This window comes from Anolis sagrei, chromosome 1, assembly GCF_037176765.1.
Source record: "Anolis sagrei isolate rAnoSag1 chromosome 1, rAnoSag1.mat, whole genome shotgun sequence".
In the NCBI taxonomy this organism is placed as follows: Eukaryota; Metazoa; Chordata; class Lepidosauria; order Squamata; family Dactyloidae; genus Anolis; species Anolis sagrei.
Genome location: NC_090021.1, coordinates 247,036,144 through 247,180,322, shown reverse-complemented (window position 1 = coordinate 247,180,322; position 144,179 = coordinate 247,036,144). Strand labels below are relative to the sequence as shown.

Below are 144,179 nucleotides of genomic sequence, written 5' to 3'. Positions count from 1 at the left end.
TTTTGAAGTGAAATAGTACCTAACCTTATTTTGTGTGTGTGTGTGTGGGGGGGGGAGGCACTTTTCAGAAAAATTGTTTTAAGAATTGGGAAACATGAACTACATAGAGGAATCTAGGATGTTATAAAGGCTCCACAGGCCAAACTTTGCTTATCTGTCATTTACATGAGCTCTCACAGCTCTATCATGCTAGAGTGCAGCAGTACGTTGTTATTCAGAATTGTGGAGTGTGGTGGAGGCTCCTTCTTTGGAGGCTTTTAAACAGAGGCTGGATGGCCATCTGTTGGGAGTGCTTTGAACGCAATTTTCCTGCTTCTTGGCAGGGGTTGAACTGGATGGCCCATGAGGTCTCTTCCAGCTCTATGATTCTATGGCTTCACTGGGTGAATACTATTCTAAAAATCTATTCCCATTGTATCGGTAAATGCCTTGCACATTATTATCCAGCAGGGAAACATATGAAAAAAGCCATCCTTCATTTCTACTCAAATAACATTGATGGTAAAGGAGGATGTAATAAGAGGGTTGCAGAGTCAGTCGTTCTTCCATCACATCTCTGTACACCACAAAGAAGACTTACTCTGTAGGACTGTGAATAGCGGGGAGAAGTTATTTAGGTGGACCAGTGAGAACCACACCTTCTTCAAATACTTCTGTAGCAAAAGCCTTTGCCATTTCTATGAATGGAAGGGCACATCCCAGTATATTCTCCACATCCTAATATATCTGCAAATGTATTGATGATGTTGATATTGCCCTTCCTCAAAAGTTCTGGTTTTTCCCTTCCTTTGCTATCTATGTCATCTTCAAAATATGTTAAGTCGCACTTACAGAGTCTCGGCAGTTATTGCCCGCAAATCTTTAAGCAGTTCTTCTTCTGGGGGCTGGTTCTGCAGTTCAACCCTTTAAAAACACAATGTTAGTTTTAATAAGTAATGGAGATTACACAGATTATATATCCTGCCTCACATTCCTACTGTAGGGAAAGGAACTTAGCACAAGCTAGAAGGAATATATACTCACTCTTCATCCTGTGGCTGTTCAAGTATATTGCCAGTCACTTCTGGAAGTTGTTCTTCTTCATCTCTAAAGTCTTGTCTGGTTTTATCAGGAGTGACATGAGTACCCATCTTCTCAATCTTCTCTGTTGTTTTACGTACAAAACTAGAAACACTAAAAGTCAAATATAACAAGTGTACAATCACGAGCAAGGTTTGGATGCTACACTGAGGCAGATAAAGGGAACTTAGTTGCAATAAAGCAGTTTTAATATAGCATGAACTTTTACATGTAGAATTTGAGTATATACAACAGACTGACACGTTTGTACACCAACAATACGTAGAAAAATATAAGCCATTATTATTTTGGTAAGCATAAGGAAGTATTTTAGAATAAGAGCAGTATTGATTTTACAGCAAAACTGAAGAAAATATAAAAGTTCTATGGCTAAAAGGTTTTGTACAATAATAAGCTGGCTGCTAGGTTTAAGGTATGAGTATAAGCAAAACCTTTACAGCATTAAATTGGAAGCTCAAATACTAGCCCAGATATTTATGGCCTGTATCCACCATAACAACTAATGAGCAAAGCCCAAATCCTAAATGCATTACTTGATAGTACACCCAAACATCTCCAGTACAATTTCTTTCATATTTCAGGTCCCTTAATATTATGTGGCTATGAAAGTAAATGAAATCAATAGCAACCACTCATTCAAGATTACATGCATTGCCTGTATACCTTTTTGGATGCCTAGGTGGGAAGACAGAAATGGCAGCTAGAGGTGACTGGCTCTTTCAGGCAGGGCTGGTTATTTTCCCTCTCCAGAATGACCTCTGACTTACCCATGGATCACATCAAAATCCATAACGTTGCCTTCCCGCAAACCTGCCCTCAGCTTATAGCTTCTACACAAATATATACCATAGTTCAAAAATCTAAATAATTCCTGACTCTTATATGTTCAAAGAAGAAACATATACTTTTTATAAACGTGGCTGTGCTGACTTATCAGGCAGAAACAAAAAAAGGAATAAAAATAGAATATGTGTGAACTCATGAGGAATTTGTTGACTGAAAGCCACAGACTGAAACTTCCATTATGATGATTCCCATTTTTCAGTTGTGAAATGCAGCATTCCTGGTGGCCTCAAATATGGGTAATTCTTATGTGCAAAATCTAAATTCTTTAAGTGGCATATTCATGTTTCCTCAATGCTGAGGCACATTTGTGTTTCCTCAATTTCTTATCAAATGAGCAGGAAATAATTGAAGCTGGGATGGGCAACTATCAGGAACTGAGGGTTTCATTGGCCGTCTGTGACATTTTGGAGCTCCCTCCTACAGTCTTGCACCTTCTTACTTTTTTTATTAATTCACCCTTCCTAAATTGACAGCATCTGGGATTATATGTTATCATGTTGATAACATGCAGCATTAAAGAGAAAGTTAAAATCAGCTCCATCCAGATTTTGAAATTAGGCAAAACCTATCCTAGACAAAACTACTTCTTTTTTCACCATTTTCTCAGGCTAGCTTCAAAGCATCAAGGATGGTTTGAAAAACTGGGGAAGGATTAACACATTATGTGTAATGACTGGACAAGAAGAGAGGGAGAAGGATGTAATGGACGAGGAATTCACACATGACTTTACCTGTCCTTGACAGCCTGAAGAGAGACGAGAGGAGATGGGGAACGGAATGACAATGGAATACTGAATGGAAGAAAAGTCTCATTCCGATCAGTGTCGACCACCACAGAAGCATGAGACACGTTGTCTAACAAACAAAATTAAAAAATGCTTAAAGTCATAAAATAAAATGGTCTGACAACAGGAATGATTGAATGCCATGGTCCCCATAAGGACCATGTCTCCTTGCCTCTTGCAACTCAAAAACCACACGGCTGGAATTGCCTTATTCAGTCCTTATTGCCATCTTTTCCAAACCAAACAAAAAGAGGTAATGCATTCTGTACCCCATTGCTCCAATGATTTAAGAAGTTTAGGAAAACTTTTCAAGTTACCTGTATAACCTTTCAGCTTAGTTTCAGAATGCCTAACAAAAGACAATATAGATCCAGAACACACTACTCATAAACTAAAAGCATACCTATGTTTGAGGTTTAGACAGTAATCAGGTAAAATGCAGAATCTAAAAGAACTATCTGCTAGAATCCATATTAGACATCCAGATGCAATTTTGACTTAGTCAATAGACAATTCAAAAACATAGACATAGTAGTCTGGAATACCACTATGCAAAGAGATCTTGTAGCACCTTAAGTATTAACTGAGGGAATTTATTTATTTATCGTATCAGAAGTGAACCAATGATACAGTTGTAATGTATTTAAAAAACACAAACCAAGTTTAAAAGCTTGGCATTATATTAAATGTCCTTTGACCAGGAGCTGGCCACTTGGAGTGCCTCAGGTGTTGCTATAATAAGGTCCTCCAATATGCATGTGGCAGGGCTCGGATTGCATTGTAATAGGTGGTCTATGGTTTGCTCTTCTCCACACTCGCATGTTATGGACTCCACTTTGTGGCTCCATTTCTTAAGGCTGGCTCCACATCGTGGTGCCAGAGCACAGTCTGTTCAGTGCCTTCCAAGTTGCCCAGTCTTCTGTGTGCCCAGTCTACTTCTTCAGATGCAATCAGTCAGAACAGTGATTCTTTTAATTACATGTGATATACCCTGAATAGCACACAAGGTAGCCATTCATTAAAAAAAAACTGCTGGTAATTGTTTCAGAACATATCTTTGGGGGACCCTTTTGCTTACTTCTCATAACCATTGAAATCAGTCTGTTTCTAATTGCTGCTTGCTTGCCTTTAAGTAACTTGAGATGATCTAGCTGGCCAGTACTAGAGGCTGAATGCTGATCTAAACTGAATTAAAGTTAAAGATAGGAAGAAAAGATATGGACTGTTAGGAATATCACTCACATGACAATAAGGTACCGTACTACTGACAATAGAAAACACGGAACAGTTATTTCACGTATGCAAAAGATCAGACATGCCAGTTCTTTACTAGATTGACAGAGAAACCTTTACATTACCTAATTCCATGTGCTCTTCTTCCTGTTGTGTCTGAAATTCTTTCAATCTTTCCTCTTCTGATAGGGTTTGACTATGTAAGGAGCAAGTATCCTCATCAGATTGACTCCCTCTTCGACTAATAACACGATAAATTCCAGAATCTAATACGCTAAAACTTTCCTATTAAGAAATTAGAAAAATGTAAAAGTCTTCCCTTTCAAAGCAATGTTTAAAATGTAGTGTAAGCCCAAAGTCTAAGTCCAGTTGCTACTTTCAATGACAGCAGACCCACTGAATCAATGGGACGTACTTAAGCATTACTTTACCATTCAGCAAAATGATATAAACAAATACAAGCACTTGCAAAGGTCATTGCTTTCAACAGGGAAAAATGAATGGAAATATTTAACATCTTAATATATAGTAACTGCAAATTTCAGACCTCCAAAGAACAGCAATACTCCAGTACATATATAAGAAAACAGGAGTGGACCCGAATATGCAGATAAGTGTAGAGGTTTAAAGCATATCTGTTCAGTTGGATTTGTACGAAAACTGAACCCAATTTTCAGGGAGAAGCCTCCAATACCTAGGTTTATTGTATTCTGTCTCTCTGTGCACCAGTTAGTATGCCACCCAATTTAGATCACAATAAAAGCATCTTGGAATTTACTTTATAGTTCAAGGTAATGGTTTCAATTAGAAACAGATTTAATGCATATTGCATTTAACACTTCAAAGAAAGGCAGAAGGCAGAACACCTTACTAAACAAAGGAATAAAAATCTAGCCAATTATTTTGTATTTAAAGAGTCTTAAAGGAATATGCTTACATGTGAAGAAATACTGCTTCTCCTACTGCTGCATGCAGAATCCAGAGGCTCAAGTTTTGATATCAGTTCTTCAAGTTGAGCAATGATACCACTTTGAGTTGAAAGATCCAACTGTGCTTTCAAGTGTTCTAGCTTATCTATAGGAAGAGCTTTTCTTGCCTATTGATACATAAAATGAAATTTTGATTAGACAGAAAAATACCAGGCTTCTAAGTGTGTTAAGGTTGCAGAGGAACATTAAGTCATACAAAAGCAGTTAGCTGTGATACTATGTGTCACAATATCTTAAATCAAAAGATCAAATTAATTTAAGGAATCACATAAAGAAAGCCTCACTTTCTGTCCCTTCTCTTTAGCCTTACTGAACTATGTGGGAGAAGCTGTCAAAGGCTGGGAAAAGGAAAAGTGCAACATTTAGATGACTATAACTCCACTTTACACTGAACCAACCCTGTACTGCTTCAGAAAGCCTCCCTAAAATGTTCTAAAGACCTGGGAGGAAGAAGAGAAATTAATTCTGTGAATTTCCTTCAAGTAAATTAATGGGATAGAAAAAGATGTTTACACTGAAATATTACTTCTTAGAAAACACATCCAAGAGAACTATTTAAAAAGGGTGGGAATAATAAAAAAAAGTTCATTTTGGTTACCCGACACAAGGCAACAGAATTTTGGAAAAGACAGCAGATTTTGGCTGCAAGGGTCCATAAGCTTCGCCTAAGTAAACGTTCTATGCATTTTTCAACAGGCAGAAGAGAAAGATGGGAGACTTTTCCATTGGTGTGCAAACAGAAGAGTTCATTTTTATGTACTGCAATATCTTGAATATCTAGATAAAACAGATGATCAAAGGCATCAGTCTGGATACAGATTTCTATTACAGCACACAATGTTTCGCCAAATCTTATTTCCCCCATTAAGCCTTTCTGCTAACAAATATATGAAAGATAAGATTTGTCTTCTGTCATTGCACTGCCTAAAGATCATAGGCATAAAATACCCCAACTATGCAATAACAAATTCAGGGCTGCAAACAATGCAAACTTCACATCGCTTCAGTCTTAATCCTGGGGAAAGGTACCTCCTTAGTTCTCTTACGTCAGTGCTGCCTCTTTGAATCCAGTGCCCTCCAGACTACTACATTTCTATTCCCATGGTTCTTCACTAATATTCATGTTATCAAGAGCTGCTGAAAACTGCCCCCCAAAATATGTTGTAGAAAGCTAAAGTAACGTCAATCTGGTTCTTTTCCCCTTCAAGTTTTTATTAGAAAAACCACAAATAAAGAAAACAACAATGGCTGTAAATAAACATAATTGGACATTTCTCTAACCAATTCACATCCATACTCTAAGTAAACATAAATTTAAAATTCAAACATAAATACATAAATTAGTTTTTTAAAAAGATATCCTATATCCATTTTGTCCATTTCTTTATAGTTTTAACATTTTCTCTCCACCTTATATATAACAAGTTATTTACTTCTGTCTGTTTTGACATTAAAAAATGAAAATCTCAACACTATATATTTCCAAATGTGGACTTAACCTCATTCTGACACCTAAGGAAAACATCATGTATGAATCTAAAGTACTCCTATGTCCATGTATGCTGATTTACAAGGATATATTTCTGTACATGCAAAGAAAGGAGGTGATAATATACTTTCAATCTATAATAAAATTTACTTTCTAATAAGATAAGTTTTAATATTCAAAATTTCCATTGTAACATATGTTCCTAGTAATGTATGTAGTATTATTTCAAAATCACATAAAAGCTAACTTTTAAGAACTGAGTTCTCTGGGCAACATATGCTTTACCTTTAATTTCACTCCAGAGCAAAACTTGAATATTCTGGGGAAGGAAAATATAAATGCCTCTTTCTGTCCATGTCATGACACAGTGGTCACTGTAAACAAAAGATGATGCAGAAGATAATGTGAGTATCCAGAATGGTTTTCGATTTCTCATCCAACAAGCCAAACAACAGGAAACAACAGGAAATGAAGAAGTAAACCAGAGATAGGTAGACTGCAAATTGACTTAAAAGATTAGATTTGTCAATAAATCCGCATAAATTCAGTAAGACAAATAAAAAAGTCCAAATGCAATTGACTTATTGGTTGGTTAAATTTACCATATATACTTATACATAAGTCTAGAAATTTTAGTCAAAAAATCCCAAAAAACTGAATCGACTGAATCTACAAGCTAATGCAAATACTGTACCTTAACTCTTATCAAGAAAGGAACCCCTTCTCTGAGTAGTGTAGCAAAAAGAGAGAAAATCTAAAAAAGAACACCCCCCCTCCCCCGCCGCCCTGCACTCTGCTGTCCCATCTCTCTTTTTTGAATACCTGAGTGGGAAAATGGGAGTGATGTTCCCAAGGCAGCATACTTCTGGCCACAAAACCAGCTCTTGATTCATACATGATTATATATAGTAGGTGAACATGTTAAAAATTAATCATTTTGACTTAATTTATTTACAAAACATACTACTGTATATTTACTTAATTCTTGATAGTTTACTCAAGTTTGTTTTTTTAGTCAAGCCTTTTATTTCCTCCTTTCTCCTCTTAACAATTTATCATGGTTAAACTTGACCCTTGGTTCTAAATCCTAAAACAAAATGAAAACACTGTCCATACCGAGAAGGAAGTCAAAGCTTAACCTAAGAGAAAATAATGGAGGGGAGCTCCTTCTTTCAGTGTTCCATACAAGGAGAGTGAAGGTAGTTCATACATATGCGGTGTGCCCTCTTACTTGAGAGTAATGCCTACAAATATTAGTGGAACTTACTTCCAAAAAACATGCGCAGAATTAGACTACAAGTGTGTGAAAACCAGCTCTTTCTGTTTGCAGGCAAGATAGCAAAGGTACTGGCGTTCAATTTCCTGGTCTACCCTCTTACAGAAACTGTCGCTCAGTCAAGAAAATATGTTTATTTATAAATAAGAAGACCATGATTTTTTCTGACATTCTTATAAAATTAACAGGAATTATTCTGTAACAAGCAGCAACTTCATGGAGTCATCAAAACATCAAACACAGGGCAGGGGCACCTGCGTTCAAATCTAACCTAACCATGAACATTACTAAGTAACTTTTGTTGCCACTCAGCCTAACCACTCTACAGGGTTGTTCTGTTAACAAAAATCAAGAACAAGAAAAATAAGGATGCCATCTAAAGCTCCTTGAAATGAAAGTGAAACAAAAAAGTGATTTATTATGTTATGGAAGAAATATTTAAACATGAATCAATAATCTGCCAATAAATATTAAACAATTGTGTTCTGTTTACCTCAAATAAAGCAGCCTGGGGAAAGCCAACGACTGAGGGGAGCAGGCAGAAACAGTACACTCCAAATCCTCCCTTTAAAAAAGAATTATTTTATGTTTGTGTTAGGCTGGTTCTATCTTGTTTACTGAATCAAACATTACTTCTATATGTGTGAGAGAGAATGCATGAATGTTTATAACATCTGCAGAGCCCAACATCAGAAGAAGGTAACTATAAGCCCATTCTATGCAAAGTGTTTGCACTTTGGCTGGCAGATGAATCCAGCTGTATGACTATGCAAATACATCCTGAAGTGTCTTTTTGATATTGACTAAAAGAGAACAGCTTATACCACAAATTTATTTCTCTCAGTTAGCCTCAAATGTGCTACAAGTTCCCTTTTACACACCAATGTGAATCTGTGGAATTGTGTAAATGAATGACATAGATAACACTGTCTGAAACCACATTTGCACACCGTTCATTAGAAGACAAGGGTGCTAAAGAATGAACAGTTATGCATGATAGGTATGCTACTTGAAAAATATTCTGATCACATTTAACAGACTCCATGCTTTAATTTGACCCAGGTTCCCTTCACTCACATATGCATACAGCAGGATATTTCCTCCTACAAATGAACCCAATTAAATGGAACTTAACATCTAAGGATTTATGATAACCATTGACACTACATAAGCAATTCCCTGCCCAGTACAGCCTATGAGTAAGACCAAATACCTTAGAGTAACAATAGGGAGAGGCGATGATGAAAGAAGCTGCTTGAACTGATGTGTACTTAGCACGTCTCCTTCAAAGTTCACCTCCCACATCCGTGAACCAGGACGTGCACAATATATCAGAGACTGCTGGCTTCCACACGTCTTTCCAACAGGGAAAAAACATGCTCCATATTCACCATCTCTCTCCTTATTTCCAATTTTCCAAAACTTTTCCCTATTTAACAAAAATGCAAGAAAAGAACATTTAACTTTATAAAAGATGACAAAGAAAAAAAACAGGGGTGTTGTGTGGTTTCCAGACAATATGACTATGTTATAGCAGTGTTTTCTCCTGATGTTTCACTTGCATCTGTGGCTGACATATTCAGAGGATGCATCTGCCAGACACAGATGCAGGCAAAATGTCAGAAGAAAATACTACTAGAATCAAATAGGTGTCGTCTTCCAAATGAAACCCTTTGATATGGATTTTCAGAGATAGTTTGTTAACTTATTTCAATAATGAAAAAATGAGTGTTGTGTTACCTTTTAAGAGTCATTTAAGCCAGTAGTTCTCAACCAGTTTGTCCCCAGATGTTTTGGTCTTCAGTTCCCAGAAATCCTAACAGCTGGTGGAATGGCTGGGATTTCTGGAGTTGTAGCCAAAACACCTGGGGACCCACAGGTTGAGAATCACAGATTTAAGCATAAGGTTAAGAAGTGAGTTGTACCCCATGAAAACATATGCCGAAATAAAATGGTTAGATTCATTCTTCCTTTCCTTTCCCCTGTACACTAAGAATCTTTGAAGTGGATCGTGAAAGCCTTCAACAATACAACAAAACACAGTTTTAAAAGACCTTCAAGACCGCACAGAAAGAATTAACATACATACAATGAATAGTGTTATGGCACAATACTGACACATAAAATACCAAAGATGGGATCCAGAAACAAACAAACAACTGCTATATAAATAAGATTTTCCTGCAAGCTCTGCAACCTAAAAACCCATTCATGATGATTAAGAAACACAGTGAACACAACTTACAATGGGGCATCTATAAGAGAACATGAAAATCAGAAGAATTTGGCAGAGCTGCCTAACATAAATAGGAGTGCCTTTCTACTTGTTGAAGACTCCTACAGATGTATGCCTAGACCAGGCATGGACAAACTTTTTGTGATGAGGGCCGCACTGCAGGGCAGGAAAGAGGCCGCAGGAAGTTGGCACAGAGGAGAGGGAGGCGGGGGGGGGGGGTGCTTGGAGAAGAGGCGGGGAGAGGCTGCTGCGCCCCCCTGCTAAAAGAAGAACCTGCAGCCGTGTGTACCTGCAGGATCCTGCTGAGAGGAGGATTTCATACTCAGTTGTCCACTCAGCACAGGTATGCATGGGTATGCAGCAGGCCAACGCATCCTCATATTGAGATAACAAAGAGACAAGCAGCTGCCGAGAGCTCCAGAAAGCTCTCAGCAGACATGTCTCTGTCCTGGCTCTCTTCTCAGGATGGGGACATGTGGGCCACCACATCCTCATGCTGAGAGGACAGATAGACCGAGGAAGCCTGAAGAAAGCAACCCAAGGGGCCACATCTCACCCATGGGCTGGGGTCTGTGATTGCCTGAACTAGACCCTTTTTGTAAACAATACATGTTTCCTTTTATGCATCTATTACTTTACATTCTCAACTCACTCATTTTTTTCATTCAAACTAATCTTGACCACAGGGGAACTATTACAAAAATACCAAGAAAGGTTCAGGGGAACAACTTTTTGAGGTCTAGGAAAATGAAGGGGAATTACAGTTGTAAAGCTTGTATTTTAATGTACTAGAGAACCTTGGATGACCTGGTCACAAAAACAAAAAACAAAACCCAAGATAAAATCTAATGCATAAACTGTTATTACCTGCAAATAACAATGTGACAGAATTAGTAGTACTTAAGGTGCATAGCATTATAAACACTGTTGCAGATGGTCTAGGCAACATCTCCAGTTATTTGGGGCATATACACTCAACATTTAACCGCTCCAACCCACAATCCATGCACCAAATTCTACAGTTTTTAAACTTTTTTTATAATGCTCACAGGCTCCAAGGAGAGACTAGTTGCACCAGGTCTGCAGAGTAATTTGCTTGGTTTAATGATCAGATTTTTTTTTTTTGCCAAACAAGAATTGATGAAAAATTGGGGAAAGCATTACCCATCAGCTTAAAACATATTGTACACAACCTCCAGAACTCACCAAATTGACCCCTAAAGCCCAGAGTGAGAGAGTTTTGTTTTTTTGCAGTTAAAAATATTGAGGGGTTTTAAAACAAAATTTAAGTAATACTGGGGATAGCTCACGAGCCTACAGTGTATCAAAGTTATATCCGAGACACTACTGTTATGATGATTAATTAATTAACTACTATATCTTCTAGAACATGGCCATATAGCTCAAAAAACTACAACAACCCACTACTATAATGATGATTGATTACCTCTCTGTGTCACATAAGTAACAGCGAGTAAGAGAAGAGATAAGCAACCTGCCATCCAAATAATCGAGCTGAACAACACGAGAGTCAACAGTGGTTATAATCTGAACAGGAAACATCACAAACGAGGTGGTGGCCTATAGAGAAAAAACAGAAGAAATGCACACACACTGGATTATTACAGAAAAACAAGGAAAACTGTACCAGATTTCAATCCTAAAATTTACCTTTCCTTGTTTAGATGTATTAATTTTGATAGCAGATACTTTCCCCACATGATCTCCAACAAAAACACGTAGTGCGTTAGTATCCCAACACAGAGCTGTCACTTTTCTGCCTTTGTGCTCAGATGAAATATAAATTCTCTCTGGCTTCCCACGACGTTCCTGATTCAGTTCCCAGACAACAACGAGGCCTTGACTGTAAAAATAAGGTATACCTGTTTGTTTGTTTTGAAGATTTAACTCTCAAGCCAACAGACTGTACAATGCTCAATAATAATGACCATATAATAAACATAAAATAAAACATAATGTCAATGATAAATCAGACAATCCTGCAAGTTTAGTTTTGAATTAAAAAAAAAACCACAAATTCAAGAAAGGACAAAGCACCTAGCATACCTACAGTATTAAAGTCCTGTACTTAAAACTCCCATGAACACAATTATGGATATGAAACTCCTGCTTCCCTGCTTTAAGAATGGAAGCTGATGCTACGAGTTACAGGGTGAAATGTATTTCCCCCAACTACAGGGTGCCTCTGTACATAGGAACATTTTGTAATTAATATTTTGTACGTAAAGGTACATATGGCTACAAATTCCCATTTTCCCTATGTATGTTGTCTTTTGGGACACCCTGTATATCCAGTAAGAGTGTCCAGTGGATATTAATGTAAGTTCTTCGGTTAAAAAAAGTATCAAACCCTAAGCTTTCCACAATATTTAAATCCTATTTACAAACATTATGTTACAAAATCCAGTCAACTGGTAATTCCAAAGAAAAGATTATTTCAAATCACTCTCTTCATATTCCAAATCTTTTGCCACATGCATTTTGTCCCTCTTTAATCATTAACATACAGTGGCAAACCTGTGGCCTTATAGTTGTAGTATGTAACTCCCATCAGATTGTCATAGCAAGGTCAATACTAAAAGTTTACTAGATGCAGAAAAACATATTGGGATGGAGAAAGAATCAAAAAGGCAATGGCATACTTCAGATGCAGTGACGAATCATGGCTTTGTAACTAAGGTCATGAACAACACAATGGGCTCTTGCATTCCTTCCATCTCATCTTCTTCTACTGTTTGCAAAAGGGGAGGCTGACATACTTCTAATATTAGCTTTCAGTAAACCACAATTATCATTGTGCTTAAATGTTGTGAACATTGGCCTGTGGAAACCAGCTTATTATCTGACCAGAACCTGTAAGAGCAGTTTGCATCAATCATAATTTGATAGTTTTGGGCATAAGAAAAAACTGTAAGTGGAAGCTTAGTTGTACAGTATTATTTATTCGCATTGTATCATTTATTACATTGCACTATCCATGCAAATAGCAAACAAAATCAGTACTATAACTTAAAAACATAAACTAACTTTTCATAATGTTCCCACCTTGTAGATACAGCAACATAGTCCTCATCGTGTAAGCAAAAGGCAATGCGGGAAATGGCACCTTCCTATTGAAAAAAAAATTGTCAAATTTCTCCTGCTAAGATTCAATGCCACAGCCATGGCTCCCAACTGCAGCCCAAGTTTTCCATGTTAATTTTCCACCTTTAATCACTTTTTAATATACTTTTGATGACTCAGACATCTTCATCATAAATTCTAGTCCCCATTATTGAACTAGACACTTTTTATTTTTTTGAAAGTATGTCCCAAATAAATAAATGAGAAAGCATCTGCAAAGTCTGAGCTTTACCACTGCTACAGTACTTAGTAAAAAAAAGTTTTGATATGTTTCTTAAATCAAAGACTTATTTATCATTGGGGTTTTTAATGAAACAGCCTTCTCAGCTTTTTCAAATTACATTTTATCCTCTGTCTGAGATTCCTGAAAATTTCTCCTCAGTCTTACCTTATGAGTGAGAAAAAGCCTCTGTTTCCAGCTCTCCTTCTGAATAAGGTTCAGACCTCCACCTGAACTACCTAGTGCCAGCCATTTTCGAGAAACTGCTACACACGTGCACTTAAAAAGAGAAAGGTGATTACAAGACATTGTCTCTATGTTCGAAGTCATTATTTTAACATAATGCAGACTAACCATGCTGATCTCTTAAGACATATGTCTGTTTCTAGCATGGATGTGACATCGGACACATCAGCTTCTCTTTTATATTAACTTCTTTTTTTTATTAAGGACTAACATTTAGGTAATAAATATCCAATGCAAAAGGAATTTTACAGGGGTTTTTTTTTTTTTTTTTTTGCAGGAGATGATTGAGAAATGTAAAATATATTTGCAAAGCAAGAGCTATCTGTTTCACCTTTTTAGACATTTTTTTTCAAATTTCACATTTGGATTGTGACTTTGACAAATATTTCTGATGGAATTGTTGAGTTTTTTATTATCTTCCCCTCTAAAGTTTTCTGTAGTTTCTAAACTTTGTTCTCTCTTTCCTTTCCCCTATGAACATTACATATAAACATTTTCACACATAAAAATATGTGTGTGCGTTAGAGTGTACTAACACCTTTCCCAATGTAACCTGTTTTTTCCCTTAAAAATAAGTATTGCTATTCCATTTATTTTCATTTTTTGTGAAACAGGGAGTCTCAATTGCCAAAATTTTAATCAAGGGGATCATTTAGCTGGAAACTACCAACGAATCCTGGATTCTAAATCAGAGAAATAACTACTGAACTCTGCTTAATTTTACAGTCAAAACCAGATTTACTGAGATTAAATGAACTTATTTACTTCTTTTGAATGATTACTGATGGCACAGGCTGCCCCATGTATTTCCTAAAATCATTACTATAAACTGTCATATTTTCCTTCCACTTCATTAAATACATAATTTGTAATCTACACAATTCTTTCTTAAATAAGACAATCAGAAAAACAATTTCTCATCAAGATTTCTGCCTACTTTTTCAACAACAATTTATCATCCCTTGTTTTTAATTATTTTGGGGTTTTTTCAAGTGAAAAAGCTGTAAGGTTCTACTCAAAGGGTTGACAACCAGTGGCCCTCCAGTTGTTGTTGGACTTTATCCAGTATGATCATGAGAGTTGTAGTCTAACATCACTTGGAGGGCCACAGCTGTTCATTCATTTTGCCCAAATTAAGTTCAAATGATATCTTCTGCCTCTGGAATACATTCAAAATCCAAAATATCCCAAATAAATGTGCCCCTCAATAACTGTCATAAAATACAAGGATATTAGACTTTTAAATACTGCGAGAGTTCTACAACAAGAACTCAAACGCACCTTGAGACGACTAGAATCCAATCTGAGAGCAGAAAGCAATGGATCAAGGCATTCAAATTCTGACAGTACATGACTGTAAGATTCAGGTATCGCTGGCACTGACATAACTCACACACAAAAAGACAATGAAGTACACTTGTTACCAATTCATTTTCCAGATCCACCTGTAGGAAAGAAGTGAGAAATATGATTTCTGCACTGCTTAACTAACACCTGGCTCTTTAAACATTTATTTTTCCCTCTGGGTCTAGCATTCCTAACACTTCAATAAAATCACCAAAAATTATATTTTTGTCTAGGTTATATTCCTACCTATGCCCACCTGTAAAAAAGGGCCTTCTTTTCTCGATCAGCAATCTGCTGGAAGACCATCTGACTGAGACACTATCTAGGCCGGAGGCAGGTATTTCTGGAAAGGTTCCCCCTCCCCCAGCCCCAAGGCCCAGTTAGAAAGTACTGATATCACCAAGAGAGAGGAATAATTCCACTGAACTCATTCATGTGGCAATTGCAAGTGCTATCACCTATCTGAATGGTGCAATAGTGCGTACAGTCCTGTTTTCTTGGCCTGGACACTATCTAGCCCAATAGGCAGAAGATGGTATCCAAGGCAAGTAGAATCTATTTAGACATTATAGTTCCTTTGCTCAAGATAAAAGGTGTAAATGTGAGGGCTCACCCGTGTCAAAATAATTGTAAAAAAATGTTTGCAAGCTATCTTTTACTATTTATTTTTACTATTTACTATTTTGAGATTAGTATATAAATATTATAAACAAATACATTTTGTTCTGATTTGATATATAATTGAAACATTGGTTACAGAGAGCTTTTAATGCAACTCTTGTTGATCTACAGAAATATTTTAAAATTTGTACATGGTGCAGCCTATGGGCCACTTGAAGCCATGAAATCCACATGTGGTCCCTAAAGGTCTCCAACTCCAAATTCTAGTCACGGTTTTGGGAAGGACACCAGCAAAGATACATTTATTTGGGAGCATCGTTGAAAGAGAGGTAAGGCCTGCAGTGGGGTTTAGAGAGAGAAAATGTTTCCTGACCCCCATACAGTTGCATACCTGTGATTTGAGATGAGCAAACAAGCTATGAGCTGCTGGTGGTCTTTTCAAAAAAGCTAGCATTAGCCACCGTTTGTGGTGACATTCCCAATTTTGGCTTGAAGGGCAAGTGCTGATTCTAGTTTAATAATGATGGAGAGGAATGTAAATGCTTGTTTATTGCACTGTCGTGAGAGAACAAGGAGAAGTGTTCATTTTTAGACTAATTTGGAGTAAATTGAACAGCTACCTACAATAGCCCCTGCTTTGCAGCATGTACTTTTTCAAAGGAAAAGCATCAGGAGACTAATTATATTATTTATGATAGATGTGTTATTTGCTTTAGAACAGGAAATAACATAGTTTGCTCATATGCATTTTGTGCGAGTTGCAGAAACTCCCACAAAAATGTATTGACCATCTCATCCTCTCTGCAAACAAGAAATGTTGCAAAACTTAAAACTCTCAATAAAGTTGTCTCAACATATCAAGACACTTTGAATTGCCAAAAAAAAAAAATCAGCTGTTTCTTCATTTCCCTATTCATGGTAAACTATGGCAAATTTGGCTGTACTGCAAAGTAACGTATGACCTAAATGCAGGGTCAGAAGAGGAGAAAGAGTAAAGAGTCAGTAGAGTATCTTCAGAAGCCTATGATTTTTTGAAGACATACTGTCATGTGGAAGCATCCCAAACTATCATGTGAAAAATAATCTAAAACATGCTAATCTTAGTTCCATCACAAGACTCCAATTGAAACCATAAACCATATTTCACAGAGAATTACAGAGGCAAACTAAGTAATTCTGCTTCCTGTATTAAGAGTTGTGTATCCTATGTTATTTTCCTTTTAGTGACAGCCAGTTGCAATTCAACCATATTTGCCACAGATTACTATTATCGGTGAGAAACTGAATCTACTCCTAAGATTCTGTTTGAAGTTTAAAGAGTTAAGCATTTCTGACAACTTTTTTGAAGAACTGACTACAATCAGAAGCACGTTCACTTGCTTACTGGCCTTGGACCCACCCACCACATGTTGTAATGAATATGCCACATGTATTTTTTCTCTCTCTTAGAAATGCATCCATGCAATGCTCAAACTTGTGGGAGGAAAATATATGTGAATTAGCTCCTTCATTCAGCTCAATCTACATCTCGAGCTAAATATGGGAACTGGAACCCAAACTGAAATTCAACCATATGCCCTAAAATGGCTCCACAAATTGCTAAAGCCTTTTCAGGAGCTCTTGCCTACGTCCTACTCTTCTGAAGATCACACAGAGAATACAGCTCTAAACCCACAAGAGCAAAACTGTACAGTTCCTGTGTATTTCTTTCAGTCTCTTTAACCATATGGCGCAATGGGTTAAACCATTGTGCTAGCTTATGGTGGCGCAATGGTTTAAGACCCTGAACGAAAGGTTGGCAGTTCGAATCTGGGGAGCAGGGAAACTTGCAGTTTCTCAAGTTGCTCCTGAAAATGAAAAAAAAATGGCCACTCACCAGCCAATCAAAACCACACAATACATATTTGATAAAGATTTCTCACAAGCGCCAAGCTGACTGACATGCTGAACCTCCGGATGTTTTTCTAATCATTACAGACTTGCCTTGCTCTACTGCAAGCTGAGGAAAGAGGGGGCAGAGGTTTTTTTAAGCACAGTGGTGCATTTGATAAACTTAAAAAGAACACAGAGAGGTATTTGATAAATTTAAGAAAAATACAGAGGTGCATTTGAGAAACTGCACCACTCACAGACTGAAACCTGGCTCTGAGTTCCTCGGATCACTTCCTACTTCCCTCTGTGACTCTAGGGCTTTGAAGTGGCAGCTCATTTGGGGGGGACACACAAACTGCGCCAGAGTCCAGCTGCAAGGAAGCTTCAGTTCATAGCAACACATCTGGCACTCGCAAAAGGACTATTTATTTACCCATGAAGAAGGAAGTGACCTCCATATCTTCAAATTTGATGCCATTTAGTGTTATAAGGCCCACTTTAGCACACTTTCAAGGTATTTTTGAGGGGGTGATTTAATTTACGGAATTCATGTCTGCATTGAATGCATTTGTGGAATTTATTGTTGATATATTGAATTCCTTTAGTTATTTAATATATTTTTTTCGTGTCAGGAGTGACTTGAGAAACTGCAAGTCGCTCCTGGTGTGAGATTTCACTCATGTCCCCTCATGGGGAGCTGGAGCTGACAGAGGGAGCTCATCTGTACTCTCACCGGATTCGAACCTCCGACCTGTCAGTCTCCAGTCCTGCTGACACAAGAGTTTAACCCACTGCACTACGGGGGGGGCTCCTCCTCCCAAAATGGGATTCAACAAACTGAGGGTCCAGCCAAATAACCCAGAATACCATGCAAACAATCTCACACGTTCTGCTTTGAACTGGAATATATGTCAGTGTGGACTCAAGATAACTCAGTTAAAAGCAGATATTGTGCGATTTCCTGCCTTGATAGTTTGGGTTACATGACTGTGGGGAAGGGCCCTGACTGAACCTGGGGAAGAGTTAGAAGCCCGGACAAACTATTAAAGATAACGCCTTATGTTATATTTCTATGTCATCTTCTCGTCGCTTTAACTCGTTCACGAGAGTCAGATAAACAAACAGATAAGAATAGAAAAGAGAAACAACTTAACTGTTAAGTTTATCTTACACAGGCCCAGAAAGCTCTCCTACTAGAGGCAGCACACCACGACCCTTCGGCACACAGCTGACTGACAGCAGAGGAAGGAGGGAAATCTCCTCCTCCTCCTCCTCCTCCTGGCCCCTCCCTTCTGGGCCCCCCTCCCCTTCTTCAGCCCCGCCTCTCCCTCTCTGCCCAGCCATGACGTCACCCGGCGGCCGCCCCCTTCCTCGCGCTCCCTCCGTCACGTGGAGGGTGCGCGCGCACAGGCGTGCGTGCTCCCCCCGCCCCTTCGGGCCGTTGCTCAGGGAAGGTTCCCCCTCCCCCCCTCCTCCTCCTCCTCCTCCCGACCTGGAACGCACCCGGACCCTTTTGACGTCCCGAGAGAAGACCCCAGGTAAAACAACGGATTCTCCAGCATGGCAGGGGAGGAAGGCACGAGGGAGGAGGGACCGCGTTTATTATTATGGTCGAGTCACCCTCTTCCCCTCCCCTTTTTCCCCCTCCTCAGGCACTGTCATGGCGGCGGCGATGAGGCGGGCCGGCCTTCACGTGACCAGGGAAGTGCTGCGGCAGCGCAGAGGTTTCGTCACGTGAGCGGGTGAGTCTCATGGCGGCGGCCGGCTGGCCCGTCCTTCTATTCTATCACGTGATGCAGCGTTTGCCCCCCCCTTCTCCGCGCGTGGAGGCGCTGCTTCCGGTCACGTGGTTTTTCTCTGCCGAGCTTCCCGGCCACCCCATGGAGGCCCAGGAAGCGGCGGCGGTGGGGAGTCCTTCGGGCAGGGAGCGAGGCGGAGCCGCATGGTTCTCTGCGCCGGCCCGCCTGTGAAGTGAGCGCGCTCCTGTTGGCGAGCAGAGCAGGAGGCGCCCAGGGGCCACGGTAGGCAGAGGGACGGAGGAGGAGGAGGAAGAAGAAGAAGAGGGGGCCCTTCAGGGCGAGCCTCCCTTGAGTCCCAGCGCGGGCTTCCCTTCCTCTTGGCCAATGCTCCCGGCCCCCTTCGGGCTGCATGAAGTGGGCCGGGAAAAGCCAAATGAATATCGCTCGGGAAGGAGGGGGAGTGTGCCTTTCCTTTGTGCCATGCTGCCTTCCCGGGAGTAGCCTGTCCCCTTTTCCTGAGGATTCTTTTGTTTCTATGCTTTTTTCATTGTTTAGAAAATGGTGTAGTGGAAGGCCAAGAAGCCGAGCCCTGTGAGGAGTGGCTTAGGGAGCTGGATATGTATAGTGTGGAGAAGAGAAAGCTTTTTTTGGTTGGGGGCGGGGGCATGATAGCCATGCTTAAATATTTGACAACATGTTATGGCATGTTTTCTGCAGCTCTGGAGATTTAGGACACAGAGCAAAGGGTTCAAATTGCAGGAAAAGAAATTCCACCACAACATTAGGAAGAACTTCCTGGCGGTTCAAGGTTCAATGGCCATCTGTCGGAAGTGCCTTAATTGAGTTCCTACATGGAAGTTGGTTGGACTGGGTGGCCCTTATGGTCTCTTCTATCTTTATGACTCTCAGCCCAGCATATTTTAAAGTTCTCCCATTCCTTATTTTGGCCCTTGGTGGAGAGTTGCAAAACTGTACAGCATACCTCCAAAGGAGGAGTTTTCCACTGTGTTGAGACGGTAGTATGAAAGATCATGGCTGTTCTGAAGCATGGTATTGTACATGAATACCTGCGGCTGAAAAAGAAATCTGCAAAATATCAGAAAATGTATTTTGACTCACGGTCTTGCAAAATACAGTATTCATTCTGTTTTGGCATATAGTAGTGGACATTAAATGTTATTGCACTTCACCTCTTAGTATTCTTCACTATTTTCAGGATAGGTTAGTACTGCTATGAATGACAGGTTAATAAAAATCTAGAGGTTTACACATTTTCCAATTATAGAATCCTGGCAGTGTTGGCAAGTAGTTTTTCAAAGACATCCAAATGATTTGTAACTCACTCATCAGCATTTAAATATTTATGACCTAAAATGCTAATGTTTATCTAGTTTTCTGCACAGCTGTAGCAAGACTTGTTATTTACTGCAATAACAAGTAGAACTAGTTAATGTGAATGTATGTAATTTAAGAATATAAGTTCTACAGACATGTCAATTCTTTCTACAAAATGGCAACCAACAGGTGTGTTTACTTAATCATTAAAGTCTACATGTGCCATAAATAATATTACATGATGGTGTAAATGAGTGCATGTAGTTTATTTTAATGGTCTGTTCATATGTAATGTTTCTCCTCCTTTAAAACCGTAGCTATGCAAATTGGGGGGGGGGGTGTTTTCCCTGTAGTACCTTCCTTATCTGTTTGAAGAAGTTGTACTTTGCCATGGTGATATTCAAATGATGTCAGTTATGATTTCCCAAACCATGGGGATTCAAACCACCTGTTGTGGGTCAACTGACAAATGAATGAGCCCAAACCAAAGCATAAATTATGTTGTCTTGCCAAATATTCTGATGCTACAAGGCAGTGCAGTTTTTAATATTTTGCCTGGCCTGTGATGTCATGTGACATTTATTCTTAGCACCTGAGAAATCTAGCTTTGCCCCTAAAAAGTGTGTTGAGGTGATTTAACTCAATTGAATGGTTATCTTCCCAGACTAAGTTAGGAATTCTGTGATCTTCCAAGTGTTCTTGGGCTGCAAATATCAGCTCTCCCAGTAAATATACAATTTTGTGAGGAATGATAGATATTTCAAGGGTTGCATGATTTCTTCTATTTCTTCTATTGCCCTATTTGAGCATCATTTTATAGTATTTTGAAATTGGTTTTTAGAGCCATGCCCTCAGAAAGTGACTTTGAGCATATAAACTAAATGAACCAAACGTAAAGAAGCAAATATAAAGTAAAGAACCAAATGTAATAAAATAGCATAAAGCAATCAATGTTTCATTACAACAACTCAGCATAACAGCTGAAAAATCAGTGTGGTTCAGAAAACAAGATTCCAGCATAAAATGTTAAATCGATATCCAGATTACTGGAATATCATAATATTATTTTGAATTTCTGACTAACGTGGAATGCATACATTTATTAGTTGAGATTTCTGACAGAAAACTGACATGTTCTACAAATTATGGAAAACAGTCAAAATACATTGAGTAAAAATGACTTGAGGAAGAACATACTGGCACTCTCGCAACAGAGATAAAGGAAAAATTTGAGAGATGTCATGCTCCCAGATTCTCCATGGGGAATGTCAGCATTCTTACATACCAGCTGCTCTATGAGAAGAAAAGAGAAGTAGAGCTGTCCTCTATGGCCATGCAGGGGTTGCTTGATGAAACACGCTTTACATGACATGGGCAGACTTTGACCCTACAGGTGTTTTGGACATTAGTTCCCACAATTCCTAATGGCCAGTAAGCTGGCTGGGATTTCTGGGAGTTGAAATCGAAAACAGCCAAAGGACCAAATTTTGCCCATGCCTGCCTATCAGACCCTTGTGTGGAAAAGATAGCTAGATCAACACCGAGAATCAAAATCTTGCTGGCAGGCGCTAGAAATCAGAGATGAGCTTGAGTTACTAGTTGTACACTGGTGGAATGTCTTGTCAGCACCACAAACCTACTAGGCTCATTTTTCTCAAAGTGCAAGCTACTTGAAAGATGTGCATGTTAAAATGGGCTTGTGTGCACTGATAAGTACAAACTCTGGTAACCAAGACTTGAGGACAGAATGATAAGCATCTATTTAAAGATAAAATAGCTGATCATTATGGTTCCTTATTTAAAAGTGATTATGTTAGACCATATGAACAAGAAAAACAGTTTTTAAATTTTTGTTTATAATTGACAGTGCTTTTTAAAAAAAAAAATAGCTACCCAAATTTAACTCAGTCATATTTACTAACAAACACTCCTAGTGAAATCAATATGGAAGTATCATTTGAAATGAGCCAAAGTGTAGAATGCAGTCAATTTGGACTACCTTTTTAGAATATTGATGTCTCAAAAGGGGGAGCTCCTTATGAAGATAACATATGATATTGGGTATCATAACTTGTATTTTGTAGTTTAGGGGCAAATTAATGATCTAAGCCATTCATACAGCAATTTGTTGACAAATGACCTCGATACCAAATCCAGTATCATAAAAGACACATAAGCCAATGATAGCTGCAATCTAATCACCTTTTTCTAACAGTTAAACTCTATATTTTGCAGATTATTCATTATAGTGTATCCAGATGGGGTATCTCTTATCTGAAATGCTTGAGATCAGAAGTGTTTCATATTTTGGTTTTATCAGATCTTGAAATATTTGTATGGCCATATTGAGATACCTTGGAGATGAGGCTGAAATCTAAACATAAAATTCTTTTTTTTTTCATATACCTTATACCAGGGGTCCTCAAACTTTTTAAATAGAGGGCCAGGTCACAGTCCCTCAAACTGTTGGAGGGCTGGATTATAATTTGAAAAAAGCATGAATGAATTCCTATGCACACTACACATATCTTATTTGTAGTGCAAAAAAACACTTTAAAACAATACACTAATTAAAATGAAGAACAATTTTAACAAATAGAAACTTATTAGTATTTCAATGAGAAGTGTGGGCCCGCTTTTGGCTGATGAGATAGGATTGTTGTTGTGTTCTCTCAAGTCGTTTCCTGTTGACCCTGAGCGAGGGCTGGGTAAATGACCTTGGAGGGCCGCCCGGGCCTTAGTTTGAGGACCTCTGCCTTATACACATAGCCTGAAGGCAGTTTTATACATAATATTTTAATAATGTTCTGCATGAAATAGTTTGTGTATACTGAACCATCAGAAAGCAAAGATGTCACTATCTCAGCCACAATTTGGGGGTATTTTGGAATACCTGGGTAAGGAATTTTCAGCATGTACAAATTTTGATCCTGGTCTGTGTGCTAAGTCATATAGCTTAAATGTTTACAAACTATGTTTGAATACTGTACATGAGGAACAAATTCAAAAATAACTTTTTTTAATGCAGCGCTCTATAGTCATCATGGCAACATCATCTGAAGAAGTTCTATTAATAGTAAAGAAGGTGCGTCAAAAGAAACAAGATGGGGCTCTTTACCTTATGGCTGAAAGAATAGCCTGGGCACCTGAGGGAAAAGACCGATTCACAATCAGCCATTTGTATGCAGATATAAAATGTAAGTCACGGCTTTGTTAAATACTGAACATGTGCTGAGCATGCAGCAATTGTTTATAGAGTTTTCAAGTCCTGTTAGATATAGTACTATTCCTCAAATCAGTTTGTGCATAAATTAGGAAAACCACAACTTCTCACATTATAAGGCGTTTTCTTAAAGAACCTGAGAAAAACAGGAGCATATATATATATATATATATATATATATATATATATATATATAATCAGTCCAAGAGAAATGGTAAATGTATTGCCCAATATTAAGAAGGGAACAAATAAAGAATTATAACAATCATATGTATACAAAATGGGTTGAAACATAATTTCTGTAATTGAGATCAAGGGAAGATGTGTACTGAACTATTAAAGAAAATTGTTGAACCCAGTCTTTATAATCTACAAGAAACACATGTCCTCCTAAGCAACTTTTCGATGCGTTCAAAATACAAAAACATGAGGCAGATTTTTGGTTTTCCGAATACCTTGCATACATTCTTTTAAAAGGAGGTTCAAAGGAGCTTGATTCAGCTTAGATTTCAGCCTGAATGTAGTACAGTTCCTTTGTTGATGAAAATCAGTGAATCCGTGGAGAAATTTCTATTGTGTATTTTATTTCTTTTAACTATAGGTCAGAAAATTAGTCCTGAAGGAAAAGCTAAAATTCAGCTTCAGTTGGTACTCCATGCAGGAGAGACAACCAACTTCCATTTTTCTAATGAAAGTACAGCTGTAAAAGAGAGAGATGCAGTGAAGGACCTTCTTCAGCAGTTGTTACCCAAGTTCAAGAGGAAAGCAAACAAAGAACTGGAAGAAAAAAACAGGTAATGACGGCTATACAACAATAGAACACACTGTGCCTTCAATACGATACCAGATATTCCTTGTAATTTGTTATATCTGTCCAGGTAAGACACTGGGTCTCATCTGCCAATTTCTCCTGATACACCGTGCATGTCGTATTCATGGAGTAGGATCTTTTTTCCCTCTCTGATTTGTCAGAGATGGAACTTGTATCTCTTGCTACAAAAGTTATCTGTTTCTCCCACAAGACTTTTTTTTACAGAATACACAAGTTCACTTGTGCACACACATACTAATAGACATTTAATTTCCTTTTTGGATAAATGAAGATTTTTCTTGGGTTTAAAGCAGGAGGGGCACAAAAGTAGCCAAATTCTCCCACAATCCTTATAGTTTTGGGAAAATCCAAAGTGATGACAAAAACAATTGTTACTTTAAAAATGCTATTTTGAAATGGCATCTATAATTTGGTTTGAAATCATTGATAGTATATATGTGGAAAGCTAAGTGAAAAGTGAGGGATTTCCCTCATTATTAAATTGCTCTTTGGCAATTAACTATTTTTAAAGGGTTATCACTTGTAGTTCTTAGTTGCAACCTATTGTTGTTTTAAATAACCTCTATAACATTCATAGAAAATATAGTTACTAGACTCGAAGAAACACAACATTAAAATATTTTAAATTCTTCTCTTTCCAGAATGCTGCAAGAAGATCCCGTTTTATTTCAGCTTTATAAAGATCTTGTTGTGAGCCAGGTTATCAGTGCTGAAGAATTCTGGGCCAACCGTTTAAATATAAATGCCACTGATAATTCTGTAACATCTAATAAGCAGGATGTGGGCATTTCTGCTGCTTTTCTGGTATGTTCACTGAGTTTATATGTTAGTTAATAAAGGAAACAGCTTTCACCAGAGATTTACTGTAATGTCCGCTTGGGATAGAATTTAAGCCACAGTTGTCTATGGGGTTATTAACACTAACAATTGAATGCAATTTCAAAGTACATTAAATGGTAAGTGTAGATGTCCCCATACACAACTGTTGTGCAGATTATTACATAGAAAATGCTGGACCAGTTTGAGGCCTGGGAGATTATTACACAAACCACAGAATACTAATGCCCACTGAGAACTTTCTTTCACACACTTTTGTGAGTGTTTCTTGTTTGGCACCACGGTTTGAAATTAGTGTCAAGAACCTATGCAGAAATCCCTGCCAAAGAAGCAGCTCACCAATCTCCATGTCAGTTAGTCCAGGATCATATGCACATTAATCAGTTCATCAGAGACAAAGCACAGGCATTGTCAGACTTCAGTCCAGGGTTCAAGCCATGCAGCATCAAGAAATCCAAACTGTCTTCCAAAGCATAGTTAAATCCAGCAAGAGTTAAGGTTCAAGCCAAGTGTAGTCAATCCATCAAAAGTCCAGGTTCAGAGCAAGAGTTCACCATTAGGGATTCTGGCTGTACTGTTCAATGAAAGTTGCTCCCAGCACAGAACCAGTCCAGCCTTCAGCTCTTTATGCCACTTTCCCAGTTTCTCTCCCTTGTTGACTCTTTGTTGAGCCAGCCTATTAGTTCTTAGCTGAATACCTTCAGTTCTCAACTGCAGCCAAGCTGGGATACTCAACTCCTGCTCTTCTACTGAGAGTTCCTGATCCTGCCCTCACTCCTTATTTGCTTGAGGCTCCTGAATTACCTCTGTAGAGCTAGTATTTCCAGGATCAGTTGCAGACTGTTGCAGACTCAGAAGCTGGGCAGAGAGGCCCTTCATCTTTGTCTTCATCACTGATCCTGACAGGCAGCTAGACAACAAATTAGCTTCAAATTCCTTTAATTCTTAGTATAGAAGGGGCCTATATTCTTAAACATGTCTCGTGTGGCTCTTAATCTCTCTTCTAAACTAAACAAACTTCTGAAATAAAGTAAAAATTCTGCCATGTTTTGATTGATGTATATATTTAAATATATTTGAATATTTAATATCTTATAGTGTTCAATTGTTAGTGCTTGTAGGAAAACCTTAATATAATTTGTCAGTTCTGTGGAGGTTTGCAAGGTGTGGAAAAATCCATATTTTGCTGGTGATTGAGACTGAGACCATTTGATTTGCCCTTATGATTTAAGGAATCACTTCTCATGTTGCATAGGCTGTTTTATGAACCTGCACCTGTTGTGCTGAACGTTAATGTGAAATAGCCTGCTCTCTTTTGAAAACATATCCAAGACCAACTCATTCTTCTACTGTGATATGTCATAATCTAATACCAGTACATCTCTCCTCATTGTTTGTGAGGCAGTGGTGATGTTGATGACTAACTGTATTTATACCCTACTTTTCTCCTAAATTGGAGTTCTTGCTTATTTCCAAATTAACATACATGTATATCTTTATGTATTCCCAAATTGTTTTAGTATCTTAAAATAGTCTTTGCCAGCTACAGGAGAACTAAATTACTGAATGCATAAGGTTTGAGCTACCCTTTTAACAGCATCATGAAACTCAACTGATTCCAAATGCAGCAGTCAGAAGATTGAATCGGAGCATTAGTAACATAAAATGTGTCTTTCATCAGCACCTAATTTTTCCAAGTTCCATAACTTAGGCCTTGAAACTACAAAAGAGCCCATAGAAAGTGTTTGTTTCATATAAGGCAAGACTGAACCTGAAAGAAGTCCAGTATATTTTTTAAAATGTTTAAGTATATGTAAACAATTACTCAAAATGGCCAGGACATGGGGTGTCATAGTTTCTGTATGAGGTGTTCATTTCTTCAGTGACTTCAGTGTTTTTTATCTTTTACAATATTGAATATAATTATACAATTTACAATTTAAGCAAAAGGATAATAATTGGAATACTCATATCGTTCACTTCGGTATGACAGATTATAAGAACTGGGTGACCCAATTGTTCAACTTTGGTCTGGCCTCCAAAAATAATTCAAATTCATTAATTGGATTCTAGAAAACACTGATACACCAACAAATGCTGTGTGTGTTGGTGATATATCTTGATTCCTCTGTTATCAAGCCCATATACTTTGGTTGTGCCCACATTGGAATTAAATGGTTGTAAATGTTTAGTACTCTCCCTTACAGCATGTACCTTCTGTAATGAGGAGTAAAACCATATTTTTAGCGGAGTTATATTTAGAGAGGGATTATGATCACATCAAAAACTACGCTCTCCTTTGAAACATAGTATTGACATAGGCTGTTAGTTCAGTGTAACAATTGCATTGTTATTGTTAACAATAATAGCCATAGTAGGCTAACAATCTCTATTTTAATTTGCAGGCTGATGTTCGACCTCAAACAGATGGATGCAATGGGCTAAGATATAATTTAACATCAGATATAATTGAATCTATATTTAGGACTTATCCTGCTGGTACATAATTTATTTAATAGAGTTATATGTCACATTTTGCTTGTTGTAAGATACAGTAGTTTCTGTTCCAGGTTTCTTTTTAATGTCTTTTTTTCAGGTCATTCATCCAACATTCACTAGTGTGGGGAAAAAGAAAACACTACTACATTGTTTAAAAAAAATAAATAACAGAGTTGATGGCTGCAGCTATCTTGTACCTGAAATGTGCAACTGATTTCTCTCTACTAGAGAGAAATGAGTTGCTCCTTTTATATATGAAGTAGGATAGTGCATTATCTTTAATCTCTTTGAAAAAAATATTTAGGGCCAGCATTTGTTTGTTCCCATTAAGTATTAGTGATTGGAAGGGTTGTAGTCTTGACCTCAGTTCACTAAGAGGGAAAGCGTGAGACCTCTATCTTATTAAAAGCAGTTATGTATAAGCTGTTTTCAACTATAGGCAGTGCCTGAGTTACAGACATCCGACTTACAAATCACTCATAGTTAAGAACAGGGGAGACAATGGGAAGTGAGATAATTGGATTATGTTATTAATGGATGTAATTACATTAATTGATTAATTATGTTAATAATTGATGTAACTGTTTTATGTGTTTTAATTCTTTGTTTTCAATGTAGATTTTTTTATACCAATTGTATGTTTTTAAGGCATTGAATTGTTGCCAATATGTGAGGCCACTCTGAATCCCCTAGGGGTTGAGAAGGGCGAGGTACAAATATAGTAAATAAATAAATCTTCCTCCTGAAAGAGTTATGGGAAAAGGCGCCTCTACTGAAACTTTCTCACCAATTCCTGTACCCAAAACAAGCCAATTTTTTTCAAAATCCAATTATCACAGAGATTAAAAGTGAGATGAAATCTTCTGAATAGGGGCACAGCAAAACAAATATGACAGGTGTTAACTCTTCCCTGTGCTATCGATATATAGGTAGGTAGGTAGATTTGGCTGGAGTTACAAACAAATTCAACTTAAGAACAAACCTACAGAACCTATCTTGTTTGTAACTTGGAGACTGTGTGTAATCCTATTAATGTTTCTAGATAATTGTCTTTTGTTCCAGTACCAAATTGTCACTTTATTTTCTATTTTCGGTACAGTACTCAAAATGTGTACCTGACATTCAGGAATACACGGAACCCTTATATCAGCTATCTTATGAAAGAACGAATTATACCACTCAAGGTACTCATTTAAGCAGTTCACTCCAGTCGTTTCTGAGTGGAGGATGACGTCCACCATTTGGGCTGTAGAACTTAAAATTATATTACATGGATGCAGAGGAGCCCAACAAATTAATCAAAAGGTGTTTTATTTTTTCACTTCTCAAGAATTAAACAAATTATGAACAAAGGTCCAGTAGGTGTGTCCTGTTAACACAACATTCATAACTTGTTGAATGATTCTTCCTGTGTTTGTTCCAGGATTAATTTTACCATTAGATAGAGTGACGCACCCTCCTTAGGGCCCTTCCACACTGCCCCTATATCCCAGGATCTCATCCCAGATTATCTGTTTATCCCAGGTTTTCTGGCAGTTGGGTCTCATATTCCGGTTTCAAAGCAGATCATCTGGGATCAGATCCTGGAATAAAGAGCAGTGCGGAAAGGCCCTTAGATGGGACATTCTAGAGGGATAGATCTTCTGTGGCAGCAGCTCTGTTCTCACCATTGCCATTCTCCCAAGCCAGTGTTTTAACAAACCTATTGCTGCCCTTACTAGTTGTCTTACCTAGTTGTCTTCTCTACATATGTCAAAAATAGAAATATTTGAAAAGATTTTTGACTGAACAAGCAGAAACAGATGTGGCCAGATTCATTGCATACATTACATTGGTATGCTTTGCTTTAAGAATGTAATGCATGCTGAAAACAACATCACATTGCATTTGAATAGGTAACAAGACAGAGAGGAAAATAAACAACATTAAGGTATTTGAGCATAATAGCTGTGTGTATCATATAACTTTCCCTGTTTGTGTTAAATAAGCTGATGGTGTTTATTCATAATGTAATGAACTGTCTACTCATCAGTATTCAAGTTAGTCTTGTGCTAGACTGTGCTCCTTTTGTATGTGTAATGTGGTGGTGTGTTACCTTTAATCTCTTTGAAAAATATTCAGGACCAGCATTAGTTTACTCCCATTGAGTATTAGTTTTTTATCATGCCTAAACGAGTTTTCGATATATGTTGTGTGTCCATATGCCTTCAGGTTGCATGTTAACATATGATGACCCCATGAATTTCACAGGGTTTTCCTAGCAAAGGGCACTCAGAGGTAGTTTTTCCAGTTTTTTCCTCTGAAATCTAGCCTGCGGTGCCTAGTATTCCTTGCGGTCTCCCATTCAAGTGCTAATCAGAGCCAACTGTGCTTAGTTTCTAAGATCAGATGGAATCTACTTCACCCTAAACTTTGAAATTATCTGTATATAAATATTTTGACAAATTATTGAAATTGCACATTATTTCATAGTTTCTAATTTTTATATCACTTGTCATATTTGTTTACAGTAAAACTGAAATATGCGGAAAATGTTCCTCACAATATGACGGAGAAAGAATTCTGGACACGATTCTTTCAATCCCACTATTTCCATAGGGATAGGCTGAATGCAGGATCAAAAGACCTTTTTGCAGAATGTGCCAAAATGGATGAAAAAGGTATGTTATTAATACATAATACTTGTTTTCTAAACAGAAGAAGTTAATATTTCTAGACACATCAGCTTTGTGAATTTTAAAACAGAGATAACATCAGTTAAATATGTCTACGATTATTAACTACTGTTAAAATTACGAAAACATTTGCTCACAGATTATTTAACTTCTAATTCAGTACTCAGAGATACTTACCCACACTTCATTTCTTGGCATTTAGAAATATTGAATTCAGCATTCAGTTTTAAAAATAATGCTATGCTTAATCCAGTGATTCCCAAAGTGCCTCCTGTGGGGCAGTGAAATGATCCAGTGAGGTGGTAGCATGGGTGAAATTGGGGGGGGGGGGGGGGTGAATAAAAGTAAGAGGGTGCTGGAAACAAAAGAAAGAAGAGATGGAAAATTTGAAAATTTATTTGTATGTTTCATCTGTTGTAAAACCTAGAGTTAAAGTTGTAGTTATTATTTTTCAAATGAATACATGAACTGCAAGTTATTACTGATCAATGGCCAAGTCCGCTGACAAGTCTTAATAGCAAGTGTTGGCAGGGAGCATGTCGCACATTGTCGGGAAGTCCAGCATGCATCAGCAGGAATATGTACATGTTATTACTTGTTTGCAATACAATACTATAAATATTGTATTGTAATCTAATTTAGATTATTTCTTAACTGTGTGACAAGCAAGGGGAAGAAGTATTAGAAAAATGTAATTCATGTTCCTGACAAAAATACATCTGATCGTTAATAAAGTGATAGGAGTGCACCAGATTTTCATTTGGGATTATTTTAATGTTATTATTAATTTTTATTTTAATATTATCCTTTGTCATCTTAATGGTCTGTGTGTAATGTGAATATTAATTTGGTTGATTTTAATCAACAATTTTATAATTTCAAAGTTTCTTATTTACAGCAATGTTTTTCTTTACCTTGTTGTAGGATGTAAATAGAAATAAAGATATATAAAACAATGCAAATTTGTCACTTCATCTTTCTGTTTGTTTGTTTTAAAAGGTAGATTTCCAGGAGAGGCTCTGAGTAATTTTTTTGAAAAAGGCTTGGTAGTCTAAGTTTGAGAACCTCTGATAATAGTTGAAATTGAAATTGTTTAAGCATGTTTTAGAATTACAGTATAAGCCGTTACAAAATAATCAGAATCCTATAAAAACAAATGTTATTTATTGTTTTCTTCTGGTGACACTAAGCTGGCAGTCAGGCTTACTGATGGTTTTCTGAACCTTTTGGTAGAGTTGCCTTAAAGATTTGTGCTCTTAAGATGAACAAAATCTTTGCTCAATCTCAATTACAGCATTCATGGGTCTTACCAGGTTTGACAGCCCCAGTGCTTTGTGCTATCCCCATAATATATATTTATTGTGGGTAGAATAAGTAGCAGGGGTGTCAAATCATACACAGCTACTGTTGACAAGGGCAGGGCAAGGTGTCTCCAGAAGCAAAAGTAGTTTTCGAAGGTAGTCTTCCAGTGTACCTCTGATGATCCACCCAGAAGTTTAGCATTGTGAAAATTGGCTTCTTGGGAACTTGAGGATTTCTCTCCAGATCCTGACTGCCTTCTTTGTCTTACACTTGCCACCTTTGCACAACCTAGAAAAAAGTGCTCTATGCCAGTATAAAAGATCATTGCACTAGTATATTGAGACAAGAAGATTCAGGCATTAATCTTAAAAACATGTGTTTTCTATTTTTAGGTTTGAAAAACATGGTATCTCAAGGAGTGAAAAATCCTTTATTAGATTTAACAGCCTTGGAAGATAAATCATTGGATGAAGTAAGTGCAGCTAATATGAAACTGTATAATGCATATTATATCAGGGTAAAGAGAAAGTGAATTGCATGAGGTTCATGCCATATCAAATGTGTTGCATTCTGACAGTTGTGCTAAGCCCCAGGTGGATGAAAACAGCTCAGCTCAGCTCTACTTGACTAGAGACCACTCTCCAACATTAGTACCAAAAGGGTTACAAATGAGTTTTTGGTCAACTTTAGATTCGATTTGGGGTGCTGATTCAGAAAATTGCATTGGATAGACCACATCAGCTCTAGTTCTGATACAGAACATATGGTATGGTCAGTGACAGGGAAGGACTGGCAGACAGTGTGAAAGAAGTGGAAATTAAAAAAATAAATAATGAGGAAGGGTGCTCGTGGACCAGATTTACGTCCTCACAGCCCACAGGTTAAGAACCACTGGTATATCGTCTCCAAAGTTACTACAATTGATACACTTCTTCTGCTTTACCAAATCTATGAATTAACATAACCTACAGTAAATGTATTCTCTTTTTCATTATTTCCTTAGTACTTCTTCCCTAACATATCACCTCACAAACAATATCTTGTCTACATATTGCTTCCCCGGCCCATCAAACTCCTATTTGAAAAATGCTTTGTCAATAAAATCCTCCACAGCCGCCGTCTGTGCTTTGCTATAAAATCCCTTGCTCATGACAAATTCCTCCCGATCAAACTATAAGGGAGAAGGATGTGTTCTTCCTTATCCTTATTAGGCACCACAGTCATACAAATTTCAATTTTTCTTAGGATTCCTCTCCAAATTGTCATTTGATTTAAATCTCTTTTGTTGATTTCACCTCCTTTAAGTATTTCAGACAAAATTTCTTGATTCTGTAAGTAATCTATATCTCCTTCCACACATTCCTCATTTTCTTCAGACATTTCACCTTTCTTGTGCAAAAAATTCTTTGCACACAAAAGTTAGATGCACTGTGGTCTAAGCAAAGTATAGCACATGTATGCATAAGACAAGGTCACAGTGATACAAAACTAAACCTTTTCTGAAAAATAGTAAGTGAGCAATTTTTAAAGAAATACATAGATGCACATTTTTCATTGATTTTATTGAGTTATTGCTTGCCACTGAATAATTACAGTTCAGGCATTAGTAGCCTAATATTTGAAAAGTGGACTAAGTAAACACACCCTGATAAGCACTGTACAGCCAAGTTTGATTTTTCATATGTTTAACGAACACTGAATGTACACCCTTTTATAAATCTTTTGCATATATATTTTTTCTTTTGTTCACTTGGTTTGTTTCCTATATACACTGTAAAACAATAAAAATATATTTTTTTAAAATAATGGTCCTTTGTAGAATTCTGTTACATTGAAGAGCAGAAATCTTGCTGCTTAAATGGCTTCAGTCCAGTCAATCAAACACAGAAAGATGGATCCTCTTGATAATTTGAGTCCCTGGCAGGTGATAAATGCAGGATAGAAAGGAAGTAAATACATAAATAATAATAAACTTCCACTCTAGACAACATTGTAAAACCAACAATTCAGTGATTCTGGCTTTAAATCTGTCTCCATATCCCATGATTCATCCTCTCTTGTTTATAATTGCTTCCTTTGCAGGGTTATGGTGTTTCCTCAGCACCTTCTACATCGAGCTCTAGTAAATCAATCAAGGAGAATAGCAATGCTGCCATTATAAAACGCTTTAACCATCACAGTGCCATGGTTCTTGCAGCTGGGCTCCGAAAACCGTAAGTTGCAGCAGATCCCAGACTAAACGCAAAGAGCTGTAATCTGGGAAGGAACCTCCTTATCCTGGAAGCATTCTTGAAATGAAGTGGGCAGAGTCCCTCATCCTGAAACATGCACTCAAGTTTATATGTAGAAAACAAAGAATACAAGAATCCCAAACATTAAGTGAATTAAACAGTCATTTTAAGGAATATCCAAAGGCCCAAAGAACTGGGTGAATTTATTCCTGAAAGAATGCCATACTGTCATGGCATATATTAGCCACTGAGAAGCAGAGGAAAGTTACAGACTTTGTATTGATATGGACGTCTCAGATAGTTAGTTAATTAAGATATCATGTTAAGCCATGGTTTGGGAATGGGGTGCTTGTTAGGGTTCTGAAATATTTCATTTCTTTCACTTGTGGTTTTTCTTCATCGCTTTTTGGTTTTTTCTATCCATGATTTGCTGTGACATCATAATTGGCAAACCTCTAAATCCATTTAATTTATGCGCTATTGTCACAGGGCTTGCTGCAAACCAACACAGTCTTCCAATCAGGTTGTCACAACATACTGTGGTCATCAAAATCTTGAACAGAAAAGAAGAAAAGTAGAAGAAATGGAGTAAATGCTCATCCCATACCTTAGAAGGCCTCTTAACCAAAACGTAGCCACAGATTTGAAATGATAAAGTTGTTCATAGCTTACTTTTTTTTTTTGAGATTTTGAGTTGAGAACTATATGATAGGATTCCTTGCTCAAAAAAGGCGGAAATCCTCTGCATAGAAAACACCTGAAAGAATAGTAGACTTGCTTCATTTGCAGCGACATCAACCTTTCTGCATTTAGCAATTACTTTATATATAAGAACATTCAAACATGCAATCCCACCTGCAGTTTGAAACAATAGAGATCAGGACCAATATTATCTTACTAGAACATGAGTTAATACATTTTCTCTCATGTAATTCAAGACAGGCTCATTGGTTCTCAGATTAACTACCATCCAAGCATTGATCATACCCAAACATTCATGGTTTTAGCAAAGTAGTCGCTTCATTTGTTTTCATTAGATCTTGATACAGCTTTGAGCTCATTTGGAATTTCCATTTTGTTTTCCTAAAGATAAAAGTGTAAGTCAAGGGAATGCAAAGTTTACGTAGATAGGTAGCTGAGAAGAGACCTGAAAGGTTTATCTCCATTAAATTTGCGGCAGGTAGTCTGTGTCATGTTCTTTGAAATAAGTAAATTAAGGAAGAGGAGATACTTAAAATATAGCTGTTTAAAGCACCATGTAAAAGAAACAGGTGTTTCCCTAACATGTGCCCCAGCATGGAAATGCTCCCTCTTACCAAGTAATGAAATTTGTCCTGTGTGTAGATCATTGTGAATTTTGGTTGAACAACTTGAGAAAACTAATAAAATGTGTTAACTCTTGGTTTTTAGAGAAGCACACGGTGATCATAACAATGAGGCCATCAGTACTGATGGAAGTTACAAGGATTTATCTCAGCCACCAGTAAAAAAGGTAAAGTTATCAGTTTAATTTTTTTTTAAAAAAAAAAACCTACCACATGACACCCCCCCCCCCCCAGTCTCTCTCTCTCTCTCCCAATTCCTTCTTTGCTGCAAAGTTTTGTAGAACAATAACAGTATATTTTCTTTCAGGTAAAACTTCAAGAGTCCATTGAATATGAAGATTTAGCAAGCACCGACAGCATTAAAACAATTGCACTAAACCTAAAGAAATCAGATAGGTATGTTCTGAAGACAAAGAATTTGTCTTTAATTTTAAATGTAATTGCTCACTTTCCCCACTAGCCTATCCTGTTTTCCTTGGGCAAATATAATTTTAACAAGATAATCATGCTTATATATAGTGTCTTCATTTATGCATAGTTTAAAACATGGAATTCAGAAAAAAAGCATGCTCTAATAACTTCCAGTTGCATTGTATGATGTTTTGTGATCTAGCTAAGATATTATTCAATCCCAGTTCTGGATTGTGCTTATCTGCCATGTCACAATTTTCCTTTTTTTACACAAATCAAGTATAAATCTAAATTCTGGTTTTACATCTCTATGCATGAATGTCTTCAAAAAAAACTCATAATATTGAAATTGACATATGGCCTGTGGAAATAGACGTGATCTCTATATTGGTGCTTACTTAGAGCTAGCAGTCCTTTTTGAGAGGAAAATAAATGGTATGATACTGATAATTAGCTTACTAATGATTTACAATGAAAGACAGCAACAGGGTGCTTAAGCTTGAAAATTACCTTTTTTAACATTTTATTATGAACCTTTATCTTATCAACAGGTATTATCATGGTCCAACACCAATTCAGTCTCAGCAATATGCAACTAGCCAAGATATTATTAATTCTTATGATAGTATTCAAGGAGAGATGGAAGGCTATGTGTCCAATTTAACTCAGGTAGGATACTTAGATTTAGTTCATTTAAAACTAGAGGCTGAGTCTGGAACCATCTTGATACTGAACTGTGTATTTTACTGCATACTATATTTTTTTCCAGGTTACACAGGTAGTGATGAGAAATCAGATAAAGCCATTCCCATCAGGAGCAAATCCCCACCCTTACACTCACTTGCCAACATTTTACTTGTCTTCTGTCAGTTGTATACTTAAACTGGCCAACAGAATTTCAGCTTCATTCCAGTTTACTTGTATGACGCTCTGCTTGCATATCCCTATGGGAAGAACATTGGGAAGAAATCTGTCCCAACTGTCTTCTAAAAACTTCATGCACACTAATAGTGGATAAATCCATCAACATAAAAAGGATTACACATATGCATTGTGTAATTTGCAACCATCTCAAAAATGGCTGTTTAGAGCATGCGAAACATGATAATGAAAAGTTTTATAAAGTTAACATAGGAGCTAAATGTTCTATGCTTGGTAAAAATAATAGCTCAGTAACATTTTCTTAAGACGTAATGAGAAGAAATGAGAGATTCATACCATACATGAATTATCATTCTAGGAAGGCTGAAGAAACAATCCACATAGGTGGGTTATTATCTTGTGCCAGCAGCCAAGGCATAAGGAATTGCCAAAAACTACTACTGAGCTTCCTTTGCCTAAGAAAACCCTGTTCAATTCTGCTATGTCTGTTGAGTCTCAATTCTCTCTTCAGTGTAATTAAATAGGCATCCTCCCCAGGAGATAGAGTAGAAAAGAAGGGTCAATTGGACACAAGAGTGGGAATGATTGCCTGAAGGATAGATTTACTAAAGGTTGCCTGTCTGGACTTAAATTTGTTTGTTTTGTAGGATCTGATGAAAGTTGATGGATCTTTACATCCAGTGACGTTAGAGATCTCTAACAGTGGCATTGCTCTGCTGTTCTCACCATAGATCTTGTTGAATGAGCAAAGACTGGCTGAGGCCTTGTTACTCTTGCGTGATAGTAAGAGTTATATATTGCACAAATATATATCTTTGCCAGTCTTACCTGGCAAAGCCAGTGTTAGAGGGTTTATTTCATTGCTTTCAGGACACAAAGTGAATCCAAATTACAGGACATTACCCACCATACCGGTTGTGACAGAGTATGTCCAGGAGACGACCTTTTAAATAATAATACCTTTTAAATATAATAGAAACACCAAATTTTGATATTGAAATGGATGGAGTTCTATACTATATGGTCACCTGGCATTTCTAACCTAAGCTTCCACTTTAATATATAACATCTACTGTATTACATAAACAACACAGCATTATAACTGGTGCACCTATCCACCTAAGTCCTTAAGATTGAGCCTGCGTTGTTTTGGTTTGTTTTACTTCGCTTAAAGTGAGTGAAACTGAAATTGTTGTTTTTCAAGGTTATTTCAAGTGAGGATGCAAGTAGTACTATCACAGCCCTGTCACCTGGGGGAGCACTTATGCAGGGTGGAATACAGCAAGCCATAAATCGTAAGTATTTGATGTTTCGCTTGCTCATACTTTACCAAATATGGAAAAAAATCTCAATTAATCATGTAAATATTGCACACGAATCATAATTTTAATTGAGGTGAAGAGAATTCTGCCAAAGACTGAACAGTTCAAACTTTGGCAAAATTCGTTTCATGTCTAGCTCAGTTAAAACACTGAAGCCAGTTTCCTGACAGACGTTCTCACATCAGAGTTATGACAGATTTATATATTCACTGCCTGATACCATTATCTAAAGTGAATTGGGATTTCATACATTTCATTTTAAATATAACTTGCTGTAATTTTTTTCTAACTGCAGAGATGGTGCCAAATGAAATTCAGTCTGAATTAAAGCACTTGTATGTGGCAGTTGGAGAACTGTTGCGACATTTCTGGTCCTGCTTTCCTGTTAACACACCATTCCTAGAAGAGAAGGTAGGCAAGATCTGCAAAATGACTTCACTTGGCAGCACAAAGAATTGCCAAAACTACCACTCAGCTTTCTTTGCCTAAGAAAACCCTGTGAAAGTCATGGGGCCATTATGAGTTGGTCAGCTACTTGAAAGCATGCACATACATCCAGCCCAAAATGAACACTGATTAACAATAAAACTGTTCCCTACAATGAATAGTATATCACATGCAAAAATTCTGCTGGTGAATAGAAGGAAAACCATATGTGAATGTTTATAGAATAGTCTGTTTATAGAATAGTTCAAATAAATGTCGTGCTACCTGATGTAGCTTTTATCTCAGAATTTTTTTAGATTTGAAAAGGTGATGCTGCTTTTTTGAATGTTATGAAATATTTTAAAAATAAAGAACAGTGTACAATAATCAAAATTGTTTCAGCATGCATGTTGCTGTAGATAAGCATACTGTTTAAATTTGTCATTCAACTTGAAATATTATCACTGTTTAAAAAAATTAACGAGAAAATAGAACGTGTATGTAGTATTTCAAATAACATACATAAAATCACTAATAAGCTTGAAAAGACAACATACATAAAGGCGATGAGCTCTATTCATTTGATGTTTTCTCCTTTTCAGGTTGTGAAAATGAAAAGTAATTTGGAAAGATTTCAAGTTACTAAACTCTGTCCATTCCAAGACAAAATTCGAAGACAGTATTTAAGCACAAATGTAAGAAAAATGCCACTCTTTTCTTTTACATATCATAAAAGTGCACGGTGCTAGTAGGGTTGTTTTTTGTTTATAAAAATCAGATGCTCTATAAAAATAAGGAAGTACACTGCCAGAACTAATGAATCCATTAGAGGTTCAAGTCTTGCAAGCAGTGATAGTGTCTAGCAAATGCAGGAAAGCATCAGTAACAGAAAATCATAAAGAGCCTTTTAGTTTCTGCGAAAAGCCAACATTTTAGTAACTTCTTCCTCAGCCAATATCTTGATTAGAAAAAAACACCTCCTTTTACAGTTCAATTGGTTGTCCCGTTTTGTTTTTTTTCTTTTATAAAGCAGATGCCATCAACTTCAAAAATATATTTTATTAATGTTTTGTTTTTTAAGTGTGTAAAAAGCATTCCGAGAATCAGTAGTTTTACTTTTCGAGGAACCAATTGATATCTGAGCTACTATATCCACCTGTTTGTTGCATTATAGAATGATCAGTATCAGCTTCTAATTTAAAATTTGGAGACTAAATTATCATCCAGGCAGATGAAACGTTACGTAGCACTGTTTAATCTTGGGTCATTTCTTATTCCATTCAGAATTCCCATGTATTCGAATACTGGCTATAAAATAGACCATGCCCACAAAAATGTTTGTTGGTGTAGAATTTGAGGTTATTCCACTATACTAAGCATTCAGAATAATAAAGTGAGGTGCAATATCTGCAGGGTGAAAATGTCTTAAATACTATAATTGTCTGAGGGTATTTTTAAATGTACATGGGAGGAGGCTGAAACTCAGAGACATTATTTTATGTCAACATTGTCGCTTGTGATGGCATTGTCCTAAAAAGCATACTTTCTAGATCTCTCCCTGGATGAATTGTGCATCAAAACGTAACAAAGGGTTTAAAATGTCCTGACTGTCTCGTTAATATAGTGTTAACTTTTTGAGTTACAGTTGTGTGTCTACGCATCATGCTGGGGGAAGTTCTGTCTATATATTGCCCCTGAATCAGGAGGGTTTGCTAGTTGCTGTATTATAGCTATTTGTACATCGCTTCTCTCCTGAGACTAAGACCCAACCTAAGTATAAGGTTGTTATTTTTTGTCAGTTCTTTAAAATGTCTTCTCTTTTAATTTGCAACTCTGTACTGGCTGTATTTCCTACTGATGTGCAGTTTTTGACAAGTAAAAACCAGTTGAAACATTTTAAAAATTAATCTTAAAATGGAATCTTTGATTCTACTTTCAACATCTGAACTCTTGTCATTTCTGCTTTTTTGTCTGTAATACTGCTAATTGTCACAATTGTTGTGTCTCTTTCAGCTGATAAGTCATATAGAAGAAATGCTGCAAACAGCCTATAATAAATTCCACACGTGGCAATCCCGCCGTATGCTGAAGAAAACGTGAAGGCCCAGCGATGGCAAAGTTTCTGGGTGGGAAAACGTTTGCAATAGCTGTATGAACACAACTAACCAGTGTGTACATCTTGCAGACATTGCATGGAAAGACAGCATCATGTGGACTCTTGAAAATGATGCTAACTGTACTTGCACACTTTCGGGAAAGGAACAGAGCTCTAACTTGAAAATTAGGGAATTAAAAGGAACCAAACCAGAGAAGAGTTAAGTGGCAAATATATATATTTTAAAAAGACACTGTTTACTGCAGTTACTCAGGAACTGCTTTTGATTTTCATAAAGAGCTGCTTTCAGAAATAAAAAACTTTTTTAAAAGGTGTATTCATAAAATCCAGTATCGTTTGTCTAGTTTTTTTAAGTGTGTGGCACAGGGTAAAGCTTATTTCTTTTTCACCTTAACCTGGCATTTTATTGGATTCTGTTTGTACTTCTAGAAACAGGTTTAAAAGTCTTAATTACAACGGAGGCTTTTGCCTCAAATTCCTAAACAGCTTAGATACTAGAAGATACATTTCTGCCATTTTCCCCTACAGGTCAGCAGCCAGTGCACTCAGAAATGCTTGGTGCTCAAAGGTGGCACTTCGCAGAGAGAGTGCACAGTTTTCTGCAGGATTTTTACCAGCCATTGTTTGCATGTTTTCTTTGAGTGGGAATGTGTGCTATTGCATTTTTTTTTTTACATCTGATACTTGTTTAGAGGTGGGGGTGTTTTTTAAAGTAAATTTAAGAAGGTTACAAAATTAATAACTTTTTATAACATTAAGGAAAAACTATCTTAAATGTGCTCTTCTAAGCTTTCCTTATGACTTAGCGCTATATCTGGCGACTAGATAATCACTGCAGAGTGAATAGACAAGATACTTGGAATCTGTACCAATTCTGGTCTAAACATGAGGTAATTCACTCTTACATAAGATGTACCTGCCATGTATTAAATACTTGACTTATTAAAACAGAGTAAATTTGTTTCATATAGTCCTTGGAGTCAGACTCCTTATATTTCATTGTCTTAATGCCTTTCTCATTAACGGTTTATCCTAGGACCAAGAAAATGGCTTACATAATGTGTAATGCAATGCATTGTGATATTTCATAAACCAATTTTTATGCTGCCACATGCCATGGGAGTTCTTATTAAATAGGAATGTTATATTCAAAATAGTTCATGCCCACAAAAGGGAACTGGAGTTATATTACACATTTACAGTGTGTTGCCATGGGAAATTGCTACCCATCTGGAATGATTATGCACTTAGCACTGGCTAGTTTTGTAAGCCACAAGAGTTTCTCCTTATGTAAGAATATGTGCTTGTCCACATGCTTACATAATATGTTTCAGTGATCTGATATTCTGCAACAACCAGAATAAAACAGGTTTATTAAATCTATACTGAAATACTGTGTAGAGTAACTTTAAGATACTATTTTTAAACTACATGTCTTTTCAGAAAGGCTGCATGTTATGTTCTGCAAAGTGATTCTGCTGCAACCCAGACAAAAGTATTTTTCTTTTGTTGGATCAAGCAAATTAAAATATGGAGTAAAAAGATGAAATCAACAATGAATAATAAAAACTAATGCTGCTATAGGCATATAATCTTGGTGAATTGTGGTTCTGGTAGTATGTATATATGTATACTGTATATGTTTGGAAAGCCATGAAAGTAATTAATTCCAATAGCCATCCTGGCTTTACATTAGTTGTAGACCTGACCCATACCTATTGCTGAGCATCATCTTTGGAACAAAGGATGTATTTCTGGCTTGAAGGATAAGTTGATGCACACATTCCAGTTGATCCTGTAACTGTGAAAGCATGAAAAGTAAAGTACACATTTGCACTGAAATTTCCTTAAGCAATAAATACCTTATCTGAATTTATGAATCGGAATTACTATCCATGCTAGATTAGATGATTAGAATAGACACTCACTTGGCAAAATGTTTCCTGGTGTTAACATATTTATGGAGAAAAAACTGATTACAGAAATATCCCAAAATATGACAAAGCATTGATACAGTTTTTCAACTATTTGATAAAAATTATCTAGGCAGCTCTCCTGCCAGAAGATGGCAATAGCAACTGCCAGACATTTTCCTTAAGGCAGTTCTTTCCTATTTTTGCTATCTGACTGTTACCAAAACTGCTGACTGACTTAATTTATTAACTGTGAATTGTTTTTCACTAACCATACAGTCATTGGAATCTGAAGATGGACTTGTATTTAGTGGAAATTCATATAACCTGTATCACTGATATTGATCACAAGCTGTAGAATAAACCTGAATTGTGTAGCTTTGTCTTTTCTGATAGTAGGATGTGTCTTTTGTGACTTTTCTTAATCTCAGAGCAAACACCAGCATTGGAGAAACAGATGTCCAAATAAGCAATAGTAGTTCTCAACCTGTGGGTCCCCAGATGTTTTGGCCTTCAACTCCCAGAAGTCCTAACAGCTGGTAAACTGGCTGGGATCTGTGGGCATTGTAGGCCAAAACATTTGGGGACCCACAGATTGAGAACCACTTCTCTACAGGTTAAGCATCTTTATCCAGAATTCCAAAATCAAAATACTCTGAAATCCAAAATATTCATCATAGGTGGCTAATAGAGATTTCTGATGGTTCAGTGTATGCAAACTTGTTTTAATACAAAAATTCAATAAATATATTGTATGAAATTACTTTTAGATTTCATTTATAAGGTATATATGAAAACTAAATGAATTTCATGACTTGGCTCCCATCTCCAAAGTATCCCATGTACACATATGCAAAAATAGGTATTCTAAAATTTGGGGAAAAATACAAAACACCTCTGGTCCCTGCCATTTCAGAAAAGGGATGTTCAAATGTGCTTGTAATATTCTTAGACACACAAATCTGTAATTGATTTCAAATATTTAGTCCCATAATTTTTTTTTTAATATCTTTATTAAGAAACTTTTCAATTACATAAAAAGGGGGATGAAAAGAACAGGGAGGGAGTTCAAAGGGGGTAGGGAAAAGCGTGGGTGAGTGGGGGGGGGGGATAAGGGATAGGTACAAGGTTGTGATGAAAGCACAAGGGCAGAAGGGTGGATAATGGGGAGATAGGGAAGGAAAATGGGGAAAGGTGGATAAAAGGAGAGCGGGAAGGGGGCAGGGGATTTTTGGCTTCCCAATCTTCTCATTTCTGGGATATGTGTTCTCTCTTTGCATTTCTTGTATTCTTTGTCCTCACCTTTTTCAGAAATTTTAGGGAATAAAGCTTCTTTTCCCTATAACTTTTATATATAGATTTCTATTTTTTCTTCTTCCAATAATTTATTTAATGAACTCCAGTCTACTGCTGTTTTCTTTTGTTTTTGTCTGACTTGTTTAGTCAGGTTGTCTATATTCCTAATTTCTATCATTTTAATCAACCATTCTTTTAAATTAGGAATTTCTTTACCTCGCCAGCATTGAGCTATTCTAGCTGCTGAAATTGAGTAATTAAATAACATCTCTTTATTTGTATCCTGATCAAAGTTTATTAAACCCAGGAGGTAATATTCTGATTTAAATTGAAATTTTATTTCAAGGATTATTTGAATCGCTTTATGCATCTCCCTCTAATACTTATTGGCAAATTCACAGCTCCATCACATGTGGTGGAAAGTTCCATTTTCTTTTTCACATTTCCAGCACTTCCCATTTGTATTTTTGTAACATTTTGCAAGTTTATCCAGTGTTATATACCACCTAAAATACATTTTATACCGGTTTTCCTGGATATCATACCAGTATGTCAGTTTTATTTTTCTGGTCCACATTGTCTCCCAATTGTCTAAACTTATTGTGTGTCCTATATTAGCTGCCCATTTTATCATGTAGTCCTTGACCCTCTCCTTTGTTTCCCATTCCAGTAATTTTTTATATATTTTAGTGATAAATTTGTTTTATCACTAAAATTATCCCATTGAGATTCCTTGCCCATGAAAATTAGTTCTTTATCTTTTTTAAATTGTTCCCTTATTTGAAACAATTGATACCAGGAAATATTTCTATTTAATTGGTGTTTTTAGTACGGTGGCTCCATTTTTATGGTCAACATTTCTTTATAAGTGGGCCATTTTACTCCTCCCATTTCTCTTAATTGGCAAGCCTCCATGGGAGACACCCATAAAGGAGTTTTGGTGTATATTTTGTTTTTATACTTTTCCCAAGTTCTTATTAGGGCCACCCTAATAAAGTGGTTGCTGAAATTTTTCTCGTTGATTTCTTTTTGTTGTACCAAAGATATGCATGCCATCCTTGTCTTAAATTGTGTGTTCCAATGTCGGTGTTCTTGAATCGTTTAGGAATATCCAATCCTTTAGCCAGTCTAAAACACTGACCTCATAATATAATTTAAAATCTGGTAGTCCCAGATTTAGTCCCATAAGTGCATCCTCATGTAGCCCATTGCTATTAACAGGCACCAATCTAGAACTGAAAGTTTCCTTGGATGGAGCAGGAAAGAAGAGATCCGAATTAGGAGTCGTCATACTGATGGCATGAGTCACCAAAGCTCTTTAGCAGCCTAAGCCAGCTGGTTTGTTTTTTTTCTTGTAATGTTGTCCAGGTAGAACAGACATGCTGTAGTAAGATAGCCCAGAAGAATACCATGGTAAAGAGTTTGGAAAACCACTGAGAGGTCCAGCAAATTCAACACTCCTGTCTGGCTCCCACAAAAGATCATCCACCAAAGCCATTTCTCTTCCACAACAAGGCCTAATTCCATACTGAAACAATTCTTTTAAAAAAAATTATATGTTTATTTTAATACATACACAACATTTATAGTTCCCACCACCATGGGGATCACACTGAAACAATTCTTAACAACTTCATCTTATCCAGAAAGCCCTGAAGCTGGAAGGCCACTGCATGGTCCAGTAGCATAAGTGGCATGACAATCATCTTTGCTATAGGAGAACAGTGGGGACAATTATGTTCCCACTTCCATAATTAAGTAGGCGTTTTCTTCCAAATTAAACCCTTTGATGCGGATTTTCAGATATGATTTTGTTAACTTGTTTCACTAATGAAAAGAGTTGTATCTTTTAAAAGTCACCAGTTCATTTAAGCATAAGCTTTGATGGACTGAAGAAGTGAACTGTAGCCTATGAAAACATGCTGAAATAAACTGGTTTGATTCCTTTTCCCCTTCCTTTCTCCTACGCTAAGATTATTTGAAGTGGATCATCATATCCCTGTCTGGTGCATGGGTAAACTTTGGTGACTGAATGAATAAAGATTTAACCAGATTTAACTTAAATCTCCAGCTTTGCTCCTGCAAAAGTTCTCATGTACCTCTGGGCTGACTCAAACTTATGTTTCAAAAAAGGCAATGAATAGATGAAAATGAAGGCAATATTTGTGTTTAAGAAACAAAGAGAAGCTAATGGTTCTTAGTTGTAATGTACATAACTTAGGCTAACCAGGTATTTGTACAATTAGCAGTGATTCCTTCGCTATTCCTAGTCTATGTCAGTCCTTCTGGTCACAACATCTTACCTAATTTGGGGCCAGGCATGTAGCCGGGGGGGGGGGGGGGGCTTGAGGGGCTTCAGCCCCCCCCCCCCCCGAAATTCTCATGGTGGTTCACGAAAAGGCCTTACTGGTTTATTCATATCATGATCTGATCACCATACTCAATATATCCCATATGCATGGGGGTATTGGAGTAATGATGCAAAAGGTTTGCTAGAGTAGACCCTCTTTCACTCAGACTCAGCCCCCCCCCGAAACCCCCCCTGAAAAAAATTAACCCCCCCCCCCCCCCCCCCCCGGAATCAAAATCCTGGCTACGGGCCTGTTTGGGGCATTTAAAATTTCAAGGGCTGCCCTATATCCAAGATCTGATCTCGGATTATCTGCTTTGAACTTGGTTTTTTCATTAATTGTATTTAAATACAATAGATTGTTTAATTGTGTTCCAACTTTATGATCATCACTAGGTTTCTAGATCTATCTTCTTTAACTTTGCTGTAAGGCACTTTGGGTCCTTTGTTAGTAGATTGGAAGGGTACAAATTGAATCAGTAAAAAAACAATCTAGATTTTTTTTTTCATGTCAGGAGAAACTGCAAGTTGCTTCTAGTGTGAGAGAATTGGCCATCTGCAAGGACGTTGTCCAGGGGACGCCCGGATGTTTGATGTTTTTACCATCCTTGTGGGAGGCTTCTTTCATGTCCCCGCTTTGGGAGTCTGAGCTGACAGAGGGAGCTCATCCGCGCTCTCCCCGGATTCGAGCCTCCGACCTGTCTGTCTTCAGACCTGCTAACACAAGGGTTTAACCCATTGCTCCACCAGAGGCTCCTAATCTGTAGATATTGGTAAGCGCCAAACTTGTTTGTCTTTTTCTTTACTCTTCCAACAGACAACACTACCCTTTTCCTGAGATGCAATGCTATTGAGTATTCACATGGTGCAGGGATCTATACTGAATCTGTGGTGACCACAATCCCATGAATGGGTTTTGTAGGGAACAGAAGAAAAGAAAAGGTTTAAGACTATTCACATGCTGATTGTGAACTCCAGTCAAAAGCTATTCAGCAAGTCTCTTTGCGGTGCTATTTTAGAATCTTCCCTACCAAAAGTTGCAGTTTTACACTGAGGGAAGTTCTGATACAATGGATGGTCTTTACGTTTTTATGGAATACAGATATATGTGGTTGTCTCAATATTTTGTATGTAAGTCTCTATGTGCAGGGCTTGGTCCATTAATTAATTAAAACACTCCTGATTTTTTTCCTCCCACAGTTTCCATTCTTTACCAAGAAATGTGTGAGAAAGGTTCTCTGTACTTTGCTGTTAAGCAGGAAGCATGCACTCAGCTGAATGAAGATTATAGTCATTGCTTTCCAGCCATGTACCCCGAGGCAGGCACCCTAAATAAAGCATTGCCTTTATGATTTCCAAAGTAGTTAACAAGTTCCAGGACCAGCACTAGCTGAATCTGTTTTGTTTTGTTTTGGGTTTTTTTTGATAACATAAATTTTCTCACCAAATATTCAAACAGAACATGAGACACTCCTGCAAGGCAAAAGGATCAGCCTAGGGGCATCTTAAAGTCTAACCAAATGTATAATGGTGTCAGTTTCTGTAGACATGGTCCATTTTATGAAGTATAAGAAGCGGTAATCAATTCAGCAAATGAATATATATATATACATGTCAAGGGGAGAAGCAGGTCAGGAGAAACTGAAATACAAAAACTACAGGGAATAACAGTAGCCACTCAGAAAATGGACATACAAAATAAAATTAACATAGAAATTATGCCCCCATACCCGCTCTGGCAACATTAGACAAGGCTTAATAATAAATGGTCCATGGTCACCAATCTTCTTTCAGTTAAAGATTAATACCCAGCAAAAATTCCCATCTATCGTTACTTAATTATTTGGATTATATGTTTTTATACATGGGCTAATGATTGCTTGAGATATTTATTACACCATTCTAATATTTCTTTAATGTGTGTGTGTGTGTGTGTGTGTGTGTGTGTGTTTTCATTCATTCATTCATTTATTTCCTGGCTGTTTGTTTTTGTGTTTGCAAAACCTTCCAAGTAGTTGTTGATAGGCTTTATCTTTGCAAGTTAACTGCCCATTAAGCTGACATCCATGTTAATTATTCCTGACATTCTTGAGTGAAGGCCTCAGTTTCTGGCAAACCCCATTTGAAAGCTAGAAACACAGAAACCTGAAACAAAAAAGCCTACCCGTTGACATAAAATCCTTCATGGAACCAGTCATGACAACAATGCAAAATAAGGCAAAGTACCTGTTGATGGGTTGTTGTAAGATTTTCAGGCTTACAACAAACCCGTGATTCCGGTCATGAAAGACTTCAACAATACCTGTTGATGCTTTGGTCATTCAGTGAGGATTCTGCATTTTTCCATTCATTCATAACAAAGGGGGATACAGGAACCTTTATTTCTTGGTAATAATTCAATGTACTAATTATGTACTAAGATATCTCTCTCCTGTTGTGGCCAAAAACATGGCCATTGACATGAGATGGCACACTGCTGATTTTTTTGAAAGCACAGATGTGGAAGTTGACTATTCTTGTTGTTGTTATTGTTGTAGTATCATGCAAAAAGATAAAATAGAATTAAATTATTAATAAAATCAAAATCATAATTAAAAAGAACAAGAAATACAAAGAACACAACATACAGGATAGATCTTTTCCCCAAGCAGTTAGCCCTCAACGTCCTGCAGAAATAAAACAGTATTTGCCTGCTTATGAAAAGATAGCAAAAGTCTAACTTCTTTAGAAAGGGTGTGCAATATCTGGGAGCAGCTACCAAGAAGGGTAACTAACTCCTATATTCCCAGCTAGATGCATCTGTGAAGATGATGGAACCGAGAAAACAGCTTAAGCAAAATATCTCAAGACACAGGCAGGGGCGTTTAGGGAAATATGGATCTCCCAATAAGGCACTTTAAAATACTTGAAGGTAACAATTTGGGGGGGGGGGGGGGAATACAACATTTGTAGAAATATATACCTACACAAAAGGTTCAGCAGACTGGCTGCAGCTTTTACCCTAGAAGCAGATTTTGAACACCTTGCAAACAATATACTCTTGTGAACGGTTGAGCTCCTTCAGTACATATTGGTGATTCCAAGCATGCCTGGTAGCAATAATTATAGTAACCTTTGTTCAAAGAATTGCTGTGTTCAAAGTTCTAACTATCACGCTGTAATTATTGCATTTACATGCATACACATTCTAGTTACTGGTGTGTTGGAGCTAATTTAATTCTCGTCTACTTTCCAAGTAATAACCCACCCTTGGAATGCAAAGTGAATCCAGTCCTTCTGCAGTTCAGTGAAGCTCAACAGATGGGAAGCTATAGGAATAATGCAAGAGAGATAGCAATCATCATACCTTCAATTATATATACCTAACTGCAAATCAACGTGCAAATTGACTCCTTTTCATGGTTGATAAACTGTTACTCCATCAGGCTGTTTCTGCTGCCGCTCCAGATAGTGATAAACACAAATCAATTGCTGGCTCCTACAAAACAGTCTGGGTAACTATTCATTTTTTTTCTTTTATGCTTTCCTAATCATTAATGTCATGATCAGTGCTTTCTTCTAGTGGAGGCCACTTCACCATAAGCAAACATTGTTAATAAGTCATTTAACTTGAGCCAGGCATAAGGAGCTATCAGACAAAGCAACAGACCATCTGTAGAGGTTTTCTGCTATATAGCTAGTCAGTGTGGCAGGATCATTTGAGCCTTGGACTGATCAGCTGAAACATCCACAGCTAGCCCCAGCAAACAAAAGTCCTTTGTCACACCCTGGTCATTCCACAGATATATAAACCTTGTTTTTCCTAGTTCCAACAGACCTCATTACCTCTGAGGATGCTTGCCACAGATGCAGGCGAAACGTCAGGAGAAAAATTGCCTCCAGAACATGGCCATATAGCCCGGAAAAACCTACAACAACCCAAGGTTTGGAATAGTTGCTTGGCTGTGAATACCCATTGGGTGCCCTTGGGCAAGTTACAATTTCTCTCCCTTTTTGTCTTTTTCTTCTATGCTCTTTTTCTTTTAGCAGAAAATATGACAAAGCTAAAAGGGGTTTGTTTTGCTGTCAATGCTCTGCAAATAGTTACTAAATAATGCATGTGTTGCAGTTGGATAAGTGATGTAACTATATTTGTCATGCAGTACAAAAACAAGCAAAAGTTGTGTCTTCTGCTATGTAGTCAAAAACCAGAAAGCTCTTTCAACTCTGAATGAACTTAATGTCTGGATGCGAGGTTGAAGAACACTGCATTTGTCTAAGGCTGCAGTCTTGTACACACTTATAGGGGAGTAATAAGAACGGAGACCTATTTGAAATAAACATACACAGAATTGGACTGCAAAGATCTCTCCCTGAGATCTTTGATATAAAGTGTGATACAAATATTTTGGGGAGCCAGCATGGTATAGTGGTTTGAATGCTGGACTATGACTCCAAAGAACAGGGTTTGAATTTCTGCTCACCCTTTGGGTGACCTCTGTCAAGTCACACTCTATCAGCCTCAGAGGGAGGCAAAGACAACCCCCCCAGAAACAACTCTTGTCAAGTAAACCCTATGATATGTTTGCCTTAGGATTGCCATAGGCTGGAAATAACTTGAAACAATAAAAATGTTTATGTGTGTGTCCACCAAAGTATGTATGAATGTATGTATGTATGTTTATTCATATGTATGTTTGAACTACAAACATCCCTACATTGCTTGATGGATCTGAATGGTGCACATACCATTCATGAGCCAGCTAAAAATACTGGCAAGGTTCTGGGAGGGGGGTGGACTAATAGATGATGGTGTGAATTGGAGTCCAGATATCACGGCTCTCCTAACCGATCATATAGCTCATATAGCCTAAGGCTGATGGAGTTGCAGCCAGCCAGATCTGGAGCTGATGGATAGTTTAGCTTGACCAGGCCTTGGACTGATGGGAGTTGCACTGAGCCAGATGTGCAGCTGATGGGAGTTGTCTTGGGCTGTTTGAAGTTATTTCTGTTTTACCAGTTTCTATCGGTTTTGGTTAATTCTGTTTGTATACCTTATGTGTTCTGTTTTGCACTGCTGTCTTGTAGGCCACCCGAGTCCTCACGGGGAGATGGGGTAGGATATAAATAAAGTTATTATTATTAGTAATAGTAGTAGTAGTAGTGTTTTACCGACACAAAAACACAGTATGTCACAGCAAACAAGATATATATGCTGGATTTTGTATCAAAAAATCACAAGTCGAACACTTCCCAAGCGTCTAGGACTGTGTGATGTATTTTCAAATGATGCGCGCAGATCCAAGTAAGGTGGTCTTTGTTATTACGTATTATTATTATTACATCAGAACAGCGTACTGAATTAGTGAACAGTCATGGGATTGATCCAGCTTCCATGCCAAAGGCCCCAGAGGGTTCCCATGGAGACTCATATCAGCAGGCAGTGGTCAGCACCTGAGGGACAGAAAAAGTACTGCTTTGTGTTTTAGTGTGGTGAATAATTGGGTTTCTTTATTGAAGCAAGGTGGCTGTGTAATGTTTACCCCCTCCATTCTTTGTTTCTGGTCAGACTGCTATTTTTACACAGGTTTCACTTACACTTTCTTTTTTCCTTTTCTGTCTTAACTGTGCTGCTGCTTCCAATATAGTGCTTCTTCTCTGAAACAGAGCATGCATAATCTTATTAGCCAAATGAGGTAGAAGACTGTTGCTGTTTTTCCACTAATGCTGCAAAGTGAATTTAACTGAACCTACAGAAAACAATGCTTGGCAAGTGCTTCAGTCACAAATCTGCTCTTCAAAATATTAAAAACTGTAGATGGGTATACATATATAGATAAATAAATACATACAAATGCAGATGGAGGTGATCTAGGTATGGATTAGATATAGATAACGTTAGGCACAGAGAGGTTCTGACAAAGATGTCTCTAGTTCCCATCAATATTGAAACAGAGATGGCATTGTGCCAAGCAGAAATGTGGTTGTTCCCGAGGGCTCAGCAGCAACCTTGGATAACCTGCATGCCAGTTCTCCGTGAGCTTCTGGGCCTGCTATAAATGAAAAACCTTTGAGCTAATATCCAGTCGACAATCCTTAATAACCTTACTATCTCATTTTCTCTCACTGCACTAAGGCAGTCAGCAAAACAGAGGGTAGATTTGCTGGGCTGATTCAAAAATGGAGGGGACACAGACAGCTATTTCTATGAATATTTTCAAAATGCAAGTCATTAAAAATAATGGGTTGTTGTAGGTTTTTCCGGGCTATATGGCCATGTTCTGGAGGCAATTTTTCTCCTGACGTTTCGCCTGCATCTATGGCAAGCATCCTCAGAGGTAGTGAGGTCTGTTGGAAGTAGGAAAAATGGGTTTATATATCTGTGGAATGACCAGGGTGAGACAAAGGACCCCTGTCTTCTGGGGCTAGCTGTGAATGTTTCAGCTGATCACCTTGATTTGCATTCAATGGCCTGGAAGCGCCTGGGGGGCGCAACAGAAAGGAGGAAACCATAAAGATGAACAAAATCTGGCTACCAGTATTAAAAAAAACTCTAAAATTACAACAGCAAAACAACAGAGGGGAAACAAACAGGCACATAAAATCACTCTCAACAAGAGATTCCCCCCAGGTGAAATTGCCTCCAGAACATGGCCATATAGCCCGGAAAAACCTACAACAACCCAGTGATCCCGGCCATGAAAGCCTTCGACAATACATTAAAAATAATGTTTGTGACATGTATAGCTCAGTCCTATGGACTCACCAAGTTAAATGTGATTTCTAAAAAAAATGTGTGTGTGTAGGATTATTACTGCACCAGGGTTAGCGGTCACAAAAGATCCCTCATATTTATGGAGTGCAAATTAAAACTGCCAGGCTTTTCATATGGATGGAGATAGGAGAGAACTTTTCTTGACCTTCCAAAAATCTATTTTGGAAACTCCTATATGCCTGATATCTCTTACAGGTTACAAGCCAGATACAGTGTCCTCAAACAGCCTTTGCTGAAAGGGATTTCTCACAGTAAGGAAGCAGCCTTCGGTGGCCAAGAAGATGTGAAGGCGAAGACATAAGAGTGGCATATCTGAAATTTGCTTGCCTTTTCAGCATCCTCCTGTGTCCTTCTGTATATATGTAAATATAACAGGCTAAGACAGTAATGGATGGATGCAGCGTCACCAGTGAAACAAAACCTCAGGCAGTTATTTTGGTAAGTTCCATCCTTACAGTGGAATGAGTAGCTAAGCCTTCACAAAAGACCAACTATTTTTCTTGGACTTACCTAATCATAGGTAAGTGACACAAAAGGGAAATGGTGATTACCCAGTTGTACACTGAAAAATAGCTTTCCAGGAAGACTGAGCTCTTTTCATTGACACACTAATCTCAAGGAAAGAATTGGAGGGGGAAATTAAACATACGTGCATTCAGAAACACAATTTTGTGGATATGGTATAAATCTAGGGAAATGTTAATATACAAAATGGGCTGTCAATCAATAATCAAGTAACTATTTTACCTAAAGGTTTGATGCTGAGATTGAATTATAGACAGAGAAGGCAAACCCTTCCATAACCAACAGTGAGATCTGGAACTTCAGTGTAATTCTGATGGCCACTTCTGCTTTCAGAGTTAATGCAATTAATACCTACAAAGGTCTCATACATATGTAGTTACTCAGAAACAAGAACAAATGCCATGGAGTAATTTTTCCTCCATTCTAGCAAGCTTAGGGACCCACCCCACACCACCCCAGTACACACACATATACCCGAGCTGTAAGCAGCACCAGACTGTATTCATATTAAAGAGACAAAAAGTTATATCTGTATGAGCTTAGTTTGTGACACTGCACAAACCAAAGGCTTCCTAGCTTCTGTCAGAGTCCAATATGTGCCAATACGGCTACTGTCTGGCTGTATTTATTCTAACCAAGGATGCAGCCTGTAGAACAGTGTCTATCTCTACCCTCTTTTGCCATTCCACAGTTAAAACAAACATTCAGTGGGTCTTTAGTATCCCCTGGGGTTTGGTTCAGGACCCCCATCCCTAGGTACCAAAATCCATTGATGCTCAAGTCCCTCTAGACTCAATGGCATAGTATAACAGCACCCCTAGATGAAATGGCAAATCAAGGTTTTCTTTTTGGTATGTGAAAAAATATTTTCAAGTGTGTATGACTGAATCCATGGATGTGGAATCCATGGATATGGAGGGCCGGCTATACATGACAATAATGGGACTGAACAAGTGGAGCAGATTCTTCAAGCAGGTTTTATTATTTATACTGCCTGAGTCAATAAGAATGTCTAGAATTAAATTTTAGAACCTCGGCTAGCCAAATTGGTTTTGGAAGGGGAATGTGCTAGAAATTGCTAATGTGTGCCCTTTCACACTATACAAGTACACTTGAATTCACTTTATCTGCCATGGCAACATCCTATAGAGTCCTGGTATGTGCTAAATGGCAAGATGGATTTGCTTGGGCCAACAGCCTTAATTGCCCCATTAACTTGCATCCATTAGGGAGAGGTGATCCAAACGATTTTGCTGCCTAAAGCAGAGTGACAATTCACACACAAACACAGATGTATATGCCCATGGGAATATTTCAGCATGAGGGGCAAAAATTGAACATATCCCCTTCTCTGCTTTTTCTGACAATGGATAGAATAATAAAACTAATTATAAATGCCCCCTCGTGAAGCACCTGAAATGGCCACCTCCCTCAGCCTCATAGTAAGGCTGGCTCTGTGCTGACCACGTGAAAAACAAAGTCTAAAAAGATCATTTTATTTATTTACATTGCCTTCCGCTGTTCATGTTCAAAGTCCATAGAGAAATTGATAAAAAGGAATACTTTACCCTGTTTAGTCAAACAAATGCCTCAAGCGGATTCAGTTCTGGTTGGATCTACACTGCCATATAATGCAGTTCAATGCCGTTAAAATGCATTATATGGGTCTACGCTAACTATATAATGCAGTTCCAAATTGCATTATGTGACAGTGTAGATCCAGCCTCAAAGAGACAGAATGCTTTATTGGTGGCATACCAGGAATTATTTTATATGTAACCATATTACTCAATAAATTCATCAAATTCAAGACGTATTTATATGTAACTCTTGCTGTCATTTTTGCTTTTTATGCATTGTTGCCAAATAAATGGCAATGGCAATTGTGTCAATTTCTTTGCTGTTTCTGGGACTTAATGACTGACAGACAAACACGGCCAACTGTTCTTGGGGAAAGAAGTGAATGTCTTTGCATAAGAGAAAGAGGGCTGAAAGACTATGATGTAAGGAGAAAACTTCAAAATGCAATTTTGTAATAAGCAATGTTGTTGAATTTATGCTTGCTTTATGTCACTTCATTTATTCATATATATAAGCAAACTTCAAACACTTATATGCCAGAAGGAGGAATAATGTGGCCCTTCAGATGTTATTGAACTGTAGCTCCAGCATTCCTTACCATGAGCTATGCTGGCTAAGGCTGGTGAGAGCCACAGTCCAGCAACATCTGGAGGGTTATACTATTCCTGTCCCTGCGCTGTGCAGTAATCCAGTTGAAGGCAATAAGCTTCCTCTTGAGTGACCTCTTTTTTATTGCAGATTCATCATGAGACACTCAGAGAACGGAAGAAGCCAGTCCATTAAATACTTCAATGTGTAGCCTTAGTCCATAGTAAAGCCAACCAATCATAAGCATTGGGGGAAATGACAAACACAGTGGATCTGTCACAATCCAAATAGGCAGAAGTACCTTGGTTGGTTTCAATCAAGCAGAAACCATCTGTTGCTACTGCTAAGAATGCAATTTGACATACTTTCCCACCACTGCACAGCAACGTAAGTGGCTTTCAGCTGAGGCATTCAATACATACTGCCTTGGAAAGGATAATGGCATGCTTATGGTATCCAGAGGATGAGAAATACTAAATGTGTACAATCTATTTTACGTTTCCATCTTCAAACAGTAATATAACAATTTAATTAAAATTTTAAAATGAAACAAAGTGATGGAATAAAAGGTAAGATTGCAAACAAATAGGTCAGAGAAAGGAAAGGTAGCTATAAAAACAAATATCCAAAATGTTATATTAGTATAATACCTTTGTCAGACTAACACAAAGATCATAAAAATGTGCAAGCTTTCTGGATATCAAAGTCTATCAGGCAGAATGTGACAAAAAGGTGAATCTTCCCTTTTCAGTGGGAGTTATGCCCAAGTAAGCACCCATGGGAGTCACCAGCCACTACTGTCAGAGAGCAAGTGCAAACAGACAGAAGGGGAGGCGTATTCCCCACAAGAATCAGCTATGGACTCCCTTTTTCAGCTATCCAGCTGCACCAATGCAAAGGGTCCACAAACAGGTGAGTCTGGCAGAGGGAGAAGGCAAGTAAGCAGCCAGAGACAGTGGTGGTAATCACCACTTGTCAAATCTTTGTAGGAGAGAAGGATAAAGCTACACAGTGGTATGTGTTGGAGTTGTAAATGTAAAATAAACAGAAGCTTTACCACAGTTTCTGAAGCAAACTATATCCTGCAGTATAATAATGTGTCACTCAGATTTGTGTAACGAGTAACAGTAACTTTACGTCTGTTCAAAAAGTAAAACAGAGCAACAATATATACAGCAGTCTCTGAATTCTTAGAGAGAACAGAGAAAATAATCATATGCTTCATGCCTTAGAAATGATTAGGCTTCAGAGAGTTGGCAGCCATTTCCTTCCGGACTGTTTCCGAGGTGAAAGTGGCAGTTAAAACCATTTGTCTAAGCAGCAAGCCAGCGACAGTAGCCAATCAGAACTCTGGCTCCTGGCATGCTCAGCCAATCAGCTGCTGACACACACCTTTCCAGCCAACCCTTTTAATCATGGAGTCTTTTTACAAATCCCCACATCCCTCCTTGGGTTTACTGGAAAATAATACATTCTCATTTAAATAAGACATTAAAAAATACATAAGCAATTTAACATTGCCAAATGTCTTTGGGCTCCTAGGGATTTTGTAAATATGTCACCCAAATTTGAGTTTGAGTTACAGTACACTAAATCTATTTCTCCATTTCTTACTGCATCCCTAACACAAGCATATTTAATATCTACATGTTTGCTTCTTTGTTTAATCCTGGCCTGTGTGGGCATATGGATGCATGTTTGATTATCTTCAAATATGGTAGTGGGATCCCCCACTGGGATCTTCAAATCCCGTAATAAGTGGAGCCAATCAGCCATCAGCTGCCTGCCGACATACCCCTTTCCAGTCAACCCATTCCATCATGGTGTCTTTTTATAAATCCCCACAGTATGAAGGCAACCAGAAAGTTGAGCATTGGACTATATATCTGGGTCTGCATTCCCGTTTGACACTAGAAACTCACTGGGATCTCTCAGCCTCAGAGGAAGGTGATGGCAAAACCCCTCTGAACAAATCCCACTGCCCAAAAGGTATGACAGAGTTGTCTTTTGCCCTAAATTGGAAATGACTTGAAGACAAACAACAACAATGGAGGCAACCAACGAATACTTCCCCTCTCTCTCTCTGGATGGCATCTCAAGCTGGACCTGCAGCCACTGATGAGAATGACACAGTGCTCCAGATGTTGCTGGACTTAACCATCATCCTCCATCAGGCCGCCACGTAACCTTGCCAGTATTTTAAATTGGGTCAGGAAGGCTGTGTTTAGTTCAGTTGGTTTAAATCCGTCTTGTTTGGAATTCACATGGCTCTCTGGATGTGGCTGGACTACAACTTCCACTGTCACCCCCTCCCCCCCAATATATCTTGTAGGATAATGAAGGGTGTGTGTACCAGGTTTGGTCCAGACCTATCAAGCCAGGTTAGAGTCTTTGTGGTTCAAACAAACATATCTGTAAACATACCTATTTTGAATTGTAGACTGTATGTATACTAGCTTAGGTTACTTGCCAAGGTCACTACAGGGTTACATGGCTCAATAGGAATTCAAACCCTTGATCTCCTAGTCAAACACTCAGACCATTACAACTGGCTGTTAGGAATTGTGGGAGTTGGAAGTCCAAAACACCTGGAGAGCCCAAGTTTGCCCATGCCAGTTTTAGACATTTTATTCAAGGTAGTGAGTCAACTTGAGTCCCAAGTCAGGATGATGATGATGAGTTGAATTTTAAAAATATTATTTTAAAATACAGCTTAACATTGGAAAAAGCCACAAGTGGGCAGGATCTTTATTAAGATGAATCACAGTTTCATAATCACGTGTTGGTTTCCAATTTTCCCTTGTGGGATGTTGCTTTTTGTGTGAGTTCTGAGACTCCTTAACTGCTGTCAAGGTGACTTTGAGTTATGGTGATCCTATGCATCTGTCGAACTCTTCTCCAGCAGCACATTTCAAAAGAGTTGATTTTCTTCCTATCAGCTTTCTTCACAACCATTCACAGAAATGGGAAATGATCATGGTCATAATGTATTTATTATGCAATGCCATGTTTAGTTTTTTTTTAATGCACCCAAGAATACTCCACTGTGCAAGATTATGAACTGAGACAGATTCTTCTCCAACCTCATACAAAGATTCCTTCATTTGGTTGCTGTGAGTTTTCCGGGCTATATGGCCATGTTCCAGAAGCATTCTCTCCCGACATTTCACCCACATCTATGGAAGTCATCCTCAGTAGTTGTGAGGTCTGTTAGAAACTAGGCAAGTGGGGTTTATATATCTGTGGAATGTCCAGAGTGGGAGAAAGAACTCTTGTCTGCTTGTGGCAGGTGTGAATGTTTCAATTGGCCAACTTGATTAACACAGAATGGCCTTGCAGCTTCAAAGACTGGCTTCTTCTTCTGAGGATGCCTCCCATAGATGTGGGTGAAATTGTCAGGAGAGAATGCTTCTGGAACATGGCCATACAGCCTGGAAAACGCACAGCAATACAATGATTCTGGCCATGAAAGCCCTCAACAACACATTCCTTCATTTGCCTTAATGCCTTCCTTCATCTCCCTTAACTGGGAGTAGACTCCCAGTTAACTGGAATTCAATCCACCCAAATTCCTTAGCAACCAGTAAAAAATTGAAGAAAAAATTAAATGTAATAATAATAATAATAATAAACTTTATTTATATCCCATCACCATCTCCCCGAAGGGACTCAGGGTGGCTTACATGAGGCCAAGCCCGTCAAATGTAATAAAGAAGTTATTTTTATAATACAGTAAAACTGTGTTACATGAAGTTGGTCTTTATTTAATGACTAGGTAGAGGTAAAGGTTTCCCCTGACATTAAGTCTAGTTCTTTCCGACTCTGGGGTGTGGTGCTCATCTCCATTTCTAAGCCGAAGAGCTGGAGTTGCTTGTAGATGCCTCCAAGGTCATGTGGCTGGCATGACTGCATGGAGTGCCATTACCTTCCTGCAAAAGCGGTACCTATTGATCTACTCACATTTGCATGGTTTTGAACTGCTAGATTGGCAGAAGCTGGGGCTAACAGCGGGAGCTCACCCCGCTCCCTGGATTCAAACCGTCAACCTTTCGCTCAGCAAGTTCAGCAGTTCAACAGTTTAACTGCTGCACCATCAGGTTTTGAATGTGTCCAGAGGAAGGCGACTAAAATGATCAAGGGTCTGGAGAACAAGCCCTATGAAGAGCGACTTAAAGAGCTAGGCAGCTTTAGCCTGAAGAAGAGAAAGCTCAGAGGAGACATGATAGCCATGTATAAATATGTGAGAGGAAGTCATAGGGAGGAGGGAGCAAGCTTGTTTTCTGCTGCCCTGGAGATTAGGACACGGAACAATGGCTTCAAACTACAAGAAAGCAGATTCCATCTGAACATTAGGAAGAACTTCCTGACTGTGAGAGCTGTTCAGCAGTGGAACTCTCTGCCCCGGGGTGTGGTCGAGGCTTCTTGTTTGGAGGCTTTAAAGCAGAGGCTGGATGGCCATCTGTCGGGGGTGCTTTGAATGCGATTTTCCTGCTTTTTGACAGAATGGGGTTGGACTGGTTGGCCCACGAGGTCTCTTCCAATTTTATGATTCTATAACTTTCCATATTAATATCAGCATAGAATTCATTGGGGGGGGGGGGTAGAGTATGGGGTATAGTTTCTACTTAGGATTATTTCTCATAGTAACTCTCAAGCAACCAGAAGCAACATTTATCCCTATGGGTGCCGGTTAAGGTTTTTACAACACGCAGGGCTGCCTTTTCACCTCTTTTGACCTCCGTTTGCCTAAAGCACCGCCCCTCGAGGCTTGATTCACAAGTGGAGGTCCAGGGGGGGGTTACCCCCTGAACCCCACTTTCCATGTAGAGTGAGGGTGGGGGGGGGGAGGCGACTCGGCTAGCAGTCCATCCGGGTATTTTGGAGCCTCCTGGCTGCCAGGCGCCGTCTCTCTCTGCCTCTGCCCCCCCCCCCCCCTCGATGGACTGTCACCTTGTCGTGGTGAGGGGGCTTGCGTGTTCCGATGAACCTGTAGGCACAACAACTGGAGTCGTGCACTCCCAGGAGTGGCTGCGGGGGAGGTCCCAGACCAAGCACAGTCCGAAGACCCAAAGACCTCAACGGCGGAGCAGGCGGAGGATAACATGGCACATGTTACAACGGCTGCGAAGGCGGAAGAAGGCTGCAACAGACTGAGAAGCCACGGTCATTGTGTTAAATTACATCACCAGTGGAACCTCACTCTGTGAAGTCTGTGTGTTGATCAGTTGTGCACTGACCTCCACACATTAAAAAAATCCACGCACAGGCGTCTTCCACAGAAAATAAAAACCAACCAACCAAAGTCCCATGGCGATCAGCGAGTGGCGACGGGGGCAGGACTGTGAAATCTGGAAGCCCCTAGTCACAGACTGGCACATGGGCGGTGGGTACGGACTCAGTCGTTCTACCTCAAGGTCCGAGGCAGTTGAGTAGTTCGGCAGCTGTATCCACGACTGAGCAGCCCTATTGAGGACCCACTCTGCTCACCCCACATGGGGAGGGGGCTAGAAAAGGTGCCCCAAACATAGTCTGCCTCACTCATCCCTGACTGGACTGCCGCGTCCAGTGGGGTCACCACCCTGCGGCCAAAAAAGAAAAATGAACTTCGGTACGTGGAACGTACGGACTCTGATGGACAACAGTGGCAGTGAACGCCCCGAACGCAGAACTGCCATCATCGCAAGGGAGCTGGGACGCTTCAACATCGACATAGCAGCCCTTCAGGAGACCCGGAGAGCAGGAGAGGGACAGCTGAAGGAAGAAAAAGGAGGCTACACCTTCTTCTGGAAGGGACTGCCCAAAGAAGACCAAAGAATGCACGGAGTTGGCTTCGCTATAAGAAATGATCTGATGAAACATCTGTCCGAAGCACCCACTGGTATCAACGAACGTCTCTCCACCCTCCGAGTTGATCTTGCCAAAAACCAACGGGCAACCATCATAAGTGCCTATGCACCAACACTAGACGCTGATGAAGACATCAAGGAGAAATTCTACTGTCAGCTGGACACCGTCCTATCGGGGATACCTAAGGAGGACAAAATCATTCTCCTGGGGGACTTCAATGCAAGAGTCGGGCGAGACTTCGACCTGTGGCCAGGCACCATAGGAAAAGACGGGGTTGGAAACAGCAACTCAAATGGCATCCTGCTTCTCACCAAATGTGCGGAGCACAACCTTGTCATCACCAATACGCTCTTCCGCCAGAAAAACAAGTTCAAGACATCATGGAAGCACCCCCGGTCAAAGCATTGGCACCTCTTAGACTATGTAATCACACGCGCCAGAGACCGCCGTGACGTGCTCCTCACAAGAGCCATGATAGGTGCTGACGACTGCTGGACTGACCACAGGCTAATTCGATCCTCGATGGCTATCAAGATCGCCCCCAAGCGCAGACTCCAAGGAAGGAAGACAAGGCGCAAAATGAACACCCAAGCCCTTCAGGAGCCCTCCAGACGAGCCCACCTCCAAACAGCACTCAAGGACCATCTACCCACAGAACACCCCGAAAATGTTGAGGAACATTGGAACAAACTGAAGACCTCCATCATCCAAGCCTGCGAAGAAACTATTGGATACCAAGCCAAGAAACATCAAGACTGGTTTGATGAAAATGACATCGAGATCCAACAGCTAATTGACAAGAAAAGGAAAGCCTTCCAAGCATGGCAGAGAGACATCAACTGTGCTGCTAAGAAAAAGATCTATGCTAGTGCAAAAGCTGAGGTCCAAAGAAGGACAAGAGAACTCAAGAACATCTGGTGGACAAAGAAGGCCGAAGAAATCCAACACCTGGCAGATACCCATAATGCTCAGGGATTCTTCAAAGCCACAAAGGTCATCTATGGACCAAGAAACCATGGCATACAGCCTCTACGCTCATCAGATGGAACCAAACTCCTGAAGGACCAAAACTCAATTGCACTACGTTGGAAAGAACACTACCAAAGCCTCCTGAACCGCAGCTCCAATGTGGCCGACGAGGTCCTCTCACAAATCCCACAACAACAAACCAGGGATGAGCTTGCAGCACTGCCTAGTTTGGAAGAAGTCAGCAATGCCATCAGCCAACAGAAGAATAACAAAGCCAGTGGACCAGATGGGATCCCTGCTGAAATCTTTAAAGAGGGAGGACCTGAGCTAACACACCAACTCCACCAGCTCATAGAAAAAGTGTGGGTGACCGAGAAAATCCCAGCAGATTTCAAGGACGCCACCATCATCACCCTCTTCAAAAAAGGGGAAAGAACAGACTGCGGAAACTATCGAGGTATCTCCCTTCTAACCTCCGCTGGGAAAATCCTCACAAGAATCCTTGCAAACCGCCTTCTGCCCCTCTCAGAAGACACCCTCCCAGAATCCCAGAACGGCTTCCGCCCCTCCAGAGGAACCGTGGACATGATCTTCACTGCACGACAGCTCCAAGAAAAATGCAGGGAACAAAACCAACCCCTGTACATGGCATTCATCGACCTTGCAAAGGCATTTGACACAGTGAATCGCAGCGCTCTCTGGACCATCCTCCACAAAATCGGGTGCCCTAACAAATTTGTGAACATCCTGCGGCTCCTCCACGATGACATGATGGCAACAGTTTTGGACAGCAGTGGCTCCCAAAGTGACCCATTTAAGGTGGAATCCGGTGTCAAACAGGGATGTGTTATCGCCCCAACTCTATTCTCCATCTTCATCGCTATGATACTTCACCTTGTTGATGGGAAGCTTCCCACCGGAGTGGAAATCATCTATCGGACAGATGGCAAGCTATTCAACCTCAGCAGACTGAAAGCCAAAACCAAGGTTACAACAACATCTGTTATAGAACTCCAGTATGCTGATGACAATGTCGTCTGTGCGCATTCAGAAGAAGACCTACAAGCCACTCTAAACACCTTCGCAGAAGCATACGAGAAGCTCGGCCTGTCACTGAACATTGAGAAAACCAAGGTGCTGTTCCAGCAGTCGCCAGCCAATCCCTCTCCAATGCCAGTAATACAGCTTAATGGTGTCACATTAGAAAATGTGGACCATTTCCGCTACCTTGGCAGCCACCTCTCCACCAAAGTCAACATCGACGCCGAAATACAACACCGCCTGAGCTCTGCAAGTGCAGCATTTTCCAGAATGAAGCAAAGAGTGTTTGAGGACCGGGACATCCGTAGGGAGACCAAGGTGCTTGTCTATAAAGCCATTGTCCTCCCAACCCTGCTATATGCCTGTGAGACGTGGACAGTCTACAGACGTCATATGCAACTCCTGGAACGATTCCATCAGCGCTGCCTCCGGAAAATCCTGCAAATCTCCTGGGAAGACAAGCGGACAAACGTCAGTGTGCTGGAAGAAGCAAGGACCACCAGCATTGAAGCGATGGTCCTCCAACATCAACTCCGCTGGGCCGGCCACGTTGTCCGGATGCCTGACCACCGTCTCCCAAAGCAGTTGCTCTACTCCGAACTTAAGAACGGAAAACGGAACGTTGGTGGACAGGAAAAGAGATTTAAAGATGGGCTGAAAGCCAACCTTAAAAACTCTGGCATAGACACCGAGAACTGGGAAGCCCTGGCCCTTGAGCGCTCCAGCTGGAGGACAGCTGTGACCAGCAGTGCTGCAGAATTCGAGGAGGCACGAGTGGAGGGTGAAAGAGAGAAACGTGCCAGGAGGAAGGCGCGTCAAGCCAACCCCGACCGGGAACGCCTTCCACCTGGAAACCAATGCCCTCACTGCGGAAGAAGATGCAGAGCAAGAATAGGGCTCCACAGCCACCTACGGACCCACAAGGAAATCCATAATGGAAGACCATCTTACTCGTCCAACGAGGGATCGCCTAAAGTCGCCTCTGCCCCAGACGTGTGGGCTGGCACGTCCCAGGCTAGCCATTTCGGCCAGGCAAGCCCCGCCCCTCTCCTGACGTCACGGGAGGGGTCCCTATTTAAGCGCCCGCCCGCCTCCCTTCCCCTCGCGGTGCTGCAGCGGGAAACAGAGGGAGGAGAAGCTTTGCCAACCAGGTAAGGACCGCGCCCGAGCAGTCACGCAGTTTGGAATTGCCCTGGCTCAATATTTATATGGACTTTGTGGGGTTTTGTAGCCGGGGAAGGCACCAGAAGAAGGCCGGGCAAAAGGACAAACTCCTCTGATTCCAGAGCACGGAGACACAGCTGTTGGGAGGTGGCAGAGTGCGTGCATTCAGGGACCCTCGTGGGAAGGAGGCATGCCATGCCCCACGCAGGCGGGCAAGCAGGCAGCAGACTGGGCTGAGCCTCCTCCTCTTCCTCTTCCTCCTCCTTTTCCTCCAAGGCAAAGGAATCGGTGGATCCCAACCCGAGCCAGGCTCTAGCATCACCTGTTGAGCCCACAGGCATATAAACTCCCTGCCTTGCCATTCCCGGGCTTCCGATGAGAAGCAGTCCGGACGTTTCTCTTTGGCGAAAGCGGTTATGTAACCGGAGAAGTTGCTCGGAGCGGCCCACGTCGGGGTCGGAAGGGTTGGGCACCCAGGGACGGGAAAGGGGAAAGGAGTCCTGCCGGGGTCTGTTGCTCCTAGGATCGAGTAGTGGGTTCTTTCTTGAGTGGGGTGTCTGGCTACAGTCCTAATCAGGGAAGCAGCCTCGCCCGACTTGGACTCCTTGCATTCAGATCATAGCGCCCCCAAACCCTCAAAAGCTTTGAGATCCCAGCCCCGAACACGCTTTGAATTAGGACCCCCCCCCCCCCCGAACCTTGCCTTCCCCATTTCTCTGGCTGCCTCGCCCGCAGGCGCTTCTGCCCGGGAGAAACTCCCACGGCGCGGCAGCGACCCCTTTCGGCCGGGGAGGGAACTGCAGCGCTGGCTTGGTCCGTGAGGCGGAAGAGGAGCCAGAGGACGTGACTGCGCCCCACGCGCGCCTTCGTGGCTAAAGCCGGGGCTGTGCCTAGACTATGGAAAGAAGGCACTTTGACACCCCTTTCACTGCCACGGCTCAAGGCTGTGGGATCGTGGGAGCTCTCCTTTGGTGAGGCACCCTCACTCCTTGGCAGGGAAGGCTAAAGAGATTGTGAAACCACACAGCTCCCAGGATTCCATGTCATTGAGCCCTAGAATCCTAAAGTTGGAAGATACCTCGTGGGCCATTCAGGCCAACCCTCTGCCAAGAAGCAGGAAAATCACATTCAAAGCACCCCTGACAGATGGCCATCCAGCCTGTGTCCCAAAAAAAGCTGCTGCTGCTTCATCTTCGGAGCATTTTCTTCAAAGGGGATGATTTATCCAACTCAGTTTGCCAAATTTAAGTACATTTCAGTTGTATTTGTTTTTTTTAATCTATGATTATGATTATTGCTATTACTTGTAGCCACTTTCCCCCAGGATTGGGCACCTTTAAAATTTATTTATTTATTTACAATATTTATATACTGGCCCTCTCAGCCCAGAGGTGACATGGAGTGGTTTACAAATTGCAACAATTTGATGCCTCAACAGTCATAATAATTTTTAAAATATACCAATAATAAAATACTATTAAAAACATTAACATACAATATAAAATATAAAACCGTACAAGCCTTAAAACATTGTTGTGAACGTCTCCATATCAAGTCATTAAAACTTTACAGTGTAAAAACATGGAAAAATTTAAATATTAAAATAATGTCATTAATTGACAATATAGAACAGCTTTCCAAACATTTCATATTGGTGTTCTTTTCAACGTGTCTCGTTTTGCAAGATGAGCATTGTTTTACTAACCAGTTCCTGGATTTGAGTATTGTTTGGATGGAGTTTTAATTCTAGTGGTTTTATGTCTATTTAACTTTGTTCTCAATTGGTCAGATGCCCCATTTGATTATGTTCTTATTTTAATTTTGTTTTTGTTTGCTGGATTGTTTGTTTAATATCTTATTGACATTTGGTCACATGTAAGCTGCCCTAAGTCCCTTCAGGGAGATGGTGGTGGAGTATAAAAATATAATAATAATAATAATAATAATAATAATAATAATAATTCAAGAAGGCGTGCCCCCCACACTCCAAGTGGGGCACAGAGTCCCTATTGTTCAGGTGGAATCTCCTTTCCTGTAGTTTGAAGCCATTGTTCCATGTCCTAGTCTCCAGGGCAGCAGAAAGCAAGCCTGCTCCTTCTTCCCTATGACTTCCCCTCACATATTTATATGTGGCCATCATGTCTCCTCTCCACTTTCTCTTCTGCAGGCTAAACATGTTCAGCTCTTTAAGCCACACCTCATAGGGCTTGTTATCCAGACCTTTGATTATGGCAGTTCAAGCTGTATCAATTCTATGGTGTAGATCGGGTATGACCAAACTTGGGCCCTCTAGGTGTTTTGAACTTCAGTTCCCACAATGCCTGCTACGAATGGTGGAAGTTGAAGTCCAAAACACCAGGAGGGCTAAAGTTTGCCCATGTCTGTGCTACAGACTTGTGCTGCCCATTGGGTGGTGCATTTCCAGAGGAATCCAGCTGAATCCCAGGGCGATGTTCCTCATAACCATGTGGAATTCTGACCCACTTACAAATAAAATTGCAGTCATCTCAGCACATCTTTTCAGTTTATACCAGTTGCTTTCACAACACACAACTGTAGCACCGTGAAGCTGCTTTGACTGCTGGGGCATATTCTCGTGGAACCGAGAGATTTTGTGGTTGAGGAAAGCTTTGAGTTGAGAAGAGCTGATGATTTGGAGTCTCTTGTTGATGAGTTTGCCATAAGTTGAAAATTGCTTGACAGCAGTCAACAACAACAAAAGCATGCATAGAAGTCTGACCCTGCCATAGCTGCATGCTATGGAATCAGGGGTTTGTTGTTTGATGAGGCACTAGATCTCTCTGGCAGAACCTTCTAAGTACTGTATTCATCCCTAAATTACAAATCCTTGGGTTCCATGGAATACAGCCTTGGCTGTTAAAGTGAAATCAGAATGCTATAATTGTGTGGTGTGAGAGAACCTCACAATTGTGAGTCACATGGTTCTTTGCTCAAAGAACTTCAATTCCCACAAAGACTTCTCTATGCAACAGTGACTGAAGCCAATTCTTAGTTTCCTGACTAGAGTAGATCCATGGACTCCCATTGACTCAATGGGTTTGCTCTCTTGGAGACTAACAAGGTGTATCAAAAGAGGCCAATTTGGTACTGTTAATGTTGATTGTAGAGCAAAGAGTTCAGGGAAGTATTGCAACTTCTTTTGTAGCTTGCTTACATATTCGTTACAAGGTAGTGTACTGGTTCACAGCCATATCCCATCTTTTCTTCAGTGAACTCACTGACTTTGCCCTTGCAACAGTCCTTAAAAGTGGTCCAGGCAGGGAGAGACTCGGGGCCCTTCCACACAGCTCTATATCCCAGAATATCAAGGCAGAAAATCCCACATTATCTGCTTTGAACTGGAATATATGGCAGTATGGACTCAGATAACCCAGTTCAAAGCTGATGTTGTGGGATTTTCTGCCTTGATATTCTGGAATATAGGGCTGTGTGGAAGGGGGCCCACTTTACTAAGATCATACACTGTGAGTTTAGCTGAGAAAGATAATTCTTTTTTTCAAGATGGAAAATCAGCTACTTGAAGTGAGCTCCATGTTCTCTCTTACTCATCGCATTGCCTGTTGTGGCCTCAGGACTAATGCCACAAATATGATTCACATTCATGTCATGATGCAGATGCCGTTAGCTGGACACAGAAACAGACATAGAAAAACCTGACATGGTTGCCAGTACAGATGCAGTTCTGACTGAATTAACCTTGAGGCAGTGAGTGGGTGGATTTATGTCTGTGCGGAAGTGATTATATGATGGCTCCTGCTTAACATTCAGGGCCCTTCCACACAGACATGTAACACATACTATCAGGGCCGGAAATCCAGCAATTTCTGCTTTGAACTGGGTTATCTGAGTCCACACTGCTATATATTGCAGTTCAAAGCAGATATTGTGAGGTTTCCTGCCTTGATATTCTGGGTTATAGAGCTGTGTGGAAGGGCCCTGAACTTGCTTTTGCTGTGCTGTGACTGAAATCCCAGTCCATCCCAGAATATCAAGGGAGGAAATCCCACATTATCTCTCTCTCTCTCTCTCTATATATATAGAACATGGCTCTATAGCCCGAAAAAACCCACAAGAACCTAGTGATTCCAGCCATGAAAGCCTCCGACAATATATATATATAGTTTTTGCAAGTTAAAATTAGATAGAAAGGAAAAGAAAAAAGAGAAAGAAGAAAAAAAGAAAATAATAATAATAATAATAATAAGAAGAAATTGAGATGAGCACCACCCCCAGAATCAGACACAACTAGACTTAATGTCAAAGGGCCCTTCCACACAGCCCTTATATCCCAGAATATCAAGGCAGAAAATCCCACTGATTGTGGACTCAGATAACTCAGTTCAAAGCAGATACTGTGGGATTTTCTGCCTTGATATTCTGGGATATAGAGCTGTGTGGAAGAGCCCTCAGTATTACTTCCCTGTAAATGTGGATTCTGTTCTGTTTTCCATGCACAAATTTTGGATTCCTGTTCAGGTGGATTTCTGTGGACAGGACAAACAACACCCTTTGCAATCCAGTTATTTGCCTGCTATGGGTCGAAGAGCTGTGTGTTTGAACCAGTCCATGTGACTTTGTCCCCAGAGGCTAGTAGAAGCTTGCTGCTTTGCAAACTGAAAGCCAGACTCTGCTGATATCACCCCGGATGTATAGTTATGGGAAGCGCCACTTCGATACAAAGGAAGTCTGTAGTAAGGGTGTGGCTTTGGAGAAATAGTTGCAATATCTTACATTTAAAAAGCAACAGTCACCACATTGCGCCACACTTGAGTTTCCTGCAATTGCAGAAATGAAGTACAAAGTTGAATTTATTCCCAATTTTACTTATCTCACACCAGTGACAAATTATATGCACGCCACAGAGAAATAGGTGGACAAGGGAGTCAATTCTTGAATAATTATATCTTTGCCATATCCTTCCTCTTAAGGTGGGGTGTGCAAAAAGAGAGAATTAAAACTATAATTACATTCTGGAAGCCTGTTAAAGTGTATTCTAGATTTGAATCTTAGTTCAGAGCAAACTGGCACACATCCACTTCCATGCTGCTAAAGCTTCACTTAATTCCAGTATCACCTCTATATGATTTTAGAGCATTCAAATCCAATCCACACCTGCTTTTGTTTTCAGGATAAAGAGAGGACTTCTAGCCCCATCCAGTCTTGGAAGGGATGCAGCTCAGTCTGGTCTTTGGAGGTGGGAACTGACCTGCACATCCCTAGAACCTGCCCACTTCTTGTAGGAGCTCAGAATAGGTTGCCTCAGGCTGCCACCCCATTTTATCTCGAGAGAGAATGATTTGCACAAGGATGAGCTTCATCATTTGGATTAGGAATTTACACTGAAGTTTTTTGGTTTTAGCCTGAATCTGGCTACTATACCGCATGATAAATTAAACATTAGCACATGGGAATGGCATGCTGCCCACCTCTGTTGCTTATCATTCGGGGAGGGATGCAAAAAATCCACTATCCAGATCTTTTATTTTGAATACAACTTGGGTTTCTTAGGACCCTTCCACACATCCATATAACCCAGAATATCAAGGCAGATAATCCACAATATCTGCTTTGAACTGGGTTATCTGAGTCCACACTGCCATATATCCCACTTCAAAGCAGATAATGTAGAATTTTATTCAACTGTGTGCAAGGGGCCTACATCTTATTTCTATAGAACTAGCTATGTTGGAACAGGGGAAGAGGCGCTGTCATGGCTCCTGGCTGCTGTAGATGTGCAGAACATTCAGAGTCTCCTGGTTTTTTTAAATAAGTTGCCACAATTAAAGTAAAGTGGGGAAATCCTGCTTTGTTGAATCCAGGGTATAAGGAAGATGCATTCTCAGACTTAAGTCCCATTGTTAGTCCGAACTAGAGTTGACCCATTTAATTAATAGATCTTACGTAACGGTTGCTTTACCAAGTTGCCATTTATATTAATGGGTCTGGTGGGACCAACATTTTTAGACCCCAGACTGCAGGAGGGTTGGAAATGTGATCTCTTAAAAGGCCAGGTGCCTGATCTCATAAAATTGTGACTCAGATGAAAAATTTACAATGCTGTAAAGTCTTGTGGAGCCTACTGGTGAGTCATGTATTTGTCTCTACTGCCTAGTTCTGAATTGCACGAGTATTAATGCAGACTTACTGGAAGAGATAATAAAGAAGTACTTTTAGTATAGCTGTTGTGAGTCACCTTGTACAACAAAATAGCTTATTCTATATTATGATCTATTTTGCAAAAAAATACTTAAATCTTACATTCTAACTAATTCCTATACTATTTGCTTTAAAATGCACCTTTATGGCATGTCATGTAGTTGTTATATTGGATAAGCAAAGACCTAAAAACAGTTGACTGCGACACTTCAATCTGTATGTTAGTCGTAAGGGATTTTGTTTTTGTTTTTTGCAAAACCTACCCAGTGCCACAAATTTCCCACATACCTATTAATCCCAAAACTAGGAGGGGTTATCATTTAAATTCCTTCAGTTAATATATCCAGAGTTCCCAAATTTGGAGATGGCCTCGTTTCATGGCAGTATGTTGATTTGTGCACTATATGTGACTGCTCAAGCCTGCTCAAATATGCAAAAGGCCCCAGTTCCTGTTTGAGCATGAAAACTAATCAGTGTCAGCCCTGGTTAGCACTTGGATGGAAGATTGCCAACACATACCAAGTGCTGTAGGCTATATTTCAGAGCAAGGAACTTTCAGAATTAAGCATCTCTTGTCTAATAAAACACCATAAAATTAATGGGGCTGTCACAAGTTTATGAGTGACTTGAAGGAACATATACATACATGGCTAACCAGTTGTGCCAAGGTCAAACTACTGTGCTTTTCACTCCTTTTTTTAAAAAAAATTGAGACAAATGAGTGCATCTGCATTGCACAGTTTTAGAAATTTGATACTGTCATGGCTCAATCCTACAGGATTTTAGGATTTATTGTTTGGTGTGATGATTGCAATCATCTGCCGAGCTCTACTTCATTCCCCTGAGCATTAGCACTTTGCAGGAAAGAAAGCTAAACACTTCATTAAACTACAGGTCCTCAAAACTGTAGAATAGAATCAAAACAGTCAACAAGATATCAAAACGTGGCTGTGCAATGTGGGTGCATTTGTTACATATGTGGGGATTGCAGAGCATTTCATGCTTTCATCTTCCTGCAGTTATGGGCCTGCAGTGTGCATGAGAATCCTGACTATGGGAACTGCTGTAATTTAAGCCAGCAGTCTTTGATAAATCAGTGAATGATATGTCATCTTACGTTCTTCTAAATGTTAGTCTTGAATAAAAAAGAATGATTTCAGTGTCACCCGATCCTCTATCTCTCTGTTGATGTTTCAATGTGCACATCCACAGCTGCTTCTATAGACCCTGGGCACTATCATGCTGGGTATATAAAGCTCCAGTGTTTGCTAAACTATAGATACTAGGATTCCATGCCATACTACCATGGAAGTTAAGAAGGGATCATAGTTTTATAAATATGTACTGTAAAAGGATCCCTATTTGTTACACCAATTTTTGGTTGAGAATGCTATGGTTTGGATTCTGATTAAGAACAAGCTGACACATTGTTTCCACTTTCATGTTGCTGAAAAAGTAAAGGTAAAGATTACCCTGACATTAAGTTTAGTTGTTTCCGACTCTGGGGGTTGGTGCTCATCTCCATTTTTAAGCCGAAGAGCCGGCGTTGTCTGTAGACACCTCCAAGGTCATGTGGCTGGCATGACTGCATGGAGTGCCATTGTCACCTACTTACATTTACATGTTTTCAAACTGCTAGGTTGGTAGAAGCTGGGGATAACAGCGGGAGCTCTCCCTCACTCCCCCGATTCAAACCGCCAACCTTTCAGTCAGCAAATTCAGCAGCTCAGCCTCCCTTAATTCCAGCATGATCTACCTTATACCTCTTAATCTGCTGCTATATATGTCTTATGTAATTTTATGCTTCCGAACCCCTTGTGCCCCTGCATTAGTAGGCATGCACTCCGCCCCCCACAAACACACATACCCTCACCCCCCATTGGCACAACCCAGCCTCTTGTTTTCCTGATGGTTAGTCACTGCTTCCTTTCTGGCAAGTCCTAACCTCTTGACTCAGCAGGACATCCTGTTTCGACTTTGGACATGCTTTGGGATTTCCATCTTTCACACTGCCAGTTTTCAGATCAAACCTTGCATCTCCAACTTATGTCCCTGTTGTTGAAGCAGCTTCTCTAGTTTCAATTATCAAAAGTTGAATAGAAATGCACTTGTCAGTTTTTTCCAAAGCATGTTTTTTAATAACTGGAAGGATATTGCCTTTAAGTAGTTGCATAATCCCACATGAAAAGCAAGCCATCCAATAGAATTCCAGCTGTTTCAGCACCCCAAAATGCTAGTAGAGATGAGTAAGGCACATTTTATTCCCAACATCAAGTGGCATAGACTTTTGTTCAAAAGACAGCTGAAATGCAGACTAGGTTAATGTGTTGTTGAAGGCTTTCATAATTGGAATCACTGGGTTGCTGTGAGTTTTCCTGGCTCTATGACAAGAGTTCTTTCTTCCATCCTGGACATTCCACAGATATTTAAACCCCATGTGCTTAGTTTCCAACAAACCTTACAACCTCTGAGGATGCCTATAGATTTGGGAGAAACATCAGGAGAGAATGCTTCTGGGACATGGCCATACAGCTTGGAAAACTCGCAGCAACCCAGACTAGGTTACTTTAGACTGAGGTTGCCAAAACGTGGGCCACATGACTAGCTTTGTGGCTTGCCAAACTTTTTTTTTTTTTTGCCCCAAATGCAAATGAAACTGGTCTGTTAGAATCATGTTTCTGGGAGGACAAACATGCAATCACTGGTCTCGTGTTCAGTTATCTGTGTGATAATTATTCCAATATTTTTATTTATTTCCTTGAAATATAGCATCGTGGTGCCAGTGAAAGGCACTAATGTTTGTTTTTAAAAAAACAAAGAATGAAGATGCCTTTTTCAGAGAACAGAGAATTGCACTTAGTTCCGTGATTCCACATACCTTGCATTTGGAAGACTTGCATATTTTTTGTAGTGATGCATCAAAGTAACCTAAGAAAAGAAGAGCTGCCATTAAGGTCCATTGATGGTTTAATTAATATCCAGGTTGTTGTTGCAGTGGAGTTAATATCCTGGGCAAGGTTTCCTTGGATCGTACTATGAAATGTGGCTGACTTTATAACTCTGCAGAATTGTGGACTTTAACTCTGGGCATTCTGTTTGCACTGTGCCAGTTATGTGATCCACGCCTGAAACAGTGCATTTTATCCGAGTTGAACCATAGATTGATTTTGCTCCTTAGATTTTTATCATTCTGTGTCCTTGAATTTCTTAATCATAGGCTAGACTTTGTCTTTAAATGTGCACTGAACTAAACTAAACTAGCAAGACATTGTGTAATGTCTTTTGAAGCAGAAAAAGGAAAAATTGTGGTGAAACTCATTTCCCCACTTTAGAAAGTTTTAAGAAGAATCTGAAAATCTCACTTTTCCACTGTTGATTAATCATATAATCTCATATTGCCAGTAACCCCCAGTATTTGTTTTTAGTGCACACCCTGCCCCCTGTACGAAGGTCCCTTTTTCGATCCCATCTTGGAAGAGTTCCTCACAAATAATTCGCTCCACTGCTATCTCACCCCGTTTTTATCTTTCGTATTTTATTATATGCATGTGGCCCGCTCACTGTTCTGTGTTATGAATGATTTTATTGTAATTTTATATTGGTTGTAGTATTCTTATAGTTTATGTTTTATGTAATTGATTATGTTGTTGTTTATGTTTGGATTTTATTTATTGTATTGCGTTCTTGGGGTTGGCCTCATGTAAGCCGCCCCGAGTCCCCATTGGGGAGACGGTGGCGGGATACAAATAAAGATGATGATGATGATTATTATTATTCAAAGGCAGCACACAGTAATATCTCTCCCAACTGCAGCTGAAGAAGTGGGTTTATAACCATGAAAGCTTATTTAGATTTTTAAAAGTCAGAGTATGTTTTTGAACCACACAAACTCCTACATGGTTTGATGAATCTGAACCAAACTTGGTTGACATGCCCTTCATGAACCAACAATAACCCTGGAGAGAGGAGGTAGATAGAAGATGATGAGAGTTGTAGTCTAGCTACATCCAGAGAGCCATGTTCAGATGGAGCTGAACCAAACTTGGGACATATACCCTTTATTACTCAACTTAAAATATTGATAGGGTTAGAGGGACCCTGATAGACGATGATAGGAATTGGAATCCATCTATATCCAGAGGCCCAAGTCATTCCTACCCACGACTGAGAGTCTGTCTCCTCCAAATCAGTCAGACAGCTCAGTCAACTTGCCAAGCAGCATCTCCCATCATCCTTACCCAGAGGCAACCCTAGGTAATTTTCAACAGTAAGCAAATAGTATTTTGGCGCCCCCCCCCCCCCAACCAATCACTGATATATATTTTCTGTTTGACGTGGGAGTTCTGTGTGCCATATTTGGTTCAATTCCATCATTGGTGGAGTTCAGAATGCTCTTTTATTGTAGGTGAACTATACATCCCAGTAACTACAACTCGCATATGTCAAGGTCTATTTTCCCCCAAGAGTGCCTCAAGAGCGCCCTTGGGCAAAATCAACTATACTGCAAATGCTTACTTCACGTAATGGGTTGAGCCGCCCCTGTCCGTACCCTTTTGCAAGGCAGGTTGAAGCTGGTGGGAGTTGCAGCCCAACAAGAAGGCTGAGACCTCTGACCGGTTAGGAAAGCTCTGAGTTGCAGCCCAGCCAGATGTGGGGCTGATGGGAATTGTAGCTGGTCAGATCTGGAACTGATGAGAGTTGCAGCCTGACTAGGTCTTGGGCTGATGGGAGATACAGTCAAGCAATGTGATCGGCAGCTTTCTCCCCCCAATTTTTACATTTTCAAAAGCACACAATTTGATGGCCCCCAAATAATATAAAGTAAAATAGACAAATTCCTGACCATTGAACAAGCTGACTAGGACTTCTGGAAGTTAGGAGGCCAAACAGCTGGAGGACCAGAGTTTGGGGATGTCTACACTGAAATAATGGAAACACATGAAATCCTCCCTCTCCACCCCTCCCCCACCTCTGTAGCTTCAACCTTTAAAAAAAGAATAAAAATGAAAAAGACATAAAATACATTAAATACACAGTTGACTTCTCTCCCGTTCAAGCCAAGGTGTCTATAAAAACATTACAATGTACTTCTAATTGCTTTAACTTCTGCTATATTTAAACAAATATTGTTAAAATCAACAAGTTGTGTTAATACAAACAATTTGAACATGTTTACTATAATTCCGTTCTTATAATTTCATGTTTTAGTTCTCATCTCAGGAACCCCTCAGATTTTTTTCCCTTTTAATCTCAATTGAATTTACTATATTTTAACAATTCTTTCAATATGTCTTGTATTTTCCCCTTCATTTTAAATGTTATTTCATCAATCTCACCCCTATGTTAAAAAAAATTATTTTAATTCGTCCACACGTAATCTTAATACTAGAGGTCTGAACATTTTGACTGTAGTTGAATTAATGTAATTTCGCCTTTTATATTTTATCTCAATATCTCCTACATTTTTTTCCTTTTAATCTGGATTGATCTTGCTATTATATTTCAGCAATTTTCTATATATTGCATTATATTTTCTATTTTATTCTCACTATTCTTATTTCATTGAGTTATTATTTTACTTTAGTTCTTCCAGAATTTTCCATTTGTGTATCCTAATCTAGGACCGTTTTTTTAAATACACGATTCTACAAAATTCTGGATATTTTCCTTAACCTCTCTGATTTAACTATCCTTACAATCATAAAGCTAGCAATTAGTTTTTCTAATAATTAGTATTAGAAAATCCTTAACCTGGGCAATCCTGAGTACATAACTAGTGCTAAAATAAAACCCAGTCTTAAAAGCACACATTATATCACCATTGCCTGGAAACCTCAGTTTTCATCTTGAGTATCTAATGTCTTTATGTTCACCAAAAAATAAAGAAGTGCAGGCATTAGTCCAGATGACATTGAGTTTTCATTACTGTTGAAAAGGTAGCAGCAAACAACCAGTGGTTCCATTCCTGTTGAAATTGTTTGGGGGCTAATTTGTCCCAGTGATTCAAGCAGTTTAATCTAGATTCATCTGTTTTGAAGATTGAGGAGAAGAATGGAACAACTGGCTGCAACATCCATTGTAGCAGATGTACGGCCCTAACTTCAAACTTGTAGACTATTCTGTTCTTACATTCACATTCTTTGCAAAAACATTGGAGCCTTAGTGTTGAGCTAACCCCCCCCCCCCCCCCCCCCCCCCCCGCAAAATGAGAGTTTTAAATTTGCTCAGTAAACTCTTGGCCAGGTGGCATGCAATGAGTTATCAAAGTGATGGGGTGGCTATTAGAAATATCTCATACTGGACTACATATTCCAACAAGCAAATGAATTTACATTTGGGAGAAAAGTGGGATATTATTTATGTTAATTAAATATTTTTCTTCTTTCTTAGTACTACAAGATGTCTCTCAAGGAAAAGCTGATTGCAAATGTTCACAAGGATGAACAACCCCATGCCCACAACAAGATCACTGTTGTTGGGGTTGGTGCAGTTGGCATGGCTTGTGCCATGAGCATTTTGATGAAGGTAGGTAGATTTTGCATCATTTATTGACAGGCCCATTGGCTATACTTGAGTGTCTGTTACATGTCAGTTACATGTCTAGCTCTTTTACACAATCCATTCCTCAGCTGTTAACCTGACAACTTCCAGATGTGTTGGACTACAGCTTCCAGGGCTGGGGAAAGTTGTAGATCAAAATTTCTGGTTACATCAAGTTGAGAAAGTTTTGTCCTAGAAGAATACATTTTAGGACCCTACAAGATATTTAGGAATGATAGCATTGCTGCCTGTCTAGAACTGCAGAAACAGAAGACTTATCAAGCCGATTGATATGCTGCTTTTGGAAGGATGCTTACCTGCATTTGACATGGGTGCTCCTGAGTTGTACAACTTGTTACAGCCACAATGTTCACATCAACGGACGCTGGTGAAGTTGACATTCTCTTATTACTCCTGACATTTTGTAGGACTTGGCAGATGAACTTGCCCTTGTTGATGTCATAGAGGACAAGCTGAGGGGAGAGATGTTGGACCTCCAGCATGGCAGCCTCTTTCTCAAGACACCAAAGATTGTCTCTGGCAAAGGTAAACATTTCTTTCTTCTGCCCTGACCATTTAATTCAGGCACTAGTTGCAGTCATGCAACATTCAGTCCCACTCTCTCCTAGAAGAAACCCTTCTCTATGTTGAAACCAAAATGATTCTTTCCTTGCATGATAGTCCCTGGGAATGTAGTTGAAGTGTTCTAGCACTTTTAACAATTATGGGTTCTATTTTATGGAACCTTGGGATCAGTACAGACATCCCTTCACATTTGCAGGCTTTCCTTTTGCAGATTTGATTATTCATTAATTGGATTAATACAACCTCTTTAGGAATCTTTAGGTCCTCCAGTGTTACTCTGTGGTCAATTTCTGGTGGAAGTTGACTGTAAAACCACACTGGAGAATCTCAGGTTAAACAAAAATAATGGTTCTTTTCTTCACTATTTTTCCACTTTGGGAGGAGTCCTGTGTTCCTAAGGCCAGCAAATTTGGAGGGCTTACTGTAGTTTGGATTATGAATATAGCATTCTCTATTGGATTGTTCTAAGTCAGATGAGTACACCATCTTCCGTTAGGGACAATTCTGAGTATCTCACTAAACTACAAATCCAGTTTTTTAAAAAGGATAGAGCCATAGCAGTTAAGAGTGGTATCAGATACAGTCCAAATGAGGTGCTTGAAAGCTGATTTAAGTCTGAATCAATGGAACTAAAGTGTTAGTTTACAAAGTTTCCATTCATTCAATGAAGCCTTGTCTAGTTGGGACAAATAATTGGATTTAGGTTTTAGCCAGAACCAGGCATGTGGATTTCTAATTAAACAACAGAAATTCGCCTATGTTATATTTAAATTGTAATACATTTGAAATGTAATAGGGCACTAGTAAACTACTCAAATGTATGCCCAGTGTGAATCAATTGCCATAGTTCTGGAAAAGCTACACATGCAAAAAGAAGGGTGTTGCATTATAAAAAAGTCTGGCTGTAAATGCTGCCTAATGGAGCTTCTCTTTGTTGTATTTCCTATCCATACATCTGTCTATATAATTGTAATTTATCCTGTGATAAAATAACTTTGAGTGACTTTGCCAAGTGCATTTGCCTCCTTTTCTTTGTATTCAAATCAAACCAGAGAGGTACAAGTTATGCCTGGCCTTTTTAATTCTCTTTCTAGTGTAATAGCGCTGAAAACTGTAGATCTCTAAATGAGCTGAGATTTTCACAAACATATCTGGATATGTGCCCTTTTGGCTATGTTTGAAAAGAGGGCTAGATTAATTGTCAGGTTTTCCATGCACAATAACTGTTGCAAGAGTGTCTGTCTGAAGTGGCAGTAGTGCTTCTTTGTCTCCATATATTAGAGTGTTTCTGTGTGAGTAGCAATTTTAGGATGGAAGCATACAGTGAACTATTAGGAATTTTGACATGATTTGGAAACCAGTTTCTAGCCACCCTAGAGAATAAAATAAACCATTGGAAATGTGCACACTGTAGGGAAAATCTGTATAGGGCTCCAGGTCACCTCAAGCAGTTTCCTTGCACACAGATTCCGAGAATCTGTAGTCTTTCAGTGACTTTATATATCTGTCTTTCTCGATATGGCTGCTCCTATCTTCCCCCATGATACTTCGTCTTGACCACAACCATATTGTAGAATGTTGTTTTGACTAAATGCAATATATCTTCTTTCCTTTTCTCGGTTCGCAGATTATGCTGTGACTGCGCACTCCAAGTTGGTCATCATCACTGCTGGAGCCCGGCAGCAAGAAGGCGAGTCTCGTCTCAACTTGGTTCAGCGCAATGTGAACATTTTCAAATTCATCATTCCTAATGTTGTCAAGTACAGCCCTGACTGCAAGCTGCTTGTTGTTTCCAACCCAGGTTTGTCATTTCCTAATATGTCTGTGTCTAGACTGCTGTTGGTCCTCCTGATGCTGAGAGCAAGGAACAGGTTCATTCCTGTGGAAGGAAACCAGGGAATTCTGAACTACAGTTTCAGGGGAGGGGCCACAATCTTGCTCCCTGTGCATTGGAGGTGAGCCTTTGGTAGGTCATGTGGACTTCCAAGCCCTTTCTCTCTTTGGAGGATAACTATTCAGTTTCAGTGGGCTTTCTTTCAGTACAATACAGCTCCTGTATCTACATGGAATATATTTCTAGACTTAGCATGGAAATGTGAAACTGCAGTTAATAGTGACCCCTATTAAAATAAATTGACTGCCAGTGGAACCATACCATAGAATCATGCTGAAGAACATATAAATCCCTCTCTAGCATTCCTGATGGAGCAGTGGATTAAACTGCTGAGCTGCTGAACTTGCGGGTTGGCAGTTTGAATCTGGGGAGCAGGGTGAGCTCCTGCTGTTAGGCCCAGCTTCTGCCAACCTAGCAGTTCGAAAACACACAAATTTGAATAGATCAATAGGTAGTGCGTCTGCGGGAAAGTAACAGCTCTCCATGCAATCATGCTTGCCACATGGCCTTGGAGGTGTCTATGGACAACACAGGTTCTTCAACTTAGAAATGGAGTTGAGCACCACCCCCAGAGTCGGACACGATAGACTTAATTTCTGGGTCTTCCAGTGTGAATCTCTGGTCAAGATGTGGCATAGAATTGTGCTAGAGGACATAGAAAATGTTTGAGATAATACTTCTCTAGCATTTCTAGATCCCGCCAGCATGATTAGGCTGGTGGAAGCATATTACAGAACCTAGAAAATGCTTAGAAAAAACATGCTTAGAAAAAACATTTTTGGATGTGGATAACTGCCAGCACACTCTTGATTCAATCCATTGAGGCTGCCAATTTCTCACCAAGTAGTGTTTCTCCCCCTTTAACAGTGGATATTCTGACCTATGTGGCATGGAAGATCAGTGGATTCCCTAAGCACCGTGTTATTGGAAGTGGCTGCAATCTAGACTCTGCCCGTTTCCGCCACCTGATGGGCGAAAGGCTGGGGATCCACCCACTCAGCTGCCATGGCTGGATTGTTGGGGAGCATGGAGACTCTAGCGGTAAGCACAAAAACCTGTTTATTGCCTGAAAACTTTTTTTCTATCAGATAGTGAAAATCATTTAGCTATGTTTTAAGGGAACTCACCAAATCCTGGCATCCTATAGATATGTTGGATTGCAACCCTCATCACTAAAGGACACAAGCCTTTTCCGTATTCTTGGGAGGTGGGCAGAAGTGTTTTGAAGATAACTGGCTGTTTAGTAAAAGGGAAAAGTGGCTGGACATTTCCTTTAGCCAGACTCAGCTCTTTGAATTCAGACTTACTGTATTAGTGTTGGGCAGATACAAGGGAAAATGCTGCTCTATCAGTATGAAAGTTAGCTTAAGCCTTTCCTGCTTCATGAAAGTAACACTAGATGATCTATATTTGACTTGGGTAGGTCTGTTCAGAAAAGGTCAACTCTGTAATCCAAGAAGACCAGACCCTGCTGTGCTGAATGCTGCCCTTTACTCTTAACAGAGGAGTTCAGAATATAGCCTCTCATTTATGAATATTGCTGCCCTGTGAAGTGCTATTTTTTAAAGTCTCTGTCTTGACTTTCCGTCATCCTATATTTAGAAGTTAAAACACACAATCAGGTTGTATTTAGAATACTTAGTAGGAACTGGTAGGCACCAAATACAGTGATGTGAAAAAGCTTTTAAGAGAAACCTAGTATTTATAGCTCTCTCCCCCCCTCCCCAGTTTTGTTTTGTTTTTGAAAAGGCATATGATGGGGAAGAATGAAGGGTTAAAATCACAATGTAGAAATTCCTCAGTCAGAGATAATCTGATATGGATGTATCAAGTGTGTATAGCTATTGTCTCAGTAACTGTAAAGATGCAGGACTTAAATCTCTCTCTCTTTCCCTCCTGGTATGGGACCCTTGTTAGTGATTGCAAGTCTCAATTCAATATGAATACCATTGATTCTCAGTATCCACAAGTTCTGCATCTAGGGTTTGAAATTCCTAAAAGCAAACCTTGATTTTGCCATTTGATATAATGGGTACTATTTTCCTCTGCCATGTATATCATGGGAATAGAGCATCCACAGAATATGGTATTTGTGGAAGATCCTGGAACCAAGCCCTAGCAGAAACTAAAGGCATACTGTACATGAAATCTATATTCTGAAGGGCAGGATAATTTCCTAAATTCCACTGAAAATCTTGTCATTTTTTCAGTGCCTGTCTGGAGTGGTGTGAACGTTGCTGGTGTCTCTCTGAAAGGCTTACATCCTGACATGGGATCTGATAGTGACAAAGAGAACTGGAAAGAGGTCCACAAGCAGGTGGTAGACAGGTAACATTTAAAACTCATCAGGGTGTTTCAAACCCACATTTCTCAATGTTTTTGCCAAACTATCCAATTATGCAGCAATAGCAATTATCATGTTACGTAAGTCCTTGAGATTAATCAGAGTACTTCACCACTGATCAGTAGCTGTGTTTTATATTAACATACTGATACTGAGAATGAAGTAAAATTCTGAATTGAGAAACTTATTTCTGCATTTGAAAAATAGATACTATATTCACAGGGGGATATGTTCCCAGACTTAGTTTGGATACGCAGAACTGCAGATAGTAGTGAACGGTATTGAAATAAAAGATTTCTGACCCAAGAATACTATAGAGCTGAAAGCCTTAAAATGCCTCAAAGGGACGTATTTTGTTGGACATGGGTAAATTAAACCTCAGGCATCAGCCCTGTGTATATGTGGATTATCCAGACTGATATTTACCTGCGTGATGAATGTGGTGAACCAGTTCTACCTTTTTATAATGTTTCTATGAGAAAGTTAGTATTTTGTTTTTAAAAAGTAAAAAGACAAAAAGATCTTACTTTTTGTCCTGAGTAGAACAGATGCCAAGAGATGCCCCCAACAGGTAGAAAGACAGGATACACATAAATATAGTAATAATAATATGACAGGAGTGTGAATTTCTTAGGCTACAGGCTGGACCCCAAGATCATTCAAAGCCCCTTCTTTTATTTTGCAGTAATGGGAAGATCATGCTCTCAGGGACAAAATCTCCCTAAAGCAAAGTGGAGGGCGCCATTCCGTTTCTAAGGTTTTCAGCCTGACATAGAATTGCAAAACATCAAAAGCCACAAGCCTAGCAAAGTTTATTGATTGATTGATTGATTGATTGATTTACTGTATTTGTATACCGCCTTTCTCAGCCTGCAGGCTCCTTAGCAGACTTGGATTTCTGAAACATCTGGACATTGCTTTTCTTAATAGAGTTCTTTTTTAAACAATATTATCTACTTAGTGCTTATGAAGTTATCAAGCTGAAGGGATACACATCTTGGGCAATTGGTCTCTCTGTGGCTGATCTTGCTGAAACCATCATGAAGAATTTACGAAGAGTGCATCCAGTTTCTACCATGGTCAAGGTAAGTCAGTATGTTCTGAATTTTGAGTGTTGAGCCACAATACAAAAACTACTCATGGCTGCTCCAGTTCCATTGAGTCTCCCTCTCATAGAACACAAGTTGGTTCATACAATAGTAGTTGGGCTTTAAAGAACTAAGCATCCATACTCCGCATGAATATTGTTAGATGGCTGGAAGAGCAATCCACTTACACATGGGTTGTCTCCTTGTGCCAGCTATCAGGACATGAGTTCATAGTTCTTATCAGTTGCATCTGTTGACTCTTCTCTTTTCCCTGGTAGTATTTAACACATACTCTTCCTTTCAGAGAGTTTTACTACTGTTAGCACTCACCGATCTAAATTGCTGCCTTCTTCCTAAGAGTTGCCTGTAAATCTTCTTGGCTGTTGTGACAGTTATTTTTATTTTTTTTGTGCAATCTGGAATCAGTTTCCACTGACAACTGGCTGGATAACCCATATATAGGTGGATTGCTCTGATGTGCCTCCCATACGTTGGATATCCTTCCTCTCATGACATACATTTGAATCAGTCAGATCAGCCATTATTTCAGGTTCCTCTCACAAAACTTCAGCACACATTATACAAATATTTGATACTCAAGTCAGCTTTAAGAAAAGGAACCAGTGTACAACTTTATTGACCAGAATCCAGTGGTATAGTTCCATTGACATAAACAGATCTGCTACCAAGATTCCTTGATTTCACAATTTTAAGTAGGAAGCTGGAGCCATAAGCAAGGGAGTCCCATTGAGACTGGAGATAGACTGCTAGGGAAATGAATCCCACACTTCCTGGTTCCACTGCCAAAAATGCCTCCAGCAGCAGACACACACTGTTGGATCCTGGCCAGACACTACTTGTATAGGAGGGGGCGGAGAGAGGGAGGGCAAGGGGGGGAGGAGCAGCAGCAAGCCGCATTGCCATGGAGACCAGCTTGGGGGTGATGGCCTGCTGGGCTGTTCCTGCAGCCCCCGCTGCTCTCCCCGCTCTACTTTCAAGGCTCTCCGCCACTCACCTCCTACAAAGGCCACTGGGCTTGTCTAGGCCCAAGGAAGCTTGGATGTGCTTGCTGAGGCATTCTGGGAGCTGTAGGAGTCAGGAACTATGGCTCCCAGAATGCCCCAACAAGCACATCCCAGGCATGCTGCCGCCCAGGGCTGCTGGGAGCCATCGTCTGGGGGCACAAGGAAGGATAATGTTTTCAATCTTTTCCTACCAAAGACTGAGGCTACGATAAGGAAATATGACCAGGATCCTGTTTCCATGCTCACTAGTGGGAGGAGATTGAAAATATTCTTCTTCTTGAGCCGTAACTGGCAGCTAAACAATCCTCCTTTGACTGATGCAGCTTCTGTAGTCTTTCAATAGGAATATATGGTATTTCTGAATAAAGAGAAGTCATGCCAGACATTCATTTTATTCTTTTCATTATTCCTTTTCCCAGGGCATGCATGGAATCAAAGATGATGTCTTCCTAAGTGTCCCTTGTGTCCTGGGCTTCTCGGGAATTACAGATGTTGTGAACATGACTCTGAAGAGTGAAGAGGAAGATAAACTGAGGAAGAGTGCAGATACGCTCTGGGGAATCCAGAAAGAGCTGCAATTTTAGACCTGGCGTCCTGTCACGTCACTGCGTAATAGTGTTGAATGGGTCTTAGTGGATTGTTTTGTTGCACTTTCCAAATAGGTCAACTCCTTTATGGAGTTTCAGCTACAAACACGTGCAGAGCTAAAACTACACAAACACAGTTTCCTATCCAGTAGGAAGCTTGCAGCTCCTGTGTAACAGTCCTGAGCTGTGGGGATAAAATAACACCAACATGCACTGAACCAACACTGCTGAAGAAAACCACCTGGCCTTTTATCTAAAGTTACCACGTTTGAGTCTTCCAAAAACCCAAGGGTAAAAAAAAACCCTAGAGTATCTTGTGATCAAAAAGACAAATACAAACCAATACTCTCTGCTTACTGGTAGCTTGATTCTCCTATTGAGCAGCTCCAAAGTATCTTTCCCAACACTGCTGCTTATCAAATCTTTGTGCATAATTTTCCAGAGACTCTTGTGTAGTCTAGTTGTCTTAAATGTAAAGAGGAAAAAAACCCTCAAAACCCTCTGTATGCAACAATTACAACTGATGCAATTGTCCAACTGTAGTACCAGCCCAAATAATGAAATAAAGAATTAACGGTTACTTCTGTTTTGTCTGTCCTATATTTGAGCACAAAGTATCACCCTAACCCTAACATTACTGGGAATAAACCACATTTGCTACCTACTAGTTACTAGGTCAAGGTCTAGCTGTTGACATAAAGGTTGGAATCCAGTTGGTGATACTTGCAGATGTAAACTTTGTTCATACCTTTGTATGTGTTATCAAAGATGTTGTGGAAGGAGTGCTCAGTACCTCCTTTTCTAACTACTTCCATTTGTACAACTGCCTTGATCACTCTTGGCTGGGGTAAGGTGTCCAGACAGATTCCTCAAATTTTGTATCTAGGAATTTAACATTATCCTCGGATTGTATTCCCAGCTGCAGAAATTCTCTTCACGCAGGTTACTAATTTGGTAATGGGGGCACATTTCAGCAGCAGTTGGGCTGGTTGCGCACATGAAGTGCACTGGAAGAGTGTTATGCTTCACCAAGTATATGTAAGGCTGCAGAGGTAGGCTACCTGGCATGTCACCTTCACCACTTTTTGGATTGTCCTGACCCCTTGTATTCAACAGGTATCAACCATGATGTTCTTCAGGGTGCAAGCAGACCAATTTTTTTTCATCCAGGCATTCCCAAATTGACTGCTGTCCAGTTTGAGAACTGTGTACTGAGCCTCATTATTAACGAATCACTTAAGCATTACCCAATGTGTCTTTGACTGTTTCAAATGTTAACTTTCATCTGTTATAAACATTAGTGGTAAGCAGTGACTATTAATACAGACATTGGATGTTAATTTGATCATTTCATCCTACTCTTCTGACTCAAATACTTTCTAAAGACTTATGAAATTGTTTCAGATAAATTGTTGTAAAAACATTTCTAAGGCAGGAGTGAGCAACTTGTGAACCTCAAGCTGTTGGACTACAACTCTAATCATCAGCCAATTATGAGGGATAATCAGTTGCATAGCAACATCTTGAGCCAGAATAAGCAACTGTGGAAGGATAGTGGTTCACATTACGTGAACAACCACTCTGCATCTTTTAGGGATATAGAGATGGAACCCTTGGTGGCGCAATGGGTTAAACCCTTGTGCCAGCAGGACTGCTGACCAACAGTGGTTCGAATCTGGGGGGAATGGGTTGAGCTCCCTCTGTCAGCTCCAGCTCCCATGCGGGGAACATGAGAGAAGCCTCCCTCAAGGGTGGTAAAACATCCAGGCATCTCCTTGCAGACTGCCAATTCTCTCACACCAGAAGTGACTTGCGTCGCTTCCTGACATAAAAAGATAGAGGGACAGAAGGATTTTTGCCATGTTTTGGAGTTTATCTGAGTCAGCCCCAGAAAGAGGCCTTTTTTTTTAAATAACAAGAACTAAACAGAAGTAATTTACTTTTCAGTTTTGGTTTCAAAAAAGGTCTCATAAATTTACCTGAGGCGTTGTTCCAGTTCCTTCAGTAACCAGCAGATGCCCTCAGGAAGCCCAAACTCACTGCTCCACATTTTTGTACCAATTTCTATTCAAGGGGAAATCTACTTCTGCACTTGCTAGTTTTCTACACCAATCTATGGCTAATGCATGGAAGTATCCCTACCCCCCCCCCCACTTTAATTTATTTAATTCTACTTTTTAATTGCATGTAAATTAGTAATTTATTAGAAAGGTACAAAAACATGTGTCTACAGGGGACTTACCAGAATAACACTGGGCAACAACATTTTGGTGCCTCAAATGTTTCTGGGTATATTTGACCTGCTGATTCTGAATGACACTATCCGGCCCCCACAAGCTCTAGTTCTTGAGATAATATATGCCACATGCCAGTCTTCATCTGCTCCCCATATATAATCATGAAGTATCTAAGAAACTAGAGATGATGTGTTCTATCCAATGCAATTTTCTGAATTGGCACCCCAAATAATCCCAGGAACAGACCTAAAAATCAAGACACCAAGAATGTTTTTCTGTTGTGCTGTGTAATCTGTAGGTGAAAGGGAAGACTTATTGGGATACCATAGGTATTGGTTCAAAGACTGCAATTTTAATCTGAATTATTTGGAATTGAATCCCAATGCACAGACATAAAACTAGCCTAAAACGTAGTTTTATAAGTTTTTTTTTAAAGACACATTTTACCTCAATCTCCTACAAACTTCTATGCTTTTATTACAAATTAATCTTAGAAGTACACACATGAAAATTCCAGCTGTATTGTACAGATATTATATTAAAGCACATAAGTGATACTTACTGCACAAATGTCTTCACAAGAAAAAAGTGTTATGCAACAAATTATATTCAGTCATCAGCCCACAAATGCAAAAGGTTTACAGAGAATAGAAAGTGCATTAATAAAAGCTAGTTCTTACCCCTCCCCCAAACAGAAGAAAGAAAATATATTATCCATTCAAAATATCTTACAGTTGAATGATGTAATAAGTTATTCTGTCTGTCTACTGATTAAAAGGAAAAACGAATAAGAACATGAACACTTAATGTATATCACTACTTCATTCTGTGGGTCAGTAGAGATCACTGAGTCCTGCAGTTTTTCTTGCTTTCTGCATCAATGCTCTCAGTTGGAACTGCTTGCGAGACAACAGACGGACATGCTGAGAAGAGACAAAATGGGCCACAGAAAGTCAACCAAGCATGACATAAAAAATTGTTCTACCCACAGAAATGTTGATAATTTATTTAATGAAATTACAGAATCTGCAGATCCAGATTCTGGAGAACTTGCAAAAGAATGAAAACTACTTGTAAAAGTGCACCCACAACTACCAAAATGGATTTTAGTTTAACCATCAATAATATCTGAGATTTTAATTTCCCATTACATTTGTACATTTCTGATAAAGTATGTATATGTTCTGTGCAATTCCAACTCAAAGACACACAGTAGTAATTGGTCTCTAGAGACATAGCAGCAGAGAAATCTGTTGGCAGAACTGCTCTGCCTGGTTAGAAGACCCAACTGAAGAGCAAAAAATGGAATAGGAGAAGAGGCAAATTGCGCCAAATCCAAGCTGCCTCCAGGTCAAGTTCACAAGCACAATGCCAGCAGAAGGGAAGGTCAGGACAAGTGTAGTACTCTCCAATTTTTACTATCGCCAGATCAGTAGCAATTCAGATTCAACAAAGCTTTAGCTGGCTCAGAGAGACCTTGGTCATGTGGGCCAGCAGGTATTTTATTGTAAGCCAATTGTGTGTTGTTTTATTTTTTAAAAAACCAAATTGACAGCTTCTATGTTTCAGTAACAATCAGAGGGAGATGCTGTTAAGAATTCACTGTGCAGCAGAATAATAAATAGGAAACAAATAATTCTTATACATTTTAGTTAGGTATCAATCCATCTTGCCTGGAATTTATTCATTTACTGAGATAAAAACCAGAATATATGGTTAATAATACATTATCGGAAGTGTGTAAATCTACGCTTACATGCCTGTCTCGTAAATCTACGCTTACATGCCTGTCTCTAACGATCTGCTATTAATTACCATTTTCATTCAAGAACACAAACAGATATATAAAAATAAGGGACAAAATAAACACAATACAGCATAACTGAAATACGCCAAAACTATAGATAGACAGACAGACGAGACAGTAGTGCTGTGAAAGCTTGCTTTATGTATTTGGTGTTTTTAGTTGGCCTCAAAAGAGTATCGATGTTTTATGGCCAACAAATCTACCCTGAATATGTTTACAACTTAATGCTACCGTTTATGTAGCATGGGATATGTGAGAAGGGTAAAACTGAACACTAGGAATTCATGCTGAATTGTGTCTGGTGGGCTCTTTCAACTCCCATTGCTTTCATTTAGTTACACAGCACTAATTAGGGTTCAGTCAAGTCAACTCCACCTAGGGTTTAGTTCTGCTCAATTAAATATGAGTCTGGTACTGACTGTGAATGCTCACTCTGAGATGGCAGGAGGGGTCACCCATTTACTCATTCCTCGCATGCCAACTGATAAAGCAGGAGACTGAGCTCCTTCTGTTGTGACCACTGAGATTTGCTTTATATAGCTACCCATAAATAAATAAATAAATAAATAAATAAATCTTGGCCATAACCAAATTTGAAATCAAACAAGAGAGAGACACCTCTGGTTTAAAGCTGGAATATGTCTCCTAGTTCAACTCTCACCCCAAAAAACTGTTCAGGTGCCCTTCCTTCTCCAAAAGACAACCAACAATATAAATCCTCAGGGAGCTCCTGGGAAGTCTCAGAATGTCTCTGAGGATTATATTGTTACTGTGCATCCAGCACAAACAGCAATGGCTCTCCTTCTCAGAACGGGGATCTGACACACTGAAGAGGTGGTTTAGACACTGGTTTTGGGTTTTACACATCCAAAACAGAACTCCAATCTCGGTAACAACCAACATGGTGGGTTTATTCATTTATTTGTTGCATTTGTTTTTTAATTGGCCTCAAAGGAGTATCGCTGTTTTTCTGGTGTAAGCTATGCCATTATGATTCACAAACAGAATGTCAGCTATTAACTTGCTAAATTCTGCAAAAGTTATTCACAACTTGGGGGGAGGGTGTCATATTAATGACCTTGATAAAACCACATGTATGTATGTATGTATGTATGTATGTATGCTAAAGCACATATTCTTCTATCGAGCCACAAAAGTTTGATTAAGATTACGACTTGTCATCTTGGGGGGTTAATTATGGAACGAGGAACAGAGGAGCACAGAACACAGGAAAAATACACAGAGAGAAAGGGCCAGAGAACAAATAGTGGCATAGAAAATGAGGGGCAATCTCTCTTTTTTCAAAGACTTGTATTTTCCTGATTGTCTGTCTAAACCAGTGGGGGACTGGCAATTACTGCTTTCCAATGTGCCAGGAAGCAGCACAAATGTGTGTGCCCAATGGCCCAAGGATGAGCACTAATCCTGAAACCACCCCTTCTGAGTAGCACTGGTCTAAACAACAAGTTATTTCTTTTTTTATGGTTATAACAATCTTTATTTAGTAGGAATTGCAAAGTTTTTTTAAAAAAAATTATTGCATTTATTCAATTTAACATAAACACATTAAGAAAAAATACCTTTATCACTAAATTACTCCTATACTCTATAACTACTACAAATTCTAACTAGCTATAAATCAATTCAGACTTCTCTCAATTTACAAAACAAAATAATAATAATTCGAATCTGACCTATCCTTATAATCAAGTCACTCATTCACTCTCCAAATACAATATAATAGTAACATATATGCAACATGCAAATTCTAGACACGTCCCATCATTCAATCTTATTCTGTTTTGGAAACATAATGATGAGCACTCTTTGAATACTGACCATGGACCATTCCTGTTGTTTCTCTTTGATACTTTTCTCCCCTCCCTCTTCCCCTTCCCCTTAGTTTGTGCCCCCTCCACCAGGACCAACCAACTCATGTTGTTTCACCATTCCAAAATATCATTGTTTCTCTTGCTGGCTTATACCCCTTTCTCTCATGAAACACATACTTGATAAATTTTCTCCATATTTTCCAAAAGTCTGTTAGTTTACATATTCCCCTTTTAATTTTAATATTGCAAGTTAGTTTATCATTAATCGCTATATTCCAAGTTTCCCTATACCATTCTTCTAATTGAATTTCTTTTTTTTTCCTTCCAATTTTTTGCTATCAACAATTTAGCTGCTGTTATCAAATTAGAAACCAATTCTTTTTCTTCTTTTACGGGGATTATATTATCATGTATGAGTAATAAAGCTAATTTTGGTGTAATCTCAGTCTCTATTTTTATTATTGCTCTTATTTCTTTGAATATGCTTTCCCAAAATTTTTGTATAATATCACATGACTACCACATATGAAGATACGTCCCTATTTCCTGACAACCTCTCCAACACTGATTTGAATATTTTTTGTCAATCTGATTTAATAATAGGGGTTAGATACCACCTCCATATCATTTTGTAGTAATTTTCTTTAATTCTGATAGGCATATTTTTTAGTATTCTCATATTCCATATGTTTGCCCATTCTTGATTATTCATTTTTCCCCCCAAGTCTGTTTCCCATACTTCCTTCAAATAATCTTGTTCCTGTTCATTCATTAATAACAGTTTATAGATATCACTTACTGTGCCTTTTAATATTATATTCTCTTCTTTAGTCTCCCTTTGAGTTATCATCTTTTCTATTTTTGTGTATTCCCTACCTCCATTATACTTTTTCCTTATATCACTTGACCATTTACCCAATTGTAAATACTTATACCAATCTAAGTCTCCTAATTCCTCTTTTATTCTTTCCATATTTACCATTTTCAGATCCCAGTCTTTTATTTTCATTAAACCTCTTCCATTAAGTTCTACTTCAAGTTCTTTTTTTAAATTTTCTGGGAAGTTTTCTGTCATTAAAACTGGCATGATAGGAGAAAAACCTGGCATTAGGGTTTTTTTTATATCTCCCCCAAATCTCTAAAATATTTTTTAGAAAAGGATTGTTTAAATTGTTATACCATTTCTTTTTACCCTTTTCTCTATTACCCCTATAAAAATGTATTCCAATTTCAATTCTAATTTTTTATCATCTTCTTCTAACCACTCCAAGCTCTTGTTATTTCTAAACAAGTTATTTCTAAAGTGGGAGAGAGGCCAACAAGGAAATATATATACCCCCAATTTGTGATAACATATTCCAAAGGGTATTGGAATTACACCATCAATCTTACCTTTAGAAAGATGTCAAGATCTATAACTCCACGTCTCAGTGCTTCTCCCAGGTAAAAGATAGTGTCTTCAATGGCATTTTCTTCAGCATACAAGTTCAGAATCTGTTTATAAAGTGGTGCTGTAGGAACAATGACTTCATCTATGTCATTATTTTCTGTTTGACTTTCCATTTTTTCTAAGGCAGAACTCAGTTCTTCATCTTTCTTTTTCAGGAGGTCAATGTTCTTGTCAACTTCAGCCTAAAACATATGCAAGTCAATACACTTGTTTGAAAATATGCTCATATTCTTTAATAAATACCCTAAATTTCAGTGTAATGCAACTAAAGCTCAATACACATCATTTTGAAAATATTATAGTAAAATGAAAGTCATTAGGATCAGATCTAAGACCTAGCTAGTACAGTGTCCTGTTTGCTAGTGGCCAACTTGATAGCTAGAAAGCCTAAAAGGAGGGCATGAGAATGCTCTCCAGCAATGAGGGTTTCAAGATAGAGACCCTTTGAGGGTGGAGACATCATAAATTAATCCAAATTAAGACCACAACATCTAAGGCTAATAGTCCTATCTTATGCTATCCAATTTCCTATCCTATCCGATCCTGTGCTATTCTTTTCCCTTTCTGTCTGAGTTGTTTAACCATTGGTTCATCCCAGCGAATACGAGGTCTGCCCAAACACCACTTGTGATCTCTTGGTATCCAGTTTGTTAGTCGACATGTCCATTGGTTGTATTTTGTTCATGCTATATGCCCTGCCTATCTTCTTTTTGCCTCATAGATTTCATTGACCACGCCACATATCCTGGTTCTTTGACAACACCTCTTTATTGCTGACATTATTTCTTATTGTCATGCCACAAATCCTTCTTTCCATTGCTCTCTGAGTCACCATCAGTTTTTCCTCCTCTAACTTTGTTGTTGCCCATGTTTCAGATGTGTATGACATTGTCAGTAAAACTGTAGCATTGAAGATACCTGCAGTGCTCTGACCTTCATTGGCACCTAATCAATAACCTGTTAGCACTGTCCGGTCTTGATTAAAAGCCATCCAAGCAGCCTTGCGTCTTATTGCCCATTTGCCATTTTCCAAATTATTCAATTGTACTTGCTGTCCAAGATAAACATATTCAGTCATTTTCTCAATTTCATCTCCATTTATAATGATGTGGTCCTGGACACACTGTTCATTTTTCATCCATTTCATTTTCTTCAAGTTCATTTGTAGTCCTACTGATTTTGGGAGTCGAGCTAGTTATTGGAGATTATACTGTATAGTTACAGATTCATTATCATGATCAAGATCATCATCATCTCCATCATCATTATTAGACCATCTCTCCCATGACTATCACAGCTTTTCTCTGTAACCCTTAAAGTAGGATTATATCTAAAGCCTTTTGAAAGTTGAATGCCATCCATATGTTTAAAAATCACAGAAACATCTAAAACATTAACGAGGAGGGATTTCCATTTGCAGAATGCATGTTCATTCTTCTTTGGCAAGATGTGCCAAAAAAGTCTGGAGCTTTCTCTAGTAGCCACTGTTTGCTTCAGTTCTTCAGACTCAAATGCGCTTATTAAGATGTCCTTAGATTTTCTTCAGTGAGGAAAGATAAAAGAATTCGCATTGCTTCTACACAATCTCCCTATTCTTCTTTGGCTCTACTTTTAGTTTCTTTGTCATTCAACAAGTTAGTTTGTCTGGTGCTTCCACTTTGTTTTCAGCAATAAGCACTTCATTTTTGTGTACAAACTTGTTATCAGCCATTCATTTTTTGTTCTAATTTGAGTGAGACTTCCATTTTATGAAGGAAGAGTCTTGTAGTCACTATAAGCAGTGCAGCAAAAGATGCTTGGGAAGAGTATACTTTTGATGGTTTCCATGATCAGAGTCCAGGAAGCTTTGCATGTGGTGCAGGACACTAGACCATGGTACATGGTATAGGGAATGTAGTAGGTTACTGAAGGCCTGGCCACCCACTCACATGCTTCTTTGGAGCTTTGCAGCAGGGCTGGATCAAGGAAGCACCTTCTTGGCATAGTCAATGGAGTGTGTGTGTAAAGAGATGCTTTGTGGGTTGTGGCGGTGAAGGGAGCTGCTCCATGTAGAGCCGCTTCCTTGGCTCTGCTTCTCCATTTCTTCTGGCAGGGTCTCCTTAGTGCCTCCCATACTTTTCTCCTCAATCAAGACTACCCTCCAACCGCCTGTCCCTTCTTGTCTCCTATCAGTTTTGCTGTACCAGCCATCTCCTTAGTTCCCACAGCACTGTTTGAGGGATGCACATTGATGACTGAGAGACTGGTAGCTGGTAACGTCAGCAGACATTTGTTCCACCTTTTTTGGATCAACTTTGCTTGCTAGTCATGCTGCGATTATCCACTGCTTAGATATTCACAAAATTTCACTATCATTTATGCTAAAATACCTGTGAACTATTCCTCTATAAAATAAGCATAGTCAGAAGTACTTATTTTTCTTCCAAAACCTTTACAACATACATTCTCCATCATAGTTAATGCAGCGTGGACTCAGATAACCCAGTTCAAAGCAGATATTGTGGATTATCTGCCTTGATATTCTGGATTATATGGCTGTCTAGAAGGGCCCTCAGTCCATTCTCAGCCTTCATATCTCTGCTCAGCATGAAGCTGCCCAACTAATATAAAAAAGTAACCAAGTGACCAATACAAATTAACTGGTAGACCACTGGTGAGCTGTTAACATTTGGTCATGATGCTAACAAAGACTCTGAAACCCATCTGTCTCATGGCAGAGACCTACCTCATCACAAGGGTGAATCCTTCATCCCTTGTGAGTACTGTTGCTTCCATACAAAAAAAAGTCTCTTAGTTAAGCACCAGGTGCTGCAACCAGTAAAAGCACTGGCAATGAAGGAGAACCTCTGAACAAAGTTGTGACAGGACATATGAGGCCAGGAAACCCAACATTTGATAGTCTAAAAGGACCAACTCTGTTTGCTTACCACTTCCTGGTCAAGGCGAGTTACCATCTCTTCAAGCTTTTGATGGCCCTTCTTCAGATCTTCCTCTGTCCGCTTCAAAGCATTGAGCTCTGCCTGGGCCCGGTCCATCTCTTCTTTCATTCGCCATCTCAATTTATCACTGACTGCTGAAATAAGAGAAGCTCTAATAGTATCTTCACTAATTGTGCCATCTCTGCTGGGACCTGTGGAATAAAAAACATAGTAACAAAAATAAGCTCTTCTAATTGCAAAGAAGCTTGCACAAGGCAACTGTTCATAATTTTTGATCTATATATGTATTAATTTTTCAGCAATATAAGTATTATACAATTTATAAAGACAATAATTGACCAGTATATAAATTATATTGTTATATACAACAATTTAAAGTAGTTTCCCCCACCTGCCCTATTGAAAAACAGTAATCAAAATGAAAATAAAATTATTAAGATGGACTCCCCACCCCCAAAGACACACTGTAAAAATATTGTTATAACCTCACTGATCTATCATTTTAGACATTTTCTTCAGTCAACTGTTCATGTTTTTAAAGAATAAAAGCTACAGAATATTATACTACTTTAATTTGCAGAATTTACATTTCTGAAGGTACATACATAAACTTCCAAGTTGCTCAAAATTCCATGTCTATGCTCCTAGCTTAGCAAAGTCCCGATTATCTTATCACAGAGTACAACTATAAATATAAAAGATTTCTACATAGATTTTTACATTCAGAGCAACAAGCACTAATGAACCTGTCTATTCATCATTTTAAATGAATTGAAGCAGAGCTGTGTGACATATGCAATAAAACACTACTTTTTAAATAGCAAATATTTATTTTCTTCTATATTCATATGTCATGTAAAATATGATACAACAGAGGCCATTTGACATATAATTCCATGTATTTGTCATGGGCAATTGGCATTCTTTCTTTTTCTCTCTTTTTCAAACTGACAATCTAGAAATGCACACCAATAACCGCAATCTATAGCTTTTTCATTGTCTTCTGGTGGACATTATTTTAGAAAATCCTTTATAATTAGGATTTCAGGTTTTATAACCATTAATATCCTATTTTACATAGTAGTGTTACATCCTATGAATATATTTTCTGTAGTGTTAACTGTACTGTGGAAGTCGATACACAGTGATATCAACTAACAGAAATTAGAAAAAGAACTCTAATATTAAAATTATTTTACCTTATCATACCAATTCAAAGTGCCTCACAGGTTTCATATGTAGTCTGAGCTTGCTGTCATCCATTTTGCTCAATATTAAAAATTTTCTTCTTAATTACTGCCTTTTTCATAACTCTCAGTCCATTCTCTTTGTCCTTTTAACAATTTCCCTTGCTATAAAAAGCATCAGATTCCTAAAGATCATCATAATATAGTCCATCCCAGCAATTTCTCAGTCTTCAATGTTAACTTTTTAAAATGTCCACCTAGAAACTATAACTGAACTAGTAGAATTCATCCTGTAGTTTTTGGATCTCCTCTGTGTTGCTTGTAGATTCCTTCTTTATGCCAAAATGATTTTGGGAACCATTGTCTCTGATCTGTCTTTCCAACTCAAGACTTGGTACTTCACTTGATGAAAAATAAAGGATATTGTATTATTCCGTTTCAGAACTTTTCCTTCAACCTTTCATTTTCTTTTGCATCGGTTTCAATGATACTGAACCAAGATGAGTATAAGCTTTTCAATGTGAAAGTTCTTAAAATTAATGTTGACTATTTTCTAGATTCTCGAAACACATTTCAAATTTAGTTATTGATTGTAGTATTTATCGATGTATTCTTATCCACTTTCATTATCTTCATTCCATCTTCAGCCTTGGACTCATGTAAGTTACAGTTCATAGTCCTAAGTAAACATCCAGTCCATAGTCCTAAGTAAACATCCCATATGATGCCTTAAATATTTCTGCTCTGCTCTTCAAAATATATCAGCTTGTAATGTCTATGGACACTGAAAAATGTTGTCAAACAATGAAATTCTTTTGCACAACAAGCTTCAATTAAACAAACAAAAATTCTTTTAATGAAAAACATTAATATGTCAGTTCTGCTGGGGGCTTTTGGGGGGGGGGTTATTTCAAAGATTGGCAGTATTACCTTTCATTACATTGGAAGACCATATTTTTAATAAGTTAAGAATATGGAATAGATAGTTCCAGGTTCCATTCTCCCTATAAACATGCTTAAAATGCTATCAAAGAAAGTATGACGAAGAAATGCGCCTTACTGATACCGAACATTTTTCATACAATACTTTTGAGATAAAAATCACATATATACTTCCAAAAAATAAATATGTACAGAAGAAATTTAGGTTGCTACATGCTGCTATATGCATACAATCAGTTATTTCAGACAAAACAAAACATAACAAATTGTTTTTAAGAAATTCATCCAAACTCAAAAATGAAACTAAGTTAGATCAATGAAGAAGCAAGGACCAGGATGAACATCTATAACAGAATATAGCTTGTCTGCATGTTTTCGAACAAATCACAATTTTACCCATTAAATAGAAGCACATATTTGGGAGTTACACCTACACAAGGGCAAGTGTAATTAGAAAACTAGGAACATACCTATTCCATTTTCTTTGCTTTTAGCTTTAAAATATTGTTATTAATATGTTGTGTGTTCCACTAGCAACTGAAAACTGCAAATGCTGGGTTCAAATCAGTATGTAGAAGTCATTCTTTTTTAACACTATATATAATCTCAGGTGATTTGTGCAAAGTATGAGTGAAGTATGGCTATGCAATACGCATAAAGTTGCTAGGCTTAACTAGCCAAAACTAAGTAAGAGTGATTTGTGACCTAATAAAAGCTGTTTAATAAGTACATCAATAATTATATGAATTCCTCTCACCTGACATAAATACAAAGTCAAAAATATCTTTTACAGACTAAGAGCAGAATGGAACATGGTTTCAGCTGGAGCAAGAGCAGAACTTTGTAGAAAGAACTATTGTAGTTCCTCCTCCCAATAATCCAGAAACACTCCAGCATTAGTTATCTGGCAGTTGAGGAAAGGGAAGTTCAGTTGTTCTGGTGTAGAAGTGTGAGGTGATAGCATGATTCTGGATTTAGGAGCAGACATTGTATTTAATGGACTAAATGTGTGGTAAGAATGCCACAGAATAAGTGAGCAAATTAAGCCAGCATTCTAATACAGTACCTTTAAAGTAGATTGATATCGGTTTCCTGCTGTCAACATGTGGTTCCTCCATGCCAAACCTGCTGGCAAGGCAGCTTGCCATAGATACAATACATGAACTAAGAAGATGTCTCTGAAAAGCTAACACACAAAACAAACCCCTGTGCAAATAGTGGACTAACAACTGAGTACAATATTCTCTCCTACAGATGTCTGTTCCTCATGTACAGGTATATTTAATTATTTACTACATTTATATCCCAACCTTCTCAACCCCGATGGGGATTCAGGATGGCCTTACAAAGGCAACTATTCAAAGCCATATATTCATAAGTACTGCTTATTCCATAAGTACTGCTTATTCCATATACACATAACTCACGACAATATTTTAATCAAATATAGTTACTTATGTCCAAAACATAAATAAAGTAGAAATTTAAAAGTGGCAATCTCAATGTGTATATACAATTTTACAATGTACAATTGTCATAATGTATTCATAAGAGAACTAATAGCTTACAGACCTCTTTTAAGTACATGAGTTAAGAGTTTCTATCACTTCCATAATTAGCTACTCTTTGAGGAGATGTAATGGCATACAGCCACTTATTTCAGAGAACATTCAAGACATCTAACCTTTGCCATATAGAGTCTGATTTCACAAATGACCTTAAGATATTGACCTTACAGTACTGCAGATGACCTTCTGAATTAGAAAGAAAAGCAGAAGCCAAGGCTCAACTTGCCAGCTAAAGAAGTTAAGTTATAAGCATTTAAAATATATATATTTAAAAATTTCTATCATCAAGCAGATTTCAATATAGCATATAATCTTCAACACCATAATTGAACAGTGTTGTAGTGCTAAACTTAGGGATCCCAAACAAGGGGATAAATAAATGTCAATTCTAACTATAGAGAATTCATCTAAACCAATGACATTTGCACCAGTGGTGACGAAATCTAGTGGGGTTAAATGTTAAATATAATTTTATTAGAGTGCATTTATTCTTAAAAGTAATTAGATATGAATAAGAGCTCCAGAACAGGTTGAAAGCAACCATTTTGCTAACTTCCAAAAATGCCATAGTAGATCATTATTTAGCTGAGCTTGCCATTATATTATCTGCCATCGATTTCAAACTATAGCAACTCTACAAATGGGAGAACTCCAGTCAGCAATTACCATGACTCAGGTCTTGCAAACTTAAGGCTATAGCTTCCTTGGCTTAATCAATCCAATGGTACTGATTTTCCTCCTTTCCTACTACCTTCCACTTTACCATATGTCCAAAGTACAACAGCCTTAGTTTAGTCATCTTCACTTTTAGGGATTGTTGAGACATGATTTGCTCTAAAACCGATTTGCCTTTTTAGCAGTACATGTATCATTAGACCTTTTCTCCTGCACCCTATCTTAATTAGGTAATTTTCTTCCTTTCAGCTTTCCTCAATATTCAGCTTTCACAGCAATGAATAGGAATGAGAAATACTACACTCTGGATAATTCAATGGATCAAACTTTACAGTAACCAACACGTGTTAAAATAAGATACAGCCAACAACATGAACTATGAACATCTTAAACAACTCAAGAAGGTTATTCAACATTGTAACTTTTAACATGAAACGTTACAGCCTTTGAGCAATATAATAATCTGAAGACAAAAACCTAAAAGTTAATATTGACACAGTTGATCACCACCTTTGATATGAAATGACCTTGCTTCCTGAAGAATGCAGAATGTTACTATTCACTTGGCAATATAAAACTGTTCTAGTATTGCTTTGTGTAAATGGAAGATATTTATGTAACAAAATCTGAATAAAATAAAACATACTGATTTATAAAAATAATGGTCACCAATTACCCATTATAACACATATTTACAGTTTAACATTATTATTATTATTATTATTATTATTATTATTATTATTATTATTTTAATACAGTGCTTTTCAACCAGCCAGTTTACCAGCTTTTAGGATTTCTGGGAGTTGATGTTTTATCTGGGGACCCACAGGTTGAGAACCACTGCTTTAATAGAATATAATAAATTTTGGGGAGTGGATATTCTAATTGGTAGCGGATTGCATCAATAGAGAACATTTAGCAACCTGAAGAACATTGCAAGATAGGTTTAGGGGGAAATCATTCACATCATTCAATTTTCAATGCCTGCTAACATAACACATAATGATGAAAAGAGACAGACTATTTTATTTTAAAAACAGAAAATCCAAATGATACAAATTAGATGGATCAATAACTCTTACCAACAACGAGATAGAAAAAAAATACTAGGTTTTTACAGAATACTGGAATTCAAAGCCCTATTACTAGGAAGTATACAAAACACAAACCGCTGCAAGTGCTTTTAAGTGGGGCTATGTGTGCTCTGGAATCCAGTTCTTGTAATACCTAAAGGCTATATCATTCTTCTTGCTGGAAAATCCCAGAGGTATTCAAAAGAGAAGTTGAATAAAATAGCAATGTCCACTTTCTTCATCGTAAGTTGTACTAAAGTTCATTTTCAAACATGCAATATTTATATGGATGTCTGCAGTATTTCATTTGTGTAGTCCTGCATTCCTCAGTCAAGCTTGTGCTGAACTACAGCTTCAAAATTCTACCTCCAGAAAACTTAACAGGTTCAGAAGTTTGGTCATTAAAGCCATCAGCTATATTTCTTCTGTAATTTGGCTTCAAATAAGTAGAGAAACTTGTCTCTCTTTCATGTATGTGCATGCATGCACACACACACTTGTGAAAGAATTCAAAGGCACAATGTTATATGAAAGTAATTTACATGGGATTCTCATCAAAACACTGAGACTTCTTTTCTTCTGAAACTTTTTAAAAATACAGAACTGTTAATTCTATTACATGGTTTTGCTGTGCAAATGTTTTCCTATCTTTTATTCTCCTCTCAACTAACTAACAACATTAATTCCAAGATATATAATATATAGAATTGTAATCCCACCACATTTGGAAATTTCTTTAGTCCAGGGTGATATAACCATAGCTAAAGCACACTGCTTTGCATTTTAAATCCTTTATAAATGTCATTAATTGCACTGAGAATATTGTGGTGATCTTTTACAACAAAATGATGCATTACAGGAAGTGGAAAAAGCAAATATTTATGTGTTTCTCACAACCAAGGCATACCACTCCAAAGCTAAAAACACTGCCACCTATAACAACCTTTCCATAAATTTCTATGGAAAAAAGTACATTTTTTTCCTTTGTGAATACAGATCTATCTCTGAATCAAAATGAATGTGATCATATAATTTCTCAATAGAAGTATCAGTTTTCAGGGCAAGACTAAGATCAAGCTGATATAAGTTTAAAATTACAGTAACTTTATCTCATAATCATGTGTATAATGTGCTACAGCAACACAGCTCCAGAGTCAGGTCAGATATTACAGAAACCAGAGTTCACTAAAGCTGTAAACATGCATCAGACACATACTTTCCCCTTTGTCTTCTTTCTTGTCTTTTGGAGCTACATTTCCCATTATAGTTGAAATGGGAACTATGGTTTAAACCTCAATCTATTAATCAGCATCTGAAGACAATCAGGGATCTCGTGTGCTCTTTCTCTTTCTCTCTCTTTTTCTTCATCAATCTCCTGAATATATTAGGAATCTTCTTCAGCTGACTTACCTACTCATATCACCTCATTAAAGATTTTATACAGCATTTCTTAAATTTATTGTAATATTAAAAACCAATACTGATGAGTAGTCCAACTCATACGTTAGGCTGATATATGTATATGCATTCCTCTGTGAAAGTTAGGCTATAAAACAGAATTAAACGATTTGGCACTGTTTCTAAGGAAACATCAGAAATGAATTTAATATTTAAAAAGTGAAGCAAAACGTAACACAATTAAATATATGGGCAGATGTGCAGCTGCATCAGCTGCCGGGCAGCACATGACACTACAACATTACCAACCCATGCCCACCACATTAATAATAGATCAATTTTCCTACTTGCAAATTCCACACTGCTCACAATCTTATAGCAATCTTTTATCTGTAGAGCTTCAACACTAGTAAAAATCACAAATCCTCTAGTATAAGTCAAACCAAAGTCTCCAAAGCATTCAGTAAATCCAGGATGAAGATTTCTGTTCCACTTTCCGACAAAAGGACACCGTTGAGATGGAACAATCCAGGAGATCCTGGCACAAGTGTATCATGTCGAACAACTACTCCTCCAGTACGCTCAATAAAATGGCCAATTGCTTGATTGACTTGTCTCCTGCTTTTCTCCATCACTTCATGGTGTATCTCTTGGTTCCATACTTTACGGGGCACAATATTCGACCAGACCAGAATGCTATTCTTGAATATTTGCTTAAGATGTCCCAGATCCTTCTTCATTTGGTTTATGATATCCATATTTCTGTCTGTCCCCAGGTCATTTCCCCCTAAATGGATCACCAGAACATCAGGATCTGGTAGACGACGTCGCGCATGCAACAGAGTGGGTATTAACTGGTCCCAAGTCATGCCGCTCTTTCCTAGCCAATGTATTTTGGCATCCTGCAGCCGAACACCCAATTTTGGGCCAAAGCTTCTTTCAAGTGCTCGTTTTTCTGCCCAAAAAACATAAGAATGACCACAAATCCATACCTGTTTCTGCTTTCTTCTGCCATCTGCTATTAAGAGAACAAACATACATTAATTCTTTGTAAACGCTGAGGCTTAAGCACTTTCTGAAAACTTTACCCAGCGTGGTTTTATACTATAATATTTGCTGTAACAGCAAAATCACACCATGAAATGGTTTCCTCTACACCAAAATGTATGTCTTTTGTATCCATTAAGCAATATTTTTATCTGAATGCCAGTCTAGAAAACTATAACATAGTGGTGTTTTATGTTAAAACACCTGTGTCTGAATAATATCAATTGAAAGGAATCCATGCTTATTACGCAGGGCAGAATGACAGAGAATCTACTGCAAAAAGTTGTATTTATTAAATTAAGAGTTTAAAATGTATGCATTTAGCAATCCCCCTCTTTTTTGTTGGCATATTATACCTCACTTAAAAAAAATTGAACTTAAAAAAAACCTCAATGTAGAATTATATGTATTAATTTCCTCATATTGTTTTTTATGGTTTCTGATTTTTGTTGCTACGTTCAATTCCAACATAGCACAACAAAAACAAAGCCCACTTAGTACTACCTTAGCAGAATAGCAATTTGGGCCCTTCTAAGTACTGCAAATTTCCAGACCTAAACCATAAGACCGACAGGGAGCTCTGGCGTGGGCTGGTCCATGAGGTCATGAAGAGTCGGAGACAACTGAACTAATGAACAACAACAAACCATAAGACATTTCTGGTAAGTCTAGTCCTTCCATAAAAGTGAAAAAGTATGTAGTTCAGATATACTGTAGTACTGCAAAATTACAGGAGAAAAAAACTTGTTTTGCATGCTGAGTAAGATTGGACCTTCTAAATTAAATATCGAGGTTTTCGAGTTTTAATTAGTCCCTCTTTACTAGAGGGCAAAGGCATCCATTATTAGTGACAATATATAAAATCCAAGGTCTAGCCACTGAAATTTATTAGGGCATCCTTTCTAAACAAAACTAATTACTAATATTTTACAGTATTTTGCGTAGCACTCATCTAAGAAATACATATAAGTACCCAGCAACCATATTGAGAAATCAATGTACGATGAAACATTGTTGCTGATCTGAATCTTTGGCTTATATATGTTAAGTATTCCTTAGAAGAAATGTTTTGGAACAGAAATATTTTGTATGTTGGATATTTTGGTATTTTGGAATACTTGTATTTGCACTTACATATACACTTCCTGCTATTTCAGAGATCTTCAGTGTGAAGAGAATTGAGGAGCTATGAAATGGCAGGAATCCAAGCAAACTTCTAAGTGCAAACCCATGTTTCCAATAATTTCAGTTTTCAGTCTCTCTTCAAGCTTGCATTTCACTGGTGCATGAGACAAAAGGCTGTACTGTAGAGACTGAGGGTCTGAGAGATGAACAAGCAGGAATGTAGCAGCTGCTCTCTTGAAGGCAGAAGCAGAAAGTTGGTGGCAAATTTTGTGGGTTTGTGGAGGTTTTTGAATTTCCAGATAAGGGAGGCTCAATCTGTATATACATAAACTTCACAAAGTATTTCCAGTAACAAAGACAGTGAGGCATTTCATGTTTCTTCTACAATGACTTCAGCTCTTGCATAGCCACGCAGAGGTAGAACCAGTAGTTCACATACTGGAGAAAGTAGTTATCAGTCCAACTCCAGTTAGGTGTGATAAAAAAGGCTGGTGTACCGATTCCACCACAATCATGTTCTTCCATGTTATTATTCTATACCTTTGAAATGAATGCCCTTAAAATTTCCCATTTTCAACAGACACCAGGCAGGAGGTTCACAAATCAACTATAAGACCAACATCTGGACTTCAGTCACTTCACCTAAGCTATACTTCTTCGTTCTTCTTGTGCCCAAGCAGTTGTTCTTTTCAGTTTCCTGTCATGTTCAGCAGTTTAATAAATCATCTCCCAACATCTAAAAACTTATTAATTACAAAATCGGCCCGCAAAATTGTGACATTAGAGAACAAAATAAATATGTATTTTTGATTTATTTTATTTCTGGCTTTAATTCATTTTGGATTTGTTAGCATCATTATTTCCAGCAAATATCAACTTCACTACACAGAGCTGTTCAGTAAAAATATGTTATTTTGTTAATAAAAGATAAAATATAGTTAATGATTGTACTGTAAATCAAATAATGGAGAAAAACAACACCTGTGAAATCCTTACTGGCAATAAAATTGATCTTTTTAAGAACAATATTTTACTCTTTCTTTACAATAAAATTAATGGTCATCTAGAAATATGTTCTTCCATGTTATTATTTTGTACCTTTGAAATGAATGCCCTTCAAATTTACTCACCCACAGTGGTTACAGGAGGTTGAGATGGATAGTGTTGAGTGCTAGTTGTTGCTGGAAATGGTCCACTAGGTTGAGGAAAAGGGTAGGGATAACCACTTGAAGGGAGGAAAAAAGGGAAGACAGAATTTTAAAGAATGTTGGTTTTCAGAAGTCTCAGCAGTATCAATCAACAGGATATTCTTTTGAAGATAGCCAACTCTCATTCATATTTCAGAGGGCATGTTATACACATACCTAATGATATGACTGATGCCAACACTTTCTAACAATCTTTAAATTTATTCTACATCAATCTGTAATAGCCTTGCACACAACGGCACTGTTTCCATATAGAGAGGCACATATTCTGATTTCAAATATACTTGTGAGAACCAACGGAATGGGTACATATTTTATGGCTTTCACAAAACATGTTCTCACCACAATTCTAAGTATGTGCTCTTTTTTCTCTGCTCCCATTCAACTGGATTAATACATTCTTAAATACACTTTCTTCTAGGTCTCTGATTCTTTTGATGCAGTGCATTCACTGTCCTTTTTTAAACATAAACATCCTACAAGGTATCTTATGACAGTATATAAAAACTACAAGCTCCTTAACAGTACAAAAGTATCAACAACAATGTTGTAGAACATTGAAAGCAGAAATATAAAAGATTACAGTCAGCCCTCCATGTTACGTAGGGTTAGAAACAAGACTCCCACACAATTTTTTAAAATGCAAATAAAAATATTACTTTTTTTAACCCGAGAGAACAACTGTTTACAAATTTCTAGGTTCTTCAATATGACTCTATGGTCAACTTCTGACAAACATTAACTACAGAGTCACACTAAAGTACCTAGAGATTCCTAGAGAGAACATTTTAATCAAATCCCTGTATATAATCAAATCTGCAAATGTGGAGGACCGACTGTATATGTATGCAAGCTCCAGCATTCAAGGCTATGTTCATTTCTTACAAGCTTAATCTGCCTATTTTCATATCCTATCACTATTAGCTAAAAGGTAGAAACTAAGGAAGCCTATAAAAAAGGAAATATTTCTTAGCTCTCTTCAGAAATCAGTTCCATCCATACAAAAATGCATGGAGAAAGGAGTAGGCCCTTCTATATCTGGGGGCAAATATCATTCCTGTTGTCCACTGCTACATCTTTCCTGAGATCACCACATATTTGGTAGAAGGTCTGAAGAGAGAGCCTACATGTTGATATAGAGGCACAGCATCTTTCACACTGAATACAGCTAGATTCCCCTTTAGGGTGTTCTTCCTAAGATATTGAGTTCAGGGGTTGAAGCCAACAGAGACAGTTTGATTGTGGTCAGGGCTACTACATACAGCAATCTTCCTTGTGTGCCTTCAATGGATATTATTTGATTTCTGCAGATTTGTCCCAAGAGAAGTCAGCAAATGAAAGAGAGATAGACATTATTTTAAAGCACAAGGGCAGTCTGGTACGCAAAACCGTTATTTCATAAGTCAACTTATATTGACACTTTTGAGTTTTCAGTTATGATTGTTGACACCTTTAGTTTTTATTAGATTCAAAACTGAGTTTTTGAATGCAACCCAATTTTAGATGTCATTAGTGAAATAAACCCATTAAGTTCCTGTTTCACTGAGCAGATACAACTGAACTAAAAATGAGTAGACTCCAAACACTATTCTTTTTGGTCTCTATCACAGTCTATTCACTGCCTATATTTCCTACCGAACAGGTAAATTGACCAAACCATTATTTACCTTGGATTAGGAGGAGGCCCTGGGGGATAAGGAGACATTCCACTTGGCATACCTGGCATGTAGGAAGCTGACAACAGTAGCAATTTTTAGACATTTTAATAATTCAGAAGAACTATGTTGTTCATTATATCAACAGTCTGCTTTTATAATGAAGTACTTTTAACAATAATAACTGTAAGAATGTTTAATTTATGTTTATACCACGTTATGCAAACACAAGAAAGTTTTGATGCCCATCTTCAAGATAGGCAACCAGTACTGAAGGAACAAGCTCAAGTTCTCAGAACCTTCTCATTTGGTCTCCAGCATAATAGGATTATTTAAATGGGTCTTTTCAGTATGTTACATAGCTTAAAACACTTAATATGAAACAATCTAAATTATTGAACTATTAGGATTATTTACTTTCTGGAACTAATCTACAAAGCCAAGGTTTGAATGCCCATAACAATCTCTGTAGGGCTGGATCAAGAGCAATGCAAATGTATTTTAGCAAAAGAGCTAAATGTTGTACTGCTGTTCTTGTATTTGTGTGAAGGAGGGAGGGGAGAAATCCATGAAAATTGGATGGATGCACCTTACATTAATTTTTACTTCTGCATTCTATCTTAAGAAGTCAAATCAGATATTTTTCATTTTGACAAATTTTGTCTCTCATTGTAGCAACCCTATGTACATGAAGAAAGTTCTGGAGAGCCTTCTGATACGTTAGGTGGTTGTACTAAAGGTATTAGCTTGTTGTGGCTAATATTATTTGATTTTTGTCTAAAGTTACAAGGTTAAAGCATCAGTGCTGGTTCCAAGGATGCAATCACTTTCTGTATTAGCAGTGTTTCTCAAACTCTGCTCCACCAGATGTTTTGGACTTCACTTCCCACAATTCCTAACAGATACTAAGCTGGCTGGGATTTTTGGGAGCTGGATGGCCATCTGTCAGGGGTGTTTTGAATGAGATTTTCCTGCTTCTTGGCAGGGGGTTGGACTGGATGGCCCATGAGGTCTCTTCCAACTCTATGAGTCTATAAAACACCTGAAGGAGCACAGTTTGAGAACCACTGCTTTAGCTTATATTTGACTGACACCTACTGGCCAAACTGCTGCAATGTTCTCATGTTGCTGTTATCTAGAAAGCCCCCTCACAGGGAAATTACAATGAAAAATACAGCGTATTTCAAAAAAGATGAACCCAAATATACAACACAGTGATAAAGCAAGGGACCTAAAATTATGCTTACATTTTCAGCATTCACATATAGCTTACTTCATAGTTTCTCAAACTGTACTCCTCCTGATGTTTTGGACTTTGGATCCCACAATTTTTAACAGCTGGGAAACTGGCTGGGATTTCCAGGTTAGTTATGCTAGTTATTTACATGCATAACAAACATAGGTTTCTTACCGTTTGGTGGTCCTGTTGCCTGATAAGGTGGATAGCCTGCTGAAATAGTAGGCCGAGAAAACACTGGAGGCTCCTCTCCAAACACCACGATCATAACTTGAATCAATCCTATCAAATCTGATTGTGGCTAGGAGTTAAAGCACAGAAAACATACTTTTTTTCTCCCACCAAGGTAGTTCAATTGTTCATTAGAACTGACAACAGATCAATCACTTCTTTAGGGACAGCAGATTACTGTCTCCTACTTAGAAGGCTCATTCAATTCTAGTTCTTTCAATTCAGTCAGCAAGAACTGAATATGTTATCCCCAGTGAACCAGATTGCTTATGGATAAAAAGAATTTTGTGAATGAGCTTATCAATTCCAAACCTGGTGATAGCACAGTGAACATGACAAATAACAGTATTTCAGTCAATAAGAGGCTCCAGGTTTTCAAGTCTATGCCTTTATGTGATACTAAATGGACAAATGAGAAACCATCCTTTTTCTTAAAAAGTAAAATAATTCAGAATTAAAGTAAAAATTAAACATTGTACTTACATGTTTCCATTCATGGAGATATGGAAGATATATCTTGCCATTTGCATCAACGTGTTTTCCAGTTTTAATTGTCATTGTACTCGTTGGTTTAACAAAGCAGATAGGGGGATTGAATGGATATGTATCCAACAGCCAGAGACATATTGGAATATTGTAAGTATTGCCTGAAGATATTTAGAAAAAAAAGCAGTGAATGAATAATGGGTTGTGGGGGAGGGCACACATGATAATGTTGTAAAACAGTGAGGCAAAATACGTTGGCTGTAATGGTGAATTCAGACACACAACAATTGCATTGAGTGACTAGACTACAATACATATATGTTAGCAAATGCTTCTAACAGTAAAAAGGCAGATGTACCTGCACATTTACAAGGATGATACACTGCCTCTTCACATATTTAAAAAGCAAAGCCACTTGACATTGATATAGCCTGTCCTAAACTGAAAGCCTTACCCCACTTTTTTATCTTTTTTGGGAACCCCTCAATTACATATTTTCTATTTCTACCTCATCCAGGGTTTTATCATTTTACCTTGTCCATTTGGCCTGCTCATCCTGTTCGATTTTATATTGTGTTAATTTGCTTTATTTATTTTATTTTGCTAATATATGTATTTTATTCCGATGTAATTTTATTGTCTGCATTATGAATTTTATTTTGCTATATTGTATCTTTGGGATTGGCCTCATGTTAGCCTCCCTGAGTCCCCTTTGGGGAGATGGTGGCAGGGTATAAATATTATTATTATTATTATTATTATTATTAGTATTAGTATAATTATTATTATTCACATTTCAAATTTAATTATGAGGGTGATACTTGCATTTCTATTTATTCACATATCTATTTTCTGATCCTGGGATGTTACAAAGTTCTAGAATTATTCTGAAGATCAGACTGTAGACAAGATGGAGGTCAGTTGAGAGTTTCAACCATATACGAGTAGGCAGACAAGATTGAGACATTGGACTTTGCAAAGCCATGCTTTATCTAATAACTTCCATATTAGACCAACTACTATCATTATCACAGGCGGAGGTTGAAAACAGTTCAGAAAGTTGCAAAGGTCCAGAATGTGCCTGCCGGGGTGTTACTGGACTGCAGAGAGGCACATATAGCTAGTTACAAAACCGGTTACTAGAATATTTCAAAATACCAGATTTGGTCTTCAAAGTACTAAGGTACTGTTGAAGCTAAGCACATATGAACCTGATCTTTCCTGGGTGAGAAGATCAAGAGCAGCTAGACTTTAAGAGCAGAATATAGTAAATAAATCAATGGAAAAAAATACACAAACACACATGAATGAAGCTGTGTAAATTCACGAAAGGTCTTCTTATGTGTTTTCTATCATGAGTCTTATGATAAGTGGGGCCTACAGACAATGAAACAACCTTTCTAGGAAAGTTTATCTGCTCCCATTTCGGTTCATCTTTCTGATTTTGCATTATTGATATATTTACACTGTTTTACAGTTATTATTTTGTGACTTGCTTAAATTCTAACTGTATACTCCCCCTTAACCTTCTTAAATCCTTAGTGATTATGCCCTGATAATTTTAGTTGGTTATTTCTGTATGTTAATTCCAGTTTGAAAAATCATATGGGGCAGTCAGAATAATCACAGTATATTAAAATGTTGGTATATCACAATTTGTACTGTGACAATGCTTTAGGGTTTATTTTTTAAATAATTCTTGGGATCAACTTCTTTACCACAGCTTTCAAGTGAGGTACCATGGCCTACCCTTTCAGCAGTAATTTCCTATGTTCAATGGAATGCTACACTGAAAGATCTTTCAGCTTCTAGGAGCAACTGCCTGGAAGATACTAAAACACTTCAGACAAGGCACATCACACACACTTTTTTTAACTTTAGCCACTGGATATGCCTTCTTTGCTTCCATAGTGCACAGACTGTCAGGACTTGGTTCAGCATTACTTTTCAATCTCTTATCTAGCCAGTTTCAACTAATTCAGTGCACTGTAAGAAAATAGGTTTTAATATCAGCTTTCCATTTGCAGAGCTTTCAATCACCACAACAGGAGCAGACACTTGGCATGCTAGTAGAACTCCCTAATCTATTGAAAAAGAAACATTGTATTGTGTTAACTGTGTATTTAAATATAAGTTAATACTGTTGATGAATCAAACACTTGCAGAAATTACCTCTGGGTTGACACTAAATTCCCTTTTCACAGTGAAACCAGAGCAAATAAAGAGAAAGAGAACTTTTTGAAAGATGTCCTCTATACCAAATCAACTCTACTCCAGAGTGCTTCCATAAAAACCTCTCGAAAAGAGACGGGGAATTACTCATACAATGCATAAAAACATTTTAAGGTCACAAGAATATTGGGTGTGCTTCCGTTTTCTTGTATTACATTCGCTGACTTAAGGGATAAAATTGCAGCAAAGCACAGGTGTCTTTGAGTATTATAGAACAATCACACAAAGTTACGAAACTAAAAACATGGTATTTGAAAGTGAGTGGACTGTCAACAGTGATAAATACATATATTTTCAAGTCAGGTATGCACAAACAATTCAAGACACACACATACCTCTGTAACTTACAGGAATAGTTCCAGTGAGGCTCATCAACTCTCTTGATGAACCATCATTAAAAACTGAAAAGAAGAATTAGACATTCTGTTTATTTTACTGACGAAAACAATTCATGCACACACACAAATGCATCAAATGTTTCTTTGTCATGTACATTTCCACATATAAGTAAGCACCTGCTAAAAATGGCAACACTACACAATGCAACATGCCTAGCATATTATTTTGTGCTTTATGATTACATATCGCTAAATATTCTATGACCAACCCAGTTGTTAAACATACACAACTACTAAAGTTGCTATGACAACCTCCAAAACAAAACTGCAACTCAAATCTCTAGGTCAGGATCAGTAAACAGTCCAGGAACTGTTTTTACTTTAAATCCCAGTATTCCTTGCCATGAGGTATAGTTGCCAGGTTTAATGGGAGTTGCTATCTGATAACATCTGGTGAACTGCATTTTGCCCATCCCAGATTTAAATGAAGATTCAGTTCCCTGTTTTATATTACATGGACAATTTTTCTCAAATAGGAAGAAATGTTTCTATCATAAATTTGCTGAATAATACACTTCAAGTAATTAATCTCATAACTTTTCATTATTCTCCACAAAAAATCATTTGTGCAAAACAGAATGAAATAGTAAGAAATTAACACTGAATGGCCGAATGCTAGACAATTTATTTTACAGAACAACCATGTTAGAAAGAATACAATATACTCATCCATTATAAACATAAAACAGTGCAGATTATATAAGACAGGAACTTACCATAGCCATCCATTACAGGTTTGAGATCTTTATACTGGGCAATAACACTGATAGTTTCTTGAACAGACAGGTCTCTGTATTTGTACTATACAAGGGAAAAGAATTTTGTAAACTTAAAACTCCATTAAAGGCAAATTCTATTAATAAAATATGAACTTACTTCTATGTAAGTCCTATGACTATGTTCCTGCCTTTTCACAATCTCACTTTACAGGTGATGATAGGTGAGATTTTATAGAATGTACAGCTTTTGTCCTTTTATTTACCCAAGAGAGGGCAAGAACCACTTTTGCATGCAGAGCTGCTTTTCTGAATGAAAACTAAATATTATAGAGAAAATATGTTATGTGTACCATAATACGGACTCAATCACAATGCTATGTTTACTATGCTTATGGCAAATGAGATCATGCCCAATACAATATTTTATGCCTTATATATTGACACAAAAAAATGCAAGTCCCCAAACAAAACTGTATCCTCACCGTTCATACCCATCATTTCAGGGTAAGCCTTCCCAATGCAACATAGAACAATTCTAAAACACAATAAAACAATGACCAATTATGAAGGCAAGTTTTATTATTGCCTAATCCATACAAGTGATGGCAACTGAAGAGTAACAAAAAGGGGGTGCATGTCACCCCAAAATCTGTTACTGTTTACTGTTTTTTAAATTCTTATATGCTGTCAAGTCAGCTTTCTCTTATGGTGACCCTATGAATGAGAAACTCCATGAGACCAGGTTATTGGTAAATCAGCTTTGGCAAGCTCAAGACTATGACTTGGTCAATCCATTAGTCTTCTTTTTCTTTCACTCGTGCCTTCCACTGTATTTCACATTAATGTACTTGATAATTGACCCCAGCAAGCCTTAATATCTAAAATATGATAACCTCAGTTCTATCATTCTGGCTTCTAATGGGATATGGTATCCCAAGCTTGATTTGTTCTTGGATGCATTCATTTGTCTTTTTGACAGTTCATGGTATCTATCAAACTCTCTTGAGCATCACAATTTAAATTTGTTTGTTTTCTTCGGTTCAACATTCTTCATTGTCTACCTGGAGCCCCCGGTGGTGCAATGGGTTAAGCCCATGAGTTGGCAGAACTGAAGACAGACTGGTGGGAGGTTCGAATCCGAGGAGAGGGAGAATGAGCACCGTCTGACAGCTCCAGCTCCCCATGCGGGGACATGAGAGAAGCCTCCCATAAGGATGGTAAAACATCAAAACATCTGGGCGTCCCCTGGGCAGCGTCCTTGCAGACAGCCAATTCTCTCACACCATAAACGACTTGCAGTTTCTCAAGTCGCTCCTGACACACACAAAAATGTCTACCTTTCACTTGCTGTTATGTGCCTTAAAGTTGTTTCTGCCATATCATTACTCCAATACAAACTTAATAGGATTTCCTTGTTCAGACAATGTTTGTCTTTGCCTTCCTCTAAGGCTCAGTGAGCGTGATCCATTCAGATTCCATGGTTAAGTTGGAATCTGAATCTTGATCTCCAAAATCAGTCTATCAAATGGGAAGCATTATGGCAGAGCTTTTCGAACTGTGTGTTGAGGCACGTTAGTGTGTTGTGTGAATTCCTGTTCAAAAAGGAAGGGTGAAAACAGAAGAACAAGCTCAGTCAACACCAGGCCTGCCTTCCCCTTCTTTTTTTCCTGTTCTCCTCCTAAGTGCCTCCTCCTGCCTCTCCCTGCTAATTGATGCCCTCTTCTTAGTGCCAACCTCAAATCCCCCAAGCCTTTCAACTCCAGTTTTTATCTTTCTTCTTCTCTTCCCCTCACTATCTTTTCCCTCTCCTCAGAAATGCCTCAGCACAAGTTTCAGGCCCCTTTCTCAGAAGCCCTCCTAGGACAGCTCTGCTATAGTAAAATGTTTTCTAGTTGTTTTTAAGGACATTTTGGAGCTTTTGGAGTATTTGTTTCAAGTTCTGTATTGATCTCATATTAAAAGAGCATTAAAATGTCTTAAGATGGTTATTTTCAAATAGAAAAGTAGTACAAGTAATAAATCATGTAAGAAGTTTTTAAAATCAGTTAGTACTGTTAAAAGACGCCACTCTATTTTAACTTCTTAATTTGAATTTTATTGGTATAAATGATTTGAATGCATTTAATCTTATGTCTTTTTTTTAATTTATGTGTTTTAGTGTCTTATATTTTAATCTGTTTTGTACCCCACTTCAAGCCTTGAGGGGAGGTGGGTAACAATAGCAATAATAATAATAATAATAATAATAATAATAATAATAATAATAATAATAAAATGTATTAGTGTTCACAGTGGACTCAGAAGAAAGTGGTTCAGCTATATTTCATAAAAAGAAAAATAAACCTGCCTTGTTTAGGAAGTCTTGCAAATGCTGATTTTGCTTGATAGTTATCTTTTCCATTTCAGAAATACTTCCTTTCAAATTTTGATTCTAAAAATCTCCCAACACCCAGAAGCGCTTGCCAGCTTGTCCAACAGTCAGAAATTCTGGGAGCTCAAGTCCGAAACAACCTTGAGGGCCATACATTTGACACCACTGCTCTAAGGCCATATGGATCAATTCTTGATAATGGCTACTGACATTCAAGACATGATGAACATTATCTAAAAAGCCTGTTTATTGTGCTTGTGAAGGAAAGAATTTCTTCATCATTGAATTGAGTCCAGACTGTAACTCTGGATAGGAAAGTAAGAACTCTTTTCCACAATGGTGTGACAGAAAGACAATGGTGCCTGATAAGATCATCCATAAATGTCTATTCTCATTTTTCTGCATTTGTTCAAGATTACCAGCTGGGGCTGACAAGATCTTCATGGAAGTCAGACAAGTCTAGAACAGGATACAGGGTAATGGATCTTTCTGAAGAAGAATCAGAAACATCCCCTGTGTGATGTGCAAAGAGGAAGGTAAACTTCAGAAATATATGGCGGCTATCTGAATCAGAGCCATCAATAAGATTACCTCGGTAAGGTAATTCTGGGAACACATTAATGTTTCCCCAAAATTATCTAACAAGCCCAAATTTAAGTCTGTAGGGCTGGGGACTTTCTAAGACTCTCAGTGGCACAAATTAATTATCCTCAATTAATTAGTAGAACAATCCCAATTGGTTTCCCTGCTGTTTGCCTCCAGACTCCCTTCTGATAGGACCTTGAAAGATCTGTAGTGATGAAGAGAAGATGAAGCTATTATTTTAATCTGGGATTATTTTGCATTGCCTACCGTTTTGGTTTTGCACCACCATGAAATCCCATGATAAAGAACAAAAAACAAATTGATCCTGGATCAAAAAGATTATGATTTGGAGTGGAAGTCATTTTAGAATGGTTTGTGTTTTTGTCTTTTTGGACCTTTTTTTTCTTTTTTTTCTTTTTTTTCATTTTTGGCCTTTTTGGTCTCCTTTTTTCTTTTGGGGTGACTGGGTTTCCTACTTTTCTATCCTCTTTATTATTGTTCTCCCTCTTTCCCTGTGTTGGTGTTTAAAATGTTCAATAAAAAATATTTTTAAAAAGATTATGATTTCTTCTTTGATGCAAAAGACAGAACTTGCAATTACAGACTATATCGAACTGAAGGAGAACAGCAGCAGCTTAAGACAGAGGATGTTGGGACATATAGGGTTCCACGTTGAAACCAAAGACTGATGAGCATTCTCCTCCTGCCTTCTCAAAATACATTTGACAAACCCTATCTCTGCTGACAAAAGGGAGGATAACTAAAAGAGATACTAAACCAAATTAAAGACATAAGGGCAAAACAAACCTTTTACTCTCTAGTTATACAAGCAGTTTTCCATTCACCTATAATGCAATCGAGATGGTTAAAAGCTGCTTCTGGGTGTGGGCATATGTCCTCCCTGAACTCAGAGCTGACCAGAACAGCTAACAGAATGTTGTCCAGAATGCTTCACGTATGCTGAGAACTACCTTGGCCTTTTGCAATGTTACAACCATGAATACTGTAAAATAATTATGAATGGCACCAAAATGCCAGGAAATGCTAGTATGAATTTTTTTGAGGACACTGTTAAATATATTCAAATATTCTTTCCTTCCTTTACTATTACTGCAATGAAAAACAAAACACCAAAAAAGAAAAAATACACCATATATTTATGAATAATCATAAAATGAACATAAATAGTCATCACTCTCAATCGGAATTATCTACCAGAGAACAAATCCTTAGTCAGTAACAGAACAATGCTGCATGTCTGCATTCTTTCTGCTCCTGATCATCCAACCATTAGCTAATCAATTACCGTGTTTTGCAGTGTTCTTGCTAATCAAGCTTAAGTTGTATTTGAAAATAGCTCAATGAGAATACAATCTTTAAATCCATTTTTTTAAATGGATCTCAAATTGTATGTATAGGTGTTTTCAAGTTGCCTGTTGACTTATACTAACCTCATACATTTGATAGGGTTTTCTTGGGCAAGGACTATGCAGCGGTTATTTGCCATTGCCTTCCTGTGAAATTCAGCTTGCAGCACCTAATCCAAGTTCTAAACTAGGGCTGACCCTGTTTAGCGTCTATGAGAAGATGAGATCTGATGCCTTCAGGAGACAGTTAGGTTGAAATTATGCTATCCTCACCCAAATAAGCACACAAAGATGATTCTGTTTCATTTATAAATTATATGTAGCAAATTAGCTCTAAATTCCAGACAACTGGATGAAGCTTAAGTCTATTCTTAAAATAACCATCAAGGTTTAATTCTAAGATGGCTGATGACAAATTATAATACACTAGTCTTCTCTGAAAAAAGTACTCTGCATTTGATAACCAACTAATTTTAGACAACAAGGCAGGACAAACACATATTCACTTTCATCTAACACTATTAAAATGTTAAGACAAAAAACTGAATTCTTACGAAAAGCCACATTTGTTCCTTTGTGCGACAAAAACAAGCCCATTTCTAAACCACTGCTCACCTCACCTAAATAATGTGATTTTAACGTTCATACGTTTTTAATTCCACGTTTTAATGTTTAAATGTCATTGCATTTTTATGATTTAATTGATAGTTTTATGTTGTTATGGTTTAATGTTAGGTTTTATGTATGTGAGGCATTGAATTTTTCAATTTATATGTTGCAAATGGCTTTGACCCCCCCTTGCATAAATAAATAAATGCAAGAGAAAATGGACACCATGTTATTCATGTTTTCTTTTTTTCTTACTTTCCCAATTTCCTAGGACTAAAGCTTTGTTCTACTGAAACATATGTAAAGGATATTTCATTTAATGTAGACTGCATGGGGAAAAAGCAGAGAGAGAGAAAAAACTCACTGTGAAGAACCAAATTCAGATCCATAACTTATAACAAACAGCCCAAATCCAGCCCCATTGATCCAAATGCACAAGGAAGTGTCAAAATCCAGCCCTTCTACTCCTTATTAAAAGCTCGAACGAATCCAGCCCCTGTGGTCATAATAAAGAGCCCAAATTCAGCCCCATCATCACAATAATTACGATTATTATATATCAGGCATGGGCAAACTTCGGCCCTCCAGGTGTTGTGGACTTCAACTCCCACAATTCCTAACAGCCTGTTAGGAATTGTGAGAGTTGAAGTCCAATACATTTGAAGGGCCGCAGTCTGTCCATGTCTATCCCAGAGATAGATATTCCGCTTTTTTCCCTATTGCTGGAGACACGAAGAGCCTCACAACATTAAGCACAGTATTCCTAAACAGACCAAATTCTGGCCCACGATATATAACGGAGAGTCCGAATTCAGTCCCACTGTGCCTTCTGAAGGGCCTCAATTCAGCTTGCTGCTCCAGTTCACTTCCTGGCGGGAGGGGAGAGGAGGCCCAAGAGGAAGGAAGCCCGGGCAGGCCTTCCGGGGCCCAAAGTTCTCCTCACGAGGCGGAGAGGCGCCGTTCCCCCACCTCAAAGGCCGGCTTCATCCCTGGCTCCACGCGAGGCGACGAGGCCAGGAATATTTCAAGGAAGGAAGGCCTGCCTTCACCCTGCCTCCTCTCCCGAAGCTCTTGTGCCACAGGCCTCTTGTGCCACTTACCTTGCCCAGCATTTTCTTCAGCTGACTCTCCGACACGGCCATGGCGGCGGAGGTGGGAGCGGTCCCTGCCCGCGGCCGGAGGCGACGAAGGTGGTCGTCGTCTTTCCTTTCTCCCTTTCAGCCTCCCTTCCGCCTCCCGCCGCGCCCCGCTTGCACTCGTCGGCCAGCAAGGAAGCAGCTAACTGCCTCAACCCACTTCCGAGAGTTTGGCCTCCGTCGGGGCTACGGCGTGACGTCACTTCCGCCCTGTGCTGCGTCGCGCGGATGGGAGCGTAGACTTTGCACGCTTGTCAAGATGAGCGAGAGGAGGGGGGCCTCCTGGTTGCTGTGTACCTTGTGGCGCCACCGTCAGGGAGCCCCCGGTGGCGCAATGGGTTAAACTCCTGTGCAGGCAGGACTGAAGGCCAACAGGTCGCAGGTTCGAATCCGGGGAGAGGCGGATGAGCTCCCTCTCAGTTCCAGCTCCACATGCCGTGACATGAGAGAAGCCTCCCACAAGGATGATAAAAACATCAAATCATCCGGGCGTCCCCTAGGCAGACGGCCAATTCTCTCACACCAGAAGCGACTTGCAGTTTCTCAAGTCACTCCTGACACACACACACACAGGGTTTTCCTGGCCATTGCTGTTCAGAGTGGGTTTGCCCTTCCTTTGAGCCTGACAGAGAGTGTCACTTTTGCCCAAAGTCCCTTCAGTGGGTTTCTGTGGCAAAGGCTAGATTCAAACCGTGGCCTGTAATGCCCCACACCACACCAGCCTGGCAAGGGGAGGTTTCGCTTGTGAGGTAGTTGGAGGAATGACATTGGCTTGCTGTCAGTTTTCCGGGCTGTATGGTCATGTTCCAGAGGCATTCTCTGGAACATAGTATATGCTTTGATTTTATTGCTTTATTATGTTGTCTGGGCTTGGCCCCATGTAAGCCGCTCCGAGTCTCCATCGGGGAGATGGTGGCGGGGTAGAAATAAAGATTATTATTATTATTATTATTCTCTCCTGATGTTTCATCCACATCTATGGCAGGGTTCCTCAGATATTGCCTAGTTTCCAACACATCTCACAACCTCTGAGGATGTCTGCCATAGATGTGGGCGAAACGCCAGGACAGAATGCTTCTGGAACAAGGCTTACAGCAGGGGTCCTCAAACTTTTTAAACAGAGGGCCATGCCACTATCCCTCAAACTGTTGGAGGACTGGATTATAATTTGAAAAAAAATTGAATAGATTCCTATGCACACTGCACATATCTTATTTGTAGTGCAAAAGTCGCCCTAGGGCTGAGAACGGCGGTCTACAAGTGCAATAAATAAATAAATAAATAAAAAAATAAAAAACACTTAAAAACAATAAAATAATTAAAACGAAGAACAATTTTAACAAATATAAACTTATTAGTATTTCAGTGGGAAGTGTGGGGCTGTTTTTGGCTGATGAGATAGGATTGTTGTTGTTGTGTGCTTTCAAGTTATTTCAGACTTAGGTTGACCCTGAGCGAGGGCCGGGTAAATGACCTTGGAGGGCCGTAGTTTGAGGACCCCCGGCTTACAGCCCAGAAAACTCACAACAACCCAGTGATTCCAGCCATGAAGGCCTTCAACAACACAGGAATGACATTGCTTATTACACGAAAAAGATGTTTTATTCAACCAGCTGCTTCTTGGGAAGGAGTGGTACGACTAACAGACTATATGTATTTGGGTATATGTGCCTTCAAATCAAGCTATGGCAATCCTGTGACTTTCACTGGGTTTTCTTAGGCATGGAATCCTCAGAGGTGGTTTTGCCAGTTCCTGCCTCAAAAATATATCATACCGTGCTGATCTGGCTTTCAGAATCTGATGGGATCTGGTTCCTGGTAGTCAGGTGGATGAACAGACCAATATCCCTTATTGTTTGCAAAGCCACGAAATAGGTTTGTTGTTATTCGTCATCAAGCTGACTTTGATTTCTACATTGCCATATAACATGCCAAGAATACAATTTGATAGGGTGTCCATAGATTGAAAACAACTTGAAGGCACACAGCATCAGAATCTTCACTCTGACGTGCTGATACAGAATGGTCATTTTAAATCAATAACAAAAACCAGTAGACCTTTATATTGCCATAAAAAGGATATGAGGTTATATTATGTACATCTTAATAATAACTGATATTATAATTGGATATGCATAAAGTAATTGTGTTCTATGCAGTCATGCTGGCCACATTACTTTGGAGGTGTCTACGGACAACTCCGGCTCTTCAACGTAGAAATGAAGATCAGCACCACCCCCGATTCGGACATGACTAGACTTAATGACTTAATACCCTTACTATGCATAAAATAAGTTTATCACCACCTAGAAAGGTTGCATTTGATGCATCTCCCTCTTCTGGTAAATGATGGGATGTCTTCAGTGCAGAACAACCCTTTGGATGCCCTTCCATGGACTGCAGCATTGTGTCTGTGCTGCAATAAGCCAAAATACCGAGTTCCATAAATAAAATACATTTTCTGATAATTAACCAATGAAACTGAAGGCCAAAAACAATAACACAGATCAGATATTGTTACCCAGTTCTTTAGGCTTTTATTGCGATTACCCCCCTTTTCTATTTCTCCCCATAGGGTATTTACTCACATGTACAATGCAAAATGGAAAGGCAACATTTCATCTGGTCATAACAAAAATACAAAATGCATATATCATATATTGATAATCAGCCTGGCAAATATTTACCACTGTTAAGGCTTACTGCGAGATTTCACATCATGATTCAAAAATGCTAAAATCTATCAGTGCAAAATGCTGAGCAGTGCATTCAGGTCCTTTATATACCACTAAGAGATGTTTAAAAAGGATTACCCAGGTATATATTTCTAAAAATATTCCAGTTTTATCATGGTCTGGGTTCCTGAATCACTATTTAAATTAAAATATAGCATTTACGTCCTTGCTTCTATTGTATTCAGTTGCCTCTGGATAATCCCCTATATTTCTGTGGAGTGTGGCTCTTTAGGGAGTAGTGAGCAGAAGGCATAAAGCAGCAGTGCATACGAAGAGGAGTGCATATGGTTCCCCAACCATCACCGCACAGACCCAATATATCCATTTAATGTAACCCTTATAGCGCTGCAGTTATCTGTCATCTCACTCTAAATCTGAATGAATCCCAGAGTCCTCTAAGAAAAAAATTCTGACATGTTAGGCCTGAACAAAATGTTTGTTGAATGCCACCATCTACCCAAGCTTTAGGTGATTTTATGCAGTTTTATTTCTTTATTTTTCTAAAATTCTCTAATATAATTTTATGAAGAAATAAAGTAGCCTGAATCATGAGTTTGGATTTTGGACAATTTCGTGTTATCAGCTCTTTCCATATCTAGACTTTAGAAAAGTATAAAATTTATATTTGCCAGTTCTCTCCAATACATACAAGGTGGTAATAGAGTATCTGTACCAGATGTGTCACAACTGGTTGAAATAAGATCTATGGTCACAGTCCATTACTCTTGGATGGACACTTTGCGAAGGGAGTGTAGTTCTGAATACTATACCTGACACAATGAGAAGAGGATGAAAACACTGTACACTATTGCTACTAGAAAAGGTCTGTATAGGCAAGGCCCAAGAAGAAAAAACGACAAAGATGACACTATTTGATGCAGAATGTAAAACAGACACATTATAAAATAGGCATTCTGTTGACACAGGACATTGTGATAAAACATTTGTAAACTGGTATATTATTCTGCTTAATTATTTTGACTGTCAAGAAAACATTGTTAGAGGAGGCTTTGTACCTATTACTAAAGATGCTGGAGTGTAGTAAAGCTTCAATGTTGTGAGGTAATGTTTCGGCAGCCATGCAGGCACTGATGGTGTCTGCTTCTTCTTCTTTAAATGTGAAGTATTTTTAGGAACAAAAGGATCCTCCACACTATTCAAAGTTTCAACTGCTGTTGAAGATCATGAATTGATGCAGCACTCGACTGCAGTTTCTCTGCTACAGCATCCTCATCTGATAGTTTGATCATTTCAATCACTCCATTGATTCCAAGGGCACAAGGCACACTTAAAAATACTTCACAGTTGATATTGTAACAGCCCTGGGGGAGGGGGGGGGGATAAAAACATTCAAGTACGGAAAACATATTGTATGTACATTATTTGAGCTTCATTCATAAGTGGGTAAATATTGTTAAGGCTGTGGTATTAGAAGTAAATTTGAAAACAGATTGGCACTTGTTTTTGAGAACACAATCGCAGTGTAAATGATATGATTATACTCTGCGAGGCCAAAGACTGCACAAGTATAATGTAACTGGCATCCAATCAACATGTATCAGAAGGTGTGGGTGAACCCATACCAAACAAAACATTTTATTTTTAAACAGCTGTCCCTGTGATATGGAATTACTTGTGCTACAAAAACAGTCTCTGATACAATTTTTGGAGATCACATTTTAAAAAGTCAAACATATATTTTTTAAAAAGGCTGAATGCAATGGATTCAGCTTAAAAAAACAAAAAAGCTCTTTAAAGTTGAAAATTGGGATATTTTCCAACTTTTTTCACCTAAAAAAGGGAACACAACAGATTTGTGACTTATGTTTGGCATGTAAAATTGAGCAAAATGTAGTACGCTCTGGTTAATATAAGAAACATATGGCTGTAAAGCTATGTTATATGTTTGCTGTTCGTTTCTAGACCATAATCATTTGTATCAGAATGTATTTATTTAGAATATTTATACTTCACCCTTGAGTCAAAGAAACTCATGTTGGGGAACCTTTCTAGCTATGCTGTGAAACCAGTCTAAATCTGAGGTTATGTCTGTTGGGGATCCTCTCAGTTTTGTGCTGTCAATTCTGCTATTGTTCAAAACATTAGATATTTAAGGAATATCGATTCCTCAGGACACTACTTAAATGATCAAATTAAATCTATCTGCAATTCTCACAAAAACCTCTCTTCATTTCTATATATGAGCATTGCGTAATTTAGGTATTTATGTATTTAATTAGGTGCAATATAATTCTAATAATCAATATAAGAGTTTTGTTTTAGTATCCCTGATGCAGAGTAATTCAGGTATCACACTGCACTTCTTTATAGCAGGGTTTCTCAACTGACGTTTAGCAAGAAATTGTGGCAACTTAAAGCACATAGAATCAAAAGGCCTACAGTACTACTCAGGCAGCCCCTCCTGAGTAGCCTTCAGACTATGGCAAGTATATAGCAGAATTTTAATATTTCTTCCCTCATCTTCTTGAATGTCTCAGAAATTATTAATCACAATTTAAGGTAAGCTCCCACTGGCAACAATGGAAGCTTTCTTATTCCACACAAAACAAGAAGTATTTACTTCATATCATTAATTGCCTAATGATTCCTTCTGTCTTAAAGAATATTTTCATTTTGAGACATATTCCTATTTAATTATTTTTATAGTTTTCGAATGAATACATATAAATGCTTCCTTTGCTTAAAAAAACAAACAAAATAGAGCTAGACCCATGCTTACCTTCATCATAGTTGATATGGAATGTACTTTTCTTTTATTGTTTAGTATACTGTCAGACAGATCAGCTATTGACAGACCAACAGACCACGCTCTTTGGCCTTTGCCTTTCAAAATTTCCATTGCTCTACAGAAAAGCAAACAAAGAAATACCTAAACAAACCAAATATTTAAAATGCCCCTTCTCAGCCAGTAAAATGTTTCCTTTTAAAGAAAACAGGTACTTAAAAAGAGTAGTACAAATGGTCTGTATTTGAAAGGGTAAAATGGTAATGGACTGGATGAGGATAAACAAACTGAAACTTAATCCAGACAAGACAGAGGTACTCTTTGTCAATCAAAAGGCAGATGAGGGAATCAGATGAAGCCTGTGCTTGATGAAGTTACATTCCCTCTGAAATTTCAGGCTCACAACTTGGGCATTGTTTTGGACTCCATCCTGATCCTGGATGTATTTGGACAGTTAAGCCCAGTGTGCTGGTGGAGCCTATTCCAATTATGCTAACGCAACATGCCTTGATTACACCCCATTTGGACTATTGCAACAAATTCTATGTGGGATTGCCTTGGAAACTGGAAACTTCAGCAAGTCCAAAATTCTGCAGCAGAAATTTTAACTAACAGCTTAGTTACAAGGAGCATGAGACTCACTCATTAAAACAGCTTCAGTTTGCTTCTGATACAATTCAGTGTTGGGCATGACTTATCAAACCCTATACGGCTTATATTTGGACTATTTGAAAGACTGTATCTCTCAATACAAACTGCCAAATCTACATGGCGAGGCTTTCTCTTGATCCTGTTACCACGACTGGCTTGTTTGAAGAGAACCCAAGAAAAGCAGGACTTACTTCCTTTTGCCTGTTCTTTGTTTAAATGGGTTTTAAATGTGTAATTTATAAGCTTTAAATGCCTTTAAATAATATTATACTGTTCTAATGAGATAATTTTGTTTTTGCAAAAGATAGTAATTATAATAATAACATTATTTTTGGTGACCCACCTTGGGTCCCACTCTGGAAGGAAGGAAGCATATGAGTGAAATAAATAAATAATAACAGTGACTACATTACTACTTCAGATGAGATAAAACTGCAAAGGTACCACTCCGTTATTACTCCCGACAGCAAGCACTACTGAATTTAGAGTACACAGTATATGTATATGATTATAATAGAGATGCTTTACCTGTTAGTCAATAGCTTCTCAGCATTATCATTTATTACATCTTCATCCTGATGATCTGCTGCTACATTAGTCGCATTCCATGCTGTCACTGAATAAGATAATAATGATAATTCTTGTTGCTTTCAGATATTTGCATTTTTACCTAAACAAGGATTCCTCTTTAGAGCATTGCTTTTCTTCTTTTTAAATTTAACAGGTTTAAAATGTAAGGGTTACAGGACTCTATGAATATGGATTCCTGCTTTTCCATTTCTTTGAACTTGATTAAGAGGCCTGTATTTTATAATACATTTCACAATCGCCATCTTCCCTTTTCTTCACTGCAATGCAACATTTTAACTCTTTTGTAAATACTGTACATTATAGAGCTAGAAAAAAATGAATTTTTTACTTTGTTGACATTACAATAATGCAACATGCATGTATCCATGTGCTGTATAAATAATGACATTCTCACACAACAATGTAAAGGGGCAGTAGGCAATGTAAAACCTAACTATAAAATATGTAATTGGGAAACCTGGTCACAGCAGTTTATTTATTTATTTATTTATTTACTGTATTTGTATACCGCCTTTCTCAGCCTATCGGCGACTCAAGGCGGTTTCCAACAAAACAGTATACGTAATATCATAATACAGATTAAAACATTAAAACAGTATAAAACACAACAAAGGCAATAAAAAACATCATTAGTGTCTCCTTATTATCAAGCATTGTCCAGTTCCATCATCAAGTCATTAGATTTCCTATATCAGTTACGCTGCATTTGTAAACGCTTGCTGAAATAACCATGTTTTAACTTTCCTCCGAAATGTTAAGAGGGAGGGAGCCGATCTAATCTCCCTAGGGAGGACATTCCATAGCCAAGGGGCCACCCCTGAAAAGGCCCTGTCTCTCGTCCTCACCAGACGTACTTGTGACGACGGCGGGACTGAGAGCAGGGGTTCCCCGGACGATCTCAAGGGGATGACGATGGTTCATAAGGGGAAATGTGTTCAGACAGGTAAGTTGGACCAGAACCGTTTAGGGCTTTATAGGCCAAAGCCAGCACTTTGAATTGGACCCGGTAGCAAACCGGCAGCCAGTGGACCTGGCACAACATGGGGTTGTATGCTCCCTGGCTGCTGTTCGTTGGACTAGTTGAAGCTTCCAGACCGTCATCAAAGGCAGCTCCATGTAGAGCGTATTGCAGTAGTCTATACGGGATGACCACTAGAGCATGGACTACTGTGGCCAAGTCAGACTTCCCAAGATACGAGCGCAGCTGGCGCACAAGCTTTAATTGTGCAAATGCTTCCCTGTTCGCTGCCGAAACCTGAGGTTCCAGGCTCAGCGATGAGTCCAAGATCACACCCAAGCTGCGAACCTGTGTCTTCAGGGGGAGTGTAACCCCATCCAACACAGGCTGTAACCCTATGCCATGTTCAGCCTTGCGACTGACCAGGAGTACCTCTGTCTTGTCTGGATTCAGTTTCAATATGTTCAACCTCATCCAAATCGTCACAGCAGCCAAGCAACGGTTCTGGACCTGAACGGCTTCCTTAGTAGCAGGTGGGAAGGAGTGACAGAGTTGGATGTCATCTGCGTACAGATGACACCGCACCCTGAAACTCTGGATGATCTCCCCCAGCGGCTTCATGTATATGTTAAATAACATGGGGGACAGTATAGAACCCTGAGGAACCCCACAAGACAACGGTTGTGGGGTTGAACAGGTGTCTCCCAGTAACACCATCTCCAGAAAGGACCAGAGCCACTGCGGGACAGTGCCTCCCAGGCCCATTCCGGCGAGGTGTCCCAGAAGGATACTGTGGTAAATGGTATCAAAGGCCGCTGAGAGGTCCAGCAGAACCAACAGGGACACACTCCCCCTGTCTAGTTCCTGGCTTAGATCATCAACTAAGGAGACCAAAGCTGTCTCAGTTCCATGTCAGACTGTGCCGGATCCAGATAATCAGTGTCTTCCAAGAATACATGGAGTTGTGAGGCCACCACACGTTCCAGGACTTTGCTCAAGAAGGGGAGATTGGAAATAGGCCGATAGTTGACGAATTGAGTGGGGTCCAGTGATGGTTTCTTCAACAGCAGTTTTATAATAGGGTTGTTTTAAGCTCGCTGGAATGTTGCCTTCCTGAAGGGAGGCATTAACCACCACCTTCACCCACTCGGCCAATCCCCCTCTGGCTTCCTGTAGAAGCCAGGATGTGCAGGGGTCTAGGATGCATGTGGTCGGCCTCATTCCTCCAATTATCTTGTCCACATCCTCAGGTTTCACCAATTGAAATGAATCCATTAAAATCGGACAAGCAGGTGCTCGTGTTACATCCTCAGAGACTGCCATTAACATGGTGTCCAGGTCAGAACGGATCAAGGCAACTTTATCCGTAAACAGGGGCGGCCCGTCCATTACTCGAAGTAAGCGGTGGCGGAATACTTTTTTTGCCAGGGGGCGCTGTTCTGTCCTTAGGCCACGCCTCCTCCTGCAGGCCCCATGCGCCCTCCACAGCCTTCTTCTAATGGAGAAGCGCAGGCCCCGCCCACTAGGCGAGAGGGAAGTCCTCCCTCCCTCCCTCCACGTGCTGCCAGGAGGGAGGCAGCCAGCCAGCCAGCCAGCCAGCCAGGCTCTTTCGCTTTCCCTTTCCTTCCCTGCTGCAGCTGAGCCTGGACCCCTCTCAGGGCAGCAAGGAGGCCTGGTCAAAAGGTACTGCAAATGTCATCTTCTGTACATGCCTCCCCCAAACCCCTCTAGTATTTGGTAATAATGGAAGTCCTATATGCCAGGCTTGGTTCAATTCTATTGTTGGTGGAGCTCAGAATGTTCTTTGGTGCTTGGTAAACTGCAATTCCCAAATGTCAGGGTCTATTTTTCCCAACCCCCTCTCCAGTATTTTCTGTTAGTCATGAAAGTCCTGTATGCCAAGTTTGGTTCAGTTCTATTATTGGTGGAGTTCAGAATGCTCTTTGGTGCTTGGTGAAGCATTCTCACCTGATGTTTCACCCACATCTATGGCAGGCATCCTCAAGAGGCTGTGAGGTCTGTTTGTAACTAGGCAAGTGGGGTTTGTATATCTGTGGAATGTCCAGGGTGGGAAAAACTCATGTCTGCTTGAGGTAAGTGAGAATGTTGCAATTGGTCATCTTGATGAGTATTTAATGGCCTTGCAGCTTCGAAGCCGAGCTAGTTGCTGCCCAGGAATCCTTTGTTGGGAGCGGTTAACTGGCCCTGATTGCTTCATGTCAGGAATCCCCCCCCCCTTTTTTTAGTGTTGCTCTTTATTTATTGTTCTGATTTTAGAGGGTTATTTTAGAGGGTACTGGTAGCCAGATTTTGGGCGAGGGGCGAGCGAGGCATTCTCTCCTGACGTTTTGCCTGCATCTATGGCAAGCAGCATCCTCAGAGGTAGTGAAGTCTATATTTATAAGGGTTTATATTTATGTGGAATAATGACCAGGGTGGGACAAAGGACTCTTGTCTGCTGGAGCGAGGTGTGAATGTTTCAACTGACCACCTTGATAAGGATTTGATGGCCTGGCAGTGCCTGGAGCAATCTTTTGTTGAGAGGTGATTAGATGTCCCTGATTGGGTTGTTGTAGGTTTTTTCAGGCCATATGGCCATGGCCTAGAGGCATTTTCTCCTGACTTTTCGCCTGCATCTATGGCGAGCGAGAGGGGCGAGCGAGGCATTCTCTCCTGACGTTTTGCCTGCATCTATGGCAAGCAGCATCCTCAGAGGTAGTGAAGTCTATATTTATAAGGGTTTATATTTATGTGGAATAATGACCAGGGTGGGACAAAGGACTCTTGTCTGCTGGAGCGAAGTGTGAATGTTTCAACTGACCACCTTGATAAGCATTTGATGGCCTGGCAGTGCCTGGAGCAATCTTTTGTTGAGAGGTGATTAGATGTCCCTGATTGGGTTGTTGTAGGTTTTTTCAGGCCATATGGCCATGGCCTAGAGGCATTTTCTCCTGACTTTTCGCCTGCATCTATGGCGAGCGAGAGGGGCGAGCGAGGCATTCTCTCCTGACGTTTTGCCTGCATCTATGGCAAGCAGCATCCTCAGAGGTAGTGAAGTCTATATTTATAAGGGTTTATATTTATGTGGAATAATGACCAGGGTGGGACAAAGGACTCTTGTCTGCTGGAGCGAGGTGTGAATGTTTCAACTGACCACCTTGATTAGCATTTGATGGCCTGGCAGTGCCTGGAGCAATCTTTTGTTGAGAGGTGATTAGATGTCCCTGATTGGGTTGTTGTAGGTTTTTTCAGGCCATATGGCCATGGCCTAGAGGCATTTTCTCCTGACTTTTCGCCTGCATCTATGGCGAGCGAGAGGGGCGAGCGAGGCATTCTCTCCTGACGTTTTGCCTGCATCTATGGCAAGCAGCATCCTCAGAGGTAGTGAAGTCTATATTTATAAGGGTTTATATTTATGTGGAATAATGACCAGGTAGGACAAAGGACTCTTGTCTGCTGGAGCGAGGTGTGAATGTTTCAACTGACCACCTTGATTAGCATTTGATGGCCTGGCAGTGCCTGGAGCAATCTTTTGTTGAGAGGTGATTACAGATGTCCCTGATTGGGTTGTTGTAGGTTTTTTCAGGCCATATGGCCATGGCCTAGAGGCATTTTCTCCTGACTTTTCGCCTGCATCTATGGCGAGTGAGAGGGGCAAGCGAGCGGCGAGCGAGAGGGGCGAGCGAGCGGCGAGCGAGAGGGGCGAGCGAGGCATTCTCTCCTGACGTTTTGCCTGCATCTATGGCAAGCATCCTGTACTAGTGAGGTCTGTTGGAAGTAGGAAAAAGGGTTTATATATTTATGTGGAATAATAACCAGGGTGGGACAAAGGACTCTTGTCTGCTGGAGCGAGGTGTGAATGTTTCAACTGACCACCTTGATTAGAGGGCCCGCCAGAGTGAGTGCCTGCCTTCCCTCCTTAATAATAATTTTAATTTCTCCTCCCTATTCTACTAAATTAATAATTAAATTTAAAAAATATTGAAAAAATATTGAAAAAATATTGAAAAAAAAGGGCGCCATCTTTACAAAATGTTTTGTAAATATTTACGAAATTTCGTAAATACTGAACTTTTTTTTTGGAAAATTTTGTAATTATTTTAAATATCGAAACAAAAAAAAACCCCAATTACAAAACGATTTTAGAAACAAATTTTTGCGTTGTTACCCAGGCCTAATAGATAGATAGATAGATAGATAGATAGATAGATAGATAGATAGTGATTGGTTTTGGGGGGGGGGGCGCCAAAATACTGTTTGCTTACCATTGAAAATTACCTAGGGCCGCCTCTGTCCGTAAAGAACCGAGCAAATGCTTCACAGCGGGCCGTCAAGTTGTCAGGGTTCCCATCCGGAACGATGGGATTTAACAGACCTCTGACAACTCGAAACAGATCCGCCGGACAGTTCGTTGCGGACACAATATTGGCCGCAAAGAAATATTTCTTTGTGGCCTTTAATGCTGCGGCATATGCCCTTAGCAGGGCATCAAGCCTTCCTTGATTTGGCCCGGTTGGATCTGAACACCACACACCCTCTAGGCTCCCTTTCCTTCACTTCATCACTGCCAACTCCTCGTTGAACCAAGAAGATAGTTTAGCTCAGCTACTTTAGAGGGGCCATTCCGGAGCAATTGTCTCTATTCCCCTAGCCATTTCCCCATTGCAGAGAGTGACCAGAGCATCGACAGAATCACCTACTGAGGTGGCGGGGAACTCCTCAACAGCCGTCAGGAAACCATCCGGATCCATAAGCCTCCTGGGGCGGACCATCTTAATGAGTCCTCCACCCCTGCAGAGGTTAGTGGGCGCAATGAGCCTAAACCTGATCAGGTAGTGGTGGGTCCATGGCAACGGAGCGGTGGTCAGCTCCTTTATACCATCACCATCCCTCCATCCTTGGCAGAAAACCAAATCCAATGTGTGTCTAGCACTGTGAGTAGGGCCAGTTATTAGTTGGGACAGCCCCATGGTCGCCATTGAAGACATGAAGTCCAGAGCTGCTTCTGATAGGGTGGCCTCGGCGTGGACATTGAAATTCCCAAGCACAATTAGCCGCTGAGACTCCAACACCAGGCTCAAGACCACCCCGGCTAGCTCAGGTAGGGAGACTGTAGTGCAGCAAGGTGGATGATACACTAACAGAATCCCTATTCTGTCCTGGTCACCTACCCTCAGGTAGACATATTCAAAATTCATTGACTGTGGGATGGAGCACCTAGTCAGGGAGATGAAATCCTTATAGACCACTGCAACCCCTCCTCCCCGCCCTCCAGATCTCGGCTGGTGCTGCACGAAGAAAACTGGTGGGCAAAGCTGGGTCAGATTTACACCTCCACCCTCGCCCAACTAGGTCTCCACTATGCACGCCAGATCTGCCCATTCATTCAGAATTAAATATTGGATGAAAGCTGTTTTTCCATTAACAGATCTTGCGTGCAACAGCACCACCCATAATCAGTTTAAAGCTCAATATTCCGATCTTCAATTGTATTAAAAATTCAATGTTTCCTTGTTTTCTCAAAGGAAAGTGCAGAAATCCTGTTGTTTTCTAATACAAAATCCAGAGCTGATTTAAAATACAGGGTCCATTATAATACACATAATTATACATTTACCTTTGTTTTCTCCTTGTTCACCAACAATCCAATGCCCTTTGTCTCTGGTTTCAGCTTTCAACAAGTTTGTAATAATATGTTGAAATCTTGCAGAGTCCAGATTACAACCAATGCCAATGACTCTGCTTTGAGGAAATCCACTCATCTTCCAAGATATATATGTCATTATTTCCACTGTACATTAAACACATATATATGTGAAAAGTCATAAACATTACACTGTTAGTTCGATACAACATACCAGTTTACAATCAAATGAAAAGCTTGTATAGAACTTTTAACAAGCACCGGAGATTGGATAACAACAGTTCTACTTATTTAAATAGAATCTTCTACAATTATCATAAAATATTTCAGCGTGGCTTTTTAAAATCCTTACATATTTCTTTTCAAGTTTCCAAAGCACTCTTACAATGAAATATTCCATGCAACTTGGTGAACAAAATCACATTGTTCATTACTATTGTGTTTATTTTACTTGATAGCTTGCTTGGATGGCTTCTACAACTGCATAAGGATTGCAACATTTATCTTTGGCTAAGCTGGTGCCTTCTGATCTGAGGAGGATAAGTATTCATTCTCTCTAAACATACATCCCAAAATTAAGCATGTTTGTTCAGTTGGGGCAGCCATTTGGTGTCTCTCTAGCATATCAATGGAACAATGACAGCAATACTCAGTGATTTTGCTTTCTTCTCATTCTCTCACAAACTCTGTCTGTCCACTTGACTTCTGCTAGTGGAAGGAGGCTAATTGGTTAACATCCCCTGATTTCAACTGGAAGTTTATTTAGGATCATAGTGTTTATTTGTTAAGAAAACAAGCAACATGAATTAGTATGCTGGACATTAAACACTGTTTTATGCAACTCTTTTGAATCAAGGAAGTACATTTCCCAACTTAATATCTGTCCATAGCAGAGTACCAAAAGTACACTTCCTCATATATCTATGCCAACACACACACACACACACACACACACACACGTGTGGATGTGCAGATCACCTGTTGACTTATATCAACCCCATAGATTTCACAGGATTTTCTTAGACAAGGAATACTTAGAAATGGCTTTGTCAGTTCCTTCCTCTGAAATATAGGCCCTCATTTATACTAATCATTTAATGCAGTTCAAATCTACTTTCCAGCAGTGGTGGCCAGACAACAAACATCCACAAAACATGCAAATTAAAGCTTTTAACGTGCATCGGAAGCTCAGGTAATTCAGGTTATAAGCCAGAGGCTGTTAAATCCAAAAAGTAAAGCACTGCCTTACCGGGCTGAGAAGCGACAAGAAACACACTGTTTTGACTATAATGTGCTACTGATGGAATAATGTTTCTGAATAATTCCACATTGCTCTGAACAACATCCAGATAAGAGTCAGCATTGCCTAAGGAATTCACTGTAAGCACCACCAATTTTGAGTGTGCAGAGGCAGAAAAATCTAAGGAATACAAATAAATAATGTTAATCCATTTCTGCAATTTCAGTGTAGGACTTGCTTTTAAAAAGTTAACAGATTAAAAATAGAATTTGCTTATCTATTTATTTTTTCCTTAAATGAAAAATATGGTCTGTACTATCACAAAATTAATGTTAATATTCAGACAACAGAATAGCAGCTAATACTACGTAAGCAAGCAAAAGTACCCTACACAACCTAGGCAATGCTTAGTTAATATGGTTTGAGTTTAGTTATGAAGAAGTACAGACAAACAAGATGAATGATGCCTTTTGTTACTTTTGTATTGCACCTCAATATTGTCATGTTTTAAATTACAATTGCGAAGTGAAATATTCTGACAAATAATGCTGAGAATTACTTGGAAAAATCACTTAAAACATGCAAGGAAAAGAATACACACACAAAATCAGTGTGTATGATTACCTTTGCTGATTTCCACTTTTGGCAAGGCAAAGATTTCCAGGTCCATTGTACCTCCTTTTACAGTACCTTCAGAGCAGTCCAAAACTACCACCTTGTCAACAATATCCTGTAAGAATTTTAAAAGGAAGTTGTTAATCTAAGAAATTATTGTTGTGTATTCTGAAGGGAAGTCCATGGGATTCAATCTAATCAAAGTACTCACAAAGCAACCAAAAAGCAGATTTGCCAGATAAAAAGGGTAAAACTTCTGTATTTTTATTAGTTGCATAGAAAAGGAAATTTTATCCAGTGTTGCTTATTATGCAAGTTTCACCTACTGAAATTTCCTCCTCTATATAACCATGAATCAATACAGGAATCCCCATCTCTTATTTTATTTGGCAATGTGACCAAAACATTGTGCAATTTCTGTAATCAATCATACTTAATTATAAATATTAAATGAAAAAATCTGAAATCTTATACATTTCTACTCAGCTTGCTAAAATCTGGCCAGTTTAAATTAAGGCACTGATAAAAATACCCATTCCACAATTTATGATGTCAAGGTGAACATCAGCATGGATTGCCAGATGATGAAAGGCTGTACAGATTGGGTTTTGCAGAATAATCCTATTCAGTTTTATTCAAAAATGTTCAGTGTACCTTTACAGAAAAGTATATATGGAACCTTTTTGGGAGTAAGTCCCTTTGAATACAGCAAGACTTAATAAACATTTGTAATCATGATCAGTTAATTATGTCCAGACCTTATTTTGTTGAGAAAAGCATTTGTTCCCTCTCTTTGTTTCTCACTCCATATGCACACACATACCATTTTAGATAAAAGCTAAATTCTATTTGAATTATACTATATGTTTTCTTAAATTATTCTGTCTCACCATATACTTATTTCTAATAAATTATGTACCTTTGCTGAAATAGCCAGTGCACAAGCAAGGCCCAGATCTCCAGCTCCAACTACTGTAATTTTGTTAAATTCTCTGTCATCTTCTTTCCCATTTCCCTTTGATTGTAGGTTATTTTCACCTAAAACAACACATCATAACTCATTTAATCTACAGACCTGAAAATACCACAGCTGCTTGAAGAAACACTGATTGGGTCTAATGAAACAAATTTTAACTAAGACATAATGGTTAGAAATTACAGCTAGTGGGCAAGGAATTGGAAGACCCAGGTTCAAATTACAAAGCTCACTGGATGACGCTGAACTAGTCATCATCTCTTGGCCTCGCCTACCTCACACAGGAGTTCTGAGCATACAAAATAATCAGTTACAGTGATAGTAATTTAACTTTACATTTATTCACAGGAAAAGTTATCCTTTATTACCAGTTATTTTATATGCATGGAAGCATATAAATGTTAACTGTTGACTTTTAAAATTAACTTTCCAAGTACAAAGTTGGGAGGAAGAGAATTGTAGGTATTATCCTAAGCTCACTTAAGCACATTTTCTTATTGAAGAAAAGGAAGCAGATAAATGCATTATTAATAAACTAACAATAAAACATGGTCATCTGTAAAGAACGAACAAACCTCATTTGTACATGAATATGTAGATGTAAGTCCCTGTGTATTCAATGGGTCCTGCTCCCTGGTAAGTATGCATTCCTAACATGTGACTGGCTAGTTTTATGAATGTGAAACAAAACAAAAAAAGCTGCAAACCTTCAGTAATTTTGGCAATGTAAGATAGCAACTCCAACTGTCTGGCAGCATCAGCAGATGATAATGAGTACAGTGGAAGCTCCTCTTCAAATTTCATGGTCATTTCCTTTATCAATCCTACAATCATTGACTGTGGCTGAAATAAATATAGAATAACGAGAACCAGATTTTATTTGGCAAATGTTCTAATACAAAGATATCCTAAAGAAAAAAAGATAGCATTCTCTCTCTCTAAACACTCTCTGTGTGTAAGTTAACGTGAACTAACATTTTATGTTGAAAGGAGCATGTTAACATAATAAAATATATATTACATCCATGACATCAAAATTGAAGAAACCTATCTATACAAAAACTTTGAACTGATTTTAGTAGCATTTAATTTAATGCACACACATCCTTACATGGGTCCAGTTTTGTAGATATGGCAAGTAGATCCTTCCCCGGGCATCCACATGTTTTCCTACAGAAATCCCCATGTTTGCTGTGGGCTTCAAGTAGCAAATTGGAGGAGTAAGAGGATGAGAATCTAAAATCCATAGCCAAATTGGAATGTTGTAAGAACTCCCTGTAAAAATATAACACATAAGATACAACTATTACTTCTTGGTTCATCACGTAAAGGTTTTAAAATGCACATGTAATTTTTAGCAGGCTCTCCATATGCTGAATCAACTTTATCCACAAGGATCCCATGGCTTTCAAACAGAAATTACATATGTGCAAGCTAGCAATATTGAAGAACAGAGCTAGACAGTATCTAGAATTAAGGTACAAGAGGCCTTCTTTCATATTCTATGATTTTTTTCCAATACAGTACCTCAACTGCATCCATAGTCTACCTTAAAGAAGTCACTTCCCTGTCCACCACTGCACTGTCAAACTCTTATAATTAAAAAAAATGTTATTGGTACTGAAGGAAGTTGCTATTTTACACTCTGGCTCTACTATCACAAAAAATCTGACTTACTCAAAGAGTATATCAGCAGTCCAATAAATACTTACCAGGCAGATTACAAATAAAAAACTATAATCATTAACAAAATGAAAAAATTACACATAGAAAAAGAATAATGAACAGTAAAAGAAATAAAGCCAAAAAAAGACTTTGAGTAGACTAAAAGCCATTATTGTGTCAGATGTGGTCCCCGGGGAGAGTATTCCAGAGCAATGGGGCATCACAAATTAGGAAATATCCACACTACAGAATTGTAGCAGTTTGATACCACATTGACTGTCATGGCTCAATGCTACAGAATGATGGGATTTTTAGTTTTGTGAGACACTTACCCTTAACTGTCAGAAAGCTCTTGTGCTACAATAAACTACAAATCACAATATTCCATAAGATGGAGCTCTAGCATAGTGTTGTCAAATTGCCATTATTCCACATATACACTCTAGAATTAATTAAGTTTTGCACCATTTCAACAGCTATGACTTAATGCTATGGAGTTTGGGGAGTAGTAGTTTCTTGGAGCTCTAGCACTCTTTGGCAGACAAGGTTAGAGGCCTTGTAAAACGACCACTCCCATCATCCCATAGCATTGTGCCATGGCAGTTAAAGTGGTGTCAAACTGCCTTAATCCTGCAGTATAGTTGTACCCTTTGAAACCCTTTTCTCCCACCACCATTTTGCTACTGATATAGGGGTCATCCAGATAAGGGCTGTGGAAGACTGTCCTGGTGTCCCAAGATTAAGAATCACTCCCTTTAACAATAAATTACAACAGTTTGTGCCAGCGTCTATGCTGCCAAAACTTAACCACCAATAATTACCTCTGGGTGCTACAGAAAGTTGCATTTTGGTTGGAAAACAAAAACTGAAAACACATTGTATCCTTGTGTGTGAGCATTAAATGGATTGGAGACTTTACAGGCTACATTGCCTTCCCAATGTCTACATATAGCCAATCTGCCTTTTGAAAAAATCTTATTAAGATTACAAAACACTTAATTATATGGGAGAATATAAATGTGTAAAAAGACAAGAAAACCAAGAGTAAAAGTTAAGACAGATTATAGTATTTTCTTAAAATGATTCCAATAATCTGTTATGAATAATACATACACATATAGTTACCTTGATATTTCACTGGAACTGTACCACTAAAATTCAGAAGGTCTTTCTGGGACCCATCCTTAAAAGCTAAAATTCAAAATGTTGATATATGTATTTCATTATTTTTAAACTTTAAAATCCTTTTAATATCAATACTGTCTGGTCTACTTTTGATATCAGAGGGAAGTTAATCGAACAGTGAAATAGTCAGAAAAATAAAAAGTGTTAAAATGTTAAATGTAAAAAGAAGCACAGTCAATATAGTTGTGACAGTATAGTATGTAATTCAGAAGCAGCAACAAGAAAACAAAACAAATAGTAGCAAACCAATTCTCTCATAGCAGAAGGAACTTGCAGTTTCTCAAGTCACTCCTGACACGGAACCCTCCCCCCCACCAAACCCCCCCACATTTATTATTCTTACTATAGGTACTCATGGCGAATCTGACGTTGGGATATAATTCATTTACACTCTTCAGTTCTTCTATGGTCAGATCTCGAAATTTATACTGGAGACAAAACAAACATAAATGTTACTTTAAATGTATTATTCTTAAGTAATTGGCCAATAGAGTTGAAATCCGAAATACATGAGAATGCAAGCTTCTGTGTCTTCTAAATTGCAAGTCAGGTGTAATCCTGATTCATTTCAGTGTCAACTCAAACCACTGCTATATGCAATTTGGGTCTGACTACACAAGGATGTTATTACCATTGATTGCTTTGGACTAGGACTGGCGACTATGGTTCAAATCCCAGCTCATTCATGGAAAGCCACTGGGGGACCTTGGGCAAGTCACACTCTCTCAGCCTCAGAGGAAGGCAAAAGCAAACACCTTCTGAAGAAATCTTACCAAGAAAATGTCATAGTAAATAACCCTGTTGGGTTGTTCTAAGTTAGCAATTATGTGAAGGCACCAAACCTCAAAAGATAATTTCAACAGACATTGTTACATGGCCAGGGGGCTGTACTGTTCCATTAACCCCGCGGAAACCAAAAGGGGGTGCTAGACAGAAAATGATAGTCCATTTTATTGGGGGGGGGGGCTGAAGGAGGAAAACCATTTCCCCTGCTTTTGCTGGTTATTCCACCTCCCTACTTAACAACAACAACAACAACAACTTTATTCTTTTATCCCGCCTTCATCTCTCCAAAGGGACTCAGGGTGGCTTACATAGGGACCAAGCCCAAAATAAAAACAAAGGTTACAAAGTAACCCAATTAAAAACATATAACATATTAAAACAGTAAAACCAATAAAAATAAGATATCATAAAACATAGACCAAACATCAAACAACCAGCAGCCAAAAAAAGTGGGCATGTGCAGATTTAAGACTAATAGGGCAGGACAAGGGCTTGTGCAAATGCAAACTATAGGGCCAGGTCTGGAAATAAGTGCTGGAGAACCAACCAAAAGATAGGGCTAGGCAGACTTAATCAGTAGCTAAACCATTATTCAAAGGCACATTGGAACATCCAAGTCTTCAAGTCTTTCTGGAAGGTGGACAAGGTGGGGGCTAATCTAATCTCCCACTTCATAATAAACTGTTGTTTCCACTGCTGTGATATGAGTGGGGGGACAGGAAAACAGGGGGCATATAAAATGGACTATCCTTCTCTGTCTGGCGCCGCTATTGGGCTTCGGCCCAGATAATGGAACCAGGGCTGTAGCCAGAAAAAAAAATCGGGTGGGGTTGAAAATTTCGGGGGGGGGTGTGAAAATTTGTGGGGGGGGGGGGTTGAAACTTGCCAGCTAGCTCACGCTGAAGCAAAGATCACAGCAGGGGGCAGAGCAGCCTTCCATAGCCTGCAGCTCCGCCCCTGTCAAGCACCTCCACCAAGTCTGGCCTCCTTAATGAGAGCATTCAACACTCCCCCCCTTCCCCCGCAACTTGGTTGCTTCACTACATTGGCTATTGCTGCAAGTAATGACAGTGTGAATAAATTGTCAATATGCTTGAGATAGTGCTTGCAGTTCTGGAGGGACTTCATTTTTTGCATCTCATAGACTTAGCATGGGGATTTGGTTAACCAGTTAAAATTCATGAGTAAACCACGTTTTTTTTTACCTGAAAAAATTCGGGGGGGGGGGGGTTGAACCCTAACCCACTCCCCCACCCCGCTACAGGCCTAAATGGAACAGTACCCAGGGGAATTTTCACAGTATAAGTTATGGCGTTATTATTCCACTTTACCAGCTGGGGTTCCACTCTTGGGAATTGTGGGGTCTGTAGGCAGATGGTGCATCTGCACTGTAGAATAAATTCGGTCTGACACCACTTCAATTGTAATGGGTGAATATATTGAATCATGGGAGTTGTTTTACAACAGTCATGGGCAAACTTGGGCCCTCCAGGTGTTTTGGACTTCAACTCCCACAATTCCTAACAGCCGGTGGCCCAAGTTTGCCCATGACTGTTTTACAAGGTCTTTAACCATCAAAGTTCTGGTGCCTCACCAAACTACAACTCCCATGATTCCATAGCATTGAGCCCTGGCAGCTAAAATGATGTCGAATGCATGAATGGTCCAGAGATGCATGCTGGGATTTGTGGTCTGTTGATCCCTGGCGCCAGGATCTCTTTGGGCCAAGCCCAAGTGGAGTAACAGCGCTACCATGGCTCAGTGTGAATAACAGGCACCAGGGCAAGAGCAACCATTCGTTCTCCTGCACAGCCATTTAAAGGGACAGGATCCCTAACCGGTTTCCACCCTAAAAAAGTAAAAGGAGGTGGGCAATGGGGGCTCCCCCTCCTCCTCCTCGTCCCCCAGAAGGGGCTGCCATTCTATGGGGAGTGCGCCTTCCCGCTCGCCTTGCTCAGCCACTTCCTCAGCTTCTCCTCAGAGAACTCCATGGCAGGCCTCCCAACACGGCACCGGCACTTCCTGTTGTCCCGGCTCGAGCGGGTGCGGGGAATGGACGGCAAACGCCAAGGAACAAAATAACTCGGGCGCCCTGGGTCGGGCGGGGCGCCCTGACCGGCTTGGCGACTTTTCCCCTCCTCTTTCCGCTCCTCCGCCCCGCCCCTCGCGTATAACATTACACGCAGGACACTCGTTCCTTTTCTTTCCCTCTGCTCTGGGCCACAAAGGGGTTTTTGTGCCAAATTTGATCCAGATCCATCAAGCCATGTAACAGCATAGACATACTTTGACTTCGAGATATAAATACAGTAGAGTCTCGCTTATCCAACATAAACTGGCCGGCAGAACATTAGATAAGCAAAAATGTTGGATAATAAGGAGGGATTAAGGAAAAGACTATTAAACACCAAATAATAATAATAATAATAATAATAATAATAATAATAATCTTTATTTATATATCGCTCCATCTCCCCGAGGGGACTTAGAGCGGTTCCCAAGTAACATCACAAACCATACGGAGTAAAAACAATATAACCATAAGATTAACAAACAAAATATAAGCATAAAAATTGTCACCATCACACACATATATTAAAAGTAATCCTGCCTGTTCAAGCAATTAAAAATTTAAAAGGCCGGGCCAAGATTTGTGCAAGCCCAAAAATTCTAGGGGCCCCGGGAATTAAATGCAATGCTATGGCAGGCAACAATAATATTACATTATAATTTTACAAATTAAGCACCAAACCATCATGTTTTACAACAAATAAACAGAAAAAGCAGTTCAATACACGGTAACATTATGTGGTAATTACTTAATTTACGAATTTAGCACCAAAACATCACAATGTATTGAAACAGCTGTGGATCCGGGTGATAGGCAGACTCTGTTGGATAATACAGTTGGATGAGCGAAGGCTGGATAAGCGAGACTACTGTATAAAGAAAAATTAATTTAGGCTATATATATAAGGGCATATAATAGCCTAATTGTAATTCTATACACAGTTTGTGGTTTGTGTTAAAGGAGATGGAAAATGGAAAGGGTTCAAATGTAGGAGTGAAACCGTTTCTGGTTGCTTGAGAGTTACTATTAAAACTGGCCTAACTAATATTATACTCTGTACTATACCACGCCATAAACTCTGTATTGACTTGATATTAATATTGAAATGAAGTTCTTTTTGGTCGTGTCAGGAACGACTTGAGAAACTGCAATTCACTTCTGGTGTGAGAGAATTGTGCCATCGCGCCTGGGGCTATAGAGAAAGAGGCATGGACGTGACTTCTTTCCCCAGGGGATTGCTTCTTGCCCTCCTTTAGGGAAACTGGAACTCCCAAGGACCAGAACACAACAGTTAACTCGAAATGATGTTTATTGTTAACAGTTAGCTTTCTTTCTTAGGTACAAACTTTATGTTTCAACAGGGAAAACCACTTTATAAACTCTAAGTCCAGGGTCCTAGGAGTAATAAGCTGAGAAGCTTTTCCTGTTCCCTCTCTCTGAATGGTTGTGGATGCCGGAGCAAACCACAACCCCAGTTCAGTGGCCTAAGTTGAAGGACAAGACCTTCCTATGGTGCCAAAGAACCGGTGTGAAGGCGCCTGAGATCTTCACAATGTCGTTCAGGGGGTTTGAACATAAAGTATAAGACTCAGGGGTAAAAACCTAAGAGTTGATAGTAAAAAATGCCTTGACCAGGGGCTTTGGGCCAAGCTTTTGGACACGTCCATCCAATGAGTCTTTTTCTGAGGTAAAAAAGGTGAGAGAGATACCTTCCCTTTCTCCCTTGGAAGGGGTGGAGCCTAAACAAATGAACTGGGGAAACAAGCCAATTGGTGCACAACAACAATAAATTGACAGCTATAATAACCAATGAAATGTAACTATACATATACAAGGTAGACAGGAATAAAATGGCAGTTTAAATCCTGCAACTAACAGTTCTAAATATATACAAAGGACGATGCCCAGGGGACACCCGGATGAACTGATGTTTTTATCATCCTTGTGGGAGGCTTCTCTCATGACCCCGCATGAGGAGCTGGAGCTAATAGAGGGAGCTCATCCACTTCTCCCTGGATTCGAACCTGCAACCTGTCGGTCTTCAGCCCTGCTGGCACAGAAGTTTAACCCACTGCGCAACCAGGGGCTCCAGTGCAGTAATTAAAAGCAAATAAAAACAAATAAAGGTAAACTTAATGTAACACAGTTTTGTATTATAAAAAAACCAAGATTAATTAATGTAAGTTATCATTTCTTCAACTTTTGCTAGTTGTTTGAGAGTTCCGGTTGCCTGAGTTCCAGTTAACATAGGTCCCTTCTACACTGTCCTTATACCCCAGGATCTGATCCCAGATTATCTGGCAGTAGAGACTCATACAATCCAGCATTTTACCACCATTGGTTGATGTGCGCAGTTTTATTGAGTTTAGATTGGTGTTTCATATGCGTATTTGTTTGATTTGTATTTTATACTGTGTTTATTTTATGTTCTGTTTTTAGGCACCTTATGCCATGTGAGTCTACCATATAATACTTTGAAACTGGACCCCTCTTCCTCATATTTGTGTGGGTTAGGTACCCCTGTTTAGTGGTCTCCCCTTGGTCCTGTTGTTCCTCTTGGACTGGGATCAAGCAAAAAAGAAGAGAGCAGACTGCTTGTAGCACTTTAAAAGCAGAAGAAGAACTAATTAATTAAAGCAATAGCTGCAAAACTCCAGTGCAGCTGCAAAGTACAAAGTGTTTCAACACAGCATGTTTCAAGATGTTACAATTCCACAAAATGTTACAAATGGTTCAATGCATTGTCAAGTTTTACTAACCATTTGGAGCCAGAAACAAATTCAAAAACATATCTGCAGGTGGAGACTACCTTATGTCTGAGGCTAGGGCTGTGTGCGTGCTAGGAGAGGCATTTAGTGGGAATAATTTAAATTCTATGCCCCACCTTTTCATGTGGTAAAGGTTATATTCACAAGCAGTTCATGGTTGCAAAGGTATTGGGTCTAGCTTTTTGAAACACTATTTATTTTTCTTGTTTGGTATTTTTATTAGTGTTTTCAAATATGGTGGCCAACAATCACTGGAGATCAGAACTGCCCCCTCTATTCTGTCATTCAGAAAACGGGTGAAAACCTGGCTATGGGGTTTGGCTTTCAACGAGTGAATCAATATTTCTGTGATTGGATAGATGACGATGAATGATGGACAACGAATTCACTATGATGACTGACCATTGTTATTATGTGATTACATTTTGCTGTTATAACGTTTTAATTGAATATGTTATATGATGCTTTTAATTATTGTTTTGTGATTTTATTGTTGGAAACTGGCCCGAGTCCCCCGATAGAGGGGAGAAGACCGGTATACAAAATTGCTAAATAAATAATAAATCATCTAAACTTTCCACTATCCTCATTTCATGCTCTCTGCTTTCCCATTTTCCAAAATATATTCCATAATACTTTAAAGCCAAATGTAGATAACGTGCTATCTCTGTGGTGCACAACTTTTAAGAGATGAAATGATATGCCTCCCTATGGCATATCATTCCATTTCCTAAATGTGACAGGCCCTTTGCTCTCAGTAAACATTAGGTCTGTGTATGCTCCCCCATCTTTAAGAAGGCGATGCTCAGAAAACGCACAATGAATAAACACAAAAAAATCAATGCTATTCTGTTTACCTTTAACTTTATCCACATCAACCAATACCAGAGAAAGTGCTGCACATGTTCTATAACTAATGTTTCTATCTGTTATGCCCACATGGGTTTAAAGCCATTTGTGTAATGAGACATTTTGACAGCATTGTCATTAAACTATCCCTACAGCATTTAAAAAATCTGAACTTTAATATTTGAGAACTTAAATAGCAATAGACAACCTAGTATGATCCTGAAGTTCTTCAGAGATTAGAGTTAGGTCCATGTAATGAAAGCGACTTTTGCAGTAATACTTGTACCATTACCTCGAAAAGTAATATTTGGGAATCACAACTGTGTGTTAGTTTTTGGTTCAGAGCTGTATTTCTTTCTACCCAAACTTTTTTTCATG

At 38.9% G+C, this 144,179-nt stretch overlaps 5 protein-coding genes across 13 annotated transcripts in view; 2 read left to right on the top strand and 3 right to left on the bottom strand.

The window, feature by feature from the left end:
* The window catches only part of HPS5 (HPS5 biogenesis of lysosomal organelles complex 2 subunit 2), a 29,290-nt gene extending 10,239 nt beyond the window's left edge, over nucleotides 1-19,051 (bottom strand). For 2 of the 6 annotated variants that reach the window (XM_060768056.2, XM_067462624.1), the window contains exons 1-15: nucleotides 18,888-19,051; nucleotides 14,826-14,989; nucleotides 13,467-13,577; nucleotides 13,001-13,065; nucleotides 11,606-11,798; nucleotides 11,382-11,515; nucleotides 8,912-9,127; nucleotides 8,192-8,263; nucleotides 6,708-6,796; nucleotides 5,532-5,710; nucleotides 4,882-5,040; nucleotides 4,070-4,229; nucleotides 2,658-2,781; nucleotides 1,024-1,173; nucleotides 832-903 (exon numbers count right to left, since the gene is read on the bottom strand). In XM_060768056.2, the coding sequence (XP_060624039.2) occupies nucleotides 832-903; nucleotides 1,024-1,173; nucleotides 2,658-2,781; nucleotides 4,070-4,229; nucleotides 4,882-5,040; nucleotides 5,532-5,710; nucleotides 6,708-6,796; nucleotides 8,192-8,263; nucleotides 8,912-9,127; nucleotides 11,382-11,515; nucleotides 11,606-11,798; nucleotides 13,001-13,065; nucleotides 13,467-13,577; nucleotides 14,826-14,930 (1,829 nt within the window). In that variant the 5' untranslated portion in view covers nucleotides 14,931-14,989; nucleotides 18,888-19,051. Of the gene's footprint in view, nucleotides 1-831; nucleotides 904-1,023; nucleotides 1,174-2,657; nucleotides 2,782-4,069; nucleotides 4,230-4,881; nucleotides 5,041-5,531; nucleotides 5,711-6,707; nucleotides 6,797-8,191; nucleotides 8,264-8,911; nucleotides 9,128-11,381; nucleotides 11,516-11,605; nucleotides 11,799-13,000; nucleotides 13,066-13,466; nucleotides 13,578-14,825; nucleotides 14,994-15,903; nucleotides 16,187-17,388; nucleotides 17,411-18,538; nucleotides 18,647-18,887 lie in introns of those variants that run through there. The other 4 variants (XM_060768048.2, XM_067462621.1, XM_067462623.1 and 1 more) reach the window with 4 other exon arrangements.
* On the top strand, nucleotides 19,037-42,829 carry GTF2H1 (general transcription factor IIH subunit 1). 2 transcript variants are annotated; one of them, XM_060768099.2, is made up of 15 exons: nucleotides 19,037-19,126; nucleotides 23,487-23,655; nucleotides 24,283-24,475; nucleotides 25,155-25,317; nucleotides 27,756-27,849; nucleotides 30,360-30,509; nucleotides 32,219-32,298; nucleotides 33,909-34,039; nucleotides 35,468-35,549; nucleotides 35,690-35,778; nucleotides 36,345-36,462; nucleotides 37,880-37,970; nucleotides 38,293-38,408; nucleotides 39,026-39,118; nucleotides 40,437-42,829. In XM_060768099.2, the coding sequence occupies exons 2-15, from the start codon at nucleotides 23,502-23,504 to the stop codon at nucleotides 40,521-40,523; spliced, it is 1,641 nt and encodes a 546-aa protein (XP_060624082.2). In that variant the 5' UTR covers nucleotides 19,037-19,126; nucleotides 23,487-23,501; the 3' UTR covers nucleotides 40,524-42,829. The 2 variants fall into 2 exon arrangements, with proteins under 2 accessions (XP_060624082.2, XP_060624073.2); XM_060768090.2 differs by lacking the exon at nucleotides 19,037-19,126 and adding an exon at nucleotides 19,225-19,405.
* Nucleotides 42,830-64,448: 21,619 nt separating this feature from the next.
* On the top strand, nucleotides 64,449-85,387 carry LOC132770805 (L-lactate dehydrogenase A chain). Its single transcript, XM_060768143.2, has 8 exons — nucleotides 64,449-64,554; nucleotides 77,135-77,269; nucleotides 77,713-77,830; nucleotides 79,497-79,670; nucleotides 80,631-80,804; nucleotides 81,974-82,091; nucleotides 83,069-83,192; nucleotides 84,640-85,387. Exons 2-8 carry the CDS (start codon nucleotides 77,144-77,146, stop codon nucleotides 84,802-84,804), a joined length of 999 nt encoding a protein of 332 aa, XP_060624126.1. The 5' UTR covers nucleotides 64,449-64,554; nucleotides 77,135-77,143; the 3' UTR covers nucleotides 84,805-85,387.
* Nucleotides 85,388-87,498: 2,111 nt separating this feature from the next.
* On the bottom strand, nucleotides 87,499-118,527 carry TSG101 (tumor susceptibility 101). Of its 3 annotated transcripts, XM_060768120.2 has the most exons (10): nucleotides 118,286-118,516; nucleotides 112,251-112,335; nucleotides 111,472-111,537; nucleotides 108,902-109,065; nucleotides 108,362-108,488; nucleotides 106,963-107,029; nucleotides 105,218-105,312; nucleotides 95,061-95,263; nucleotides 92,076-92,315; nucleotides 87,499-87,967 (listed from the first exon to the last, which is right to left on the bottom strand). In XM_060768120.2, exons 1-10 carry the CDS (start codon nucleotides 118,325-118,327, stop codon nucleotides 87,878-87,880), a joined length of 1,179 nt encoding a protein of 392 aa, XP_060624103.1. In that variant the 5' UTR covers nucleotides 118,328-118,516; the 3' UTR covers nucleotides 87,499-87,877. The 3 variants fall into 3 exon arrangements, with proteins under 3 accessions (XP_060624103.1, XP_067318719.1, XP_067318720.1); XM_067462618.1 differs by lacking the exons at nucleotides 87,499-87,967; nucleotides 92,076-92,315; nucleotides 95,061-95,263 and adding an exon at nucleotides 96,900-102,933 and having other exon boundaries at nucleotides 118,286-118,527; XM_067462619.1 differs by lacking the exons at nucleotides 87,499-87,967; nucleotides 92,076-92,315; nucleotides 95,061-95,263 and adding an exon at nucleotides 96,900-102,930 and having other exon boundaries at nucleotides 118,286-118,527.
* A 2,306-nt stretch (nucleotides 118,528-120,833) lies between these two features.
* Nucleotides 120,834-140,241, bottom strand: UEVLD (UEV and lactate/malate dehyrogenase domains). The gene is made up of 12 exons (XM_060768157.2): nucleotides 140,063-140,241; nucleotides 137,671-137,755; nucleotides 137,268-137,333; nucleotides 135,589-135,752; nucleotides 135,185-135,320; nucleotides 134,421-134,539; nucleotides 133,511-133,616; nucleotides 132,896-133,066; nucleotides 131,620-131,793; nucleotides 124,982-125,069; nucleotides 123,797-123,920; nucleotides 120,834-122,378 (listed from the first exon to the last, which is right to left on the bottom strand). Exons 1-12 carry the CDS (start codon nucleotides 140,102-140,104, stop codon nucleotides 122,214-122,216), a joined length of 1,440 nt encoding a protein of 479 aa, XP_060624140.2. The 5' UTR covers nucleotides 140,105-140,241; the 3' UTR covers nucleotides 120,834-122,213.
* Between the last annotated feature and the right edge of the window lie 3,938 nt (nucleotides 140,242-144,179).

Coding starts and splice junctions, on each gene's coding strand:
- GTF2H1 (XM_060768099.2), top strand. CDS start 23,502: ATGGCAACATCATCTGAAGAAGTTCTATTAATAGTAAAGAAGGTGCGT. Junction 30,510..32,218: donor TGCCAAAATGGATGAAAAAG/GTATGTTATTAA, acceptor TTCTATTTTTAG/GTTTGAAAAACATGGTATCT. Junction 35,550..35,689: donor CTCAGCCACCAGTAAAAAAG/GTAAAGTTATCA, acceptor ATTTTCTTTCAG/GTAAAACTTCAAGAGTCCAT.
- LOC132770805 (XM_060768143.2), top strand. CDS start 77,144: ATGTCTCTCAAGGAAAAGCTGATTGCAAATGTTCACAAGGATGAACAA. Junction 79,671..80,630: donor GCTTGTTGTTTCCAACCCAG/GTTTGTCATTTC, acceptor CCCCTTTAACAG/TGGATATTCTGACCTATGTG. Junction 83,193..84,639: donor CAGTTTCTACCATGGTCAAG/GTAAGTCAGTAT, acceptor TCCTTTTCCCAG/GGCATGCATGGAATCAAAGA.
- TSG101 (XM_067462618.1), bottom strand. CDS start 118,327: ATGGCCGTGTCGGAGAGTCAGCTGAAGAAAATGCTGGGCAAG. Junction 108,489..108,901: donor ATCTCCATGAATGGAAACAT/GTAAGTACAATG, acceptor TTTAACTCCTAG/CCACAATCAGATTTGATAGG. Junction 105,313..106,962: donor GGGCCTCCTCCTAATCCAAG/GTAAATAATGGT, acceptor CCTCCCTTCAAG/TGGTTATCCCTACCCTTTTC.
- UEVLD (XM_060768157.2), bottom strand. CDS start 140,104: ATGGAGTTCTCTGAGGAGAAGCTGAGGAAGTGGCTGAGCAAG. Junction 137,334..137,670: donor ATTCGCCATGAGTACCTATA/GTAAGAATAATA, acceptor TTTGAATTTTAG/CTTTTAAGGATGGGTCCCAG. Junction 135,753..137,267: donor AGTTCCAGTGAAATATCAAG/GTAACTATATGT, acceptor ATATTTTTACAG/GGAGTTCTTACAACATTCCA.